The following is a 140742-nucleotide window of genomic DNA, read 5'->3' on the forward strand; positions in this document are numbered from 1 at the left end:
TTCAAATTAATAATTATTCATAAACTTAATTAGGAACATTCTTCATGAACTAATAAACAACGATTCCTTTTTGAGCTTTTGCGACTAGCTATATATGTCTAGCTAGCACTGACAGACTAACAGCTGTACATGCATGCCCATATATGTCACTCGTAATAAGGTCACCTGCAGTCTTCTTCACACAGCTGCATGCTCCATCAATCCGGTCCAGCTAATTAATTACCCACGGCTGATCTACTGTGCACAACCCTCGCCGCCGGCAGCCGCCGGCCAGCAGGTCGCGCCGCCGCGAGCTACATATATATATAGCTAGCTCACTGTACAATCTAGCTTGGTCCAATCGCTGTCTGAATTAGCTAGCTTAATTCTTTTCGCCACTTGATTAATTGCTTGCAAACTAACGTAGAAAGGAAATTAATTGCCAGCTTGTTTGCGATGACGGCTAGCTAATTAGGCAGTTGGGGAGGATGAGAGTGACGGCCGGGGAGAAAAAGGATCGGACGAGATGAGAAGGAAGATGATGATCGATACTGGGATGTGGACAATTTAAGAGCAGCCCAATTGTATAATGCCCGATCGATGTGACCACCCCCAATTTATTTAATGACCAGTGGGACCCATCTAGGTGGGCCCATCTCTCAGTGATATACACGTACATATATATCTGTGTTCTGCTAAAGCTTTTGTTGGTTATTAGCTAGTATTAACTCTGATGTATATATATATGTGTTACAAATTGGAATCGACCATGAAGAGATATGTAAGCTTAATTTTTCATATTGCAATTTTGTTAGGGTTTGTATTAATTAGGTGCGCTAGTACAGAACAAATTAATCATATCAACGCCTTATATATTGGATTAAGTACGTACTAACCAGTTATTCCTAATTCTTACCAAAATTAATAATAATAACTAGGATCGATTATATCCTGAAGATTAAAAAAAATATTGTCTAGTGTACTCGCTTTTGTCCTAAAATAAAACTACCTTTGAGCAATTAATTATTGTACTGAAGTTTGTGAAGGTAGGGAACAAATATTTTGGAATTAAATAAAGTAGAGCATAATTACGTACGTTGTGATTTCATAAAGTAGAGAATATTTATTTTTTACTGGTATATATATGCATTATGCGTGTGGGATGGATAAACGTAAAGTTATTTTAGGTTTATTTTAGGCTGGGAGTACTTGTCTGCACGATCAGTTTTCATCTTTGCACTCGTAAGAATGAGGAAATTTGTGCATCACGCAGAAAAAGAAGTGCGGTACAGAAGTGCAATGGTTTTATGGACCTATATGTATTAGCACTCAATTAGTCAATGCAGAGGCTAACTAATCCATAAATTCCCCTTTGGCATGACCCCACAGTTAATTTGCTAATTAACCATATAAGTACAAATATTTCATCATTCAGTACCAACTAGCTGTCACGTTTCAACCTAAAGATTCATATTTATCCCGCAACAAATACAAATATCTATATATTTAGACATTTCTTTGTTCATGCTCAGGATGATATTAATTAATAAATCATAATAAATTTACATATGTCTCGCTCATCTAGCACGAGATTTGTTTGGTGTACGTACACATGCAAAAGAGGGGATTAGTACTACAACATCATCAGCAGTGTGATGCATCATTTTCTCACTGATTATCTTTTCTGGCTCGTTGATCATATACTTTCTGGACTGACATAAGCTAGATTCCAATATTCCATATCCATCGCCACTGAAAACACTCTCTGGAGTACAATTATGAACCACACACAGGCCACTGCCAGAAACTGCATGTATGAGAGTCTCTTATCGGCCAGTAATTCATGCATCATTATGCATGTGTAAATTAATTAGTTAATTTGTTGGCTAATTAGTATACGTATATGTCGCGAATGCACCCTATGTCGTTTCTAAACTCGCATGCAGGACTATACGTACGTACATCCATCATAATACCTTCTTGACTATACGTATATAGCTAGCTAGCCAAGCCAGTAGATTGATCAAGTCATTACGCATCAAATGAATTGACATGTACATATCATGATTACTTTAATTAGTATATTCTCTCCGTAATTTTAGTAGATAACATCATACATTATTTAATTGTCACAACCATCGGCTCATTTAAAAATTATATGCAAATATATAAAATATATTATTTATGATTAAAATATATTTAGTAATAAATCCAATCAAAATTAAATAAATAATAATTACATCAGTTTTTTTTAATAAGATGACCAACCAAACATATGTGCAAATATATAAATATTATTCAAAGGCAGTAGTTTAATACTACAATCTATACTATAAATATTAGTATATGGGAATCAGTTATAATAACCGGGTATATCCTGATACACATTCTAATGGGCCATTTAGATCCAGAGATTTTTTTAGTCCCTTATCGTATCGGATGTTTGGACGTTAATTATGAGTATTAAATATAGACTGATGACAAAACTAATTGCATAAATAAAGATTATTTCATTAGACAAATTTTTTAAGCCTAATTAAGCCACAATTAGCAAATGTTTACTGTAGCATCACATTCGCTAATTATGGATTAATTAGGCTCAATATATTCGTCTCGCGAAATAGATAGGTTTTATTAATAGTCTATATTTAATATTTAATAGTTCTAATTAGTGTCCAAATATTCGATAGGATAGGGAGTAGAAAAGTCCGTAAGAAAGAAACAGCCCCTAAGAAGCTGATTTCTTTTCTCTTTTTTCTTTTCTTTAGATATAGTACTCCGATGGAGTGTAGTACTACTAGCCAAGTACAGTGGGATGTTGATCATCGTGTACTGATCTAATAGCTAGTACCACTAAGCTACTAGCTGATGGTGCTACATGTACTAATTTTTATCTACATATATTATTAAAAAATACGCACTAATAGAAAACTAGATCCACGAAAACCTCTCATCTGAGAATCCTATAGCTATAGCTATTCCCTGATCTTATGGATGGGACGTTAATTGCTTCCTAGGTTTTTCCACCCGTGGAGAAATGCTTTAGGTACCAGATATTGTGTACCTAAAACTGTCTAGTTATCTTTTAATTGTTGCCGTCCTAACTGGCTAGGGCTCCATCCGTGCTAAAAGAGTTAGATTTCTCCGTTGATTTATACTATATAAAAGTTTAGAAAATAATTTATAGTTCATTAATTATTTTTGGTTCACAAATCTATTTTTCTATATAGTTTTTACTCATTAGTTATAAAATTTAATATAAAAACATAACATGTCATCATCACTGACAACTATTATATTTGAAGCTCATATGTGCAAACATGTTATGTCATAACTTACGTGCTAATAATGGTTATATTTAAATTTTACACAAACATGCTACATCATACAATTTTTTAGATTTTAAAGATTAATATATAAGAATGTCAAAACATTATCCTCCTTACTATTTTCACAATATTTCAACGTAATTTATCCATCATTTTAACGTATTGCATTCATTCATATATCGTACGACAAGCATATTTATCCATCGTTTCAACATATCTTTTAGTTGATATCATTATTTCTATCCCAAATTTTAGAAAGTGTGCAGAAATTTTAATATTTTGGAACAGTTAAAATAAGTACTAATGAATCTTATCATTCCAACACCCCTTAATTAGCTAAATGTACCAGTAATACTACTCTCACTACTAATAAGACACTTTGATATTTTTTATGTTGCTGGACATGCGACAAATATATACTACCAAAATAAAAATATGTATATCATATACATGTCTCTCTTATTGTGTCCTTCAAACAGCCATTCAGAGAATTAATTAATTCATATTTATGAGAACTGAAAAGAACTTACACTGAAGTACGTTAAAAAACATTGTGGATATAAATAGCGAATTCAGCTATTTGTCTAAGAAGATATCTTGTAGATTTTTCTTAGATATTAAGAAATATGTATGACCTGAAATACTGCGATGGACACAAATTAAGCTAGTTCATGCATGCCCATTTTTCACTTCCAAGGTTTCGACCATGAGATTGCTCCCCGCGATTGGAAAGCGTTGGAAAATTCCAGGTCAGGGAAAACAAATGCCTAGAACTGGCTTTCGCAAAGCTGGGAGAATTATGTCACGAGTGATGGTTTCTAATATGTACTGATCCCTTCACTTTATATCTTAAGACTTTAATTTTAATCTTGTCTAGATTTATCCATTGAGCAATGTATATAGTTTGTATATGTGTCCAAATTTATTAACATTTATATGAATTTTTTTCTTTTGGTTAAGTGTGAGTAGCTATAATACGCTGTTTGGTTTGACCTCGAATGTATATACTATGAAGTACATGCCTGCAAATTGTTTCTTTTTGGACACTAGGCTTTACCCATTTTAGGCTTTACCCATTTTATCTAAGTCCCCCGCTTTGATCTGTACATTGGTAAGCAATTGCGATGTCTCCTACCATGAATCGTTCAGTCCCATATCATGATAATTTAAGTTATTTTGTTCTCTCTGCTTTTTCTTTTCCTTTTTCTTCCGTATGTTCATTTTAACCTATCCAGTCTCATTGTTTTAATCCTCCAATTTCTATATGTTGGATTTGATCTTTTTGGATTTATTGGTAGTACTTTCTACTCTATTGCACAAAATCTTTATGTTTCTCTGTGATCTAGGTTCTCATCATAGATTTACACTCTTATCTTTTCGTTTCTGCTTATGATTATAAGCCAAAATTAAAGTTTTTAAAATTAAATTTAAAGTTGATTTTAGTTTTTTTTTCATCGTAGTATTTTATTTTTTAAGCCTTAGCTTTTAGATATCTAAAAACAAATATATAAAAGTTGTATTCATAAATTATTTTTCATTTGTAAATATGTTGTTCAGCTTTTTTCTTGAAAAAAGACAATCAATCACCCCTCTAGTAAGTGAAAAATCGCCCTCTTGCCTCCTCAAATTGATGGTTTGACGCACGGAGAAATATCGATTTGGCCATTGTGGTGGACGGAGGAGGCAGGCAGGGTAAGGGATATATGTGATGAAAGAGGCATATATTCTTGGTATATCTGGACTTGCTCGCTCCTCCTCTCTCATTGCTCTTATCAGTAAAGATATGAGCTTTCATCATGTATATGCGTTTCTATTTGCTCTTAACGGTGAAGACGTTCTTGGCTTCTTGCTGATCAGTGCATGCATAGACAGGCGACAACGAGGCGATGGCGATCGATCTCTAAATGGGACAGGATCAGAGGGGGATCGATGGAGACATGCATGAAAGGGTCTCACATACATACTCACATATATAAATGCGTATACTTGTGTGTGTGTAATATATATATATATATGGTCCCATGCATATATATATATATATATGAGTGGGGATTGAGATTTGATCCCACTAACTAATGAAGCATCTCTGTTAGATCGATCGAACCAACTAGGCATGCATGCAGCAGCTTTAATACTAATAGGCAATTGCCTGTTGGGTATTGTTGGTCATGCACTGTGCTCCCATTGGCCATTGCCATCGATCCGTACGCAGCTGATCACTCGCCTTCTTTAATTACATCCGTAGCTTGTATTTACTACATGAAAATTTCACTAAATTTAGCTACCTAAATGTTAGAACTAACATTTCTGGAATGCTTTCTATATATATTAATTAGCTAAAATATACTTAAATATCCATTCATGGTCTAGCACCGTACGTACGTGCATGTGTGTCAACAAAAACGGATCGAAGATCGCAGATAAAAAATAAATCAAGAATTAACATTAATTATCACCAAGCAAGGATCGATCCATCTTTGTCACAACATATATTAATTAGTACTGCACACAAGTTGGAGAAAGAGGGAATTAACATGAGTGAAATTTGGTTTGGATGGGGAGCGCACAATGAACACGTACACACAAAGCTAGCAGCAAGGTGTGGTAGGTAGGAGGTAAAGGGAAGAAGCATCTGGATGAAAAAGAAAGGATGGGACATGCATGTACGAGAACACACAACAAGGTTTAATTTGCATTTATACATGCGCCCACGGATTAACTTTGGGTTCTCATGATTATTACTGTAGGTGTTAATCAGTACTTTGTTTTTGCGAGTTAATACTACCTACAGCTAACAGCTCCTACTCATAATTAACTAGAAGATAATATATATAAGATGGCTGATTCATCCGGCGGCGGATCTAGCCAATAAAATTAGAGGATCTGAATACATTACATAGAGTTTTAGCTCATCTTTCTATTAATTTTTGTCATAAAATTTTAGGGGGTCTTCGTAGGGGCTCCAATGACTTTAACGGGGTAGCAGGGGCTTGAGCCCCGGCCGTCGCATGTTGGATCCGCCCCTGGATTGGTTGTTGTTCTTAGGCTTTGATATTTCATGGTTTTTATTATCTACAATAAGAAATAATAAAAAATATGAATAAATTTAACACTAATTTTTTACTTAAAAACAAGTTTTAGCTCCTAAGTAGCTCCGAACATATAAGTATCCTCATATATATTTCGTAACCATCCTTCCAAACTAACAAATTAGCCTCCCCTGCCCCTATATATGACCCACCAAAACCCCGACCAAATTAACCTCCCCTTAACCCATGCAATTAATAAAAGCCGCTAGTACACCACAAGGGGGATGCTGCTTAATTTGTGAGGTGCACAACCTGGTGTGCACATTGCACCATCACCAAAATGAAATAAAAAAAGAAAAAGAGACAGAGCAAGCTAGCTAGAGGAGGAGGAGGAGGCAGCAGCAAACCACCACCATTATTTTGTCCTCTTGCTTGACACACTCCGTCCGTCCCCCCCTCCTTGAATGAATGCTTTGATTGCTTTCCCCCACCAAGCTGGGCCCCACCAAATTTCCAATTAATTAATTGACTAATTAATTGCTCTGGTTAGCTAGGGTTGGGGGCTGGGTTAGGGTTAAGCCCCACTGTGGTTAGGGTTAGGGTTAGGGTTTCCTTTTGGCCCTGCACGCATATGTAGGTTTGCGTGAGTGGAGCAAAAGGTGGTGTGGGTGGTGCGGATCGGGTGAGTGCTGGTGTGTGGCATCTGATTCGCTCGCCCTCCTTCCCCCACACCCATTATCCCGGATTTTCTGTGCAGAGCTGCTCCTGTGCTCCTGCCAGTCGCCTGCTGCTACTTCTCATGAGATTGTGGAGAGCCCATCTGGTTGCTGATCTTTTTTTTTTCACTTGAAAGTGACAAATAGAATAAAAGTTGTAGTGGTGTTGATGGGAGAAAAACCTGGTCTTTATACAGGAAGGAAGTAGATTAAGTACTTATTTGGCATGGTTGATTATGGGCATTGTTTTAAATATATTTTTAATTTTTTTACTGTACAGTATTGATGTTTGCGTGGCAGCAGTACAATGAGTTTAACGGTAAGATTATGTTGTTAGGCATGATTAATTATGTTAGTTACTTATGCCGTACTGTACGTTTTTTCATATGGATGTGCTAGCCTCTCGTAGAAAAAAAATCTATGCGATATTTAATTGAATTATTTTTTGCTTACCTTCTGTTCAACAATTTATTAATGCTACATATGTTAGACAATAAGTAGGAAAATGCTGGAAAAAATATAATAAATCGCCAAACTTAGTATGTTTTACAGAATGGCCAGTTAGGAAATAAAAAGCACCCACAAGTTGTGCATTTAATTTTCTAATAAGCGAGTAAGTAAGCAGCATAGTTCTACATGCACACAAGAATGCTCAGAGATGATCAACTCCTTCAATTCGGTGTGTGTTGAAAAATGCAATTCCAAACTTCTTCTGGCAAGAAAGGAACTCACACCGGTCGATCCCATGCATCCACAAAAGCTATGATCCATAGTAGAAGGCCCCATAAAAATTAATATATATAGCTGTAAATTAAAGCTAATGTTTGTTGTGATTTAATTTCCTTGTATTTTGCAAGGGTTGTGGCTGGCCTGATGTGACAACAAATACTTCCGGTAATGCTTCTTCGGTGCAATGCATGATTGGAGGCTACGGCTTTACCTAGATAGTTATTAATTATCACTTAATCCCGTACGTAGTTCAAAACTTTCTGAAGTAATCCTTAAACTAAATGAAGATCGATGAACAAATTAAATTGGAAAAAACTGAAGAGATTCGTATTGCTATAATCACTGCAATTATATCCATGTGAAGATGCTATCACAAACAATAATAGGAAGAAAGAACAGAAACAAAAAAATGCAGTGCTCAGGTTGACGTTTCAGATATATATACACTCCTAATTAACGTGTGGTTTCTTTTTCAGAAGTTATAAACACTGGCGAAGGTTGGAGATTTTAGAAGTGATGAAGTTGATAGGTTGATGATGACGTCTCTGCAAGGATGAGTATAAACCCATAAAGGTTTAATATTAATTGAAAGTAGAGACGACAGCTGATCACCTGTATGAACAAGCTGAAACGAAAAAAAAAAAGTCAAAATAACACGAAAATACATTCCTCTGGGAATGTCAGCGAATAGAAATGTGTGATCCCTGTCGTACTATATGTATTGGTCGATCAGTACTCATGGGCTCATGGGCAAGATGATGCAAATAATCTTCAAATAAATGGCCTGGAGTCTGGAGATAAACATGCATGCAGAAGACTGACGGCCTGTGTACCAAAATTCTACACAAAGGTGCTTAATTATCCAGTAATAAGGTAACAATTAGTAAGTAAAATGCATTCGTTGATCTGCTGATACAAAATACGTTGACGAAACCACATAAACAGTAGTCAGATCACATATATAGGTAATAATTAGGAGATATATGATCAATACCAAATTAATGGAATCCGAAAACCCCGTCAAGACTCAAGAGGATAAACAAAGGTAAGAACTGATCCATTAATTTTTGCCCCATGATCCCACATGTTTTGCCATTTTTAGATCGATTATATTGAGAATCAACAATATTTAAGGCGGATAAGCTTCCTACCTTTTCGGGAGATTTTTGGGTCCGATTTTCTTACAAACTTAATTGGATCAATCATCATCTTCTACCAGTGTATTTCAGGAGCTTCCTACCCTCTTAATTAGGGCCTAATCGTTTTGGAGAAAAATAATTGGATTTCTATGAAAGTCATTCGGTTTGTAGAAATATAGTATAGGACAACCAAAGTAATTGAATTCTCCTTTCCTACATTTTATAGGGAGAAAATATAGACAAAAATTTATCCACCCAAACCTCTCGGAAAAATTCATATGGATAGATGTGACTATACATTTCTATTATTGCACTTCTCCTATTTATGTGGATTAAAATTCCTTCAAAACTGAATAGGCCATTAGAGGTTTCATTCGAAAAAAACATTCATATGAAGCGAAGAAAAAAAATCGTAGATAACTTTACGGCAAGAAAGATGCATATATATGATGTTCATTCATCTGCTTTCTGTTTTACTAGCCTGTGCTTTGAGAATGTTATGGTTCCAAGCACTTTCCCTATTATCTATACGTCTCGCATATATATAGGACAATTAACATTTCTTTTAAAAAAATCTTATATGCCATTTTTACTATGTGAGATATGCGTGTCGCACACTGAAAAAAATAATTATACGACTAGAATCAAATAAACTACACCATTTATGCTTTGAACATATTGGATATCTACTATGTGTCCACCACAAATTTATTACTTGTTGGAGACCCATTTACATTCACACGGATCAAAAGAGGTAATGCTAACACCATAAACTAATTTAATATGTTGTCGCATTATGCTTGTGAAATTCTGAATTTGTTGATGAAAGCTAAGAAATTAACCAGATTGCTGCAAAAACCAAACGGTGCCAAAACACATCCCGGCCAGTTATTTTGCTATAGCAGCTGGTGGTATGGGTTCCTGCTGATGTGGCGGCAAGGGCACATGTCTCACATCTCCCCAGGATGGAAACATTCACGTCCACACAGTCGGCCTCCACATAATTGATTACTTACTTCCGGACTTTCTTTTCACATCACCACAATCATCTCTTTCTTTCTCTACTCCTCGGTACAAAGATTGTCACTTTGTTATGCTGGTGTCAACTTACAATACACAAAGACAGTACGAGCCAATAACATGTGGGTCATTTATGAAGTGAAAAAAAACTAAATCCCCTCCCTTCTTTCTATCTCCCTAAAACCTGCACGTCTATTCTCATTCACTGTCTCAATTAAATTCCCAATTAAATTCTAGTTGAAATTGCTGTCGTGTTGCCTGGATTTGAGCCCACACCTCTCCTTTCTCACCCACCTACCTAACCCTACCCCACTCTGCCCCGCGCCGCCACTCCTCCCTCGCGCTGCCACTCTCCCCCTCTCTCCTTCTCCCCCAAACCCTAGCACGCGTCTTTCCCCATCCGCCTCCCCAAATTCTCTTTCGGGGCGCCACCGTGTTGCTCGGATCTGTCCTCCTGCCTCTCCAGTTCATGCCGGAGTCGTCACCGCCTTAACCTCGATTCGTGCCCCCATCTCTGCGTTTCCGACAAATCCATCTGTCGGTGGTTGCATCGTCTCCTACCTTGGACAGGTAAGTCCCGCATTGTGATTATTTCTATCCTTTTTGTGCCCTGCCTTTTCTTCTCCGTAGGTTTGATTTAATCTTGTCGTACCTATTGTTTTAATCCGTTGCATTCTCTTAGTTGGATAGGATCTACTTGGATTTTGCCGTTTTTCCCTGATCTAGCTAGGTTCTTGCGATAGATTTAGGCTGGTGAAAATTGCCCCGTCCTAGCAGATTTATGTCCTTTTTGATTAATCATCTTTAGCCACGTATCGCCTCTCATTGATGATTTTGTAGAGAAATACTTAATCTCTGTGATGCACGGAAGGGGCGTTTCTAGGAAGAGATGGGCCTTCTATGATGAGGGTTTTCTCCTTATTGCTCCTGGTGAAAAAATAAACGACTTCACTCAACAATCATGCGAGAGCAGGGTTTGAAAATGCGATGGTAGCTAGTCATTACCATGGTTATCGGTCTTATTGAGCTAATATATATGAATTGAGAAACCTATTGGTAAATAGGCCAATTTTGAATAATATAGACTAAAATTGAAAATGTTGATAAAGTTTCTCCAATTCACCAATTTTCGTTACTTCGAGCGGTAATTGTATTGACAAAACTCCTTGGGTGCACTACATCATGATAAAATGGTTTTTAAGACCTTGGGCTAGAATAGTAGTGGAGCTTCCATGAAGAGATTAGGTAGCCTCATAGGGGCTATTGTGTTGGTTGCACTATTTTGCTAGCTCTATAGAAGCCATTGACTTGATTTAGCAAACCAGTGGTAGGAAAATAGTGTGATTATTAGTGTCATCGATTGGCTTGCTATCGTCTCTAAGCATCATTGACCATGCAACTTGGGTTGATGGCACATGTAGTTTCGATAGGAAGTGGGCATGTGCTTGAGTCAATAGTTTGTTTTAGAAGTGTTGTCTTAGATACCGGGAGCTTGTGAATATAATGAGACCTTGCTATAGCATGCATATTCATTAATGGCTTCATGTGGCTATGTGCCATCTTATGTGGGGAGAGGAAGAGGAAGGCCACCTCTACTAGGACCTGTAACCACATTTAGGCCAAGTGCCCATTGACCGTTCAAGATGACATTGTTGTTTGTGTTAAGGGAGTGCTATCTTTGAGGCGTCACCTGTAGCAGGAAAAAAATTCTAGTTCATACGTAGGGCCAAGGCACACCAACCATGTCTAGAATAGGGGTTGGAATATATCGTAGTAAAACATACCTTGGTCTAAAGAGAAATGATGTCATTGATTAAAATGTTAAACAACACATTATCATCACTTCCAGTCTAGACAAAAGAACACATAGACAATCTAAAGAATTCACACACACACACACTCACTGACACACACACACACACACACACCCTCTATATATATGTATGTATGTATATGTGTGTATATATATATATATATATATATATATATATATATATATATATATATATATATATATATATATATATATATATATATATATCACACAAACACACACACACATGAACAAACACATACAACATTGCTGCACCTCATTTCCAACTGCTAGCGTGACAATTGTCCTATAATCCCTAGGCATGACTATGTTGACCTCCCTCCTTGGCTGTCATCGTATTCTCTTTGAAATTTGCTACCGCCACATCTTGCCTTCTTATGCGATTCTTACTGCTATTATTCGAGAGGGTCTTGCCCTACCTGATTTACTAGAGATTGGTCGTTGTTAGTAAAGCGGCTGAGACGTCTACACCAAAGTAGCGTTGGGAGGTCAATGGCACATTGGCATGATCACCCACCACCCTGCATGCCCCCCCCCCCAAAAAAAGAATTGCGACGATTTCCACCCATAAAAAATGCAGAGTTGGATCAATCCATTGGTTTTTGTCATCTCCCTATAGATTAGTAGTCACACTTCTTTTTTTGTTCTTTTTCCTAAATCTCCATTAGGACACTTCCACACGCATGTTGATATATGGACTATTGAGTTGCTGACTCGGTCTACACCGTGTTCTAGAACTAGCGTCATATGGTTATCATGAAAGATTGCTATTCAATGCCTCTAGTGTTGAAGCTTTGTGTCAGACAATCTATTAGTAAATCTTTATACAATGATGATAGGATATATGTCTACAATGCTATTGAGTGGTAAGGACACACTTTCTTTCAAGAAAGATCTTTCCACAAATAGATTCTCACTAGATTTAGGATATGACATAGTGCTGGATTGTGTACCATTATCAACAATACAATCGACAAATCAAGTATTCGACCAATAATAAAGAACATGTATGCCATATTTAAGTTGTTATAGCATAGAAATTAGAACATTGCGGTAAGACATCCCTTGGTCCGAAGAAAATCGTTGTGCTGATAACATGTAAAACAATGTATTATGGTTTGTTAGTAAATTATATATACTACTTAAAAATGCAGTCGTTTAATTTGTCCTTCCTCTCTCCCTTGTGTGTAGTGTGCCCCTTGAGAAAACCAACAAAACCAACTCTCCTTTTGCACACAGCGCATCACCTCCGTATGAAAATCATAGAAAATAAAAGATGTTGTTTTCTACCCAAGATATGAACTCTAGATCTATCATGTCCATTCCCAATGAGCCCATAAAACAGTAAATATCATATCATAAGTCAATATCTCATTGGAAAACACACACACTTTACTAGTACAGACTAAAAGCACACAAACATAGAGAATAAATAGGAACAACCAACACTATTGATCTTTACTTTGTCACATAATTTGTATATCCACTCTCTGCATTTCAGAACTACTACAACACGCCTAGTGCATTGTATATCTCGTAAATTGTATTAGTTCTTGATAACACATATCTTCGTGTTTGGTATACCAGCGTGTAAAAGTTCTACATTATATTATGCATGTATATTATACATCAAAATGTTGTGCATGCTTTGGTGTTACGTTGTATAAGAATCGCTAGTGCAGTAGCAAACATTAACATATGAAGTTAGATCTACACGTCAGTAACTGTTAATGCACCGACAATACCACAAAGGATTGATGTCAAACTTCCTACAACAAAGATTGTATAGAAAGTAATACATTGCTCATGCAGTACCAAACAATAACATCTTAGGCCAAAATTTAGGAATAGTCATGGATTAGCTCAACTGAAACTTAATTAATTGAGTTGAACTAGAGCCGACCCTCAATTACTTGCTGGCCGACCTATGCCCATCCTAGGCTCGATCTACATTTCACTAACGGCTAATGTACCAGTGATACCACATAGAATTCATGCCCTTCATGCATAGTAGGAAGAGTATATGAAATATTACGGTTGTGTTCTTTTTGTCCATGAAAAAAAGATTATCTAAATTTCTAGATAGCTATTTAATAATATAATTGATGATAGACTGTATAGGCTCACTGGTTTTATGGAAGCAGTGGTTTTGACTATGACGTGGTTTTATGGAAGCAATGGTTTTGATTGTGACGTGGGGTAAAAAAAATGGTAGATGACTCTGATCTTAAATAATAGAGAATACAATTACTACAAAATTAAAAATATACTATACTAAAGTAAGATAATAAATTTATATATAGATTTTTTAAAAAAAATACAGCGTTTAACCTCTTAAAACCACATTGTAAAAATCAAATTTAGTAATATCACCAGAAAAACGCCGACTATGGTTTTATCGAGAAACTTTTTTATTTTTTTAAACCTTTTTAAGAAATAATTTTATTACTAAACCTCTGGGAAAAAAATATTTCCAAAACTAAACCTTTTGGCCACGCCAGTGCTGATGGCGTGACAAGACAACGCTCCTACGCTGCCTGTTCGAGCATGGCAGTCTTGTCACGCCATTATTAATGATGTGACAAGATAATGCTGTCACGTCACCGACAATAGCGTGGCAAACCGTTTGGCTACGTCAATATTGATAGCGTGGCTAAAAGGTTTCTGGGGTAGAAATATTTTCCTCAAAGATTTAGTGATAAAATTATTTCTTAAAAGAGTTTAAAAGATAAAAGAATTTTCTTTTATCTACGATGCAAGAGAGAGGTCTGGAAGAGAGGGAGGGGGAGAGAGAGAGAGAGTGAAAAGCCGTGCGGGCCCCACCCACGCAGCAGGGCAGGAGCGGCAGGCCATGCCTCCCGACCGGTACAATGAGCCTATCTTTTTCTTCTTTTTTTTTTTCCCCTTCCACCACCCCTCCTCCAAATCCCTACCCTATTCGCCCCACTATTCCCCACCCTCACCTCAGCTGCTCCGCTGCCTGCACCACCAGCTCCCTCCACCGCCGGTGCTCCTCCCCCGGCCGCCTGCCGCGCGCGTCCACCCCGCCTCTCCCCGGCCCGCCCCGTCGACCTCCCTTCCCTTCCTGGGAGCCACGGGCTCGGAATCCACCGCCGCGCGCGCGTCCTCCTCCTCCTCCTCGTACTACTACTAGTCTACTACTACTATCGGGGCTGCTGCCTCCTCCGCGTCGGCCTCTCTCCCAGAGCGGTGCGCCGTCGATCCCCCCCCCCCCCCCACTCCCCTCATCCTCTCGCGGGCCGGCGCCACCGCGTCTTCATCGAATCCTCCGCCGCCGCATCGAGGCTCCTTGTTCCCTCCCCGGATACTACTATTCTCCAAGAAGCCCCCCTCCCTCCCGCCTGGCTGGAGGGAGCCGGCCGACCGGCCGTCGGCGGATCGACCAGTCCCGGGAGGTACCGCCGGAGGAGCAGCTCCGACAGGCCGGCGAGATCGCTTGCCCTCCCGCCCCCTCCACCTGCTGCATCGACCGCTCTCCGACCAGCCAGGTCAGTTCCCACTGCAGAAACCGATTGATTTCTCCCCAAATCAACCCATCCGATTTCTCCCCGATTCACTCCCAATTTCTCCCCCCCAAAAAAAACCTTTTTTTTTTTGGTCTTTGGGGTTTCGGTTTGGGGGTTCAGTTCAGGCGCTCAGCTGAAGCACCCATGCCCCACGTTAGGTCCGGTCCTTTCCAGCTGTGCTCTCGGGGCTCGAGCTCCTCGCCACTATGGAAGCCCTCGCCGCCGCCCTATATTTCATGTCGCCAGAAAAAATCGCGTCTTTGCGGGGATTCTGAGCCCTAGCTTAGTTACCGCGCGGATTTAGTTACGGCGGTTTGTGCGCTTCTCTTTCTTGGGTAGATCTACCCCCTGCATGCATGTGTATATATGTACTTGTAAACCCTATATTTTGGAAACCTCTGCGTGGTTAATTATAGGTACAGTGAGTGTATTAGGCGGTAATTAATTTCGCCCGCTTTGTTCGTCTAGGTTACGAGGAATTACTTTCTTGCTATAGTTTGCCTGCTCGGATTCTGGTGGTGTTCTATATTCCATGAGCTGATGGATGAATACGCGCATGCGTCTCGGCTCGACTTCTTGGCTATATATATACTTAAATCTGCTGTTTCTGGTTTCTGTTTCAGGTTCTAGCAAGCATGCAGCTGCTAGCTTGCTGAGCGTCTCCTGTGATTAAAGCGCGTGTGCCTGTGCTCCGGATGGTCGATGTGTTTCGTTTCGTTACGAGATCGATCACTGGATTGATTGATCGACGACGTGTGCCTGGTCTGTGCCTGTGCTGTGTGTGTACGTTCGTCTCTCCTCGTCGTGGCGATCGATGGAGGTTGCTGCAGTAGAGGAGGGTGGTCGTGTTGGGACGAACTGTATGCTTGCTCGTGGAACTTCTGCTGCTGCTGCACCAGTGTTGGAACTGACGATGCCTCTTCAGGATGCAGCGGCTGAATTAGCTGGTGATGAACCAGCAGATCAGCACCAGTGCGAGCATTTCTCCATAAGGTAACCATTTTATTCTGTATTCCAATTCTGGTATTGCGTCGTGGATGATGATTGGCATGTTCATGCCATATTGCACTGTTTGACGGATGGGCATGCATGATTGATCGTGGTTTTGCACAGTTGTTGGGACTTATATGGTCATCTGTTTGTACGAGCATTTCGTGTGCACTGGGACATGCGTATGAATATGGTTTGATACAGGAAGTCAATACATCCACTACTAGCTCTGTATCTAGCCATGTGAACTCATTTATGCCTTAGCAGTTAGCAGGCTAGCAGCAAAACATTTTTTTTTCTCATTTATCTTGGTGTTTCATGTATGTTTATACTCTAGGTACATCCATTAATATCTTCAATATATGAATCTGTGCACATGATTGTCAGTGCTATACGCATGCATGTCTATATGTGTTCATTAGGTGTTTGCTCATATTTGTTTGTGTGTTGGGCGCACATGCATTTATTCAGGCCATGCTGTAGATTTGTGCTCGTATATTTCTATTGAGCAAGATGATCACTAATTAAATGAACATTTTTGGGTACTTCCATACATTGGACCCTAAATTTTTTTAGTCACTTTTCTTTGTGCCAAGGTTCATCATAAACAGTTCTGTTTATATATAAACAAGTTTGCATGTTATGGAGATTCTTGTAACAGATTTATAGTTTCTACACATTTGCATTATGTTAATTTGATGAGATTTACTCCAGTCCAACAAAAAGTACCTCGAGATACCGGTACGTCGAGATACTAAATCATTTCTCACCATTGGATCTAACTAAGTAGGATGTGCGCTGTTAGATCTAACGATCAGAAACGATTTAGTACCTCGAGGTACTTTTTGTTACTTTTTGTTGGACTATAAAATTGCTCTAATTTGATTGTCCATTATGAGTCATTTGGATTGTTCCGAGATTATAGAGATGACAATACATATCAACCATCGATTTGTCACCTTTTGGTTTATAATTTGTTGAACTAGTTACTACATTATTCTGCATTTAACACTCAATTTTCTTGTCAAATTTAGCATTAATTTATTCAGATTATTTTTGTTGTTTATCCTGTCAGATTATTTGTCACGATCCTTGAGTTAATTCTAGAGTACTTAGATTTACTTGAAGGTCCTTTTCTTTTCTGGACAAGTGTTGCTGTACAAGCTATGAATGATTAATGAAATGCCTACCTGACAGCATCATTTAGCATTCCGTAGGGCCTTTTCTAAGTTTATCATTGACCGAAACATACGATGTCTATATATATGCATGCATCTTTATGATGATAATCTATTTTTTCTTGTATCAGAGGGTATGTTGCTCTTCTTCAAAAGAAGGACCCAAAATTTCGCTCTCTATCTCGGATTTTCCTTGACCAGAAAAAATGTAATGGACACCAAGCTAGTTCAAGCCCATTTTCCGTAGCGAAGTTTCGACGATGGGATTGCTCTAAGTGCTTGGAGAAGTTGAAAGCTTCAGATTATGGAACATCACCAAGAACTCTTCCTGCAAAGCAAGATGGCACAAGCGATGGTTGCTCCATCACATTTGTTCGGAGCACTTTTATGCCTGCTACTGTTGGTTCGAAAATAGTGTCTCCTAGTGCACAATCATCTCAAGGGAAGAAGTCTGATAGATCAACTCTTCCGAAGAGTGCGCAAGAAGGCAACAACTCCAAATGCAATGCACCTTCTGGCCAGAAAGGAGCTGCTGAGGGCAATACTGGTCCACACATGAAAGGTATGGTCGAGGTAGAGCTTTTTAAATTCCTAGATAGGTTTTTATTTAAGGTATAGAATAAACTGATGTTTGTGTGATTCCCACAGATTTGCAAGGGGCAGCCCAAAATTATGATATGGCAGTAAATATCCCTGACAACACTTCTATAGATGTTGGAGTGTTGCCTGAAGTTCCCCAGATTGCATTGCACAAAGAAGGGAACGATGAAGATCAATCCCCATCCACTCCAAAACTTTCTGAAGTGATCCTCAAACCAAATGATGATAGAGATGGAAAAACTAAAGGACTTCTTGTTGCTGAGAAGTGCAATTTGACCAAACATCTGAAACCAATGTCTGGACAGAAATGCGATCAGGTCTGCAACAGTGAGCCATGTGAAGACTTCGTTCCAAAAAGAAGCGCTAAATCAAAATGTAAGAAGGAGATGAATAAAAAGTTGATGAAAAAGAAGAAGCACAGCAACAAACACACTTCCCAGGCTGATGTTTCAGAAGCCAAGCTTTGTCGGAGAAAGCCGAAAAAGGTACGGCTTCTATCAGAAATTATAAATGCTAACCAAGGTGGGGAACCTAGAAGCGATGAAGATCATCATGAAAATGTTTCTGATCACCGTGAGGATGAGAGAAGGTTAATCCCATTGGAAGTAAGCATGGATTTTCCTGGTAGCCACCAGAAAGTAAGAGAAGATGAATTAAAGTCAACTAAGAGCAAGACAAAACGCAAATTCGCTGATGCTGTAGATGATGGATCATCACTCATGAACTGGCTGAATGGAAAAAAGAGAAAAACAACTGAAAATGTGCATCACAGTGTTGTACGTCCAGCTGGGAATTTGAGCAACAGAAAAGTGACCCCCACTGTCAGTGCTCAGCATGATGATGACGATAATATTGAAAATGGTCTTGACGTAAACATGCATATGACAGATATGCGCCAACATGAATCAGAGAACTCTACACAGAGGTGCTCTTCAAAGGGAACAACGGCGGGTTTGAGTAAGTGGAAAACACATTCACCTGCCAGTGCCAAAAATGGTGATGAAAACACTAGAGACAGTCAGAACATACCTATACTCAGGACAGAAGATCAATGCCAGATGGAAACCGAAAACTCTGTTCTGAGGTGCTCGGCAAAGGTAAGCATATTTTTCTTTTCTACTGTGGTGCCATATTTTTTGTTTGGACTGAGATTATAGTGCTTATTTTCCTATATTATAATGGATTGACATTTTCCCTCATTTCTCATCTCAGGTTTCTCCCGCTAAGCATGATATTCAAAATCTGTCTGGTCTTCATGAGCAGAGTCTACCCAAGAAGAAAAAGAAGAAAAGTCTTGAACTGATGCATGAGAAACGGACCATGATAGATGACATCCCCATGGACATTGTTGAACTACTAGCTAAAAACCAGCATGAGAGACAGCTTATGTCTGAGACTGATTGTTCGGACATCAGCCATATTCAACCCAAGACAACTGCAGATGGTGACTGTGTTGTAGTAGCTGCCAAGGATGGTTCAGATTATGCATCAAGTGTGTTTGACACTAATTCCCAACAGAAGTCCTTAGCACCACAAAATACACATAAGGAGCTACAGAATCATGTAGCATCGAGCACACAGGATATTAGTCCACATCCTCTGGAGTTACAGATTTCTGGCCATTCAAAGTCTACTCAGGAACAACCGACACATTTGCGCATGGAAGAAATGGTCACTATTGCTGCAAGCTCACCATTATTTTCACACCATGATGATCAGGGTATTGCTGAAGCACCAATGGAGTGTTGGGGCCATAAAGATGCAAAGAAGCTTACGTGGGATCATTTTAAGGCCGCTACAAGAAATTCTCCCGCCGCAACATGTGGTGCTCAATTCAGACCTAGTATCCAAGCAGTTGACTTGACTTCTACCCACGTCATGGGATCTTCAAGCAACCTTGCAGCTCACCAACAAGTAATTGCGCCACTCGACCACTATGCAGAAAGAGCAGTTAACCAGATGCAGGCAAGAATTTTTCCAAGCACAATAGCAACCATGGAAGCTGGTAAGTTATGTGATCGAAGAAATGCTGGACAGTATGTCTTATACCCTAAAGAACCCATGCCTGCGACCCATCTTCTGAGAATGGTGGATCCATCAACATTAGCAGGCTTTCCCAACTATGAAACTTCTAGCAGGAACCAGATGGAGTTTCAACTTTGGAATTCTCAGTATGCACATAATCAGTACAAAGGATCAACTAGCACATCATATGGCAGTAACCTGAATGGAAAGGTTCCATTGACATTCGAAGACTTGTCACGACGTCAGCTGCATGATTTGCACAGACCTTTACGCCCACATCCTAGAGTTGGTGTGCTTGGCTCCTTGCTGCAGAAGGAAATTGCAAACTGGTCAGAGAACTGTGGCACACAATCTGGTTATAAATTAGGGGTGTCGAAAGGGATGGCATCGGTGTCGAAAGGGATGGCATCGCATCAGATGAACAGAAAGGAACATTTTGAAGCCTTGAATTCTGGAATGTTTTCAGCAAAATGGAATGCATTGCAGTTGGGTTCTGTTAGCTCCAGTGCAGAACTTTTATCAGCAAGGAACAGTATAGCTCAATCTTGGGCCAGAGGCAAGGGTAAAATGGTCCACCCCTTGGATAGGTTAGTAAGACAGGATATCTGTATAACTAACAGAAATCCAGCTGATTTTACTACAATTAGTGACGATAACGAGTATATGTATTACCTCTGAAGCAGACAGTGATGTGCATAATTTTGAAACAATTACAATCATACATTTCATCTTTGTGGCATCAAACAGTCAAAAACTGTAAGAGGAGGCTTTGCTGGGTCTGCTGTAAGGCAAGTTCTTTTCTTCTTGCAAGATCAGTTTAACAAAAATGAACGATTACTTATGCTAGTAAGGATGGTACTTGCAGGCTTGTAATTTGTGGGTGCTCCATTTTCTGGATGGGAACCTACCAAACAGTTAAAATGGGCTTTGCAAGGTGCAGCTTCTGGTTAATGTTTTGCTATGCAGTCCAAGAAATGATCCTCCTGTTACTTTGTAGTTGTACTCATACTGCGCTCGCTTGTACAAGGAGAAATGTGTAACCTTGTTGAAAAGTGTCTTCCCCATTTTGTAATTACCATAAGGAAGTTTATAGTGTTGTGAGCTGTGACTGACAGAAAAAATTGGTTTGTCAGTGTTGCGAGCTGTGACTGACGACGGTGGAACAATTAGCTCTCGTTATCAATGTGTTGTAAACTTAAACTGTTGTGTTAACCTTACTCTTGAAGCCAACACCGGAGAGTTTACAGTACTTAATTGCCATGTCATTTTTCTGGATATGTGACATGTGTCTGATCTGAAGAGGTTGGGCTGTTCCTTGTTTCTTTTTTCATTACCCTTGATTATTTCTTGTAGTGAATTTCCAATTGCCTGTCCAGATGGAAACATGGATGATGATACCATGATGTAACTTCCTTTGGCTCCAAAGTATATATATATATATATAAGGAAAGGTTGAAGCATGTGGCTTCTTTTTAGTTTTATTGGTTAGACCTAGCAGTTTCCAACATTTTGCAAAGTGAAAAGGAGGCAGGGTAAAGGTAGCCATCCAGAAGAGCACATCTTATTGCTGGGGCAAAAACTTTCTGGAGCTTTTACAACATCAGAAAAAGAAAAGGGAGAAACAAAAGGAGCTCCACTGCAGTACAAAAGAGAACTAGAAGTTCCTCCTAGCTACTAGCAATGTTGCTTCAACCATGACCTTCAACCAAATTCTGAGTGGATCCATGGGCCATCTGAACATCATGGTGATGAACCAAAAGCCACCAATGTTTCTTCTTGGTTACTGTTTATGCGAAACAAGCGCTCCCACAGAGGTACCGCCTACAGAATCACAGAATCAAGAGGAAATGTCAAAGGCCTCATTGGAAATCAGAATGCTGAACTGAAAAGATGATGCACAACAACTGATGAAATGATGAGTGATGACTGGTTTGAGCAAATAGTGCAAACTTGAATAGTACCTTACTGGCTGGTTGGGACCTGTCTGGAGTTTCTTTCTGGTTACATCCTTATGTCTTGGAGGTTGAAGCACCACTTTGATGGCAGTGTCAAAAACAGCTTTAATGTTCTATAAGTAACCAAGAAAAGAACATTTATTTAGATGATAGCCTTCAGGAGGCAAGTAAATGATAATATGTGGGAACTCAAAATTTCAAGGGTTTCCTGCATAGAATGTCATAGGATGTAACAGAAGCGTACTCTCTGAGTCTTGGAGCTGCATTCGATATAGGCTACTGCTCTGATTTGCTTCCTCAGCTCTTCTCCCTAGCATGCAGAAAGAGTCAGGCACTCTAAATGTTGAGACTTGATGAGTGCCACATCTTGCCACAATTTTCTTCTGAAATTGTGGGCAAGACAATTGGCTCTGTTTACGGGAGCTTAAGATTATGAGAAGCGGCTTTTCAGAATCTAGAAAAGCTGGGTTTTTTCACCTTCTTGCTTCTAGCTCATTTTCTGAATTCTATAGCTCCAGATTCTCACAAGGTGACTGTTGTTCAGGAGAGCATATGACTTATCTAGATTCTATAAGAAGTTATAGCTCAGAAACATGCCCAATGTATGGCCAACAAATCGAGTGCCACAAGATATGCATGGTTGGGCAAATGTGTGGGACAAGTGTAGCAAGGTGCTCGGAAAGTGTGGTGAGCCACAACCCACAAGTTCGGCATGAACCCACAGGGTGGCATAAAAATGTCAAACCTGGCTAAACCTAAGTGTGGCAAAAACTTGTCACTCTCTGGTCACATTCAAAACACTAACCTGCTCGGTTGTTATTATGGAAGAAGCTGGATGATCAGCAAGATAGGTCCTATCTTCACGGAGATCTGTAGAGAGGGGAAATTAGTAATACATCATCAGCAAAGAGTGTTACTTGGCAGTGGTTACCCTACCAAATTACTTCTTCGAGTTGGATGGCATTCAATTGATTAAGAAGTTTCAGAAGATAAAGGTTGCATAGCATAGCATACCCAACTTGGTTCCAACAAGAACTACGGGAACACCAGGTGCAAACCGGCGAAGCTCTGGCATCCACTGTCCAGATGAAGCCATTTCGTTAGTATGTACTCGAGAGATTCTAAAGGTAACAAGATAAAAGAATGATGCAATGTGATGTGCATGTACTTGTCTCTAGGAGGTGAGCTTCACTTTGACAATATCTTATAGGAAGCCATCAAGAAGCAAACAACAATAAGCGGAAGCATCGTACCAATATCCAAGTAATTCAGAAGTAAGCCACAACTCCTAACAATTTTGTCAATAGGCAATTCACAATTTCACATTAACAAAGTATCTCCTTTGCTCGCCATTTCATCTTCAACTTTATATTACAATCTTGTTTATAAGGCACAAGCTTTATCCTTTTCTCTTTAATACTCCATACTTTTCTGGCATGATAGCACAATGCCCACCTGATACATGGTGTATTTCAGATTTTCTTTTCCTAATTCCTAAACCCCACCAATCTTGCCATTGCAATGCATTAGAAAACAATGTGAAGGAACATCTCGAACCAACCATGTAAAACTGCATCAGGATGAGATTATCTTTCTGAGCAGCTTACCTTCTTCTGAACATTCTCGTAGCTTGCCCTGCTGATGAGCGAGAAGGACAGGATGAACACATCGGCTCCCCTGTAGCTAAGAGGCCTCAACCTGCTGTAATCCTCCTGGCCTGCAACCAACACCACCACAACCCCAAAAAGAAAAAACAAACACAATCAAAATCAGATCTTTCTCCGCGCACAAATCAGCAGCAGCAACACCTGAGGAAGATTTGCATGCCGAACCTGCAGTGTCCCAGAGGCCGAGGTTGACGATGCTCCCGTCCACGGAGACATTGGCGCTGAAGTTGTCGAACACGGTGGGGATGTAATCCTGCGCAGGACGGATTAACCGAAATCAGACCGGAAGGGGGAGGAGGGGATCCGGCGGCGGCGGGCGGTGGACGTACGGTGGGGAACTTGTTGCAGGTGTAGCAGATGAGCATGCAGGTCTTCCCCACGGCGCCGTCCCCCACGGTGACGCACTTGATGAACCCCGCCCCCGCCGCCGCCGCCCCGCTCATCTCCCACCTCCGGCCACCGCCTCTCTCTCTCTCCCTCTCACTCTCTTCTTGGCTTCTTGCTGGTCGCTCTGCTGCTGCTGCTGCTGCTCACACTCGCTCTCGCTAAGCAAGATTCTACCACTGGTTTAGAGCACGGCGTGTTAACGATGGCGCTAAATGCTGGCAGCAACCGCGGGTTGCACGTGGGCGCGGTCGTCGTGTCCGGCACTGACACTGAAGCTTACTGTAAGCTTGTTTTTTTTTGCCTAGCCTGGGGACACTGGCGGCAAGGTTTTACTAGTGCTGGAACAGTGAGCGCCAGTACAAGAGTACAAAGCACACAGTAGAAGCAGAGCCATGGATGGATGGGGTGGACCAAGGTGGATGGCGATCGATCGAGCGCCCGTGCTGCGACAGGTCTTGGCGTTTTCTTTTGGTGGGGGGAGTTCCCTGCGTTGCACGTCGTTTTGCTGGATCTTCTCGCCGGCTTGGACGTGTTACTCAACTCCGGAATGCATATTGTTCTACTCGAATCAGGGATGGATCCAGCGTGGACTAAGGCTTATATCTTTTTTTTAAAGTAATTTTCTATTCTTCTTAGAAGGTATCATTATTTTATATATAAAATTTGGTACCTTTCGTATCTAAGGTATCCAAAGATACTAAATTTTATATAGAAAATAGTGGTACCTCCACCTTCTCAAGAATGTTAAAATTGCTCTTATTTTTTTGTTCGTGCTTATACTTATAAGCAAAATTTAAAATTTTTAACGTTAAACTCGGAGTTAATTTTAGGGTTTTTTCATCGTAATTTATTTTTCAGGCTTGTCTTTTATATCGCTAAGAATATATATATATATATATATATAATTCACAAATTATTTTTTATTTATAAATATGTTGTAAAGTCAAATGATCACCCCCTTAGGTTCGCCCAGTGATGGATCCAGCCTTAGGTTGAAACTTGAGAAAAGCATGTTGTATTTCGGATGCTCCTTGAATTTACACGATAAAAGCATGATATTTATAAATGGGCTTTTTCAAACAGAAGCCTATGGCCTAGATATGCTGCTAGATCACTCTAGTATTGGCAAGGGGGCGGCTTAGGACTGGGTTGGTCAAGAACAGTCCTGTCCTTGAAGGGTTACTGTCCCCGATCGAGGCCCCGTGGGTGGATGGCGTGTGACGGTAGCTAGCGAGGGCAGCCGATGATGGCGTGTGCCGAGGCGGACGCCGGCACGAGCATAGGAGCTGAGTGGGCGGTGGCGGGAGGAGGCTAGGAGGTGAGAAAGGCAGGGATATGGTTTGCAGTGTTTGGGGTTTATATATGAAGTTGCTATTGTGTATATTGGGCTTAAAAACAAAAAATAATGAAGGGCCTATTGGGCATTTCATGTCCCCGTGAGGGAGGGAGTTTTCATGTCCTCGGTGGATCCCTGACCCCGACGGGGACTTTGCCAACCCTGGATCGTTATATCCTATAATAGCTCAAGTTAAACTTTTATGTATCATAGGATTTCAGCTCTATCGCTTTGGGTGGTGGCCGAAGTTACGTGGGGCCTAGCTCCATCTCTCATAACATCTTTGTGTGCTAATGAAGGCAAAACAATAAGGAGAAAATAGAGGACTCGATTCGATTTGAGCATTAAAGCAATCGAACCAAACATCATGATTCTTTGGTTTGAGCTAATTAATAGAGCTAGCAATGAGGCTAAGTCACTAGCACACAAAGTCATAATTGCTGCCAGCACGAAGGAGCCAAGTTTTAATGTACAAGGCGACACCCACGGCTAGTTGGAAAAGAGATCATCACCCGTCGATGCACAACCACCTTATAGAAACTTGCATGCAAGGGAGGGACCATTGAGGGGAAAGAGGTGGTGATGCATGAGGAGAACACGGCTAGGCCATGTTACCAAATCAGAGTTTGAAATTGCAAGGGCAATGTTGCCATTGTGCAACAAGCTCACCTACTTCTCAAATGATATACTAGCTTGCTGTTGGACCAAAGCTTTGCACCGCTAGATCAGTGCACCCATCATTGAATAAGAGTTCTCTGTCTCCGGTCATGGTGATAGCTACCAAATTGTATCTTTACATTACTGATGATATTATTAGGCTACTCGCTCATATTAACGTTAATACTCATTTGCATAAGAAGAAAGATGGAGGGGGAAATGGATATACTAGGAGAAAGGGTTTCCCAAATTTACATTGGCCAAAAAATGTTATGTAAGACTACAAAGAATTCAACTAAATCAAAGTTTTAAATCATAAGACTAGGTCCTACTTTTATGTTGATTTGACTTTACACTATGGATGCCCTTATAGAAAGTTTTGTTAAAAAATAGAAATTAGCATTGAGAAGTGAAACTAAATAGTTATAAACAAACTAAAATGGTTTTAAAAGGGATTGGATTTGATAGGCAGTTGTTTTTCTATCAAAATGCTATCAAATTTAGGCTATTGGATCTCATCCCAAGGTGTAAAACTTCCTCCATGTCCACACCTTAATTCTACCTCCACAGGTGAGACCTATTGGCGACCACCTCTCACCCATGATGACATCCCACTATCTCTTGATCTCTTGGGTCAAACACTCCACAATCCCTTTGCGTTCCAATGACATTGAATTCACTACCTCTTAATGCCTTGAACTATTAATCCAACATTTGATTTTTCTTTAAAAAACGTTTTCTATGCTCCCCCTCCTCCAACACCCAAACTCACACTAATCACATTGAACAGAAATTTTTGTGTTCCTTTGTTTGATAAAGCTTATGGTGATGCTTCTTTTTTTAAAAAAAAACACCATGATTGTCTACAAGTTTCAATGGCATAGTCCTATTATCCTGCTACATGTAACCAGTATGTTTTAACTAATTAAGATTTTTTTTAAAAAAAGAAAGAATGGAATTGATACTTGGAAAGGTTTTTAACAAAATAGGAGAAAGTTGTAAGAATCCCACTACATATATTACCTTTTTATTATAAAAGATGTTTTATATGATGGTGTATCCTCCATGCACCTCCACTCTAGATATATTATACACACAAGTCTCTACATGTGGTAGTTTATACAGAGGAAAATGTCTTTTACATATGAGTATTTGTAGCCTTGTAGGTGGATTAGTATCCTAGTGATTTGTACCAATTTAACTACTTTGTTGTTCTAAGTAGTGTTGTGTTGTTGCTTCCTTTTGACGTGCCATATAGTAATGTAGTATATTTTCTTCTCAATACTAGTGTTCAAAGTTGCTTGCAACAAGCATATGAGTACCTAGAGGAAAATGTGTGTATTAGAAACTAGATTAGAAACCAATAAATTCTTCCATACAAGTATTTGTTTTCATGTATATACGATTTGACAATTATGGTTATATGACAAATATAACCAAGACCCATGTGTCAACGAGGTATGGGGTAGCACTTCGTGAAATTGCCTATTAGAAGAGTGACATATTCATGACCCCCCTCCCCAAATAATTCCTGCCATATCACTGCCTTGCCATAAATCTGTGCCCTGCCTTTGCATCGCCACATAGTGTAGCGTCATCTTCTTCCATGGACCGGTAAGACCCATATCATAATTATTTATGTCCATTGTTATGCTCTTTTTTCACTTTTCTCCCTCGGTTTGATTTAATCTAGTTGGTCCCATTGTTCGATTTAAACTAGTTGCTCCCGTCAATTTAACTCTTTAATTTTCTCTTTGTTGGATTTAATCTATTTGGATTCCACCATTTGAACCAATCTAGGTTCTTCACTCTGTGGTACATTTAGCCATGTACCTCTTCTAGTCAATGATTTTGTAGATAGATTTGATCTTTCTAGTGCATAGAATAGGTGTGGTCTAAGGAAGTAAGGAACCGAAAAAGGTATCGCTCCATCGGTTCTCAAAGATTTCGCTAGATCGACGAGCAAAAGCATGGTTTGAAAACAGGATAACAACCGTTCATTTGTCATGGTTATTGGCATTTGTTTAAGGCAGCCTGTCAAGCTTGCAACACAATGGTAGTATAGGGATTGGAACAGATCTTATTAAAACATACCTTGACTTAAATAGAACCATCATCGCTACAAATGTGTATGACAACCCATTATCGACAATTGGTCTAGATGATAGAACACGCAAAAATTAAAACAAATAAACACAAAAGGAAAACACAATTAAAGAACACACATAGGAAATTGCCACATTGTCTCCTCCATTGCAACTGCCACCGTGTCAACACCCCTCTAATCTCTAAGCAAAGGACAAACGGACCTCCTTCCCCAATAGTCATCTTGTCCTCTTTAAAATACACTACCACCACTTTTTGCCTTTTTGTTCAATTGTTTCTACTAATCTTCAACATGTTCGATTTAAAAGTGGTCGCCACATTTATTCAAAATAATGTGTCTTATTCACTTAAGTTTTTGGATGTTGGTTTTCACATAATAATAAAAGAAACTGCTTTTACATATAAATGTTTTAGTTGGACTAGTCTCACTCCCACAGTGAAACTACCCGAAACAAATGAGACCTTCATCAAGAACACTGTACACCTAGCTCGATAGAAGTGATGGAACATCAATCCACATTCTGTGTCTGCATGGGCGGTTGTGGTCCAGTGTGGACGATGGCTGGTAGGGTTTACAAGTGGCTAGAGGACACCAATATCGCCTTCGACGCCTCAAACCATCGCACCTTAAATGTGCTACCCCTCATCAGCATGCATGTCTCCCTCGTAGAGAGCAGTCGGTCATGCCATCTGCTCGCACCATGCGCCATCCAAGCTCACCACTAACGACTCCCTGCTTCAACAGATGATCATGTTGGTTGAGGGCATCATCCAGATCTCTGTCCACTATGACATCTCCTACTTCTCGCCTGCCAAGCAACATGTGCATAATCTATCTATTGCCCTTGCAATTTCTACTAGTATTTTCTGGTCCCTAGAAGCCAAGAGAGAAAAGAAAATGGTGATTCACTATGTCGGAGGTGAACTCCTCTAGCAGGGGATAGTGAGAAAAGCACCAACATCTATGGTCAGATGACTCAGATCTAGCTATTGCAGGGGGAGAACAACGATAAGATCCACCATGCACGAGTCAAGCAAACCTTCCCTTACTCTCACAGGCTTCGGCGAACTCCTCCTCACCCTAAGATGGGTCCAACAAGCTCCTCGTTGTCGCTGGTACGTTGGTGGGATGGATGGGAGTGGCACGAAATGGTAAAATCCGTATCCCTAATGGCATATAATTAAAATCATGTGAACTGAGTTACAAACTGTAAAAGCAATGCAAATTGAGTGCTATATTAATGAATTTTTGAGTTTTTATATAATGTTACTCCTTTCGTCCTAAAATAAGTGACTATTTTGATAAAAAAAAGGTTGTCCAAAAACAAGCGACTACCTTGAGACTAATAAGAAAAGAATGGATTAAATAGGAGCATGCATAGTTGTACATTTTTTCACCAAAGGGTAAGTAGATAGGGTACAGAGGTCATTTTTCATGAATACTAATTTGCTTGAAATTAGCCAAAGTAATCTTTTATTATAGGATAGAACAAGTAAAAGCAAATTATTTCACATATGAATATTTCTAGGTGGATTGACTCTCGCTCTCAACCGTGAGACTGGTTGGAACAATGAAAACTCCATCAATAGGGGTTGTTTTAGCCCAGAAGGATTCCCATCTCTAAATCTGGTCTAAATTTACTTTATAGATATTGCCCATCAAATTATTTATGTTGTATTTTTTTATAACTTTCTAACTTAAAAAATGCTAGTGTTAGTACTAGATTTTTTAAGCTACGAGATATTATTGCTATATTTGTATCACACTTTGAGAGCTGGTTCGTTTTAGAGGAATTTTCACCCACATAAATAAGAAAAATGAGGGAACAAAAATATATAAACACACCGATTTACGCGAATTTTTCCAAAAAAAAAATAGAGTGGACGTTAAATAAAGAAAATTTTACTTCAATTTTCCCGTATTTCATCCTTAAAGCCCTAATAACCCTCATCAGATTTATTTCTTAGAAATCCAAAATTTGCCTACATACATTAAAATTGGCAACGGTTTAAGATTTCAGATTGGAACTAGGACTACCCAAGCAAAAAGTTTCTTCCAGGGGTTGGGATTTTTGTTCCAATCTTTTAAGAAAAGAAAAGAAAAAAAAAAGTCCCGAAGCCGACGCAAATGGAGTATTCAACAAGTACACCGAGCTGGACGACCTGATGGGGTCATCTTCCCGAGCCAGTCAAAACGGCAGTGCGCCGCCGCACGCCGGCCAAATCAGTCGCGCCTCCGCATGGGCGGGCCGGCGACGCCCCCGTCGCGGATGGCCGCCGGGGCGCGCAAGTGGCTGGAGGAAGCCGGCGTCGCCTTCGACGGCTCCGACCGCCGCGCCTTCAACGCGTTGCCCCTCACCGGCGTGCGCGTCTCCCTCGCCGAGGGCGGCCGCGCCGTCTGCTCGCTCCGCGTGCCCGCCGAGCTCACGGTACGCGCACATCCGCCTCCCTCCCTCCCACGGCGGCGCGTCCTCGATCGATCGGCTCCTCCGCCGCGTTTCTTGATTTCTCGATTTCTCCCTCGCCGGAGAAAATAAGGGTTCTTTGGGCTCACGAATGATGAACCCAGGACGCGGAGGGGAACTGGCACCCGGGGGCGATCGCGGCGGCGGCGGACGACGTGTGCGCGGCGGCGATCATGTCGGTGGAGGGCATCATCAAGGTCTCCGTCCACTACGACATCTCCTACTTCTCGCCGGCCAAGTACCATGTGCGTTGAACCTACCTACTCCCCCTTGAATTTTTTTTTTCTATCAACAAGTTCTTCTTGTGATTCCCGGGACGAGAAGAAAGAAAAAAAAAACCAGATAAAAGAACACGGCGATTGCAATTAGTAGATTGCTGGTTTCTGACTCTGTAGGTATTTTTTTTTTTTGTTGGCACTCTGCTTCGTGAATGATCGAACCAAATTTTGTTTCGATAACTGCACAAACAGACGACTAAATTAGATTTATTTTTTAATTTGGTGGGTTCGTTCACGCCGGAATAGGATAATTATATTCTGGATAAATTAGATTATTGTTTGCCTTTTTGTCTAGGAACCTATTATCAACATTAGGTCGCACTGGTCCACTGGATTCAGCGGAGCTTCGTTTCTAGGGCGAAGCATTTAGTTTTAACCATCTTTATTTACTCCCCAGCATAAAAAAAAACATCTTTAGTTACAGACAATGTGCACTACTGGCAAGCTATTTCATGATTACGATTCAAAGTTGTCTTTCATTTCTGTCAATTCGAGTTGCGTTTAGTTATATCTAAAGATTGCAACTTCAGTTTATATGGGAAAAAACAAAATTATAATTCTGGATTCTAGTTTGTATATCTTATTGTAGCTTTTAGTGTCAACAAACCAAAATTTTCCGACAGGTTAAGCCGGAACCTTTTCTGTTGCAGCACGTTGTGCTTCAAAGAACATATTATAGTTGGCCGCGTTCGGCGGTAGCTCGTAGGTTGGGATAGTAAAAACGCAGCTGCAAATTAGCATATTATTAATTATTAGCTATAAAAAACTTAAAAATAGATTGACATAATTTTTCGAACGTTTTTTTTAGAAAATTTTTGACCAACACACACCGTTTAACAGTTTTAGAAGTATGATTGTGAAAAACGAGAAAATCTAGGTTGAGGTAAAATCTAGATTAGTACCTCACGAACAAACACGCCAACTAATAAATATTGCTAAAATTTTTAGAGAAATGTACGTATACTTTCAATACAACTACACATATAGAAACCAAAAAAAATACAAATTTAAATTCTTATTATTGTAAAATAAATTTATGGCTAAAATATAATAAATTTGAAGATATGACTTTACACACATGTGAAGTACTATTGGAAGTATGTGTAGATTTTCTCTAAAACTTTTGACAATATTTATTAGTTTGTGTGCCCAGAGTGTGCACAAGAAAGGTGTATGTGCGGGATATGTTGTCTAGTTATAGAGCACAAACCAGGCATCTCCATTTTCCAGAGGCTCATTTGTTATGGTTCAATTTATACTTATCAAATCAATTCCTTCGGAACCAAATAGGAGTATACTTTTCAGACTATTCTACAACATGTCTACATCACTCTGTCAGTAGTAGCTGCTATTCTCATTTTCAGAAACTTCAACAGAGCAACATCACTCTGATTGAAGGTGTGATTATTTGTTCTTTTTCATAATAAAGATAAACGGTATTTTTTCAGCTAAAAATAATTTTTAAATAAAAATTTTATACACATATTCTTAGCGACTTAAAATCTAAGTCTAAAAAATAAACTACAGTAAAAAAATCTTAAAATCAACTGCATATTTAAAGTTAAAATTTTAACTAGGTAAAAGGTAAGGACATAACTGAACGCAGCTGAAGCAGGTCTTGCTGAACTGTGCTGCAGGAGGAAGTTGAGCTGGACGGCAGGGTGGTGGAGCAGAAGGGGAAGATGACGGCGGTGACGGTGGAGATCCGGAAGAAGGATTCCGGCGAGCTGGTCGCCATCGGCAGGCAGTGGATGTCCACCACCAGACCCAAGGAACCTCAAGCAAGCAGCAAGCTTTGACTCTGAACTTAACCAGGTATGGTATGCTTAGCTCCCCAAATGGAGTTCATCCACTCATCACCTTAAGCAATTATCGAGGTGTTTCAAGAGAAAATCACTCCCATTTTGTACTCTAAAACATACTGGTACTGAATTTTTAATTGAAAGGGTGTAGAAAGAGACATCCATTGAGCCAATGTGAATTGCTCCCAAGAAAAAAGGATTCTTTTTTGTGTGACTGTGAAAGGGGACATCTGGACATGGTCTAAGCTCAAACACTAATAAACAATCTAAACTACTCCTAATCGTCGTGAAGGGACGACGGCGACGTGATTAAGAATTAGAATCTGTAAGAAATCTTATCTGGAAGTGCAAAATACACAAATCTTTTCAAGGAGGAACACGAAGAGGCAGGTCACAAGGCGTGATCGGCCAAGCGAGCAGAGCCAGGGGCATGGATGGCGAGTCGCCGGCGTCGCTGCGGCCGGCCGCCCTCGCGAGGAGGTGGCTGGAGAACCCCTGCGACTCCCTGGCCAGGGGCAGAGAGCACGCCTGCGGCGACGCGTTCAACACGGTGGTGATGCCCGGGTTCCGCGTCTCCGTCGCCGAGCCCGGCCGCCTCGTCTGCTCCTTCCGCGTCCCCGCCACCGTCGCCGTGCGCACCTTCCCCCCGCCCCCGCGCCCTCCTTTTCCCGGCGACCATGCCGTCGCCGTGTTCGTTTGCTTGCACTCTGATTCAGACATCGATCGTCTAACCTGCGGTTCTTGGTTTCTTCGTCGTCGTCGACGGCGGCGGCGGCGCAGGACGCGGACGGGAGGTGGCACGCCGGGGCGATCTCGGCGGCGGTGGACAACATATGCGCGGCGGTGGTCTACACGGTGGACGGCGCGCACAAGTTCACCGTCAACCACGCCATATCCTTCTTCTCGCCGGCCACGCACGGCGTACGTCCATGAATCATCTTGCTTTCTCCTCTCTTCTCTTCTCTTTCTCCTGTGAATCGTCGTCGTAAACCGTTCTTCTCCTCCTGCGGAGGATGATTGCGCATGGGCAGGAGGAGGTGGAGATGGACGCGCGGGTGGCGCACCGGAAGGGGAAGCTGATGGCCGCCGTGGTGGAGGTGCGGAGGAAGGCGTCCGGCGAGCTGGTGGCGGTGGTGAGGCAGTGGATGACCTCTACTCAGGCAAGGTCGGAGAAGAGCGGCGATAGCAGGAGCAAACTCTGAAATGAGGGGTTTTTTTTATCGAATTTTAATATAAATTTTTGATATTTCAAGCTGCAATATAAGTATGGTACCTTGAGATGGATAAAAAAACTCATGAAATGAAAATCCTCCAAAAAAAATAGAGAAATTTTACCATCCAACATATTAGGACGGTACCGCTCGGTACCATCTCCTGGCCATTGGATCGTAAGGATCGAACGGCTAGTAATACATGGTACCGGCGACCTGATAGCACGATACTGCTGTTGTGAGAGGGCCGGAAGGGGTAGTACTGGAATTTCACGTACGAGTTTGAGTTGGATCTTTCCTATCTCTTCTCTTCAATCGGCATCAACGAGAACGGCAGGCGGCGGCGCAGGCAGCAACCAGGGCGACGCCGCGACGGTCGGTGGCGGCGCAAGCAGCAAGCAGGAAGTCGCCGCGACGGTCGGTGGCGGCGCAAGCAGCAAGCAGGAAGTCGCCGCGACAGCCGAAGGATCTCCCCGTCCGTCCCCTCGCCCTCGTCTCTCATCTCTCGTCTCCTCATGAGTTCGCCCACCCGTCGCCGCCTGCGCCGATATCCATCCATGCTACGAGCAGTGGTGCCGGCGTCCTACTGCTTTCTCCCGCTGCATCCTCCCTGCGACGGCCGGTAGATCTCCTAGTCTGTCTTCTTGGCCTCAACTCTCGTTTCCTCGAGAGTTCGTCCACCCACTGCCGCCTGCGCTGATCTCTACAAATGACAACCCAAAGTTGGTTGTTTCAGTTCAGAAAAACGAATGCACTACATAGTATTTCGCATTTGCATCGTATTTCGCATTTCGCATTTGCATGTCCGCGCCATCGTTTCTGCTGCAAAAGAAGTTTTCAGAAAGGAAAATGAAGTTGATGGTGTCCTGCTGATTCCTCCCACTGCATCCTCGCTGGCTCGTTCGTCGCCTCGCCGGGTTCAACTAAATCGCATGCAAGGCATCGCTGCGACGGCCGGCGGCGGGACAAGCAGCAAGCACTCATGGCCCATCCTGCCCTTTCTAATCGGACGGTTAGATTTTAATGGGTACTTACCAGTACCGGTACCGTCCGATACCATTTGTTAGACCGTAGTAATGCTCAAAAAAATATGCCCTTTTCTGGTGGCTTGATCATCTTAATATCTCTTGATAAAGAAAAGAGAGTGATGATGGCGACCATTTGAAAGCGCCTCTAGGTAAACTGTTGTAAATTTTTAAGATGATATAAAAAGCTCTTTTTACTAAAAAGAGATTATAATCTCTCGAGGGGATTTTTTTTATGTTATGTAAATAGTTATAAAAATTAAAAAGGGATAAGATATATTAACAAATGATAAATCACTTCTTAAATATACATATCCAAATTCAACATCTATAAATTGTAACAAAATGGATAAATTAAACTCTAATTATATTCAAAATCATTTTTTGTTTTTTAATTTATAGAAGTTAAATTTAATCTTTTTTTAATTTATAAAAGTTAAATTTAATCTTGTATGTTTGTATATCTCATATTAATTATTTAGATGATATGTAAGAAACGAAAGGATATCCCTCTAGAGTTTTAAAGAGAGTTTTTCCTTTTTCCTTTATATTTCTTTATTATTGTGGCTTGGTACTGGTCGTATTCTGAATAGCACCAACATTATCACTGATAGAAACAGGAAACCAGAATTTGAGTCCTCTGCAGTAACAACAGAGAACATTGTTTGAACAATGCCCTGAGTATTTTGCTATAGGGATTTGCCTTAGAATAACTATTATGAAATATTTGGTGTGATCTCATCCATCCATGAGATAGATCTAATCTATCCAGATACAAAGGAGGAGAAGCTTTCCTCACAGGTACATCTCTAATTAGCGTCTCGCTGGAATGAGTGCGACGTTTCCCAAACATCGTACCCCTTTGTTCACACCGTATCCCCCTGTATATAATGACTTGAAAGTGAATGAGAAGATTGATCCCATTCTTCTTCCTCTGTCATAGTTTCTCAATTCTCAACACGTTATCAGCACTTCGCTCTTCTCCACCAAACACAAAGAGGAAGAGAAGAAGAAACAGAAGGTAACGATGCCAACATTCGGTATGATCCTGGACGCAGTCCTGGATCTTCCCCGACATCACCGAATTCGTTGTCTTCGCCATCTTCTTCGCCAAAGAAGGAGGACGTGCCATGATCACCGGCGTCGCCATGTTGCTCCACCGACGGTCCCGCCGGCCACTGCCCCGCCAACCACGAAGACACCCCGCCGAATCCAAGTAGAAGGGATTCGGTACTGTCCTCACCATGGATGGACAGCATGGGTGTCTCCCGCTTCCCAAGAATGCTTCATCTCAACAGAGATGGAGTCACCGCCAACGCCGCCTCCTGGCTTCGGCCAATGCGGCACAATTGCTGCGCGCACGGGGGAACCACCGATATAAGTTCCATCCTCGTCGCGCCGCCATGCCGGTTAAGCCGCTGCTCGGCGTCCCGGTCTCCGCGCCACCTTTCGCGCCGTTTCCCATGGTTCTCCAACTCGCAGGCTTGCGAATGGCAATGGAGTACACATGAACGGTGTCTGGATTAGGCCGGTTTCTGACTCCGACGAGGAGCAGGAATCGTCGGCCTAAGCCGACGGAATGCCGGTTGTCTCATGGGAGACGGCGGCAGAAGGTGGAAGGCAGAAACGGAAGCGGCAGGGCGTGCGGCACTCCGCGCGCGTGACGGTGATGGCACAGCAGCAGCAGCAAGGCCGCGCGGCGCTCCCGCGTGGTGGGCGACGGCTGTGCGACGTCGCGGCGTCATGGGCGGCGGTTTCTGCGGCATGGCGACGTGGGCGACGGTGGTTACGCGGCTTGGCGGTGTGGGTGCGGATCTGGTTGGCGCATGCGACGTGGAGCGAAACGGCAGGAGGACGTGGGGCCAACACGTCGTTGGCATGGAGCGGAATGGCAGGAGGAGGTGGCCGGCCACTACGTTGTTACGTGGTGCCGTGGGGGGCTAATCCTCCTCCCCTCCGTCCGGTCTCCCATGGGCCAACCAGCCACTGGTGCAAGCAGGCCGGCCCAGCCTGGCTGCGGCCCAAGGCCGCCCTTCCCCCCAAGCAGGCCGGCACGCCTCCATTCGGTGGAGGGCTGAAATTTAACATTTCGGCCCACCACCACTTTTATCTGCTTTTATTTACTGTTTGCATTGTAAATATTAGTTTAAATTAGTCTTTAGTCCCTTTGTTTAGTGAAATTTACTAAAAGTAGTTTATCAGTGTAATTACCTTCATGTAATTGACTTTTTAGTCCCTGATGTTTATGATATTTACATTATTAAATATCCTGCTTTTACTAAATTCATTTATTGTCTTAAATAAAATGCATTCGCATATTATTTCAAGACATGCTCTACTTTCTCGCATATTATTAAAATTAAAAAATTCTTTAAATTTTGTATTTTAATTTAGTAAATTATCTTAATTATGTCTCACATAATTAATGGAGAATTTAATGCATGTTTGACTTTAATAATTAGACTTGGCAATAAAACCACATGTAGATGGAGCCCTATATTTTGATCACAAATGATCATTAGTAGGCGGCGAAATTTTTCGCCCATCATTAAGCGGTCTACATTATAAGATGATTACCAAGATGGAGTACTAATATTTTTGGCCACTAGCGGTCTTAAATTTAGGCAGCGAACATTTCGCCCATCACTAAAAAGGTCTACATCTTATAATAATTACCCGCATGTGTTATTCCAAGAATATGTTTGAAAAACAATTGTATGGTCTATTACCTACAATCAATTTTCAACACATGACAAATTATAAGGTCTTACATTTCGCATTGAGATTACAATTTCTATATATATCATGTTTTTTATTAATTTACCTCTGTAAATTAATAAATGTTAATCATGATTGTAGGGACAATGGCAATCAGAGAGTTCGATGAACTCGCCCTTGATGGGAGTAACTACCCAATTTGGGCTTCGGATATCAAAATAAACTTTGCTTCTCGTGGGATTATTAAAGCAATTGAGGACCCCGTTGATGGGGACCCGCCAGTTGAGGACAAGAAGATAATGAGTGCCCCTCTTCTTACTTCGGCTCTATATCCATAAAGACCTCAAACATGAGTACATGTTAGAGATGAACCCCCTCACTTTATGGAAAGCTCTCAAAGAGCGCTATGATCAGCAAAAGGAACTCATTTGGCCTGAGGCTAATTTTGAGTGGTCTCAACTACGCCTGCAAGATTTTAAAACTGTGGCGGAGTTCAACCATGTTGTTCATCAAATTTGCTCCAAGTTGAAGTTTTGCGAAAAAGAGCCTACGGAGGCAGAAAAGATAGAAAAAACTCTGTCTACTATGCTTCCGGAGGACATGATACTGAATCAACAGTATCGAGCTAACAATTTCCAGAGGTATTCTCAGCTTATACATACATTGACTCAGGCAGAAAAACATCATGAGCTTTCTCTCAAGAATGCTCAATAGCGCCCTCCTGGTTCTGCACCTCTACCTGAGGTTCACTTCAATGCTAAGTATAATGTTGATAATACAAAAGGATTCAAGGGAAATTCTTCGAATAATCCCAAGAATTCAACTGGAAAACGCAAACACAACAACAGGCGCAAATTCAAGGGCCGAAAGAAGGGAAACGGCAAGGCAAAGGCACCACACGCCCGTCGCCATAACAACAAACATTGCGACAGGTGTGGATCTAACTATCATGTCGCTAAAGATTGCCGTATCCCAAAGCATCTTGTCCTCCTGTATCAGAAATCCCTCAAGGAGAAAAAGTCATCTGAGGAACCAAGATATGAAGCTCACTTCAATCTTATAAATGAAGCTAGACCAGAGGTTGGAAGTTCTCAAAAGGCTCCTGTTGAACCAGAGAACAATCTAGATCTTCTACCAGAAGACGTTGGTCCACTTTCTTCGACAGATGACATGCTCATTGAGTTTTGCTCAATGGATCCACTTGGAGATTTTTAGTAATCTCAGTGCATCTTACTTGAAGATGAAAAACTTTAAGTATTAGTATGTGTGTTACATACAATGATATCCATGTATTATGTCAAAACAATAGTTGTTGTAATAAGTAGATAAGTACAAACTCTCTTATGTAATAAGGTTGTAAGACTTTTAAGTTATTAGAGTATGTACTATTACAGCTTATGTAAACATCATTTGTGTATTTGATGTTTCGTTACTTATTGTATGTATGGATTGAATAAAGAATTTTTTACTAAACAATTTTCTTTCTTTCAATATAGATGCCTCACGATATCACTCCGATTGGAGAGGAATTATGCCCTGTGGACAGCGGTACCACAAATTCTATACTTAGGGAGATCAAATACTTCCAAACTCTTAAAAAGAGAGAAGATAAAGTTTTGACAATCGCTGGACGCGATACTGTAATAGTTGGCTCTGGACGAGCAATTATTACACTCCCAATGGGTACACAAATCATAATCGAGGATGCTTTATTGTATCCTGATTCAACCCGTACCTTACTAAGTTATAGAGATATCCGTCAAAATGGGTTACACATTGAAACCCATATGGATAATCGAGAAGAATTTCTTCTCTTAACCAGACAAAACGGATATAGCAAGCATACTTGTGAAAAAATTCCATCTCTTATATCGGGTTTGTACTATACATACATTAAGCCCATTTCCCATGTTGCGTATAAAGTAATTTTTCAAAATGTTGATGCATTCCACACTTGGCATGATCAACTTGGGCACCCGGGTATCGGGATGATGAGAAAAATTATTGGCAACTCTATTGGTCATAATTTGATCACTGGAAAATTTCTCAAATCCTCTGATTTTGTATGCACTGCATGTGCTACAGGGAAATTAATTTTGAGACCTTCTTATCTCAAAATTAGAGCTGAACCACTTCGATTCCTTGAATGTATTCAAGGCGATATTTGTGGCCCTATTGTGCCACGATCTGGACCGTTCAGGTACTTTATGGTTTTGATCGATGCATCTACAAGATGGTCTCATGTGTGTCTACTATCGACACGAATCCATGCTTTTGCTAAACTTATGTCCCAAATCATAAGGTTAAAAGCAAGTTACCCTGAACATAGGATTCAATCAATCCGTATGGACAACGCTGCCGAATTCAAATCTCATGCTTTCGATGATTATTACATGGCTTTAGGAATTCAGGTTCAACATTCAGTTCCATATGTCCACACACAAAATGGCTTAGCTGAATCATTGATCAAAAGAATTAAGCTTATTGCTCGACCATTATTGATGAATTGCAAACTACCTTCGTCATGTTGGGATCATGCAGTACTGCACGCTGCTGATCTTATCCAACTACGACCAACTGCATATCATGAAACTTCCCCAATGCAGTTAGTACGTGAAAATCCTCCAAGTATTTTCTATTTGCGTAAGTTCGGTTGTGCTGTCTATATACCAATCTCACCACCATAGCGTATTGCTATGGGCCCACACAGGAAAGTGGGGATCTATGTGGGATTTAAATCTCCGTCGATCATAAAGTATTTAGAACCATTAACTGGTGATCTATTTACTGCCCGGTTCGCTGACTCTATTTTTGATAAGGAACATTTCCCGGCATTAGGGGGGAGACTTCAAGTACCAGAAAGAATGCTAGGAAATTGATTGGAATGCTCAGGGTATTCCAGCCTCAGATCCACGTACTACAGAAACTAAACTACAAGTTCAGAAAATTATACATTTGTAAAGACTTGCAAATAACCTGCCAGATGCATTTACCAATTACAAAGGTGTGACTAAATCTTTCATTCCCGCTCAGAATGCACCAGAAAGAGTGGAGGTACCAAACAAAACCACTCAACTTTCACTCTCTAAAAAAAGAGAAAGAAGTATGGTCACTAAGCGAGATACAATTGCTAGCAAGCAAAGAAAGATGGTAAATGTAAACTAGCCTTTAGTTGGTACACACCGAATTGATACTAGATATCAAGCAGATCATGATAATCTGCAAGCTAGCTCAGTTGTGCACAATGCTGAGACTAGAAATTCTGAAAACCATAGACATATTATGTTGTGCACAATGCCTACACCTCGTGGTATCTTCCCTGTGGGATACAAATGGGTTTTCGTTCGGAAACGAAATGAAAACAATGAGGTGGTGAGATATAAAGCAAGGCTTGTAGCACAAGGTTTTACGCAAAAACCTAGCGTTGATTTCAACGGAACTTATTCTCCAGTTATAAACGGTATAACTTTCAGATACTTAATATCATTGGCAGTACAAAATCGTCTATCTATGCAGTTGATGGATGTAGTGACAACATATCTTTATGGGTCACTTGATTCAGAAATTTACATAAAGGCTCCAGACGGAATCGACATTCCGAATCAAAAGGTAAATCGTAACATGTATTGTGTTAAGTTGCAGAAGTCACTTTATGGCTTAAAACAATCGGGTGGAATGTGGTACAACCGATTAAGTGAATTCCTATCACTAAAGGGATACACTAAAAATGATGATTGCCCGTGCGTCTTTATCAAAAAATCCCCCAGAGGATTTTGCATTATATCAGTATATGTTGATGATTTAAACATCATTGGCAATACACAAGATATAAATGAAGCACGTCATCATTTAAAGAAGGAATTTGAAATGAAGGATTTGGGTAAAACCAAATTTTGCTTAGGTCTACAACTTGAGCATTTACCTTCAGGAATCCTTGTGCACCAAAGTGCCTATACCCAGAAAATATTAGAGAAATTCAATATGGATAAGTCATATCCCTCCAAAACTCCTATGGTGATTCGATCTCTAGACATAGAGAAAGACCCATTTAGACCAAAAGAAGATGGAGAGGATATTTTAGGACCTGAATTTCCATATCTTGGTGCTATAGGTGCACTGATGTATCTTGCGAATAGTACGCGGCCAAACATTGCTTTCGCAGTAAATCTATTAGCAAGATACAGCGCTACTCCTACCCATCACCATTGGACTGGAGTTAAGAATATCTTTCGATATCTTAATGGCACAAGAGATTTGGGATTATTCTTTAAAAGGAACCAGGATCCGACTTTAATTGGGTATACTGATGCTGGTTATCTATCTGATCCCCACAACGCCAGATCACAAACAGGATTCGTATTTTTACAAGGTGGAACTGCTATTTCATGGAAATCTTCGAAGCAAACCCTGGTAGCCACTTCCACAAACCATTCTGAAATAATTGCATTATATGAAGCATCATGTGAATGTGTATGGCTTTGCAGAATGTTTAACCACATATTAACATCTTGTGGTATTGGGTCATTAGAATTACCCACCATTATCTATGAAGATAATGCCGCTTGTGTTGTTCAGATGGAAACTGGTTATATTGAGAGCAACATCACTAAGCATATTGCTCCTAAATTATTTTATCCTGATGAGCTTCAGCAACATGGAGAAATAAAAGTCTTGCAAACCAAGTCATATGATAATCTTGCCGATTTATTCACAAAATCTCTACCATATTCCACATTCTCTAAATATATTGAAGGAATTGGTATGAGGAGACTTAAAAGTCTACAGGATTCAGGGGGAGTACATCTCTCTGGAAAATAACCTATTTCTGTTATATTATACTTTTTCCTTTGTATGAGTTTTTCACCCTTTGGGTTTTTCTCATTCAAAGTTTTTAATGAGGTAATATCAACACAAGCTCGTAGTATATCACGTTATTCTCCTTATTTTTTTCCCATTGTGTTTTTGAGGAGTTTTTACCTGATATATCTAAATAATGAATTATACAATATCTTTCCAAGATTTTACAGAAATTCCAAGTCTAGATTCGATCAAGGGGGAGTGTTATGAAATATTTGGTGTGATCTCATCCATCCATGGGATAGATCTAATCTATCCAGATACAAAGGAGAAGAAGCTTTCTTCACGTGTACATCTCCCATTAGCGTCTCGCTGGAATGAGTACCACGTTTCCCAAACGTCATACCCCTTTGTTCACACCGTATCCCCCTGTATATAATGACTTGAAAATGAATGAGAAGATTGATCCCATTCTTCTTCCTCTGTCGTAGTTTCTCAATTCTCAACAATAACAACGAGGTAATATCGCAATGCATTGGTTTACTATGTGCTGTTGTTTTATACTGTAGCACGGCATTGTAACGCTCATTTTTATCCGCTCAATGGAGATTGAGCGCCCAAAAATATGGACTAATACAAATCACTATAGCACCTCTGTATGTTGTCTCAAATTCAGAGGATCCCATTTTGGGAAACCATCTAAGCCAGAGGTAGAAACCATTATGAAAATTCTACATCTAGTCTATTAAATGAAAAAACAAAAATCTATACTCCATCGATACAAGGGGTCATCAGCTTTTCTTTCTTTCTGCGTGGAAAACAATCAGTATTCAATAATTCAGTATGGACATAATAAATATGTACAATTTGCAGGTCATACAAAAGTGTCAACAAAAATAAGCCCAATTGAACATATGATACGTATCTCCTCACTTTATTCACCAATTAATATCCAGCACAAGGAAACCCTCACTTAATTATTACTCAATTAATCTCCTCTCCAATGCTCAAAATTCGGGACAACTCCACTCAAGTTAATCCCCAAGCCTACAAATTAATTTATGCAAATTGTGAGTACCACAAACATGTCAAGCCTCATGGATCAATACGTTAATCAAACAGGCGGAGTCCTTTAATCATAAGCCAAAATTTAAATTATATAGCTTAATTTTGAAGTTGATTTTTAGAGTTTTTCTACTCTATTTTCTTTTAGAACAATAAAAACATATATGTAAAAGTCTTGCACATAAATTATTTTTTAGCTATTAATAAGTTATTTCGTTTGTACTTGTTCTAAGTGAACTATGAGGCTGATTATTTTTCAAGGAGCTCTGGCTTCACAATTTCCTATGCCCTCCACTAAAAACAATTTCTGGCTGTATCAGAAATCGATTATTTTTTAGACAGAGGAGGGGGTAAGCCATAAGAAATTGAATTTTTTTAGAGGGAGGGAGGAAGCCATCAACCAAAGAAACTGCATTCCATTTTCCAACCTGAATTCTGCCGTCGGACGTTCCGACGACCAGGACATCGCCGTCGGCGTCGACGGCCATGCACTGGACCCGGCAGCCGGCGCCGCCGGCCTGGAGGGCGCCGGCCCTGGTGAGCTTCTCCCTCGACCAGATCTCCACCACACCATTCCTGGATCCCAGGTACACCAGGTCGGAGCTGACCGCCAGCGACCGCGCCTCCACCGACGACGGTATCGTCCCGACCAGGTTGTAGTTCGAGCTGCTCCATATCTGCACCCCCAGAAAACACAAACAAATTTCGTCAAAGTTTTGATCTTTCAAACCAAAAAAATCAAAAAGAAGATGTTTTGAGAGTTTTTGTTTTTGTAGTGCCTTGACGGATGCGCCGTCGAGCGAGGCGCTCCCGGCGTAGAGGAGGTCGCCATGGGCGTGCAGGGAGTAGATCGGGTTGGCCTTGCCGAGGATCCTCTTGCTCCCCGGCTGGATCACGCCCACCGTCCCGCTCGCCAGGTCGATCTCCTGCACGCTGCCGTCGCTGCAGCCGCAGAAGAGCTTGCCGTGCACCAGCGCCATGGATCGCACCACCTTGCTCGTGTTCAGGACCTTGGAATTGCCCCCGTTCCAGCTTAGCACCTGCAAGCAGCAGACGCCGGATCGATCTGAGTTTCTGGCTGAATGGGGTGAGCCATGGCGTCTCGACACGGATGATCGGCGACGGCGTTCACCTTGACGCCGGCGCCTTGCGGCGCGAAGCATGCCATGGCGGCGGCGACGGCGAGGTTCTGCACGGCGTCCTTGGTGTCATGGACCTCGACGCACCGGAGAGTGTCTCGAAGCTGCCACACCTGATCAGCCAGAAATGACACATCAAACTCTCAATTTCTGCAATGCCGTTCTTGATTTTGGCCAAGAGAAACATACTCTGATGGTTCTATCCAGTGATCCACTGAACAGCTTCTCCTCCGAAGGTAGCACCGCTAAGCTGGTGATTGCCTTTGTGTGTTCTTGGGATTCAGAAACCAACCGAAGGATGCTTTCGCTTCCCCCCCAGACCTGAAGATTGAAATTCCACAGATCTATGAAACTGAAACTGCAATAGCACAATGTCAGGGAAAAAAAATGGAATCTTTGAAAGACAGAACAAAACCTTCAGTGTTCCATCAGAGTGTCCGGAGAAGATGTATCCCTTGAGGTAGACGATCGATGTGACCTCACCATTCGAGCTGCAGTCTGCGTGGTTGAGCTCCTTGTGATTCCACATATCCTGTAGTAACAAAGAAGAGAAATCTCCAGTGAAAAAATAGAAATAAACAGAGTTTCAAATGCAGCAAGAACAGAGCTGTGAGATGCATGGTGAGTGAGCAATTACGATGCTGGAGTCTTGGCCATCTGACAGCAGCTTGAGCATCTCGAACGCGAGGCCCGACGATTTCTTCAGCTCCCTCAGCGTCTTGAGCACGTCCTTGATGTACGTCGTGATCTCGTGCATTCCCTCTGAAAAATTTGACACGTTTGGAGAGAAGAAGAAGCAAAAAATTCAGAGAATTTGTTCGAACAAAAAAAAGTTTAGAGATGATTCCTGTGACTAACCGCGATCGTTCATGAAGCTCCTCAGCGCCACCATGGCGAGGGCTCTGTCGCTGCCGTGCTTGCCGGACCTGAGGACGAGGACGAACTGCCGGAGGAGGCACACCCTCGCGGCGCCGAGCACGCCGGTGTCGGGGAGGAGGGAGAGCATGTGGACCAGCCACGCCGCCGACGCGAGGCTCGCCGTGAACAGCTCGGCGTTCTTGGCCCTCAGGCACTCCGACAGCGCCTCGAACACCAGCCCGAATTCATGGCTGACCAGCGCGTACGCCGTCTTCCTCTCCCACTCCGACGCGGCCTTCTCTTCCTCCTGGAAAACCACATTGCAAGTGTTCAGAACGATGCAATTATTGCAGAGAAATTCAGGAAGTTTTCACCGAATCTAGCAGTCTGTCTACCATTTCGTCCTCGCCGTCGCCACCGCCGCCGCCACGGGAAATGCTTAGCTCCTGCGACTGTCTGTGCCTCTCCTTCACCCTGGCGAGCTTGAGCAGCGACGAGAGCGAGAGCGGCCGCCCCGACGAGGAGAACTTGCCGGGGAGATTCATGATGGTCTCGGCGGCGAGCAGCTGGCTCCTCGGGTAATCCGAGTTCTTGAGGCACTGGATGAGGCTGTCCACCGCTTCTTCCCTGTACATGCTCATCTTCCTCGGCTCCACCTGATTAACGATGAGTTTAATTATGGCTAGCTCTAATCACACGATGTCAGAATTGAAAGAAATGTTGCGAGAAGGAAAAAAATGTTTTTTGTGTTTTACCAGAAGATCTAGCTGGAGAAGAAGCCCTGCAACGACGGGGCTCTGCTCCGGTGCCGTGGATTGCAGGTACACGAGAAGCGTGTGCATCATGCTGAAGGAGCTCGCCTCCTTGATCGTCCGAAGAAGACGATCCGCGGCCGATCGCCTGACGAATCGAAGGATCGATGATGACAAAATGGTGAGATTTCTTAGTTGAGTTTGTGATGAAAGGGTGGAGCTTTGAGGTTACCTTTTGAGCTTGAGCAATTCGGAGAGGAGCCGCACGATGTCGAACTTGTCGACGTCGCCGACGACGTGGAAGGCGTCGAGGACGGCGCCGAGAGCCGACTTCTCGGCGATGCTGCTCCGGCAGTGGCCGTCCTCGGCGACGCACCGCAGTAGGATTCTGACGGCGGCGATCCTCTCCTCGACCTGCTCGGCTTCTAAGCTCGTCGCCACGCCCCTGATGAACCTCTCGGAGACTAGGGCGGACTTGGCCACCGGCGACGTGCTGTCCCGGCCGCCTTCGAGGAGGATCTGGCTAAGGAGGATCACCGACGCGGACTTCGGCTTGATGCACATCTTGACCGCGCCGTCGTCGTTTCGCCGGATGGTGGAGGCCAGCGCGTCGGCCATGTCCATCTCGACGAGCTGCTCCGGCGAGGGAGAGAGGAGGTAGATGAGCGAGACGGCCTCCGCGAGGCCTTTCTTGAACAGCGCGACGAGGCAGTCTACGTCGGAGTCGACCCTCGTCAGCGTCTGCACGACGGCGTCGTCGCGGGAGGCGAGCTCGGCGAGGAGGAAGACGGCCACCTGCAGCACCGGCGCGCTCACGGAGTTGAAGAGGATCTCCACGAAGCCGTTGATCACGGCGGGCTTGGCCAGCGCGGAGAGGGCAACCTGCTCGGCGCCGGCCTCGCGCCAGAGCCGCTCGATCCGGAGCACGGACTTCTCCGAGTCGGCCAGCTCCTCCGACGTGCAGAGGCAGGACACCGCGGCGCGGAGCTCTCCGACGGTGCTGTCGAGGGTGGCCTGCGCGATGACGCTGGTCGGCGACGGCGCGCTCGCCAGGCTGCCGGTGGCGTCCGGCGACGGCGAGCTGATCTTGAACGGTGCGGCGGGGCTGTCCATCGTCCCCGGTGGCGTCGTCGCCTCGGACACCGACGGCGTGGGCGCAGCGGCGGGGTTCTGGTCGCGCCAGGCGGCGATGAGGCGCTTGAGGACGTAGTTGGTGTTGGGGAGGTGGGCGCCGCGGAGGCGGTGGCGAGTGATGGGGCAGGTGACGTTGCCGCGGTCGAGCCACTCCTGGATGGCGCGGCGCTCGTACGTCTGGCCGGTCTCGAGGGTGACGGGGTCGTCGAACACCTGGCTAGTGATCGGGCACACGAAGTCCTTGGGCGTCGCCACCGTGTGCTGCTGCCGCCGCCGCCGCCGCGCCTCGTCCCCGTCGCTGCCCACCGCAGAGCTGCATTAAGAATCCGCCGGCGCGGCGACATCGCCATCATCGCCTCAGGAACGGTGTTGTTTTGGAGGCGAGCGCGTCGAGGATAGCTAGCTTACCTCGCGGGCTCCGGAGAAAGGATGGCGACGACGGCGTCGTCGTCGTCGTCATCGTCTTCCCCGCCGTGTGGACGCGCTCTGTCACGGCGTGACAGCGGCGATGCCGTGTGCTTTTCCTACGAGACGAGACATCAGCATTGGAACCTCAGCTGCGATCTCTTCTTTGAAAAGAACTCTTTTTGTTTAAGAAAACCTCGGCTGCATCTTCTCTAATTAACAATCCACTGAGATGCTAATCTTTCTTAGCATCTTAGATTACATATTAAACGACTTGCACCAGGACGCGTTCAGAGCATGCACCAACCTCTCTGCCGGCGAGGAGAGCGGAGACGGATGAGGAGGAGTCCATGCTGTCGTCAGAAGGAGTGGCCGAGTGCTCGATGCCTCGCAGCCTCGACACCGTGCTTCCTGTGCCGGTCGCCGGCGCCGGCGGCTTCTGCTGCTGCACTATGAGGTGCGGTGGCACGCGCTGCGGGTACAGGCTGGGTGGCCGCATCAGCTCCCTCCGGCCCTTGCCGCTGCCCTGCCGCGGGTACAGGTCGGCCGCCTCGTCGGCGTCCGCCCAGATCGGCTGCAAAGATCACCGGAATATTATTTGACGTCACTCTATGGTCTCGACGCCGTCGAGCGTGTCGGCTGAAAATGGATTGGGAAGAACGGGATGGTGCATGCGCGCGCGTAGCATTACATTGTAGCGTACGTCGTTCTGCAAGCTGACCGCCTCGTCTGTCTCCGCCGTGGCTTCCTCGTCGTTGTCGTCGCAGTCATGGCCGCCGTCTCCGACGCTGAATACGAGCTCTGGAGGCGGTGGCGGCGGGGACGACGCCCTTGCCGCGTCGCCGGCTTCGAGGATCCTCTTCAGGTAGAGCGCGTACGCCCTGCAGTTCACGTCGAGCACCTTCTCGTACTCGCGCTCCAGGGCCCTCATCTCCGTCGCCTGGACGCCGCTCATCAGCGAGAGAACCCTCATCGCCGTCATCGCCGCGGTCTCCACGGACCTGTCCTCCCCGCCCTCGGACGCCGCTGCCGCGGCGGACGCGCGGCGCGCGGCGAAGTGTCGCATTACGGGGAGGAGGCGCGGCGCGAAGAGCGCCTCGAACGCCGCGGGAGCGAGCTCGTGGCGCGCGAGCGCTGGGTCGAGCGCGAAGAGGTCCAGCACAGCGGCGGCCGCCGCCGCAGCCGCCCCACCGCGGCGCCTCGAGGCGGACGCGAGCGCGAGCAGGAGGCAGGACAGCGGGGGTCGCGGCGGGGAGCGACAGCAGCAGCCGCTCGGCGGCGCGGAGGGAGGACGGCGACGGCGGCGAGGACGCTGCCGTGTCGAGCGCGTCGGACACGAGCGACAGCGCCTGCAGCGTCGCCGCCGGATGCTGCTGCTTCTGCTGCTGCCCCCCTCCGCCCGCCGCGGCGGCGGAGAGCAGGTGGCGCCGGAGGAGTGGGTCAGCGATAAGCTCCGCCAGGAACGCGGCGGTGTGCGCCACGACGGACGAGTACGTCGGCGACGGCCCCGCCATGTACGTGTGAGGAGCAGCACACCACGCGCACGCGCGCGCGCACACAGCCTTGAAGCGCACGGCGGCGGGAAGATGGTTGATTTTGTGTCGACGATCGTGGAGGCGAGGTGAGGCGCGAAGACTGAAACGGCCATGAGGTTTTGTCCCTATGCGGTTTAAATTATGGCGGGCGCAGAGGAGACTTGGTTCCCGGGCGGCAGGGGCCGGCAGCGCGGCCGCCTGACGCGTGGAGGGAGACGGTCGCCGCCGCGCCGGAAAGGCACGTCTTGGAGCGGCTCGCCGTGCAAGCAGTTTTAGCACACAGGTTGATGTATATCTACCTGCTGCTAGCATACTATCTAAATATTTATAAAAAATATAAAGAAATTGATAAATATGAGTTATATCACTTCACAAAACATGTAAATTTAAATTCAACTTCTACAAGTTATAGCAAAAATAAAAAAACAATTATGAATATGCGTATATTTTGTTTCAGTTTTGTTTGTTTTTTTTGTTGCAACTTGTTAAAGTTGAATTTAAACTTGTATGTTTGTGGAGTGATATAAATCATATTAATCTATCTTGTCAAATTTTTATTTTTTGGTGACTAACATGCAAGCACATGGTTGGATATCCAACAAGTTATAGCAAAAATAAAAAAAACAATTATGAATATGCGTATATTTTGTTTTAGTTTTGTTTGTTTTTTTGTTGCAGCTTGTTGAAGTTGAATTTAAACTTGTATGTTTGTGAAGTGATATAAATCATATTAATCTATCTTGTCAAATTTTTTTATATTTTTGGTGACTATTTATATAGCATGCAAGCACATAGGTGGATATCCACCCATATGCTAAAAATTATTTCCCGTTCGTCGTAGCCTTTTCGGGAAAGTCAATAACTCCATCTAGCTCGTTACTCCTTCCATTTTTCTAAAAAATAATAATGACAATCTTGACTTTTAAATGTAAGTTTAAACATTTGTTTAAAAACTTGTGTAATTATTATTTGTTTTTGTTGTAATTTGGTTTTTCACTGAAGGTAATCTTAGTGTGAGATATGAAATTTTGCATATATTCAGTTAATGACGTCATCTTTTATAAATTTGATGAGAATACTAGTTACTACCCAGTTACCAGTTGGAACGAGATCCATTAATCCTGAGGATCACGTGATGCTAATTATATACGTACTTTGGTAACTAAGAAAAAAGGTTTTATTTAATTAGGATCGATATGAATAAACGAGATATATTTCCTTGGCTAGGTTCCAAATGCTGTCATTTTCACCATAAACTTTCACGGATGAGGCCATGCCAAATGGAGCCAAGAGGGAGGATCATATCACAAAATCAGTAGTATTTTTTCTTTGAGAGGTAAAATCAGTAGTATTACTGTGTTGGCGAGATAGACTAGGATATATTGATACAGAGTCACAGAGACCAGTTAATTAACAGCTTGTTTATGCATCCACTGTAACATACACAGATATACTCAATTCTTGGATCAAAGATATTCTCTATATTTTTAATTTTTAATATATAAAAGTGGATATATAAAATTCTCATTTGTTCGTCCCTCTTATTTGTCATTCATTAACTTATTAATCAATGATATGGGCTTACATGTCAGTAGTTTGCCAATAACAAATAAGAAATCACATGGACTTTTACATGTCAGTAGTTCGCCAATGACAAACAAGGTCTATATTATACAATCGATAGAGCACTCATATATGCTACTATTTGTTTGGAACTTTGGATTTGGGAAATGGGTTCTTGTGGCAATTGGCAAACGAGGACAAAGGGAAGATCGAATGTTTTATGAAGTTTTGCAAGGTCTGCTGTAAAGTAATGTCTTCTCCTAGATATTCATATTTCAAATGATCCCATTGATCGTGGAGTTGGAACCAATTAATGACTTCTCAACCAAAATTTGCCTTTGGTGATCGCAGTGCGAGGTTTGTTGCTTGGAGTTATGTTGTAGAGCATACGGGTGTTATCTAGGACATGTACAAACGTGTTTATTAATTGACCCTCTCAATCGTCACTTAAATAAATTTTGATGACATGAAGAAAGGAGAGGGGAGGAGAGAGAAAAGTTGTTGTCATGCATAACAACGGTTTAAAATCGACTCTTAGCATTTGGTAAAGAAAACTTTTTTACATGAAGGTGGATAAAACGAAAACTAGCGTAATAAAAATATTGTATTGTATTAATAAAGAAAACATATCTGATTTTATCTTTATAAATATCATTATAAAATAGATTCTTGTTACTGACGTAGATCAGATAAGAGTCGATAATGAGCTCTACCTTTAAACATGCCCTTACTGTATAGGAAGAACAACCGATACTAGAATTAATTGATCTAAAAATATTAATAGATTAGTCTCAATTTAGATGGTGGTGCATTTTTTATTTCCATAATTAGGTGTTTGCAGGACATACCTAAAATTAGATGTTATAACTATTATTTGGAATCAGCGATGGATATATGTTTCGAATGGAGAGAGTCTAATCTATGCTTTTTCTTAGCCTAATTTGGAGTTAATTTTAGAGTTTTTTATTATAGTTTATTTTTTATCCTTAGTTTTAGAACGCTAAGAATTCACATATAAAATTTATATTTACAAATTATTTTTTATTTACAAATATATTGTTGACTTTTTTTTTTGAAAAAAGCCAAATGATTACTCTCCGTCCCACAAAATAAATCTAGTATTGGATGTGACATATTCTAGTACAATGAATCTAGATAAAAATACTATATTTAAATTTATAGTACTAGAATACGTCACACTCACAGTATTAGTTTATCTTTTTATGGCACCGAGAGAGTAGCCCTCAAAGGCCACTAGCCACGCCAGAGAGCTCAGACAAGAAACGATAAGGATATGGTTTTTTGATGTGCTTACTGTGTAACTTCTGCCTAACCCGATAAGAATCCATACTTTATATATTGGGAAACATTTTTAGCACACGTATTTTTATATATTGATAAGGCCACTCCACGTGATATCGACTTGTTGTCTAATAGCGAATTAGTAAATTATATGTACATATATGGTCCTCTATTATCCTTTTCTAACAGCCATTTCACTGGTGTTCATCGTCAGGATCTGAGTTGGATTAATTTTGTGGAAGCATGCATTATTTCAATCTGAAATTAATTTGCTACTACTGCATCATATACTCCAAACTTAGTTTGAATTGAAGTAGTGCACATGGCCGGGCAAATAGACAATGATTTAATCACGGTAATGTGCCAACGTAAACGACGGAGCCACGACCAATTATTTCTCTGCAAATGGAGCACTTAACAACTGTCACAAGTTGGGTTTTGCTAATTATCGGTGGCATGCAACACTGTTAATACCAAGTGCTCGATCACACGTCCATGGCTTCGTCGTGCGCGCCGGCGAGGAGCGGGACGAACTTGAGCATGACGTCGACGGCGTTCTGCGCGGCGATGCTGAGGAACTTGCTGGCCTCGTTGCCGAGCGAGGAGCCGCCGCCGGCGAGGTCGGAAAGGGAGCGGATGGTGAGGAACGGGACGCCGTGCTGGTGCGCCACGAGCGCCACGGCGGCGCTCTCCATCTCCACCGGCGTGCACCCGAACTTGGCGCGCAGGAACTGGCGGTAGGCGGCGTTGTCGAGGAACAGGTTGGCGCTGCAGCCCCTGCTCACCCGCGTCACCCTCGGCGCCCGCGGCAGGCACGTCGTCGTCGCGTTCACGCACGCCGGCAGCTCCAGCCCCTGCAGTACAATCACCGGCCGGCCGGCCCCTGTCAGCTCGCCGTCGATGATCTCAACGAGCTGTGGGGGCTATGCATACCTCAAGCTTCTCGGCGAGGGCGAAGTAGCGCTTGCTGACGGGGACCCAGAAGGCGTGCTGGCGCTGCTCCGGGATGCCGGAGACGGGGAAGATCTCCTCGGGCTGGTACCAGATGCTGTTGAGAAGGTTCGGCGAGTGCCCGGCGGCGGCGTAGTCGGAGAAGTTGAGGAAGCCGAGCTCGCGCGTGTAGTCGCCGGCGGCCTCGAGAGGCAGCTCGTTCTCCGGGCCGTCGCCGTAGCGCTGCCAGTTCCAGAGGGACAGGTGCGCCCAGTGCTCCGGGATGGTGACGTCGCCGATCTGGAGGCCCTCGTCGGCGTTGCCGGCGATGCCCCAGTGCACGATGCCCTTCACCCTGAACAGGCTCAGCAGCAGCTGGGTCGTCAGCCCCGCGTTCAGCTGCATGCATGCATGCATCCGTCAATCCGTCATGCCGCCATCAAGTTAATTAATTAGTTAATTAACGGTTTTATTTAAGCCATTTTTCACTGCAGTTACGTACCATGCTAAGCCCTGTCATGACCATGACAACGTTTTGGCCTCCGATGGTGCCGAAGCGAAACCTTCGCCCTTAATTAGAAGAAGAGAAAAAAAATTAAAATCAAACCGAAGCATTATTAATTAATCAGTTGATTAGTATAGACGATCTCCAGTAAACGTTGTCTCGTTCATCTCTTTCGAAATGTAGATGGACTTAATCACTTCAATTACATGTATCGTTAATTCGATTCGATCGAACGTCGTCCTTGTCATGAGGTGAAAAATTAGGAGTATATATATATTATCGCATGCTGCAATTAGGTGAAATTTTTTGATTAGAGGTTAATAAATTAGTCCCAAATAATCACCTTGGACGTCGAGGTAGGGGAGGGTTGCGCTGGGGGTGAAGCTTGGGGAGCCGAGCACAGGGTCCATCTCGTAGGCGTTGGGCACGACGAGCCCCACGAACGGGCCGCCGCGGTTCGCCTGCCGGATCTCCGACCACGTCTTCCTCGAGATGAACCCCTCCGCCGCCGTCGCCATCATCGCCGCCGCCACGGCTCCGGCCAGGACCAGCCGCCTCATCATGGCTCCCCGGCTACACACGTAGCTGATCGATCGATCGATCTATTATCAGTTATAATCACAACACAACAACAGCTTAATCTCTAGCTTGCAAGTAGCTAACTCTCACGACAAACTAGCTTGTAATCACGTACCTCTCTTGTATATGCGTTGCAGCATTTGTGTGTGCTGATGTGGTCTATATATAGATAGAGAGATGTCGAGGGAGGCTGCATGCGTGCTATTGGTAGGGAATCAATAAGTCTGGAGATTAGGGAGGGTTCTCTGATCATTTTCTGTGTTAAACACTAATTAATTACCTGCTGCATTTTTTTATACAGCCCACCTGGATGTCGTCGGACGTGTAAGAGACAAGTACACCACCACACATATTTTTTACACTAGTTGATTTAAATGTGGGAGGTGCAGTAATATATATGTAGGCATTATGAATATTTGTGTAACATAGCGGTGAAACGGCATGTAGCCTAACAGTTAGTGACTTGAGTAGTATCCAAAGTCCTGAAGATTGGGTTATTTGAGGGCCAAGATCCTAATAACCGATTAATTTACCCTTTTCCTAAAGAATTTTTTTACCATTCTTAAAAAATTACCCAAAAAACCCTTTCCCAAAAGTATGGCGTTACATTAATTTTCAACTTAATTTCAGGCAATTTTCCATATGTAACTACAGCTATCCTTTTCTTATATTTAACTATGCTTCTATGATATCCTCTATCTCCTATTCTAAGTTTAATCATAATTATCTTATATAATGTGTATTAGAAAAACTACAACATAATTATTGAAATTAACATTGTAATTACAATGTAAATGTACATCATTTTTTAGTAAACACTGTAGATAATTTAAAGTTTATAGTGTAGCCAAAACGCTTATGCTTTTTTACTCCCTCCATCCTAGAAACAAAACTATTTGCTATGAACCTGGACATCAAAATTGTTTCGATTTGTCATCAAAAGTTTATTTTAATTTGTTGCAACCGAGGGGAAGTTGGAGTGGATCGGAGGTGCGTTGTGCGCTCTGCCGCGGCTTGATCGATCTGTTGATCGATTAAACAAACGGATCATGCATATCTCGTGCACACAGTGATGACCACATAAATAATTTGATGCAATAATGCATGCATCTCTTGCCGTATTCTAAAAGGTTAATTAATATGAACCCTCCCATTTTAGACTATATAAAGTATGTAGTCTCACGACTAATTAAGCTCTCCGCATGATATTAAGACAAGTCAAACACGGCACACGAATAATGCATGCATCCATTCATGTGTATGCTGAGTAATGTAGTTGGGTAATTGTTTGGGTTTTTATTTAAAAAATTAAATGGTATATTTTTAAATAAAAAATAATTTAGGAATAAAATTTTTATATAAGTATTCTTAGCGACCTAAAAGTCAATGCTGAAAAATAAATATCGATAAAAAACCTCAAAATCAATTCTAAATTTAAGATTAAAAATTTAAATTTTGACTTATAAGTATAAGCAAAAAAGGAAAAAGATGGAGTTGTATATTTGTTTGTATTTAATTTAATTTATAAACGGAATTACTGAAAAACGTTTGACAGTTTTTATCTAAAAAAAACTATCAAATTTGTGACTGCCGGATTGTGGAGGGAAACAATTTCTTAATGCGTGGAGGTAGCTAGTGTGCTTCGGCGAGATGGGTGCCATAGTTTTACAAAATGTATGCAGGTTAAATAATTACGTTATAATTATATTTCAATTATACTATAGTTGAATTTAATTTTTTTAATCCAAAAAACTGCAAAATGTTGTATATATAGACACTCCCTAATATAAATGCTAAGAATTCAAGCGTTGGAGCTATGGTTGTGGAGTTTGCACGGCATTAATTAGGGATAATTAAAAGGGAAATCTAAATGTGCTCGTAGCATAACACGTCAATGTTTGTAAGAATTTAGTAAAAAAATTTAGTACGTAGTCTTTTCTAAAATTAATTATAATCTTGTTGGTCATCACAGTTAGTGAGGTTCATGGATTGAGTAAGGATCAGAATTTATCATTGGTTGTCTTTTGTGATTGTGTGAAATAGGAGCAATAGAGGGTTAAAAAAGATGCATAGCGGCAGAGACGTGTGTTTCTAAGTTCTAACCTCCCACGCTTGACTCCTAACATGCTCAAACTCAACTAGGGATGACAATGAATGGGGTTTAGAGTGAGTTTTGTAAAAACTTACCCGTCACAAAACCCATGACGGTAAGCTAAACCTATAATCGTAAACCTTCATGCGCGCAAAACTATATGTACTCATACCCGATGGGTACCCAAAACCAAATAGTTACCCACCATGTGAAATTAACTATGTCAAAAAAAACATCTTAATCGGGACATCTCTATAAGTATATTGAGGTTTTCTAATATTTAATTGCAGGTAACAAACAAATAAACATAATTGATTGATTAGTATAGCAATAAGAAAATAGAAAAGGTACAGTAGCAAGCAATTAAGTAAAACTAAGCTCATCGAATCCTAACATTTATTCATCCAATTATATCGATGTAAGCAACTAATCATGCATCAATAACAGTATTGTACTCCTAGCTTGTAATACTGGACAATAAGCATGCTTCCTAGTGATTATTTTAAGGTGTCGCTAGATTTTTAGGGCCTCAGATTAAATCTAAAACCCATACCCAACATATTTCTTCACGGTGCCCATAACCACAAATCCATGGGTATAAATCTTCACCCATATCCACTAGGTACAAAACCCGTCGGACCCTATACCCCTGGGTCCAATTACCATTCCTAAACTCCACGTTTCAACTCCTAATGTCACACACTTCCGTCCTTATACCTGTGTAGTCACGTATGCATTGACAAATATGCAATATAAATTTAATTTATAACGCATTTACATATATGCAATATAAAATTTAATTTATGATGGAGAGAAAAATAATAAATTAGACAAAAAAAATACTACCACTTCACTGGATTATCTGGTATCCGTTATTTTGATGTGTAAATTATAACCATGTATAGTTGCGAAGATATTTGTGTAAAACACGTGTTATAAAATTTTATTATGCTTTAAATTAAAAAAATTCCCCGTAAAAGAATATGATCGGCCTCCGGCAAGAGACGAGGCACACGTCCTCATCAAGAGCTCATTAAAAATCCAATTCCCTAATTTTGGATATGACGACGGTACCATTGACAACTGTTCCATCCTTTCTAAAATAAATAAACCTAATATTAGGTGGAACATATCTTAATAATACAAATATAAACATAGGTTATATCTAGATTTGTATGACATATCTTAAAAATACAAATATAAACAAACGTAGGTTATATCTAGATTTGTAGCACTAAAATATGTCACGTCCAAAATATTAGGTTTATTTATTTTAAGACGGAGGGAGTACAAATACGGGTACCTCCATCTCACCACGGAAGAAATCTCATACTAAATTAGACATATCAATTCTTTCTATAAAGTTAATGTCCATTAACTGTAGTTAATGCTAATTCTCTCTTCTCTCATGAAGCCACATCATCTCAATTTTTTTAGTCTTAGGATGATACATTAAGGGTGTAAATTGTATCTCATCATCTCAATTGTTTTTAGTCTTATGATGATACATCAAGGGTGTAAATTACATCTCTTCACATCATCTCAATTGTTTTTAGCCTTTGGATGATTCATCAAGAGTGTAAATTGCATCTCTTCCCTCAAAAGACACGCCATACAACCGAACCATTTATAACATATGGATAATTGATAAATGCACAAAAATATATAAACACATGGAAAAATTGTATAGCAGATAAGAAATTATTTTTAGAACTCATATATACTATATTATCACACAATTCTTCCGCAGCAACGAGCGGGGTATCCATTTAGTTACTACAAATCAACAGACATAGGTATGTGCTTTCCTACTCAGCAGTCACATTAATTAGTCACCCAGATTAACGAGTGATCATCATGAATTTCCTAGAAAAAAGTCCACCAATGATCCCTCAACTTGAAGGGGTCGTTTTGACTCATTTTTTTTACTGGTTTTGCTGATGTGGCGTTTGGTTGGTCCCGCATGGCATTTTTTTTAATTTTTTTCTCCTCTCTCCTCTCTCTCTCTCTCTTCTTCCTATCTTCCACGCCATCTACCGTGGCTGCATGCCCCACTTTGCCATAGTCATCAGCTGGCTGCAGCAGTTCGCCGTGGTGTCGTAACCAACAGGCTAATTTGACTCCAAGTGATGCTCACCACGCATAACTGATGCTCGGGGAAGCAGATGCATTCACCGCAGACAGGGACCTTGTGCACGAAGCAATAAATTAACCCTCGTCGCCTGCAAACCAAAGCAAAAGGCAAGCAAACAAACAGATCCATAAGCACGAAATATATATCAGCTGTCACTCACGATATCGACCGGCCATTAACCCGAATTAAAACTCCAAATACCATTAGACTAACAAGCTAAGCAATATGGCGCTATATATGCCGCCAGCAACATGCAAGGTGCTCGACGAAGAAACGCTCGCGCACAGCGAGAATAGTCCCGTTCCCCAGCTACGAACACACCACTTTGCTGTAGTCACAGTTATGCCGCCGACTACCTCGACAAGATGCGGCTCACCCAGGCCGTCGGCGTCTGGTGGAAGCCCCAGACCGGCCGGTAACGAGGCACAACTCAGAGACCAATTAAGTACATACATACATACTAGCATACATAAACACATATATCTTCTTCTTCCTCAGGACACCACCCACCCACCATTGTTACTGTCATCAAGATCGCCCGCCATTGCAGGTGGGATTGATATTCTACATATGCATATATTCTGGACGTCCGTCGCTGTTCGGGTCGGTGTACGTGTTCCCGTTCGAGAAGCTGTGTACCTGGTGAAAAGAGATGTACAAGCTGAGTGCTACTACGCGAGCAGCACGCTGTGGGACGATCGTCTACCCGGTGCTCTTCATGGCCATCCTCTACTTCCTTCATGGCCGGACTCCGCCGCACTATCGCCTGCTTCTGCCTCACCCTCCTCGCCACGCTCCTCATCGTCTTCACCAGCCAGGGTACCGCCGAGTCGCTCGGCGCCGCCATCCTCAGCGTCAAGAGGGCCGGCGTCATGGCTTCCCTCGTCCTCATGCTCTTCCTCCTCACCGGCGGTGGTTGCCGCACGCCACCACCGCGCGGATGACGCCCGTGGTGGCCGCCGCACGCCGTCACCACCAGCCTGGTCGCCTCCGCCGGCCGCGCTCTGCCTTCCACCACACGCCGGCCGCCGTTGCGCTACGGAGAAGCAGAGAAGAGAGGGAGAAGAGGGAGAGGAAGGAGACACAGAGAAAAATTAATTTTAAAAATAACACGTGGGACCACCGAACGCCAACGTCAGCAAAATTAGTGAAAAAATGACTCAAAACTGCTGAAGGACTTTTTCTAAACGGATTATACAAGTTTAAGGGTACACATTTCTAATATTCCGGTGAAGGAATGAAAAAAAAGACTCGGCTTAAGTTGAGTGACCTTTTATTGGACTTTTTCCTTCTCTCGACCGGAAGCCCTTTTGGGCTGTGATTCTATATCAGTAGTTCTCGCGCGCCGCGAAGCCCAACCCACTCAGTGGCATTCTGATTTCGAATACTTAATAGAAAAAATGAACAGCAATATAACTTAATCCATCGAAGTATTAAGAAAATTCAAATTTTAAAAAATTGAACAACAAGGAGATATATATTATGTGTGCACGTACATAGCAGTGTGTGTGCAGAAGTACATAAGGACATATACAATTATATACTTGCATAGCATCAAGAGCAATCAGCCTTACATGTCGTCACAGATTGACTGCTCCTGATGGTATGTGTTTTTGATATATAATCGATCATACAGCTAATTAAGCCCTATATACAACATATGAAGATACATCAAATCGATTTAACATCACACAGGAGACCAAATAAAAATCCAAATTAATGCATGCATGCATGCATGCAGCCAAAACTTCACCATGTGGTCTCTGCATGAACAATGAAGACGGTGAACCGTGAACAGCGAAGCGTACATGAGTACGTACTCCGGCCGGCCGCGCGCCTATCGCAGGTTGATGCCGGCGAGGGGCGGCGCGCCGGCGGCGGCCCAGAAGTCGGAGCCGACGACGACGTCGTTGTCGGCGGCCAGGTGGGGCATGCAGGAGACCGGGACCAAGCACAGCCCTCTGCTCCTCAGGTCCTTAATGGCCTCATTATTATTATTGTCGCCGTCATCCTTTTCTGCCTCCTGAGTTTATATATACGTATACACGTATGAGTATACATACATATATATGTGTGTTTGAAAAGCCAAATTAGTTCGGTGCGTGTGTGTGTGTGTCTATATATATATATATATTCTGATAAGGGCCAGCTGATATATATGGAGTACTTGGTAGAAAATTAGTTAATTACATCAATGTCTTAATTAAATTTGGAGCTAACTAAGCATTAATGGCAATTAACAAGCTAAGCCTGTACGTGCTAGTTATTGTGTGTGGTGTGTGTCCAGTTCGCATACATGTGTACACAAATTATTAAGTTAACCTGCTTGTTCAGGCCTGCATTATCAGCTATAGCTGTGGAATTATATATTGCTGTACTTGATTGCTATATATACTCTAGCGACTGCAAGGCAACGCATACATGCATGCCAAAAACACATAAATTAATTAACTGATCAAAACAAGATGGGTCTGGTCGACGCGGCTAGCAATACTATTAATTGGTTCGATTCCAACTAACAAAATTTATCAAAATTTCCCATGCATGCACGAACGGAATAATTAAAATTAAACGCACACTTACACTAGCTAGTACATGATTAATTCGAGTACTACTATACTACGTACGTACCTGGCCAGGAAACTCTGGCAAGAGACCAATGCTCCTTTCTCCAGACATTATTCCCTGCACATATATATTTGCATGCAGCTGCTAACAATGAGATCGATCGAGATAGAGAGAGAGATCGTACAGGCGTGCAAAAAGCTTAGCTGAAATGAAATCATCCAGCTAGCTACCCGACGTGCACATATCATTGAACCACATGTGCTACCTAGCTTAAGCTATATATATAGTATCCAGATCGATCGACACGGAAATATATGTAGTTAGCCCCTCCAAAAAGACGGTCCATACCTGGGACCTGTCCCTACCTTAACTTCAATTCACAATTCTCGCCAGTGATAATTTCGAGTGCATTTATGGCTGTAAAAAAATTAGGGCTTGTCCAGATCGATTGGGTCGTATTTTGGAGGAACTGAACTAAATTCTATGAAAATCCTTCGAACATAGTTAAAATTAATATTATTCATGGTTCTGAATTACCGGCGAGATTTATTGCTTCCTGACCTAATCTGCAGATTATTTTCAGTAGCTCATCACTAGAGATGAAGGGCTAGCGCGCCTAATATGGTTAGCTTAAGTACTTATTAAGGGGTTCGTTGACTGCAATACCATGTTCATAAACATATTGATCTGAAATATATAGCTTAAACCCAGGGCCTCACACTCAATGCAAAAAAAAAAACATTAGCATCAGAATACTCAGTTTCTACTTAGAATTTAAATATAAGTATCGATAACTTGATTTTACCCCGCCCTATGAAAAAGGAACATGAAATATACTAACATGCATAGAATTGATATTTATTTAATGGAAAATCTAGTGTTGTTATTTATTTTCATGAAAAAGTAATAATGAATAAATTTTAGAGATTTGCTTCAGTCCAATAAAAAGTACCTCGAGGTACCAAATTATTTCTGATTATTGGATAGTATACATCCTACTCAGCTAGATCCAACAGTGAAAAACGATTTGTGAAAAACGATTTGGTACCTTGAGATACTGGTACCTCGAGTTACTTTTTATTGGACCAGAGCAAATATCTAAATTTTATGTGTGTGTCCTTTCAAAAAGATTGAATTAATGCATATATGTATTAATTGAAAGGCCGGTGCACACATATGTGTACTGCGTGTACAGTAGATCGATGGCCACAATTGTCCGATGTGTAATGAGTAAAAATGGTAAGTGAGCCTATCTGTGAGAATATATATAAAGCATGCATGGCCTAGCCTAGCTAGCCAGCTATATACTCCATATAAGATTTCAACAAAACACATACAAATTATTAATTACTAGGAATATTTATCTGTCATCAAATATAAGCATTTTTTCTTTATATTTTAAATAATATATTTAGTTAATAACCAGAATTAATATTTGCATTTTAAATGGATATAGTAGTTTTCTTCTGTTTCTTGTGAAGTGAGATCCCTGTTCCCAATTAATATATACTCCTATATGGTGCATTTCCCTTTTCTCTTGGATATATATAATTTAATTACCATACAATCATGGTCCATTTGTTGCCTTTTTGTAGCCATCACAACTCACAATAGCATGGACTCCTTTCGAAGAGTGAAAGCACAAATACTAGTAACGACGTGTAGTTCATGTAAAAGGCACACACCAGAAAGCTTAATCAACTTTCTTTCGCTACTCATCCATGCATACAGCACACTCCCCCCCCCCCCCCCCCCCCCCCTCGCAAAAAGCTTGTGCTAAACTATCATCTGCAAGAAGACAAAGTCGACGACCAAATCGAAAGAGCTTTGTCTAAACTTCAATTTGTAATTAATTAAGGCACCTTTAATTAGTTGCATGTGCCTAAGCCTAACTATAACCATACTAATTGATTAAGTCCAAGTACGCACTGATCTTGCACGTAACAATATTTTGAGAGAGAGAGAGAGAGGGGGGGAAGGTAGGGAGTTTCTTACAGTTTGCTGTTGCATGGGGGTCCCGGAGCAGCAATGCCCTAAGTATGGGTAGCTGAGGGCCTACAAGTTAAACAGAACGAAAGTATTAGGTCATGTCGTGTATTATTAGATACATATACATATTAGGCTGTTTTGACCTAAATAGGTCTGACCAAATTTCGGGTTATATATAAATAGTACTTTGCACGTCTCAAAATATAAATATTTCTAGGATTAAAAGTTCGATTCCATAATGTAAGTATTTCTGTACTGATTTACATAATGTAATCAATTCAAAATTCAAAAGTTGACCACTAAAGTTTTAGTGAGTAAAATTGGAATCTTTTGACATATTTTTAGTTTATGCTAAACACTCTATAAAATATTTATATTTATAACAGATGTGGTAGAAAGGAAAGTCTAGGTTTGAATACAAATTTTGGCCAGCCGATATATGAAGTTAAAAATGTACAATGCCGATGATGAGAGAAAACTGGGACGGTTAGTTTCGGTCGACATAAACAAACACAAATTAACCTATGACCAATCTAATTTGATAAAGCTTGTTTTGGCTTTAAACCAAACCAGCTCATATAATATATATACCTCTTAATTAATACTGCGATGTATATAATTAAGTACGAGATAGATTAGGGGTTCATATGAACCGTAGAGGATCTCAGTTCAAAGAGAGATTTGTGGTCGATGCATGTAATTAACAAACTGAAATATATACCGTGAAGTACTTAAATTAATTTTAACACAGCAGCTATAGAACTTAATTAACGAGCTAGACAGCACACATGTACTACTACTACATGCATGCAACTTGCTTCTGTGTGCAGCTGCTACCCATGCAGCCATGCAACGCACTTTAACAGCGTGCTCTTACACCTAGCCCCACGTACTGTACTGTGTGGCCTTCAGTTCATCTCTCTCTCTAATGACTCATGTGTGTTTACATATATAGGGCCCAGCATTCTTCTATTTCACATTAATTTGGCCATTACATATACAGTACTTCGTGCTGCATTTTTCTGTTAGATGAGGATGAAAAATAAAAGATTATCTAATTTTTGCTATAGCTATTTCATGATAAGCGATAAAATTAATTACTAAAAAGTTGAAAAAACTATTTTAGAATTGTGTGATAAAAAGTTAAAAATACAATGTTTTGCAGTTTGGAAAACACGAATAGAAACCGAGAAATAATCTAGGAAAAAAACACAAGCCCAATGGTAAAGTTCCTATCTATACTCTATAGCACATGCTCAGTGAAAAATGAGGATCCGCGTATGGCTCAAGCCTTTTAATTTGTTCCAAAAAAATGCATATATATCGCATTGCTTCATGAAAAGCCAAAAAAAAATAGTGGATCAAAGAGATAGACAACTGATTTGGAACTCCATAGGGATGGAAATCATATGTAGAAAAAAACTACTCCTCTCGTTTCATATGGTAAGACTTTCTAACATCGTCTAACTTTATCAATTGATGAATGTATATAATCTATATATGTGTCTAGATTCATTAGCATTCATACGAATTCAGACAAGCCTAGAAAATTTTACATTACGAAACGGGGGAGTATTTAATTAGCGGTGTGGTTGAAAACCTAAAGGGAGTGATAATTTAGCCAGACAAAGAGGAATTAAGGGAAGGGGTTTTACCTCGATTTGACCCAGGAGGAATCTAATGTAACCAATAGTCTCTTGCAGCACGGATGCAGTGTCAGTCTGCAAAAAAGATGAACACGTACGTATACATGTCAGAGCTAGACTTGCTTTACTCTCACTCACACTACTCCTAAAGCGAAAGAAAAAAAAAGGTTTTTCGAATTTAAAAAGCAAGGAGATGGGCAAAAGTTATAGTACTGTACTACATTTGTGTTTGTCAACAGCAGTTACCAAAAAATAAAAGGTTTTTTGAATTTAAAGCCTACATGCACGTACGAGGGATATGTTCAGCTGTAAAATCATGCACAAGAATATTTTTGACGATGTTGTGCATGCACTGGTACTGTCTACTTGTCTAGCTAGAATACACATATTGCATGTACTTTAAATAATGCACTTTTACATGCTTCTTCCGTTTTATAATAGATAATGGATAAGTACACATTTGATCGTTCGTTTGCCTATAAAAACTTAAGTAATTATCAATTATTTTGTTGTGACTTGATCTATTAGTAAATGTATTTTAGGCATATAAGTTGCATATTTGCAAAGTTCCTTTAAATAAGATGAATGATTAAACATAGGTCAAAAAAATCAACATCGTTATCTATTAGAAACCGGAGGAAGTATAAATAAGTTGTCGTAGCACCTTGCCAAATGGGGAAACTATCTGGTGAAGTGCTGTTATTCTGTCCCCAAGCCTCTCCTTCCTTACCTGAAATAAAATGTTAGTATTAGTATATATAGAATATATGCATTAATTCAAAAGTATGGTAATGTGTGCATCTTTCATTGCATTTGTTATGCAAGGCTACTTAATTTTGCCATATGAAACCATTCCCCTTCATCGATCTTATACAAGATTATATAGGAAATATGAACACTCGTACTGAATTAATTAATTGGTGATACTCCCCCGCCTCAAAATGTGCAAGTTGTTTTCATTTTGTCCTAAGTTAGACATCTTTTAGTTTAATAAAGTTCATAGAAAGACGTACTAACATAATACGATACCAAATTAATTTTGCTAAGTCCGCCACACCGAATATAGTTTTCTAATATCTAACATAATGTGTGTGTGTGTGTGTGTGTGTTTGGTGCTAAAAAATATTGTTATGTTTTTTATAAACTTGATCACACTTGAAACAGATTGTAATTAATGTATATAGTTAGCTAGGCAGAAGATGACATATATACTCTAAAGATAAAGTGAAATCTGAAAAGGAGGCGTGAAGAAACCTTTAGGGTAGATTGCGCTGAAGAAGAGGCTTGAACCCTAGCCTTCTTGAGAGCTGAACCTGTCTCTGTGCTGTTACACTGGAGCAGAGAAAGAACAAATCAAAGAAGCCAAGCAAGAACCATCATGAGGCCATTCCATCGTTGTCCCAAGAGCAACTGTTTATAGCTAGCTCAAGACATGCATGCACTTTATGCATATGTAAAAATAAATAGCTTGATGTATGCCGTGTGATATATGATATGATGCATTAATTAAAGTGGATCCATCTCTACAACCTTAACAAGATCATCATGAAAGCAAGATCCCAAATGAAAAGTTTGAAGCATGAGATCAGGTTGGCACATTTACATCCATATGCAGCAAACAAAAAGTGGTTTTTCCTAAGGGACATGGAAAAATGTGGTAGCTTTTCATCAAAGAAGGAAAAATATAGCAAGCTTATCAGAGTCATTCTGCACAATTTCCAAGGAGAAATCAACATCTAGCCAAATAAAACACCTCAATAAGTTGTATATATGCACATTCATGCAATGATGCTTATGAATGATCTCTATATATGATGCAAAATTTTCAGTGGTCTTTATTAGTTTTCTCACCTCTGACGAGTTGTCTGACTGCCCGTGGTGTTGTTTCCTCGTCAACTCCGGCACCGGCGCCGCCGCGCTGTTCGAGAACTCCATCATGCTGCTGCCGAGGCCAGTACTGGTGGTGACGCATGACCTAGGAGAGGAAGCCAGGAGCATCTGGCTCAGCTGCGACTTGAAGCTGGCCTCCGGCGACGCCTTGTTGATCTCCTCGCCGGCGGCGGCGGAGGAGGCGCCATGTCCATAGAAATCATAAGCTGCTGACTCGTGAGGCATAGGGCCCTCATCGTCTAGCCCTTTCGACAGGAGAGCTGTGGCCGTACTGTATCTCTCGTGATCTCCAACTAATCCCCCACTGCTTCATAATTTGTAGTTTCCCAAGGCAATTCGCACACATGCACGCACGCACGCAGTTCCAGAAAGAAACAATTAACAAGTCAGTGCCATGAACATGCATGTGTGCAGGGATGTGCTCATGCGCATGTGATTAATTACTGATTAGCAAACGGACATTGGAGAGTGTGTTGATCTGTATCAAAAGCATGCAGGATAAAGCACACAACTGCTTTAACTACTTTCCTTATCAGAAGTAACCTAATTTGCGCTGACTAATTAGCAGAGTTTGGACGAAATCATAGATAATTCAGAGATGAATCGAGCTGGAGACTAGAGCATTAGAAGTAATTACAGAAGGAGCTGCCTCCATGACTGATATTCTGCCATGCCGCCCTCCTGCTGCCCATCACCATGAAAGCTCCCAAGAGGAAGACCAGTGCTGCTGCTGCAATTCACCTCATCAAGAATGTTCAGACCTGGCGATGATGATGAAGAAGAGATGTGGAGCAGCTGCTGGGGGAGGAAGAGCATGGAAGCTGGAGAAGCAGCTGCATCAGCTTGCTCCTCAGCACAAGGCTGCAGCCTCAAGCTGCCCATGACACCGCTGCTGATGCTGCCTGTGCCACCCCACACCATCTGCTGCACCAAGGAGGAGCTCTTGAGCTCCCCTCCACCCAGCATGCTTAATTGAGAGCACAGAATAAGTGCAGAGAGAAAAGAATTCTTGCAACAGATAAATGAAGGTGGATATACTGATATTTCCTCTTCTTCTTCTTGCAAATTCCTGTGCAAATCTCAGGTCTCTGTTGGCTTTAGATCAGCTCACTTTCCTAGCCATAGCTCCTTTTTCTTTCTAGAGATGGGTCTAGAGAGAGAGAGAGAGAGAGCAACAAAAGAGAGGAGATGAGAGAGATTGGAAAAAAATGGGCATGGCTTGTTTGGAGAGGAATCTGGGCTTTTGTTTTGTTTGTTTTCTCTTCCTTTTGCTTCACTCCTTTCATTTCTGAACTTTCCCCAGCAATTCTTCTCCTCCCTTTGTGATGTCTACTTTTTTTCTCTCCGTTTTTTTTCTCACCTCCTCTCTCTCTTTCTCCACTTTTGCTTTATCAACAGAAGTGATGAGCAAAAGCTATGTGCGACACACAATTTCTGGGCTAAAGGAGCAGTTTGTGGGGGTGGCATTTTAGTTAATTGGATCTTATGATAACCTAACTATAATTAAGTATTAGTTGGCGACAGTTACCAGCTGAGGCAAAGCCTTACCTTATCCGGTCAAGGTTCTTTAATTTGGATTTACGCAACTCTCGATGTGCTGCAGTTATAATATACTAGATGATATGGATTTTTGTTACTAATACCATAAATATTAGAATTCCAATATTCTATTAAACTTATTGGTTATGATGTTTAGAATTATATATCTGGTTATGTTAAAGGAAGAGTTCACGTTGGTTATGTTAAAGGAGTATTTTCATATATATTTTAGAACTAAATTAAGATATATAGAATTGCACTTTATGCCATATTTTATTACCCATGTTTCATTTTAGATCACCGTAAATCTATCTCTTCACTTTAGACTGGATAAATTTGTCATTGTTGCAGTTTAGATCATCCTAAATATTTTTTCCAGTACACATCAACAACCTAAAACACTTTGGCTCTGATACATCGACGTGCTCCCATCTATATGCAAGTCTATGAATTTGATGAAAGGGAGGTTAGACACAGCTAGAAAAAAATTGTGCCGGGTGATTCAAACCTAAACAATGGCAAATTTGAATGGTTCAAGGTGAAACTTAGGCCCGCGTTCATTCATACTGCCTAATAAGTCAGATTCCATCATTTTCATGCACATGTTTTTTAACTGCCAAATGGTGTGTCTTTTGTGAAAATTTTATATAGAAAAGTTGTTTTAAAAATCACATTAATCATTTTTATTTTTATAATTAATAATTAATTATTAATATATTAATATCATGCTAAATTTTTCGTGCTGGTTACTTAACCAACCCAAGAACACGGTCTTAGTAATAAAAAATTATCCAAAAGGTAATTTACTCTTAAATTAATAAAAAGCTAAATTTAGTCTAAGATGGATGCAGTATTATATTTATTAATTACAAGCTTCAAAATTATTAAATTAGAATTTTTGATATTTGCAATTTCATGATTTATTTAGCACAGACTTTACATGGACTACAGTCACAATAATATAATCCATCAAATCAACAACGAAAATATTCTGGTTAATGTGAGTGTTCTTTCGGAGTCTCTAGTTATGGACAGATGGAAGGAAGGAAGGGTGGGTAGATAAATACCGACAACTTAAAAAAAAAACCCTTACATATATATGAACCCCCAACAAGGCAACAAGTGAACTACAACGTTTAAATCTGTGAAGGTAATGTAAAAAAATTTATCCACTACACATAAACCGGTGTTCTTTTAGGCAAAAGGCAGTAACTCTGCCAATTCATTTAGAAGGAAAAAAAGAAAAGATTTGCTATAAACCCCATGTCAAATATATACTCGATGCATATATACTTACAAGATAAGGAACATGGCATGATGATTAATCCACCAAACCCTAGCTAGCAGCATATATAGCAGGCCACCATATATATATCCATAGCTAATTTAGCTTGCGTTAATTACACACTTACCGACGACGACGACGACGTACCTGGCCCTTTCGATCCATATGCTTTTCGCCGCCGCCCAACACCACGATACTACTACACAATAATTCCATCCATGCGACCATGCATCGTGTGATCGATGATTAATTCACTTGAGGTAGACGCTAGCTAAATTAAGCTAGCTTACGCTGAGACACAGCACAGCTGCAGTACTGCATGATCGATCGATCGATCGCTGTCTCGATGGACCGATCGACGCATGCACACTGCACACACGTGTCGATCTTGCTGCCTCGATCGAGACGCGCATCACACCCCTATCTTTTCGTTTTTGCTGATGCTAGTAATCAAAAATTTAAATTTCTAACTTTAAATTTAGGGTTGATTTTGCTGTTTTTTAATCAAAGTTTATTATTTTTTGCTTTTAGATCGCTAAAAATACACGTATAAAAGTCTATTTGTTCACAAATTATTTTTTTACCCCTTAAAAGTTCGTCGGATGAATTAACTTGCAAATCCAATTTTACCCATGCTCGTCATCCTCATCTTTTCCAATCATTTTCTCCTTTTTTTTTCTTAACTAATGGTCAAATCAACCGGCCGGGAATGATCGATTATTTATATGGTTGAGAATATTCCTCCGTTCGTTGCTTCACTTGCTTGCTTGCTCCCTGCGTACGTTTCTGGACTCCTGGAGATCGACATTAATTCTTCTATCGATCGATCTCGAATCGAATCTATATTAATTTTGTGGGGTGGCCCATGCATGGATCCATCCATCGATCGATCGGCCGGGTCGCGTGTACATGGAGCATCGATGCATAATTGGCTTAGCTAATTTGCCCAAAAGAAGAAGCAACCTATACTCGATACAACTATAGATGATGCATACATATACATGCCATAGATAGATTGCTAGCTTACCTAGCTAGCTAGTTGGCAGTATAATTTGGCTAATTATGTACGGGCTGCTCAATTGGTCATCGATTAATCAGTTGGAGCAAGTCTTAATTTGACCGATTAATGATCTTACGTGTCTATGGCTTAACTGATAAGCACTCCGTGATGCACGTGAGTGTTTATAGTGTTTCTGTTAGGAAAATCGATCCGATCGAAGACACGGAATTTTAATCCTTACGAGAAAAAATCATAGATGCTAACCGATAATAATTAATACGATTTTTTCCCTTCTTTTCTTGTAAAATTACATGGCGACTTGGCGAGAGGTAGACGAACGTGAGAGGAAGAAGCAGGGTATCCCTAGATGGGCTTTACGCGTACGGGCCGGAGATGTCTGTGGGCTGGTGGCCTTATGGGCCCATTCGGAAGGCCCAACTTAGCATGACAGCGGCCCAGTTTCGTTCGATATTGGGCCTTCCAAATGGGGCCCCGGTTGAGCAGTGAATAGCTTACTGGGCTTTTAAGGCCGCTTTGGAAACCGGCCCATCCTGGCTTCAAAAATTTTGTTCTTGTCAGCCATTCATGCATCCTGAGAAATTACAGCATCGTTCATTCATCTTCAGATGTAGTGATTCCGGGGTCAAGCTATTTGTCGTGCGTGCGTGCTAGCAAATTAACTAGCGAATACTTTATCTAATTATCTTTTAGTTCAAAGTTTGTGACTTTGAGTTGAAAGTTTTAGCTCACGAGTTGAAAAGTTCTAATTTGGAGGTGAAAGTCCTCTTGGATCTATGTGTTTCTTCTCATGCTATCTCTATTCCTATTTACTCTGCTGAACACCATTCTTTCAACTATGATTAACATCGTCGTTAAATTAGGGATTGTCTACTCCGCATTTGACATTAAAAAAACAACACCACCATAATATCTTGAGAAATTTAGGCCATTTGATCACGCTTTGATATTCGCGCGAACAACCTGCACCAACACCCATCTCCTCTTCTTTCCAAGGCAACGACGGTGCCAGCAAGGCTCCAAAATAAATTTTAGAGCTTAATTTTTGGGTTGTTTCGGAGTTTTTTTTTTTGCATTGTACTCTATTTTAGGCAATTAAACCATATATATATATATATAATATATAATATACTACCTCTGTTTCATATTGTAAGACTTTCTAGTATTATCAAAATTTATCTATCGATGAATATATATAATTTATATATATGTCTAGATTCATTGGTATCAATATGAGGCTGGCTAGATAGGCTTATATTGTGAAATGGAGAGAGTAGATGTGAAAGCTTTACATATAAAATATTTTTATTTCTTCTTTTATATTTCTACTGCAAGTTCCTCTGCTACCGCCATTACAGCCACATGGACTCATTCATTCAGCCCAATGCAAAGAAAGGTGTTGGGTTTGATCGATCGATCGATGGATAGACAACAATATGCAAGTGGAGTTAAGTGAGTGAATCCTCCACATTCTCTTGTCGGAAACAAGTTTCCGGCGGTCAACTTCTGCCCTCCTCTTTTTCCTTATTCCCTCTGCTTGGGCTTTGTTTCGCTTTTCTCCTACCATTGCATCTCACTTGTTTGTTTATATATTCGCCATAGGGTGCTAATCCTACCAGAAATTAAGCTATCTAGCTAGCCCACTTTGCTCCATGCAAAAAGTTAATCAATCCTGAAGTGAAGAAACCAAACCCATGATGCACATTATGCAGTGAGATTTCAGAAAATGCAGCTGCAAGTTGGCTCTGAACAAGTACTAGCAGTACTCCAGTGGCAACGGTGCAGAACTGCTGATCACACAGTTGGTGAACTGTTTATGCTAGAGAAGGTGTAAAATGTGCCGGCAGACTGCACATGCCGAAGCTCTTTTTTGGTTTGGGGTATCAGAAAATGTAGTGATCTTGTAGATGTTTTCAGCACCGACATTCTTCAGAGTTTTCAACGCCAGGGCTCGACTGTTCTATCAGGCCCCCATCGATCGCTGCTGGGCCACGAGCAAACCCTACCTTGATTGATTAGAGACGATCCAGTGCAACTTGTGCAAGGATCCCCAGCAATGTCGTCAGCATGTCACATTGTGCACGAACAGTGGTACAGCTGCAGGATTATGAGGCTGCTTGACTTAGATGATTCAACTTGCCACACCAAAGGTTAGGCAGCCATAGTTTCTTTGGTGCTTGTTTGGATCATATCACAGTTGTGACTAGCTACATTGTTTTCTCTCTACAATACCACATGTTGTGATCTCATGTTTCTTTAGGTTAACATTGGCCAACTTGTGTGGCTACCATTTTCTTAATGTTGAAAATTCAAAATTTGACATATAAGCATAGGCAATAGCGAAAAGATGACGATGGAAATTCTCTACATTCTACTTCATAGGTCTACTGTACCAATGTTTTTCTACTATTTCTATTCCAAGAACATAAGAAGTTTTAGGATTGGACATTGGGTTTAGCATGAGTATAATATATGATGTGTTATTGGATTTTGATCGGATGGTTAGTGCAGGATACTCCTAGTGTAGAGGATTGTTTATCCTTTACGTTAGAACGGACCCCATCGTTTTGCTAATGCTGATGCATTTCAGCATAAGTTGACTAATGCTTATAAGCTTAGACAATTTCATCGTCTTGCTGGTGAAGGGGGCTTTCAAACCAAACCAAGCTAATCGGTGGGCTGATGCTGAAAACCTGCTTATGCAACAGCAAACCTCTATTGCACGCACAGAGCTTCACGATTAGGGGCGGATCCAGCGTGGGGCTACGGGAGCTCCAACCCCCTGCACGTTGGATCCCCTTAGAAAATAGGAAAGATAAGGGAGGAAGAAAAAGAGGAGGCTGAAGAAAGAAGAAGATAACTAGACCCCTGAATTTCAAATCCTAATCCGCCCATGTTCACGATTAATTATGTCATCATTTGATCAGATATATATCTGCCGTGCACGACATGGATCGGTCAGGACGGGCATATGGATCGATCGATGTTGAAAAGGATTTCCATCGTGCTAACTCTCTCTTTTGTTGACTTCAAGTCTCGATCGATCGATCGTTAGCAGCACTGGCCCTGCAAATTCTCCGGCTGCTGCTGCTGCATGATGCTAATTCCAACTTGCCAATGTCGGCTGGAGTTTAACCACGCCTGATTTGATCGTCCGTCCGTCGTTGATCTCGATCGGGGAATGTTCAGGGATCAGCTGCATGAAGAATATCATGTCCATCCATGTCGGATCGCCGTGTTTCTTAAGGCAGTGAGCTGCAAGTGGTCTTCGATCGATATCCCCTTCCCTTGGTTGGACTTTAAGAGTCTTTACATGTGATGGACAATGGTATATGATGATTTGGTCATTGATTGGTTAAGTTTCAGAAAAGAAAATAGATTAAGCAACCTAAACAAGTTATCAGTAAAAGTTGTATGTCTATTTTATTTACTATTTATTTAAAGGCGTTGGAAATAGGGTGCAATAAAAAGAAAAACTTCTAATATTACTTCTAGGTTTTCTCATCGTGCATCTTATTCAAAAATTATATGCAAATATACAAAGTTATTATTTACACTTAAAGAGTATTTATTAACAAATCAAATTATAATAAAATAATTAGTAATTGTGTAATTATTTTAAATAATCTAACATAAACTTTAAAGTCAATGACATCGAATAAAAAGGTGACATGAGTATTAAATTATAAATTTATATTTCAGCTCCCGTTGATAACCCCAAAATCAACATTTATCGCTTGGATTCACGGGCATGCCCTAGAACAACATTTACTTCTTGAAGACGCTGTTTCGTATAACCCATACTCCAAATCCAAGCCAAAATTCTTCGATCCGACCTTTACTATGATTGGATATGGCAACGACAACGTAGAATTTCCCACCCTATCTATTTTTCTTTCTTATGTTTATGAGCCAAAATTTGAATTTTCAACCATCAATTTAGAGTTGATTTTAAGTTTTCCTATTACTAAAGTGCTTTTAGATCGCTAAAAAATACGTATATAAAAATATATTCATTAATTATTTTTCGTTTTGCAAATACCCGTTTAGCACGAAAAAAACCAAACCTTCGCCCCGAGGCCTCTTTCCATTTGAGATTGACAAGCATGAGCGAGTGCATCGAATCATCGTATGGGCGTCGCTTGGATTCATCCGCGGCGCACAGCTCCAGTCCATGTGCGCCACATGCGTTGCTGCCTGCAGCTAATCTAATCTAATCTGGGAGCACACACACATACATATCTCTGAATATATATGTTCGAGCATGGGCTAGCTCATTCATGGCTGCAGTTGCTTGAAGGGCTGGACGAACTGCTAGTCTCTGGATTTTTCTGTCAGGTACGTATGGGGGGACGATTCAGTATATATCGATCGACAGCTAGCGTTCCAGACGCTGACCGTGATCGATGATGAACTGACGATCGGTTTCGGTTGGTCGATCAGGGAAACGATGAAATGTATAGAACACGAGTTCAGAAAGTTCAGAGAAGATTAACTGACGGATCGAACTCATCGAGATACATATTAATCAACAATATTGCTGATTACTACCAATACTACATGTGTTAATTGGGAAAACTCTTTTTAGCACATCCACTCTGTGTTTCTTACGTGTTATTAAATCTATAATAGTCACTAAAAATATTTGAAAAAGACAAGATATATTAATATGAATTATACTACTCCACAAATATACAAGTACAAATTTGACTTCTATAAGTTATAAAAAAATAAATTAAACTCTGTACAAGTCGAATATAAACTTGCACACTTATGAAGTGATATATCTCGTATTAATCTATCTTATCAATTTTTATATTTTTTAAATAAGTATTTAGGTGATATGTAACGGGTGGTTGTCAACCCGCGTGCTAAAAGTTATGTCATGTTAATTGGGATGTTCCTGTGCATGAATCTTACTTGCATTTATCACGACTAGAAAGGTACCACTCCGTCTAAAAATACATCAATTTTTCGGGTTTTAGATAAAGTTTTGACTCATCGTCTTATTTAAAAAATTATGATTAATATTTTCTTGTTAGTAGATGATAAAACATAAATATTATTTTACACGTGACTATTTTTAAAATTTTACAAATATTTAAATAAAACAGATAGTCAAAAAGCTCGACACAAAACCCATAAATGTTCTTTTTGCACGGAGTAGCAGTGGTGGTGGTGTGACCTGGTGGGTGCACTGCACTTGTCGGAAAATGGAATAGCGTGCTCTAGATTACCACAGTCCAAATCTGGACAAACAGTGACACTATACTTGCCAGGGAGACGATGAGCTAATCTTCCATCAACAGCCAAGAAGGGTCAAAAATAAAGCAGTGGTTCATCTGGAGCAAGCAATATTTTTCTTTCCACCGATGACTTGTGACATGTCACATATATACTCCGTATGTCTGGTTCATCAGGCGAAAAGCGGGTTGGAAACTGTCATATTTAAGAAGAGTTAGTCTGCGTTTTTTTAATTATGGATTTTAGATTTTTTATGTGTATGTATGTTTATCAAGCTCTTAAATGATATATTTTTGTGCAAAAAGTTGTATATATAAAATTTTCTCATCTGATCTTTTTAAAATAAGATTTTCTTTTTTAGTAGCTAGTTCTATCGTTTATGCTCGGAGATAAAAAAAAATCAGATAATCTTTTAATAATTATTATTAGGGCCTTCAATTCTCCTAAACAGTCAAGAATGTAGGTTAGATGGTAAGACTATATTGTAAAATTTTAGAATGAATTATGAGCAAGTTAAGTAGTTAGCTTTCGTAGATTCTCATTAGTTGAATAATCACCGTCAGCTTCTCAAAATACCTACCTCCTCCATGTATGACTTACGAGCAAATCGAGATGTACCATATAAAGTATAAAATTTGATACCTTTTATATACTTGGTATGCATTCTGAGAAATCAAAATTTAGTGTATATATAGATTTTGATAACCCGAGGCTTATACATGGTGCGGTGGTGGCAAGGCGAGTTAGAAATTAATGTGGTCACGCTTGATCCATTGGTGATTTGGTGTGGTCATTTTTGTAGACTTTGTGGCGCTGCTGCATTATTGCTTTTGACATCCGAGAAAAGAGAAAGGGGTGCGCTGCTCCATTAGTTGAGGCCTTTGCACATATCAGCGGTGTCTATGGGCTAAAGTTTAGTCCTAGTCATATCGGATGTTTGAATATTTATTATAAATAGTAAACATAGTCTATTAATAAAACCCATTCATAATAATCTTGGGCTAATTTGTGAGACGAATCTAATGAGCCTAATTAATTCATGATTAGCCTATGTAATGCTACAGTAAACATTTGCTAATTATGGATTAATTAGGCTCAAAAAATTCGTCTCACGGATTAGCTCTCATTTATAAAATTAGTTTTTTTTATTATTCTATGTTTAATACATTAAATTAGTGTCCAAACATCCGATGTGATATGGGGCTAAAAAGTTTCATGGACGGATAGACATGTTGTGTCTGCAAACCATCGCCGTCGATCTGTGGACACTGTGGCGAGCCGAGCCTGACGGAAGGTGCAGATATATATGTTGCAATCCTTGTCGCCCATGTTCCTGTCGCTTGATCGATCAGCGTATCTAGCTTGGGGTACGTACGTACGTAGTACTGGCAGGTGTAATGGGATGAGAATTCAGAAGAAGCAGCAGCAGCAGGAGGAGCAGCAGGGCGCTCTGCCTGCCTCCGGCCGGCTCCCTTTGCCATTTCTTCCCTTTGTGTCCTCCATCAGATCGATCGATCGATCTGCCGGCCGCGGTACGTTCCAATTCGGCGGATCGCTCGAGCACGCTTGTGCGAGCGAAAGAGCCGGTAGCCTAGTGGTTATATAAGGACTTAGTAACAGCTGAGGTACTGGGTTCGATTCTTCGTTGGAGCGAATTTTCTAGAATTCTAACGGCTTCGTGCTTTCAGTGGGAGACGACGTCCATGATGACTCCAGGTTTCTCTAGGCTTACCGGTCAGTCTTCGAAGATGCTCATAGAGGGGTTTACGCGCGTGTGTTCTTAGAGGAGAGTATACGCGCGTGAGCGTCTGCGTTATACTGTATTCTTATTAAAAAAATAAAAAAGCGAATTAGCAGTTCAATTCTGCCGGTAGAAGTAGGAGGGGAGTAGAGATGGAAGCGAGAGAAATGATGTGCAGAGTACAAAGAGAGAGACTGGGGATGCCTGCCGGTAGAGCTGAGCTAGCTAGCTACGCGCGGTGCAGGCCGGCCCGCCTTGTCGGCTACTCCTCCAGCTAGCTAGCTAGCTACTCCAGGCCGCAGCGTGTGTCGCCGGCTTATCATGCCGGGCCGGCGACGAGATCGAGCATCTTTGTACGCCGCGCCGGCGAGGCAGGCGGGCGTCGTCTCCGGCCGACCGACCGCGCCGCGCGGCCCAAGTGGGTGCCGTGCCGGTGGCTCGTGTGTCGCCGCCGAATCTGTATCTGCCTCTCTTCTTCAGTTCTTCTCTCGTGGTGTCCACGCACTCGGTCCGTCCGTTTCTCAATGTAATAACTCTTCGTCCCACTGTTTTTACTCGTACTAACTTGTTTTAAAATAAAATTACCTTTTTAGTGATTATTGGATGGGAGACCGTGAAATCAAATAATAAATGTATTGATGATTGATGAAGTTAGGGATAATTGTATTTGAGTTCCTAAAATGGATGGTATATTCATTTAACTTTTATATTGGTATGAGTTCGATGAAAAATAAAGTTATTTGGGACCGATACAGTACACTTATACAAATTGTGATCCTCCGTACTAGCATATAGGGCTATAATATCTAACATTTAGGTTATTGTTTTACTTAGGCCGTGTTCGGTAAAAGGGTTAGGGTGGGTTAGTCATCCAACACAGGAAATATAGTAATAGATTAGTAAATAATTAATTAATTATTAAAAATATAAAATAGATTAATATAATTTTTTAAAACAACTTTCTTATAGATTTTTTTTAAAAAAAATACACCATTTAACAGTTTAGTAAAACGTGCGTGAAAAACCCGAACACGGGCTTAGTACTAGGGTTTATCTCACCGCGAAGACCTTCGAAGCCACCACCTAACAGAGCGCAATTATCATGGTTTTTTTCATGTTTTGTGTCGCGATAATGTCTGCGCCATTTTTGTGAACGTTGCTTACTACAAAAGGCTCAGATTAATTGATACAGTAATTACTACATGAGCAAACAATACTTTAACAATACTGTAGATGCAGTACTCCGACTATGTTCATGGTTTTTTTTTTCACTAATTAATCCCCTCACGCGAAAAGTGCACGCTTGCAATGGTGCAGACGATCCAAATCCCACTTAGCCAGTATTCTACTCCATAGGACACTAGCTAGTACAACAAATATGCAGTATGTGTCCATGATACAGATTTATTGTACTAGGCGATGTCCTAACGTATGATATTAGCTTATATTTGTTTACGATGGAGAAAGTACATTGCATTATCAAGATTCATTGCAAGCATTATATTGGGAACATGTGAATATCATCTGCTGGTTCAACGGCAATAGATGGAGTATACCAAAGTTTATTCGTATCCCGATCTATATGAGTTTTACAATATACCAAAACTGAAATAACACGTATTTTATCTATAATGTTAGGTTCGTTTGGAATAAAGGAATTTTATAGGGTATGAATATTTTTTTAAAAAAAATCCTTATATACTCATTTGGATCAAAGGAGTGACTTTTTCGAATTCCTATGGAATGACCTAAATCATAGAAACTTTGGAACAAATCTACCATGAGCTCAAACATATTGGAAAATTTTGTTGTGTTGCGTGCTCCTCTCTCTATCTAAATTCCTATGCAATTTTATTATGAAGCAAATAAATAACATTATTGAGCAATTATTTTGTTTTATCATTCTTTAAGATCAAGTTAGCATGGCATTCTAAATCTTGTGTTTTTTCTATTACCATGTGTTTCAAATAATGTGTTCTAAAGGAGCTCTCAGTGCAGTGGTGTATCCAGTATTTTCATTATCAGTATGGAAGAGAGGGACCATAGAATTTATACAGCGACGCGAATGTGGTGGCTCGAAAAGGACTGAAAATTAAGTAGGATGAGACAATACTCATATAAATGAAATTCAAATATCATATATTTTTTTAAGAACGGCACAAAGCCGTTCATATAGCCCCTGCAATCCAATAAAATACAGCTTAATTTACCTAAAAGAATCAACTAGCCAGATTTATGCCTTATTGACTTTAAAACCCCTAAGGACATTCTCAACCCATAACGCTAGATATGGTTTCTATAAACTTCCCATCAAGAAACTATTACTAGACACTACTCTTCTAATGCAAACACCACTATTCCACACTTAACTTTAATGTTACTTATCTCACATGACATTTTGGATGTTGTGTAAAAATTATGTCTCATGCAAGACATGGTTTCATTCTCTTTTCTCATTTATTCACTTACCACATTATTTTTTATCCTATATGACAACTTATTTAATATTATGAACACCATTCTAGTCATTAGGACATTATCTGCTGCCTGGAGGGGCCTAGTAACGTGGTACTCCAGCACTGAACGACAGGTTGATACATCACGGATCTCGATGTGGATCCAACGGCAGCTAGGCTAGGACCAGGACCACAATACACCTCCTCCTAGATGCCAAAAGTTCACCTCTCTGTCACACAAACACAGCAAATTAAGTACTCCAGCAGTAGCATTTGATGATGAGCATGAACAGTGCCACTAAATTGACCATGATCATTACACAAAGAACTTTGCATGCATGCATGGGGTACTAATTAATTGGGCTTATTGCGAGCCCCACCCCCACGGAGCAAACGCACGCACGGGAGATGAAAAGGGGGTTATTTGCAAAGAGCTAAGAGCGTATGATAGCAGATTATAACCCAACTAAATATTGAGATGGAGGAAAGTGAGAAGAAGCAGACTCGGCTCAGGTATAAGAACTCAGAAACTCTATGAGGGAGACAAGTAGGTCATATATTAATGATAAGAACTAACTACTATATATGTATGGTAGGTTGAAAGAAAACTACAAAGAGTTTTACGGCCGGCTTACGAGCTATACTATTAGTCTGGCTCTAACAACAGCTAAGTTAGTCCCTAAATAAGGCAAACTTTTGACCATCCGTCTTATTTAAATTTTTTTTAAAAAATTAGTCACATGTAAAGTATTACCTTCGTTTCATATTGTAAGACTTTCTAGCTTTGTCTAAATTCATTTATGGATGAATGTATATAATTTATATATATGTCTAGATTCATATGAATGTTAATGAATCTAGGTAATGCCAGAAAGTCTTACATTGTGAAACGGAGGGAGTACGATTTATGATTTATCATTTAATAAAAACAAAAATATTAATTATAATTTTTTTAAATAAGATAAAGAGTAAAACATTATAGTTAAAAAATAAAAGATTAATTTATTTTGGAACGGAGGAAGTACGTGTCTAGTAGTAGTATTATAATGGCAGACAGCACACGCATGGCATTGCACGGGAGAGGGAACAAAAAGGGCATGTACTCACTACCTCACTCTAGGTTCTAGAAAGGAATATATTGCTAAAAGTGCCTTGTGTTTTTACCCGGTGTGGGTTTTGCTTTATAACTTTGCTCCCTAAGACATGTACACCATCCCGTGTTTAAAAAAAAAGAACATTATTTTTAGCTACTTTGATTGTTCCATAAAGATTTTATTTTTTAGATTAATTATTACATATGAGTTTTAAAAAGGAGTGGACATGTTTTTTGGAGTTTGAGAAGGTGAGGAAAAAACACATTGAGATTTGAAAAGTTGGAGGATATTTAGTCTTTTGTTTATATATCGTTACGTGTGGAATGGAGGAAGGATATAGGTTTTTGGGACAAAGGTAATAAAATATATTTTTGATCAATCTTTTGTTATTTTTTTAATATGAATATTTAGTTTTTGGAGTAATCGTTGCATTGAGAAAATAAGGGACAAGCTCATGAAGTTTGAAAAAAGTAAGAGACAAGTTTATTGAAGTTTGAAAAAAAAGTAAGAACTAGGTTTATTTAGCTTTAAAAAAAGAGTTTTTTTCCATCTTTGAGTAGATACCATGAGGTACCGCTCTTTTCTATGTAAAATTTGGTATCTTCTTGTATCTAAGGTACCAAGAGGTATCAAATTCTACAGAGAAAACATCTTGGTACCGCCTTAAGGATGGTAAAATTGCTCGTGAAAAAATGAATGTTATTTTAGTCTTTTTGTTATATATCGGTACGTGTGTTTGGAACGAATGTGGTAAAAGATCAGGGCAAAAGAGGGGGAACTTTTTCACTCCTCCTGTTCTTAGTTTTTCACCAGTGGCAAAGCAAGGGAGTCGTGTAAAGTTGTCAAGGGAGTACTCGATCGATCGAGCAAGGCTCTCTTGGTAGTGAGTGAGCAACACCGCTTTTTTTTCATGTTTGTGTCTACTGCTGCTCAGTGCGCATATTAAAAAAAATTCAAATGTTATATTTGCGGATAAAAAATAATTTATAAATAAAATTTTATATATGTGCATAGCGGTTTAAAAGACGTAGCTAAGAAATTAACTTATGTGAGAAACCTCAAAATTAACTCTAGATTAAAAATTAAAAATTTAAATTTTGGGTTATAAGCGCAACCCAAAGCCAAAATACAGGGGTGGCTGTCTATACCTGCAGGGAGCATGCATCAAGAAAAGAAATATTTACAAAGATTTTTGTCGATCAATCTCTAGTGCAACTGAACAACTGCGATGCAGTGTCCACCAGGGTTTGCAATATTGCAATAATCGCCATGATAATCATGATAATCTGTCATATCACCAGGGTATAATAACGGTAAACCACGGTATGATTCGGTAAATATCGTGAGAATTTAAAAATTTTGAAAAAAATGGAAGTAAAAAAATCATGAAGATATATCGTGATAGTAGTGACATATATCATGATAATTGTGACATATCGTGCAGTTTTCGCATAAAACTACGATTATCGACATTGAAAAACCGTCGCGATTATCGATTTCACCAAAACCTCCGCATTAATCGCTACAAACCACGGGAATGGAGGCTAGCGGTGGATAAAACCGGAAGGAGAGGCATGAATCATGAGTAGCTAGGAGATAAGTGTGGCAAAGATATTTTGATAATGAGGAGCCACCAGAGATATAGAAGATGGTGGAACAAAAACATTTACCACTGCTTGGTGAGAGGAGAAGCGGTTAGGAGAGGGAAAGATGGGCAAAGGGCTACAATGAGATGGTCAAGTGAGCCTCGCCGGCCAGCCGATGCAAGCGAGATTTGGGTGGTGGTGTAGTAGGTGGCTAATTTGGGTGCAACGCTCGATCTTGTTGGAGATACACAATGGGAAGGAGACGAGCAGGGTTCACCAAACCCTGGAGCCCTCTAATGCTGCCGTCTGGCGGAGCATTGTTATTACAGAATTATCGTGGTTTTGCGCCACGATATTTACGGACCCTGGCGAAGAAGCCGCCGGTTTGGTGAACCCCGGAGACGAGGGAAGAAGTATTAATGTTTCACAAGAATCTTAGCATCCCCAATATATTTTCAGATTTTATATAGGCTGTATTTTTCAGATTTGCTAGTATTAGCTAGACAGCCCCCAATATATTTCAGCTGCTCCATCACTGTTGGAATTTGGAAAGGTGTGTTAGCATAGGAACCCTCCACAGTGTCTTCTTCCTCCTCCCATTCGTCTCGCCAACATCAGTACATCACTGAGCAGATCGATACCGACTCTCAACACGTTACGCTTGTGAACCCTGCAGTGCACAGCATCCATTTTAGCAGTTGTAGCTAGCCCGGCCTTCCTTCGACCAATCATTCATGCATTGTCCCTATGTGTTGTCTAGTTGTATGATTACATGTTTATATAGAACCGTGACACAAAGGATCTGTCTGGGGAGCTTAAAATTCTAAAAAACATCTGGTAAGAAACCAGTTTCTCATAATCTGGAAAGCTGAGTTTCCCAGCTTCTAGGTTCTAGTTTTTTCAGATTCTATAATTCTAAACTCTCAGAAGGTGAGTGCTGATCGAGAAACCTTCTTTCTAGAGATTCTATGAGAAACTCCCGTTGCCAGAAGCTTTCTCAAACAGGCCCGAAAGCAAGTACATCGAGGCCCTGAAGGGAAGCTTAATTATGCCCATTTTGTGGGTTGACCCATCTCCTTCTGATCAAGATCAAGTGAACGAGTGATCAATGTATGTCCAGTCGCATTCATCTACCAAATTAAGCTCCAGTACTTTCAGTACCACCAACCATGGAGGCTAACTGGAGCTTTTACTACAAGTTGGCAAAGCCGAATGGGGCCAGCTGCATTTGCATTTGCATGACTTGTTGTTTGCTTGTTTCGACCAAACCAACCTGCAACATGGATTCATATGTAGGGAAATTGGAAGTGTACCTGTCTGTCTTGTGTCTTTTTTTTTTACACATGTGTGCATTAATTGAGGCTGAAAAACAGTACATGGTTGTTAAATGCCATGGTTACATTTGTACTACCCCTCTCTCTCGATATAAGTATTTATATAGATGAAGATGACGCTCAAAGGTTATCTTTTAGTTATTTCGATATCAATTCTGAATTTCGAATCGATTAGATTCTCTTTATAAGTATCTGATTGGCTATGAAATCATTAGAATGGTTAAAATTATACAAATTAATTTGTAATTATTTATATTGGGTATAAAATTTGAATCCTAGAAATACTTCTATTTTGGGACGGAAGATATAGCTAGCAACCTTGACAATAAACATAAGGGTCCATCTCCGGTGTATTCTACTGGCAGTAGAATTTAATCGATACCGTTGATTTATTTTTATCGAACGACTGTGATTAAATTATACTACCAATAATATTAGGTGCAGTAAAAATTTAAATGGGTAATATCATCTTTTTTATTATGATCTTTATTGCCAAAAGAATTATAAAATATTACTAATCAATTAATTAACAGAGTACAAAAATATTTTTTTAATTAGTGATTGAAATGAGATTAGTTCTACTGATAGTATAATAATGCACCGAAGAGGGACTCTAAACAGAAAGCATCATGTGAACATATGTAGCAAAAAGGGTAAATGAGAAAATGGATGTCTTTTATCATGAAATTCCTTTTACTCGTATCTTAAAAATCCAATTAATGAAACTATAGCTATACCGTAGGCATTGTCCCAACGGTGATGGAACTATCAATACAAACGAAAGATGGGTTTGCAATTCCACACCATGACTTTTGTTCACGAAAAAAATTGGTACTTTAGATTTTTTTTTTTTCCTCTGGTGCTTGAGAGTCGGGGCAGAGCTGCGTGCGGGGTAGTTTGGGTTTTGAAGGCCGACATGTGGTAAAAAGTTTAATGAAAAAACACTAGAATTTAGCTAGAATTTCAACAAAAGTCTTGAGACTACATGGCTGAGTTCTGGTCATGATAAATTCATATCTCCTGTCCCGTTACGAGAGGCAGAGGTTTACCAAATTCTTTATATAAATTTTGGTATATCTTAATATCTAATATACTAAGATGTACTTAACCGTGTATTAGAAAATATGGTACTTATTGGTATCTTTTTAAGGCAAGTCAAATTACTCTAAAGGGTTCATATTTAGAAACAACCTCCGTCCTAGAGGTGATTGTTTGTTTTTTGGAGGGAAAAAACAAGCAACATAATTTAAAAATAAAATTTATGAATAAAATTTTTTATATACAAGTCCTCAACGATCTAAAAGCCAAAGAAAAATAAAGTAAGATGTAAAACTTTAAAATCAACTCTAAATCTAAAGTTAAAAATTTAAACTTTGGCTTATAAGTATAAGTAGAAGTGAAAAGATGAGGGTAACAGAATAAGTATTTTTAGAGTTAAGTACGTGTATTAAGAAAGTAGGTATAAGGTATAAATGATTGGAGTAAGTTTGTAATTGGTTAACAAAAGAATATAGCTGAAGAAATTAAAGAAAAATGATTGTGATTGGTTGATATGAGTGAGTAGGTGAAGAAATAGCTACATTTCGAGATAAATGTGAAGGGGGTAGAAATAGCTTTATTTTGAGGTGAGGAGAGAGTACTTGTTAACGAAAACATCCTATATAAGAAAAAATATTGTCAACTTAAAAGAGCATACTGTGCAAATCCTCAAAGCATAAACATGTTTCCTACTATTGCAAACCAATTAATGACACACTGGGTTTATTTATTTAATCATTTTCAATGGTTTAGGAGTAAACCACCAACAGACTTTTAGAAAAACGCTTTTTTTTTGCCATACAATTTGATTTATCCCAACTAAACTACACCGCAAGACTTGGTACAAGACCAGGTTTCATTTATCACGATTATCGTCATGATAAGCGTGATTACCTGTCAAGCCCCCAAGGTGCGATAACGCTTTATCGTGGTTTCGTTCGGGAAATATCGTGAAAATACATTTTCTTTGAAAAAAAAGGAAATCCGAATAATTGCTTATGATATATGATATAGCGGGATAATGACGACATATCTCATGTTTTTACAACAAAAACATGATTACTAATATCATGAAAATCACCACAATTATTATACTAAATATCACGATCATTGCCACTGTAAGAAAACACGATAATCGTATAATAACACACAATGTCGCGCAATTTAACCATTTAAACCACAATGATACGATTTAAATATCTTAATTCAAATTTATACGGTTTCTCTGTCGGGCCAAGATTACAGAAGCGAAAACGATAAGAAAAACCTCGTCTATGACACATTATTATTATTGAGACGTATGTTTAGCGACACGCATATTAATAGAGAATCATGCCCCACGGCCTGAACATCAGCCACATAAATCAAAATTTAAAATAATCTATCCAAAAGTATCTTATTATATCATTTTAACACATATATAAACATGTCACCACTGCCATGCACCTCATCATTTCACAAAAGATACTACTACTAAAACAGTTGAAATGAAAATGCAGTAGTAGTAAAAACCACTGAAAACAGCAGTGAGCATTGAGCTAGCTTAGCTGCAACAGAAGCATCAAGTAGGCAACCTCCACTCTCTAGTCTCTCTCTACCATCTCCACCACTCTGAACTGAACACCACCACACTTGCTCACCACCATCACCTCTCTCCTTCTTCTTCTCCCCTTCGCAATCCGGTTCATGTCCTGCTGCTCCCCATGTCGCCTCCTCTCGAGCTCGACTACATAGGCCTCTCGCCGCCGCCGGCGCCCTCCGTGGTGGTGGATGACGACCTGAAGGGCACCGAGCTGAGGCTCGGGCTTCCGGGGTCCGAGTCGCCGGACCGCCGCCCGGCCGCTGCCGCTGCGACCACTCTTGAGCTGCTGCCCGCTAAGGGCGCCAAGCGCGTGTTCTCCGACGAGGCCGCGCTGACGCCGCCGCCCGCTGCCGCAGAGAAGGGGAAGGGGAAGGAGGAGGAGGAGGACAAGAAGGTCGCCGCGCCGCCGCAGCCGGCCGCAAAGTAGGCGCCTTTGCTGCTGCCGGTTCCCTGGATTTTCTTTTCTTGGTTTCTTGTTGCCATGTCGTGTTCTTGGTGGATGCTGTGCTGGTTGGTGTGGTTGGAGCGCGAGTGGGTTGTGAGTTTGAAGGAATTTTTTCTTTCAAAAAAAAGAAGATTTTTTTGTGTGTATGTGTGTGAGGTTTTGTATGGTGGCCTGACGAAGGTGAAATTTGAAATCAGTGCCATGTACTCGAGGCAGCTCTTTCCGTGGATTCGCAAAAGAAACCTTTTATGTAGGAATTTGGTGGCAAAATTCGCATTTTTGTGTTCGTTTGGTTGGTTTTTATTTGTGACGCGTTTTGGATTTAGTTTGATCTCTTGGGTTTACAACCTTTCAAAAGTTTGTGGTTTTTTTTTTCAGCTTTGCGCAGTTTCTTTTCTAGTTTGCTCTAAAATTTATACTCCTTCCCCCCTAAGATTGTGAGAGTGCTCTCTCATCTTCATTTTATTTATTTTTTGAAGCATTTAGAGTACTTGCGAGGTCAAATTTCTTCCTTCTCTTTTAGATCGATGTTTACAGACATGAATTGTCTGGTCGTTTTCAGTACCGTTGAATAATTGATGCCGATTCTTCTTTCTGGTATTGATTTTTTTTGTTCTTGTACATGTATACTGAATTATTACTTGCAATGATGTGCTTGTACAGGGCTCAGGTGGTGGGATGGCCACCAATCCGCAGCTACCGCAAGAACACGATGGCAACCAACCAGATGAAGAGCAGCAAGGAGGATGTTGATGCTAAGCAGGGTCAGGGTTTTCTGTATGTCAAGGTTAGCATGGATGGTGCACCATATCTGAGGAAGGTTGATCTCAAAACTTACAAGAACTACAAGGACATGTCTTTGGGTCTCGAGAAAATGTTTATTGGCTTCAGCACTGGTGAGGTTTCAAGAGTGCTATTTTAATTAACCTTGATTGGCTGAAACTTGCCTTCACATATCGTGTTACACTGAAGTAATATTGAGCTTTCATTAGTATATTTCGACTAATTCCAGGTTCATTAAAGAACATGCGGATTGTTTTCAGTGACAGGCCAAAATTTGACTGCACCTGATTTTGTTTTTTAAAAGCAACCAGCTGACCATTTATGTAGGAAATCCCTCCAAATTTTAGCCTTTCTAATTGTCTACCAATGCGATTTGCATGCCAATTGTGCCAAGAAAAAAGAGATTTCTGGCAGATTAAATATAATATGGTTCTTTGAGGATCTTTTCTAGTTATGCAGACTAACCACCATAGTACTAATATTGCGTATTCTGTTGGTGAAATACTTGTACAGTTATGCATCTACTCGTTTTCATGAATTATTTTGTTTTCATTTGATATTGTAGAGTTTGTGTGTGGATGCATCATTCATGTACCATAACTGTAGATGCATAACAATCTTGAATGCTAACAACTTCTTTTATTAATATAAGACTTAGTGTTACATTTCTCATTTAATTTAGCTATCTTGGAACTATAGAAAGTACAGTTCCTCACGGAATAAAAAGAACTGAGGTGCATAGGATGCATTGCCTGTATTTTTCGTATAACCAACAATGAAGGGTAAAACCTTATCCCAGTTTATTAATGGTAAATATCTGCACAAGCAGTTGTCATACTACCACAAATTATGAATATGCATGTAAATATTGACATTGTGTAGATTTGGTGGATTTTAGCATGAAGGAAACCTTCGTGCTATTTGTTTATTTGGACTGACAGGTAGCAGTTGGTCTAATGCCATACCAGGTAAGGAAGGTACTGAGAACCAGAAAGATGGTGAATATGTGTTAACCTACGAAGACAAGGATGGTGACTGGATGCTGGTTGGTGATGTCCCATGGGAGTAAGTACACCTGAACCATCTAGCTAAAATAGTAACGCTGGACGGTGAATATGACTGTTAATGTTGCGCTTCTCACTGAATTTATCATTTATCTATTGTCTTATTCTTGGTGCATTTGCAGAATGTTCACTGATTCTTGCCGGAGGCTCAGAATCATGAAAGGATCAGATGCAATTGGACTTGGTAAGTTCAAACTGTTATGTCTCCCTCACTCTTAGTGAATACATATGCATATCTACCATGTTAGTATTTTTTTTATCCTCGCAACTTTTCCCCTTTCTTTCTGTCTTTAAGCTGTTTTAAATCCATGTGTTAGATCAGAAGATTTTACTCTTGAAAATATCACTAAGTTGGACTTTGTTGCTAGTAAAGCTTAAATACTTTTAAGCAGAAAAACATTAATTGGTGAGCACTTGTTTCCTTGTGTTTCTTTTATGTCAAGTAGTTTCCTAGGTTCTTCCATTTTTCATTATGATTTTTCCCTCATCCTAAAAATAAAGTGAGACAAACATACTCGGGAACATTTCTGTGCGAAAACCTGAGTTAGCCAAGGCTTTCCCATTAGTAAGCCAGAGCCATGTAGCGCCAGGCTTCTAGCTCAAGTTGAGAAAATGTCTTCTGAAATGTTTGATACAATTCTGAGATTTTATCAGCAACTGAATGATACAATTAAAAGAGCAGAGTGGCATGCAAACAATTGGTAACTGGTTTTGAACATTTCAGTATATAAGTCAAGCCAACTTCAGAGCCAAATGGTGTCTTTGCTTGTTCTGTCACTAATCACTTAACTGAAAACTACATGGAGCTCATCGACAACAACATAAATAATATAGAGTAAAAATAACATAATTTATTGGTATTAGGATATGCATAGTCCAGTTTTTATTAAGAGGAAACAAAAAATACTGTTGTTTATTCATGGTCTCTACAAATATGAATCAATCAACAACTAGAAATGATTTAGCAATCTTGGAATTGTATTAACTTCTGAACATCACCATGTTTTACCAATAATAATAATAATTTTCCTTGAGATACATAATTTATTTGTGCCTTTTATCTTCCCCTTTTTCAGCCCCAAGAGCTGGGGAGAAGTCCAAGAACAGGAACTAGAATGGTTACTGCCCACAGTTGAAAGCGAAACGGAGACATCAACTGACTGTAGGGCAGTTTCTCAAAACCATAATTTAATAGTTTTACAGGATCACCATATCATCTGTATTACATGGTTTGCTATTCTGCAACTAAAAAAGAAAAACTCTTTTAAGACTCTGTTATGTTAGATTTTCTGCATCTCCTAGAGATGCATGCCCTATTCGGTTGCGCATGTCTTTGTGTGTAGTATTTCCATCCATGTAAATGGTTGGTATGCAGCGCGCTACTGCTATTATTGAGCACTCCTACCTATCCTGCAAGTGTTTGTCCTGAACAGTATGTTCCATCACGTAAAGTGTTTAAATGTTTTTAAGAGGTTGCTTAATATGTATTCTGCTATTCATCTGACTTCATTGGGAGCACAATTATGCTAGTTTTTTTACACCCACACCTAAACCGTGAATCCCTATTTCATAATTTTAGTGATCATGCTGTTCTGTGGAACTGATGAACTAGTCCACGTTTAGCACTTCCTTATGGTTGCTTTACATTTCAAATCTTGGTATTAGAATGGTGAAGCAATGGTCATTTGCCAGCTTTGATGTGTTGTTGCTGGGTAGGGACATGCACGGCTCATATCATTCATTATCTTTTGAAGGTTATGATGGTTGCTCTACACTATGGCTTTAAAAGGCTCTCTGAACCATCATTCAGGTTTTAATAAAATGCCATAGCTCAATGGTTAATGATGGCTTATGATCCCTTAGAATCAGGCTTTATCCCCTCCTTGCCTGCAGTATCTGCTGTGTCTGCTTCCTTCCCACTAGAATTGATGCTCCACTTTGCTGTCCTTCCTTTGTGTTCCTTCTCTCCTTTTCCCCTTCCCCTTGCCAGTGTCTGCCAGTAGGTGTGCATGTAAAGCTGGGCAGAATGTATTCCATGAACACATTGTGTGATTTAACAATAGGATCATGCCTTAGTTTAACTTCCACTTGGGTGGGGGTTTGCAGCATTTTCTTTTACCGAATTATTGTCATGGATTATATACTCCATTACAGTGGGTAAATTAAATATTTTTAGAAACAAAACTTAACAGAATAGTAGAAGAAAAGTTCTTGCCTTCTTCCTTGTGTAGGAGCAAACTTGCAAGATGTTGGATTTGGAGTGCTGAATTTATTCCATGCTGAACCAACCTAGGGGGTTGTCACCATCTTGCTGTTCCAAGTGGCTGGTGAGAGTGAAGATGGATGGTGGAGCATTGCATATCATTCATCAGTTTGTGTCTTTGTGTGGGATCATGTCAATTCTCTCCTTATCCTGCCCCTGGTATTGCTGGTATACCTGTTGATATAATACCAGCAGCATCCAGTAGTACTACCAGAACCTACTGCTGCCTACCACTACCAGCAGGCCACTGGAACACAATAATCCTTTTCATGAAAGCTCAGTCTGCTTCCTTCCTTCCTTTGCTCTAATGTGTTCCTTGCCCCTGCCACTATCACACTGTGCTTTAGCATGCTGGATTTGCAATTCTAATAAACCCAACTTGTGATCTTTTAGCTTGTTGTGCCTGTGTAACATAATACTACCTCTGGTTTTAAATATATGTTGCTACTGACTTTTGGACGGCACGTTTAATTGATCATTTATTTTATTAAAAACTATATAGATATTGTTTAGTTTGCCGGGACTTATTTTATCGAAGTTACTTTAAGCATGATTTACATTTTTGCATATTTATACCGAGTTTTTAAAATAAGATGAATCATCAGATTTCATGTCTAAAACTCAACCGTCATATATTTAAAAGAAAAGGGATGAGTATTTGTTAGGTTTATCAGTGTTATGTGTGCTAGATGCGCAGATTGCCGTGGAAATGCAAATGCTTGCCTGGCTCATCAGTTATCCGCCGTTTCCTGTTGCATTTACATCTGACCATGCTGTACTTACTTACGTTTTTCGTCTCAAAATAAAAAAAAACTATAAAATATCGACAAAATATAAGAACCTACTGTGAATTGGAACAAATTCTACTATTGTGAATTTCCTGTCATTGGGACGCATATTACTATTATAAATTTTCTCCGTCTCAAATTGTAAAAACCTAATATTGGATGAGATACATCCTATGAAAGATAAAAAAATTCTGATTTTTACAGTTATTTAATGGAAACATATCGTGTAAGTTTGAGAATAAAAAATTATCTGATTTTTACAGTTATTTAATGGAAACATATCGTGTAAGTTTGAGAATTGTGCGAGCATAAGCCGAGGAAAATATGAGAACAAGCTAGAAAGAACATATGTTGCATTTGTTCCACCTGAATAATTCTAGATTTTTCGTTGACTTTTGTGTTTGGTGGATTTTTTGTATTTTGGTCATTTTAGAAAACTTATTTTATAAACTGACTTCTAAAAAATTATAATCAAGAACAGACTTATTTTTGGTGTTAGTGACCTATGCTCTCGGTGCCACAGTCATTGTCATAGAGACTCTTGGCTCTAGTAGCTATATCGTGAAGAAGGTCAGTGCCAAAGACCTTGGCGCTAAGATCTTATTTACAAAATAAGAGACATATAAGTAATATATATATATATTCTTGGTGCTAATATGAATGGCGTCTGTGAATATGTTTTCATATGTGTATGTCCTTTTTTCTAAACTGTTTTTGCATATCCGTCCTCCTCGGTGCAAATATGTAAAATAGCACTACAAAAATCAAATAATCTTTTGTCATTCCTATTTCATTCCTAAAGGAACACTGCTCAGAGAGAGCCCTTTTACTATGAATCTAGTACGTAATTCACATGGATGCTTGGAAGTTCATCGTCCAAGCGTATTATTGCTGGGCTTGGAACGGAGAGAGAGTTTGGTTTGGACTTTGGAGAGATTTTGGTTGGGTACCCGTACCTGCTGCTGCGACGCTGAGGTTGCAAGCTGGAGCTGGTGCCAGGTGTGCCCAGCTTGTGATATGCGAAACGATGGCCTTTGCCCTGTTGTCACGGTCTGATAGCAGGTAGCTCCCAGGATATTCGGATTTGCTTAGTTTTCTATGGACCTTTGCACATGTCAAAAAATAATTCCTGTGTAAAACTTTTATACATGTATTCCTAACCGTTAAAAAAATTTAAACTATAATTAAAAATTTTTAAAGTCAATTTTAAAATTAAGTTTTAGAATTCAAATTTTCACAACGGCTTACAATGTTAAGGGTAATCGATGAGAGTGTATTGCCAGTTTTGGTACGGTAGCAGTCAAAACATGGCTCAAATATCCATTAAATCATTTGATAATTTCCTAGATTTTTTTACATAATTCCACACAAAAATATTAATAAAGTAAGGTATGCAAACAAAACAATACCGATATGCCTCTACCGGCGTTACCAAAATTTTGGCAGGATTTCTCAACAAACCAAACTCGTTACATCCCTATTTATAACAGCTTAAATTTTGATTCTTAGTGATTATAATTTTAGAAACTACTCTGTTTTAAAATATAAATATTTCTATAATTCAAATTTTATTGTACTAAAATATAATTATTTTTTAGCTACTAGTTATCCTCGTCAATTACTTCGTATTCAAAATTCATCATATTTTATCCACATCTATCATTTCACCCTCATTCATTCGCCGTTCATTAAGATGACAACTAAATAAATAATCTACAAATACTTATATTTTAGGATGAATATCGAGCTCTAACTTTTCGACGATTTGTTTTTTTAAGGTGTGGATAAAATAATCTAGAAATGCTTATAAAAAGAGAAAGCTTATTCGGAGGAGGCAAGAATTATGAAGCGGGCCCCACCACCCGGGCGCGCGAGCGAGGAGGAGAGAGACACAACAATCATACACCAGCATGGCCTGCCCCAAGCGCGGGCCCCACTCCCACGCGCCACGCCTGGCCCCACCACGTCACCCTCACTGTGAACCGGAGGATGGCCGGTCCCGCGTGTCATCGACGCCCGCGATCGCGCGTGCGTTCGCCGCCGCTGTCTGCGGGCCCGGGTGCCTGGCCGGGTGGGCCCCACGCCCCGGCTCAGGAGTCAGGAGAGGAGACAGCTCGTACACCTGGTTCGGCGGCAACAGCGGGATGGACGACTGGCCGCCCGGCAGCGGATGACGTGGCGCGCGAACCCGTCGCACGATCTGGTGGGCCCCCCACCTTTGCTTGCCCCTGTGCACCTGGGCCCCAGGAGTGACAGAGAGTGATATGAAGCCCAACTTTTTTTTAATAAAATGAATAAATGAAATGACATAAAAATAATTAATAATTATCTAAAGCTATATATATATATATGTATAAAAGTATATGTAAAAATAAATGAAATGACATAAAAATAATTAATAATTATGTAATTTTTTTTAATAAAATAAATAGTTAAACGTGTATAAAAAAATCAAAGACATCAAACCGAGGGAGTGCATGATCATTGTCATCTTTGGGTTGGATAGATCTACTGGAGATCTTCCAAAGATCGGCGCCCAAACCTGTGAACATCCTACATCCTGAACTATACCAACATGCAATTAACAAATTAACACTTCTTAATCTCCCAAAAGAGCTGCGATACGTTAATAACAAATTCAGACAGCGGTAAAAGTGCGAGAACGAGATAGCTACAGCAGATCACATCGATCTCCATCCCGTGTCCTAGGAAGATCACATATATATATATATCTCGATCAAAACCATCACATATATCTCGATCGATCATCCAGTCGTCTTTGCTCAACAAATCGAGGCAAATCAGCTGAGATCTGATCGAGAAGATCTCTGCCATTATAACAGCGGGATTAGCAGTTGAACAAATCAAAGTTAGTTTGCAATCCGATGCTGATTTGTGCTCTATTAATTTTCCCGGTCCATTAATTTGGCAGCACAAGCAAAGTTAACCTAGAACGAGGCAGGCAGCTACACACCCAATAAGCCAGCCAGCTGCATGCCACTGGGAAGCTTCCATTGTTTATACATTACCACCAGCAATTAGCCCTAATCACACATACTAATCATCGATGGATCAGATGCTTCCGACTACTGCAAAAGAAAGGATTTTTATAATATCCCCGGTCAATCCCACGCGTATCTCTCCGGTCCTTGCATGAAATATCAAAATAAGTATAGACTCCGTCCCAATATAACTATATTTATAAATTTTCATGTATAACATTGGACCGTTTGTCTTATTTAAAAAATTATGAAAAATTAAAAAATATTTACATATAAAATACTATTTATATTTTATCATCTAATAACAATAAAAATACTGATTATATTTTTTAAAAAACAACACTGGACTTTCAAGTGTTAAATATAAACTGTGAAAAATATATTTATTGTGAGATTGACGGAGTAGCATATGTCATGCATTGCCTGTAAGGATCTAGATACGATTTCTTTCCATCACACATATTCCATTAATTATTTGTTGGTTCGATCCGAGCGGTGAGCAATGTATATACAATTGCAGTTTGTTGCGTCAACTACACGAGTTGCCAGTTTGTTTAATGCGGTGTGATTAGCAGCAGTCTGAAAAAGGCAGGACAGGCCGAGAGAGAGGCACGCACGCAGTACGCATGATTGGATGGATCGATATCAAATTGCATCTACTTAATTTGATCGTTAGATCGATCGATCGATCCATCAGTGCTGGATTTATACGCAGTTGGGGCCCTGCAAATTGCGTTTCACGACATGGGGTGGGCTCCTTGAAAATGTGCCCTCACCGGACGCATGGCAACTATCATATTCACACAAGATATTAAAAAAAATACATGTGTGTAGCCCATATCTCCCTTGCTTGCTACATGGTAGATCTAGTGAATAAGAACGAGTTGAATAGTAGAGCCAAATAATAGCTATAAACTTAAATTAGATCTAATATTTACAATAGGTTAGCTATAATGCTGGTTCTAATATTTTTCCTATATATATTTTTAGCACTAATTATTTATTTAATGCATCTATATTAAAGTATATGTAAAGTTATTTTTCTCATATATCTTTCTCCTGGCATACTTCATATATATTTTATTTGATCTCCCCTTCATATGGGCTTATATATAACTGGCATGCACATTGTTATTGCTCTTGCTCTGTACATATGGGTCCAAACCGACGACGATGTAACTGATCTACCAAATTATAATTAAAAGATACTCTCTCCATGTTTTCTATATGACACCGTTGACTTTTATGTTTATATTTGATCATACGTCTTATTTAAAATATATAACTATTAATTATTTTATTATAATTTGATTTATTCTTATAGAAACTTTACGTATGACGTATAATTTTATATATTTAAATAAAAATTTTAAATAATATAAACGGTCAAGTCAATGACGTCATATAAAAAAACATGGAAGGAGAACATGGGTTGATGAGTTCGATCCCAATGTGGGTGTATTTTATTGAACACGATGCGTGCAAAAAGTCACCAACTTGTGGCAGATTGTTGGCTAGGTAGGGATCGTTCTTGGAAGTAGAAGTGAGCATAGAAAATCGCTGGAGCAGATCGGCCTGAATCTTTCTTAGGATTCATTACAGCTTAATTTGCTATATATGACCTAGCCAGCGCTTCCTCCCATGTGGCCGCGGCTAGCTGCTCCGGCGTATAAATAGCTCCAGCTGGTCGCCGTCGTTGCTGGCCACCGCACCACACTTGCATTATTATTGCTAGCTCGCCGGAGGAGATCGAGACAACGTGCAGCTGAGCTGGTTGATGGGCAGCAGCCACGCCGGCGGAGAGATGTGCATGGAAGGCGGCAGGGCGGCGGCGGGGAGGCGCGGGGGCAAGAAGCAGCAGGCGGCGGAGCAGCAGCAGCACAAGGTCGCCAAGCAGCCGCAGCGCGGGCTCGGCGTCGCGCAGCTGGAGAAGATCCGCCTGCACAACCAGATGGTCGCCGCCCTCCGCTCCGCCGGCGGCGGCGCCCTGCACGACGACGCGCCGTCTCCGCCTCCGCCTTTCGCCGCGCCTCCGGCAATGGCTGCCTCGCCCTTCCACCACCAGCACTACCTCACGGTACGTCGATCGGCATCGTTGATAATGATTAGCGCTCTTGCAAGTTGCAAGAAAACATCACGCAGCAGACGAACACAAGCTCACCTTCCTGTGTCCGTCTCTGTGGTTTGTAGGATTGCTTTGAGCCGGCGGATCACCGGAGGATCGCCGGCGTGCAGCCGTACTACGAGGGCCATTTGCCGTACAGCTCCAACCGGCTGGCGGCGGCGCCGGCAGCATTCGTGGCGTATGAAGTGAAGGGCGACCAACAATACGCGTCGTCGGGGCAGAGGCAGCCGCAGTACCACTCCTGGATGAGCTCCGGCTACGACGGCGGCCACTCCGGCGGCCGGAGCAGCACCGGTAGCTCGTCGGAGGAGCTGGATTTGGAGCTGAGATTGTAGCAGCCGTAGCCAGATCGATTAACCGACATGTTATTGCAGCATTTTTGGCTGGTCTCTGCGGTTGGATGGATCGATGAAGAATGTGTGCATGGGCGAAGCATCATGCATGCACAGATTGGAGCTAAGCTTACTCACAGTAACCAGCAATTAGCTAGTGCTAGCTTAATTGCTTCTGATAATCTGATTTGATTAGTGGTTGCTGTTGCATTGGTACTGTACTCTCTGTTATTTATGCTAGCTGAAGTAGTTAATTAGCAGCTGGCACAATTGGCTGGAATTACTGGAGATGGTGGCAGCGTCGTACGGCTCTGTAAATTAATCTGGATTAAAAGGCCCCAAGCATATTGTCTCTTCCCGTCAAATTCTTGGCCAATTATAATGAACAACCATGCGATGAGTTCCACCAACCCTTGGCTTCGTGCAGTTCAAACACATCCTGTTTACGTTTTGTCCTTTTTCAAGATGCATCTTACCCTATTTATTTCAGCTTATGATTATTAATGTAATCTAGATTATAGAAATAATCTAAAACGAATAGATCATTGTGTTTGCTTATTATAATAATCTAGAGTTCAGATTGCGTACTATAATTTGATAAGCTTCTCCGAGGATGTCTTTTCCAAGTTATTGAGTCGCTAGAGACTCACTACACCTAGACACTTGAAACTAATTTCCCATCCTACCGTGGTTTACCTACTCTAACTTACAGTAATCAGGCTTAAAAATCTAGATTATAAGTAATACTAAGTAAAAACAAATATTGCCGTTTATGCTATATTTTCATGCAGTTTTAGATTCATGTCAAGAACCAAAGAAAACAGCAGGTACAGCTAAAAACAAATGTAAGTCTACTCTCACATAACACAATTGTAACTTTCTAGGTTTGTAGAACATCTTTCTTCTTCTTTCAGTGCAGAATGCAGAAAACTCACATGCTTGCTGTTCTTGGTCCTTGAAAGTCCACCAATATAATGGTTAGGGTCTCACATAAGAAAATATACCATTGTATTGTTAATAAATATATATCATGTTCTTGCCTAAGTATTTAATTTATTTTATACACTTGGTTTCCTTCATCGGATGTGTCTTTTGTATTATACATTGATTTTACCTAACATTTTATTTTCTTAATTTTCTGGGCTATGAGGATTTGGTTTTTGGTTACTACATGCTAATGTTGTGCAAGTTAGAATGGTTCCTTTAATCACAACCAACCAACAAGTAAAATGTTAGCGGGAGAGCTAGAATATTAATTTGAATGAAGCAATCAGATGTATCAGTTGACCATCCTAAGCGAAATTTATGAAGATATCATAGGGAAGTTCGTAAAATATGCATATTTGTAACAATACTGATGATTTCAAAATAAATGTGTATTTTTTTTGAAACTAAAGGTGATTTGAACGACATATATATTTTCGCAAGGTGAATTTCACGTGCACCCTACTAGTAGTAAAATAAATAGTAATCGCAATGGCCACGGAGTACCAAAGATAATCACAATAATAATAAAATACTAATCCGGCACACCATTTTCCTTCTCGTCCCCTTCCGTGCGCGAGCCGTGCCGCGTCTCTCACTCGCCGCCACAAATAAAGGCCCCTCCACCGCCCGCCGCGACGTCGGCGCCAAGCAACAACCGCGACCGCCGCCTCCTCCTCCTCCTCCTACTACTACTACTTAGCCCAGTCGCCAAGTCGAGGGACCCCCGGGGGGGGGGGGGGGGGGGGAATCGGAGCGGAGCCGTGGAGGGGCAGGGGCATGGACCGCATCGTCGGCGGCAAGTTCAAACTCGGCCGGAAGATCGGGTGCGGCTCCTTCGGGGAGATCTACCTCGGTAAGCGTCGGGGACCTAGGGGTTTGCGGTTCGTCCACAGGGGAGGGCGCTTGGGGGTTTTACTGCGTGCCCGTGCCTCATGTGTTGTTGTTTTTGTTGTTGATGATGCAGCCACGCACGTGGACACCTACGAGATCGCCGCGGTGAAGATTGTGAGTTCTTCCCTCTCTTAGCTCCTCCTCGAAATTTTTCGATTCGGTTGCTGTTTGTTCTGCCGGACGGATTAGCACCGGTTGTTTCGATGAAAATAAAAATTTCCAGTTAGTTGGCGCTGCTCTTGGTTGTTCTAGCCTTTTAGGTTGCCGGTGATTACATTGGAGTGCTGCTAATCATGCGGTTAGAGACTTCGAAGGATCGTGGATGCAGCCTCGCTACTTACTTTTTTCCTAGTTTAGTTGTGCGGCTACTTGGCTACTAGGCGCTTGCGTGATGATGAGTGTGGATGGAGGTTGACTGGTTGGTCATGATTACGCTTGGCGTAGCGGAATTGCATTGTAGCTTCTTTAAGCAAGAGTTCTGACGGGGAACAGTACATGATCGAGCACCTAAAGTTAGTGTTGCTTCAATCAGATTTCTTCTATTGAGTAAAACCTGGTGCTTCTCTCCTGTTTGATCCCCTTGGTTCTTTGATGGCGCATACAGTACGGTTGCATGGGTCTGTCTAATGAGGCTTAAAGTTGACTAGCTCGTTTGAATTGTCAGGAGAGTAGCAAGACGAAGCATCCCCAGCTGTTTTACGAGGCAAAGCTCTACAATGCACTCCAAGGAGGAAGTAGGCCCTGTGTACATCTCTGCATAGTGCCATTGTGCACTCTGTTTTGATGAGATCGCGAGTTGATTGGAATAATTATGGAATCCAGGTGGCATTGCAAATGTTAAGTGGTGTGGTGTGGATGGAGAGGAAAATATCCTTGTCATCGATTTGCTTGGGCCGAGCTTGGAGGATCTGTTTGTCTATTGTGGCAGGAAATTCACACTGAAGACAGTTCTAATGTTGGCGGACCAGATGGTAATTGATATTGTTCATTTCTTAATTCATTTATTCCAAGACATTATGGTTAGTATGCAAAACCTTAGGAGAAAGCTAACATTTTGTCAGAAGTCCGACTACTAGTGAAACTGTGAACTTTACTTATGCAACAATTTTCATTTTGGTTAATCAGTCTAATTGAAACAAAAGGTTTATTTGATGACAATTTTAAAGTATGTCTGGATATTTCACTGTTGTCTACTTGTCTTGTTCTCTCACAATACTTACTGAACACCAAATTTCATTCTTAACAATTATACTTAGAAAGTTTCTCAATCACCAATTCACCATGCTGATTTTGAAAAAAAAAAAGAGGGGGGGAGGGTGTAGGTTTTCCTTTAACATTCATAACTTAGTTCTACAGCTTTACTCCTGCATTTTTACTTTTACCAACTCAATCCATTTTTTTTTTGTCTTTGCACGCTTTAGTTGAGCACTGTGAATGATTAACTTCAGCATTTTTTCTGTAAATAATTATGACAGATTACAAGAATTGAGTTTGTACATTCCAAAGGATACTTACACAGAGACATAAAACCTGACAACTTTCTGATGGGACTTGGTCGGAAAGCAAATCAGGTATTGAGTGTCACAATATTCAAGCTCCTCATAGGGATTAATATTCTAGCTAATTTTATTTCTCTACTTTTGATTACCAGGTATACATAATTGATTTTGGACTTGCAAAAAGATACAGGGATTCCACTACGAATCGTCATATTCCTTATAGGTACTGTTGCATTTGTAAGGTTTACTGCTTTATACTCTCGGTCCTGCTTCCTTGTATCACTAGTATATATATATCATACACTTTTATTCTAAGCTTATCGTGCTGGCTTTTTGTAGAGAAAACAAGAACTTAACTGGCACTGCACGCTATGCAAGTTGCAACACTCATCTTGGGGTTGGTAAGTTTTGACTGGTAGCTGTTAAATCATTTTGAAAATTTTGATTTTTGACATCATTGTTGTATTCAATTAACAGAGCAAAGTCGGCGGGATGATTTAGAATCTCTTGGTTATGTTCTTCTATACTTTCTCCGAGGAAGGTAAGCACTAAGCACATTTTTTCTTCTTTGTAGAGAAGTTTTTCATGATCTTCACATGTGATGAAGTGTTCTAGACCAGTATCTGGGTGCTTTGTGCTTAAATATATTTATTTACAGTGAACAATAACACTGGGCAGATGTTTTTGGTATATTTGGTTGCTAGATAAATATCACATATTAGGAAGTTTCAAGAATTTACCTTCTGAAAATTCCTTAGCTACAAATGCAGCCTTTGATCCACTTCTAAGTTCCGACTATTGTGTATTTTAAGTATGCAAGCACGCTGATTTCTAGGAAAAACTGTAGACCTCATCAGTCACCAAAACCACAAGACCAACATACCGCTTCCAATGTTGTCTGATCGGCTGATCGAACCTGATCGCCATGGCACCGATCAGGTCGATCAGACCGATTAATCGAGTCTGATCAGTACAGTACTACAATCTATGCAGTGTACTAGTGTGCAATATAAAATACAATAATAGAGGAATTATTTGACAGTTAGATGGTAATTACCTTTGAGCTTTGTTGTTTGAGGTGCCCATAACTCCAGATTCTAGTCCTATACTCCATATATTTCTAAGAGACTAAAATTCTAGTCCCATACTCCATACTAAAATTCGATGAGACTAAAGATTACCCAGCCCAACTCAAAACTCCAAAGTCACATGCTGATCGGTTGATCGCCACCCCTTCTGATCACCCGATTAATCGGACCTAATCGTTGGCTAATCGGACGATCAGGTTTCTGATTGGTTTGATCGTTTCGAATGGCCTAATCGAGGTTAGGGGACCGATCAGCCCGATTAATCGTGATTAATCGGACGATCAGATAACACTGACCGCTTCTATTAACATCAATCACTAGCAAGTAGCAACTATTTGATACTAGAAGCTGGGCACCTGCTCTTATTTTAGGACTATATATATATCCTTAAAATATGCAAAGTATTTATACAGATGATTAATGCAATATACAGTAGTTTCCTAAAGTTCTCCTGCCGTATGTTTGCAAATTTCTGTCTTATCAGTGCCATAGTTCCAAGAAAGAGAATTTTATGTCCTCTGCAGATCAGTTTATGTGCAATACCAATTATACCATAGTTTTCTTTTTCAGATCTGTGAGACACTCTTTTATGCTAACGATTTTTTAATGAACTGCTGTGTGAAGCCTCCCATGGCAGGGACTAAAAGCTGCAACAAAGAAGCAGAAGTATGACAAGATTTGTGAGAAAAAGATTTCAACACCTATTGAGGTCCATGTCTAAACAGTTGTGTCAAATAAATACAGTTTAGTTTGTTTCTGATCGACAAACACTTCTATAGGTGTTATGCAAATCCTGTCCAGTTGAATTTGCATCTTACTTCCACTATTGTCATTCCTTGACATTTGATCAGCGGCCCGATTATGCTTTTGTAAAGCGCCTTTTCCGTGACTTATTTACCCGTCAAGGTATTCCCTGTTTAAGTGGTACTATCTATGTAGAGAGTTATGTTATCCCGAGTTCCAACATATTCTAATCGATTATATGTTCCATATTGGTATCCAATACTTCATCTTTTAATAGGCTATGAGTTTGATTATGTCTTCGACTGGACTGTGTTGAGATATAAACAAGGCCAAAAGGTTCAGGTATCATCATGGGTAAAAATATCCTATTTTTTCTTTAAAAAAGTCTACTTTAAGTTTTGCTTGTTGCCATTTGCAGCATGTTTTAATTTACCTGCAGTCTGTTATTTATCAATTTTCTCAGCTGTGATGCCATCATCATATATTGTATTTTGGGCCTTGGGTGTTAATCTGGCACTTGTGTCACTAAACTTCAAAATGTTAAGTCATGTATGCAGTTGGTTGATATTTGCTAGCTTTATCCGATTATCAATTTTGTGTATTTGATATGGTAATAATTTTCCATAAAGGGTCATATTATTGCCACACTAGTGCCACATGGATGTTAAATTCTAGTAATAAAATCATCAAAATTGAAATGGAAAGCCAAAGGATTTAGCCATGTGGAGCAAATTGTGCCATCACTTAGTTGAGGTGTTGAGTTTAGTGAGACATGTTGCAACTATCTAGGATTCATTTATAATGTCTTTATAAATATTTAGATATTTTTACAACCTTCATGTGTTCTAATAATGTGCATTCAGTTAGGCATTTATGTTTTCTTTATTTAGGTACTCCCTTTGTTTTTTTATTTGACACCGTTAACTTTTAAATCTACGGTTGGTTGTCTGTCTCATTCAAATTTTTATCCAAATATACAAAATTATAAGTCATGCTTGAAGTTCATATAGTAATAAATCAAATCATAACAAAATAATTAATAATTATATGAATTTTTTAATAAGATGAATGATCAAACATAAACCTAATAGTTAACGATGTCAAATAAAAAGGGGCAATTTTGTTCTTATTCATGTTTTGATGTCTAATATTGATTTTGCTCCTGTTTTTAGGGTTTTCATTTTTACACCTGGTTTTACGAACTGAAGCCACAGTTTGCCCCTCTTTTGGATAGACAATAGCAACGATTTTAAGTCAGCGATAAAAGTACATTTTAGCATTACTCGGGATTTTCATTTTTATGCATGTTAATTTCTACAAGTATATGGTACAACATGTACTACTTGATTCGGAATGGAGGGAAAAAATGCAATTGATGAAACAAACAGGGATAAAAAAAAAATCCTGAGTGAGGCTAAAAAGGTACTTTTATCATGGACTTAACATTGTTACTATTGTTCGTCCAAAAGAGGGGCAAACTATGGCTTCAGTTCAGAAAAAAAAACTAGGGAAAAAAAATGAAAACCCTAAAAAAACAGCGGCAAAATCAATTTACACACCAAGAGAAAATAGGGGTAAGAACGAAATCGTCCCAATAAAAATAGCGGAGTATTTTTTTTATTGTATGTTTCTTTGGTTCATGGGACTCATGTTGGGTTTTATTTCTAGCCTACCACTACTAACTTGGGTTTGACAGTTGCTGTTGTTATATTTGGTACAACGTTTATTGGTTCTGGAAAACCACAAAAGCTGTGGTCTATTTAAGTGATGGCATGACTTTTTCATGGTCTGTTTGTAGCATGGTTCTGGGGCGACTATTACAAGAGCAATCCCTGGAGACCTTGATAAACAAGCTGGTAAAAGAATTTTATGCCCTTCCATAATTAGATATTGAGTTCATAACCTGTTTGAATTTGTAGTCCATATTCTAGAAAATGTATGAAAATGGCTTGATAATATTTCTTAAAATATATAACTTCTTGGATGGCCTTGTGATTACTAGGTCTAGGTGTAAATGGTGCTTTCCATCATAATGGAGCCCGGGAGCAGACAGGCCCAAGCCATCTGGCAGGGTCAGCTGCACAGTTGCAGGTGAAACGGGCAACTGAGGGAGGTCCCTACCCTAACATTCAGCGTACTGAGAATGTTGTAAGTCTACTAGACTACTGGAGTTCTTACATGCAACTTGCTTTTTTTTTTTGTTTGGAAAATAGTTGTATTGATACTTATTCACTTGCATGAGATGTAATTATGATCGCTAGGTTTGTTTTAATTGCTTCTTTGGATGACAGTTCATTCCAGTTTCTGCAATTGTGGAATTTGAAGCACAGGTATATAGTGTGGAACACTAAAACATTAGTGTAGTGGTATTAATTGTGCAAGTATGATGAAATTAAAGTTTATTTTGCAGTATTTGGCCATTATCTACTGCTCTTTGTAATGTGTTTATAGCTGTGCTTAGGGAGTAAATTAGCAGAGGTGCAACAAAGTAGCTTCATATGTTGTTAATTAGCATTGTTATATCACCCTTATGGGTTATTTTCTGAAATTGGTGCTTTGACTTCCTATGAATATTATAGTTGCTCATGTATAGAAGAAATGACTTTGTTGTATGTGCAGAACCCATAGTTTCACACAAATGATATGTGCATTTACCCTCCTTTTGTTAATTTGTTAAGTCATCATTTGTTCATAAGATGGTTAATATCTTAAATTTCAGGAACAAGACATGACTTCCAGAAAAGCGCATCTCACAGCATCTGTTCTACCTGGTGCCGAATGGAGAAAAGATGGTGACTCAAGACAACTAGGGCAGCTTGACGTTTTACATCAGAAGCAGAGTTTTGTAAGCAATACTGGCTCATCTAGTGGCCGGTTTCCAACATTCCTGTATGACTCTCCTGCAAATTGAGAGGTAAACTTCTAACGATAGACTTTTACTTGACTTGTTCTTTGTTGTTCCTTACAAATTTATGATTCGAAATAGGTCATCTATCATGAGGCAATGAGGAAATACTCAGAAGATGTTCCATCTCTTTTCAAGTGGTTCAGAGTCATGCACGGATGTACAACAGTCAATTAGCATCATGACGCGTAATGTAGGTTAGTAAGGTGGCTGTAGATGCGTTTGATGATGATGCTACCTGCTAATTATGCAAGGTTCGCTCGCTGTTGTGATGAATGACCCAGCTGGTTGTTTAGACTGTTGCTTAAACATTTCATTGTTACAGGACTCAGTGACATGTAAATTGTTTATATGTTAATAGATATATGGTATGGGCATATTGCAATATTGTTGATGCAGACTTCTCTATTATGCACCATCTATACAATTTAATTTCTTGAAGCTAGCAGCGTTTTCTGAACTATTTTCGGCATTAGGTACTGAAGATGTTCAATATCTGAAAAGGGGCATACTTAAGTTCGTGGAAATTCCTGGGAAATTTTTAGTAGGTGATTTATATTTGGTGTAGATTTTGCTTCATAAATTTACATTTAGAAATGGTCATGTTGAGTTTCTCAGATATGATGCACCATCATCAGGGCATGGTGCTGCAAATGCTCTCCCTTGGGCTTCTCTCCTATTAACCTTCTGATCAGCCAGAAAGGACAAAAGCAGTGGCACTGGGTGATTAAGGAATGAGCCAACACCAAAGAAGATATTCATATATGAAGTCATTTGAGCTGGTATGGCCTCTTCTCAGTTCAGTCTTGCTTTGTAAGTTACAGACTTCTTTTCATTCTGGGGAAGCATCTACATTTATGTCTCTCTCATGAAATTATATTGTACCAAAAAAAGATCTGTTCGTATGTATGTTTGTTGAAAGAATTGGAGTTCCTGAGAAGGTTATGTATTTTATTTTCAGAGCATTTTTTCTATTCTTGAGGAGGTACTATGAGGTACCACTGTTTTCTATGTAAAATTTAGTACCTTCTAGTATCTAAGGTATCAAGAGATACTAAATTTTATATAGAAAATAGTGGTACCTCCTGATATCTTCTCAGGATGGTAAAATTGCTCTTGTTTTCATCATACTAGCCCTCCTTTCAGTTAATCATATTTTGTGATATATAGAGACAACTGTTCTCAATGTTACCTATATTTCCAGTCAAGTTTGTTATGATGTCTTTCATACTTCCGGAATAGTATGCAGCTTCGAAATTTTTGATAGCAAACTTATTTTAGAAGTAAATTAACTCATTTGATGATAAAAGTTGTGTCAAACTTATCACGTACATGAGAGTTCCGTCTATACTACTATAAATACAAGTTTATAAGTCGGTCTAAGAGGGGGTACTGTCAACCACAGAATTATGCCGGATTGATATTATTGAACAAAGTTCAATCACAGTTAGCATCAGATCTCGTGTTATTTGTTATCAAAGGATTGTATGGGTGCATCATGAACAGCTATAATGGTTTAGGCCCTCTTTGATTCAAAGAAAATTTATAGGTATTTTAGAGGATTTTATTCTTATAGGAATTTTTTTTATAAAACTCTTGGAATCAAAGGAATAAACCCTATGAAATTCCTATGAAATGCCCCTTCCTATACAAGTTTTGGAAAAAATTTAACAAGAGGTGGAACCCTCATGGAAAAATCCTTTAAATCTTTCTCTACTTAAATTACTGTATTTTTTCTGTGGTCCAGTCAAAATCAAACAGTCATTCCTATGTTTTTTATATGTTTTGCAATCCTTTGATTTATACTTATATTCCTATCAGAATTTTATGTTTTCCTATTTCTCCATTTTTTTTTATTCTTGTAATTCAAAGGGGCCTTAACCTTGTTGTGAGCATAGAAGAATTTTTTTCTTTGATTTCATTATACTAATATTTTATTTGATGCAGCTTTGATGTCATTTCTTTGCCAGGTTCGCTGCTTGGTCCACAACTCTGCTGTTGAGTCTCCTTGATAAACTTGTGTCAGGTTAGGTGATTCATTTTTTGGCAGCTCCAGGTTTCTGTACCATAAACAAGGTCACTTGCAGTCTTGTCATGTGGTGAAATTTGGTCTATAGTCCAACAATACCTGGGTTCTGTTAATTCTAGTGCGATATCAATACATTAATCATATCTCCAGATATGCAACTAAACCATCCCTATGTAGTAACATACCAGTACTGTAACTTATTTGTTCAATTGTCGATGATTTTTCTCATTTTTTGCATTATTAATCATCTTCTGCCCACGGTTAAACTTAGATATTCAGTATTTCAATCAAATATGAGAGGAATCCTTTATCTACATATCAAGCATTCATGACTGAGAATATGCGTTGCTGACAGGGACGACCTTACAAGAGCCCGTCTTTTGGTACGTATCAATGTATGCTGCTCACTACTTTCCAGTGTAACCTCTGAGTATTAGCGTTTATTCGTCAATGCTGCTCTTGATTGTGTTACTCGCCGTTTGGATCATTTCCAAGTTCCATGATAGTGGTTTGCCTTGTAGTACATTGGTACTTGCACCACTAATGCATATTCTGTTCTTTTGTTCCCATGTCCTTTTGTCTGTGATTATAAAACACAAAGATGAGGCGATGTTTTTTCTCCCTCTTTCCCTTGTGTTAATGGACATGTATTTTGGGTTTTGTCGGGCAAACACCACCTTGCACTACTGCGAGACTGCCAAAAGCGTCTTTTCACTAACTATGTAGTGTCACTTTAATCTTTTGTTACACGAATGGCTATAATGATGTACTTGCTTTATGAAGTGTTTATTCTTTTGCTATGTAAAAGAAAAGTAAGGGAAGAACAAAGCATTAATGTTTCGGCAGGTGTAATACTGCAATTTAGCTCAGTAAAAGAAGCATTATTTCAAATTATTTCAAGTGCAAAACAAGTTGCCTCCTGCAACTTACACCATATATTTTTCGCTTATGCTTATGCTTATAAGACTAAATTTAAATTTTTAACTTTAAATTTAGAGTTAATTTTGAGATTTTTCACTATAGTTTATTTTTCTAGCCTTGACTTTTAGATTAACAATATGTATATGAAAGTTCTATTCATATATTATTTTTCGTTTACAAAATGTCATTAAGCTTTTTTATGAAAAACAAAAAAAATCACCCACTTGATGTTAGAAAGCACATTTAGGTAGGACACCATATGGTCCATACCATAATTTGCTGATCACTGAACTTAGGAAATACGAGTAACAAGCTAAAGCTTATTTTCAGACTTGATGTGATAGCCAACAGCATGATGAGCTGATGACATATCTAAACAAGAAAACATTGTGGTAGATTTAATCTCTACGTTGCTGTTGGAGTGGAGCTTATCCTCGGCGAAAACCATTAATTAGTCTGCTCTGGGCACACCAAAATTGAGCAATGATTAAAAAGGAAACACACCGCTCCTTAGTGCATTGCATCATAAGCTCTAATCGCCACAAACTGTCTTATTCTTTTTTTTTTCTTTTTACTAAAACTCTGCAGCTTTCTATTCTGAGGAACCTAGGAGGCTAGAGGCATTACCCAAGTAATCCCCTTTTTAAGAGCAGGTTCAACCGGGTGACAGAAACAGACTACAGTTCATAACTTAAATTTACAGTGAGTTGGAGTAGTGAAGAAGAAAGAGAAACATGCTATAAATCTATAGCTAGCTGCAACATAAACTCTATCGGTTGGGTGCACTAAGGTATCGATGTTTTAGATGACATGATAATTTTTAGAGTTTCAGTTAGGATAAAGAGATATGGATCCGGATCTTTGCAAATATGCTATTTGTCATGCTCCAGCTTCTGGATATTGGTTCGGTGAAACTTGCTTGAGTCAAACTAAACACACTAGATTTTATTTTTTTTCTAAGAGATGGAATACGTGGATTTACTCTAGAGAGTAGAGCTACTTTTTTTTTTCTGGCCCATAACTCTAGATTCATTTCAGATTTGGAGCTCTATCAAACAACGCTAAATCTCGAAAGGTTTCAAAGAAATGCTCAAGTCTAAACTAGACCTTCTCTGTATTCTTTGGAGAACTAATGCCCACAATTATGGTAGATACGTTCTTGACATCATCGTCGTTGCAACAGAGGTGATAATCCCATTTGGGTTCTTTTTTTCCCAACGGAAGTAAAAAAAATCATTATATTCTTTTGCACATAGCATGATAATCTATACAGAAAAAAAAACTCATATAACTGCTATAAATCACAAAAATGCTTGGTTTGTTGGAGAATTCACAAATAGAACGTCCAGGGTAGGTTCAATCAGTATCCTGTTATCCTGTCACCAAAGAAGATCCACGATAAGGTTCTCTTCACTCGATGAACAGAACCCGGATTGCAAGTGGAATGATTTGTCTTTAAAAAAATTTGGAACACATTTCTCTGATTAACAAGAGAGGAGAGGAAGAAAAAAAGGAGACCTGAATCATTATCTTTCTTTTTGAACTGAGGAATCATTATCTTTCCGTAAGCAAACCAATCATGAAACCGTCTTTTGCATTACAACTCCCCCAACTGTGCGATGTGATTTGATTAGGCGCTAAATTTGTCGCTAATTATGAGCTAGTTGGGGGGTAAATCATCATAAGGCTGCCTAATTATAAACTGTAATGCGCTTGTTGGTATCTTGGGGTTTGCCCATTCCTCTTTCTTTCTGAAGTTCTAGATGATACTATACTCATATCATGGGCACTGCATTTTTTTTGTGTTGATACCAATGATTCAGATCATGCGCACGTAAGATAAGAGCATCATCACCCAATTATATACAGTAGCCGTAGTGTTGGTACGTAACCACCAGATGATACCTCGTGCTTTGCTTCATGATATATAAATAAATATATGTTAAATATGTTAAAATAATACATGAATATACTTTGAAATAATGGATAAATATACACTGAAATATTATAAAATAGTAAAGAGGATGACGATTTGATATTGTTGCATATTAACCATTAGAATATAATAAATTATATATGATGCAATATGATTACATTAACTTTAAATATAATTGTTGCTAATGGGTTACGACATGTCATATTTACACGTGGAACTTATGTAACATGCTTGTATGAAGTTTAAATATAATAGTTGCTAGCAGATGATAATTTGATATGTGTGCATGTTGAGTTTTATAGCTAGTGGATAAAAACTATATAGGAAGAATTAGATATGCCGACTTGCCGAGCATTTGATCCTGAGTGAAAAGACCCAATTATATATTCTATGTTTTCCTCCGTGTATTTTAATAGATGATAATTCTTAACTTTGTAGTACTCGTTTGACTATTTGTCATATCTGAAAGCTTGCGTAATTTCATGCCTTTGTTGTGATTGACTTTATTACTAAATATATTTTAATTGTAACTTATATTTTTATACATTCGCATAAACTTTTTGAATAAGACAAGTGATCAAAGGTGTATTAAAACGCTAACGGCGTCATCTATTAAAATATTGAAGTAGTATATGGTAAATCATTTTTATTTTTCTAAGTTAAATCTTTTTGACTAAGCTGATAGAAAAATATAGCAAAATCTACAACACCAAATTAGTTTTATTAAATCTAACATTGAATATATGTTAACACCAAATTAATTTTATTAAATCCAACATTGAATATATGCTGATAGTAGATTTATTTTGTGTCAAAATATTAATAGATTTTCTATAAATTTAATTTAAAAGAAAATCAAAACATGTTACAACCAAGGGAGTACATGCCTTGCTCAGTTATTCCTGCAACAATAAAACAACACTGCATTGCTCAAACCAAAAGGCACAAGACACCAAGGGCTCCATAGTAGAGCACACTAGAAGGACAGTCCACTCTTCCAAAGGCAAACTTTGAGCTCTTTTGTAGAGATGCCATGGAAATAAAAAAAGAAAAGTGACTTGATTAGAACCCACTAACTATTGCATAATCCCTTAAGAACAATTACCAACATTGCCTATCCACCTTGTCTTTTCCTATCTCCCATAAATAGGACAACCTGACAGTGTCCTCCCTCTATACTTGTCTCAACTTTGAGTTGCTTCTGACAGAGAGCTTATAACTTGATGCTAGTGATCTTCATCCTAACTTAAAACTCATCAACTCATTCTCCTACCAAAACTATCTTCTACCATCTTCTAAGTGTGTGTGTGTGTAAGTGTTCTAAAAATTCCACTTTCTGATTCTTCTCCTTAATTTGTTCTGATATATACTCACTTTTAGCTGCAACTCATTCTTGTTTACTTGTTTCTACTAAACATAAATCCTACTGATGAAATATTAACTTGTTTGACATGTAAATTTAAGCTATGATTACCAGACACTAATCACACAGAGGCTTTGCTAATTTCCTCCACGCTCTTCAGGCAATGGAGCAATGCCAGCAGCAGCAGCAGCAGCAGCAGCAGCAGAAGCAGCAGAGCAATGGGCAGCAGCTACAGAGACTGGAGGGCATCGAGGAAGAAGGCGACCCGGCCGAGAAGTGGCCGCCGACGACTGTCCGGCCGCCGGAGACGCCGACGGAGACGATGGAGTTCCTCGCGAGGTCGTGGAGCCTGTCGGCCGCGGAGATCTCCAAGGCCCTCAAGGTCCTCAGCGGCAAGTGCGTCTCCGACGGCGTCCCCGACGCCGGTGACAGGAAGGAGCAGAGGTCGCCGGTGCAAGTGGACGGCCGCCGTCATGAGCAGACGAGCAAGGAGAACGTGCCGCGCCGTGGTGCGTCGTGGCAGAGAACAGATGCGCCGTCGTCGATGGCGGCGCAGGGAGGAGAGGCGGGCGGCGCGATGAGCCCGCCCATCTCTCCCAGGGCCAACCTGGACGTGAAGCTTCTCCGGGCGTCGGCGGCGGCGACGACGGGGAGAGGAGGGGGCAAGACGACGATGGGCACGTGGATCAAGGAGCAGAAGGAGAGGAAGCGCGCCGAGGCGCGGTCACGCAACGCGCAGGCGTACGCGGCGACGTCCGTGGCCGGCGTCGCGGCGGCGGTGGCCGCGCTCGTCGCCGGCGCGGTGTTCTCTCCGCCTCCGGAACGCCCCAAGAGCGGCGGCGCCGCACCTCCCCCCGCCGCCGCCCCGGGCGCGAAGACGGCGGCGGCCATCGCGTCGGCGGCGGCGCTGGTGGCGTCGCACTGCGTGGAGATGGCGCAGGCGATCGGCGCCAGCCACGATCAGATCCTCGCCGCCATCCAGTCCGCCGTGAACGCGCAGACCAGCGGCGACATCATGGCGCTCACCGCCGGCGCCGCCACAGCCCTGCGCGGCGCGGCAATGCTGAGGGCGAGGCTCCACAAGGAGATCCACGCTGCCGCTCTCCCCGCCGGCGGCGGCGGCGACACCACCACCAGAGAGCCCGAGAGAGACACGTCGCCCTTCGTCTTCGTGTCCAGAGGCGGAGAGCTTCTCAAGCGCACAAGACAAGGCAAGATCTTTTACTTTCCCATCAAATCAAAAAAAAGAACCTAAATTTTCGTCGAGTTCATCAAATCCAATCCAAACAACAACGCATGCATCAACTGCAGGCATACTCCACTGGAAGCTGGTCACCGTCTACATGAACTCCAGCCTGCAGGTGATCATCAAGATGAGGAGCGCCCACATGGCCGGCACCTTCATCAAGACCAAGAAATGTAAGACGTGTTCATCAAAAACCAAACCTGCAGGAGTCGTTCGATCACGCGGCCATTACCGATGATGTGTTTGTTGCTGATCGCGTCTTCCTCGCAGTCGTGGTGCTCGACGTCTGCTCGGAGATCCCGGCGTGGGCGGGGCGGGAGATCGAGGACGGGAGCCACCGGAGAGGCTACTTCGGGATCAAGACGGTGGAGAGGGTGATCGAGTTCGAGTGCAGGAGCAAGTACGAGCAGCACAAGTGGGTTCTGGGCATCACGGAGATGCTCAACCGCCGTGACAGCATCAAAAATTGATGCCCGTGTAAATGCTTTCAAGAAAGAAATTTTAAAGAACTTGTCTGATCTGATTTGTGTGGGAGGATTCGTAGTGAAGATTCCAGGTTCTCTGTTAACTAAGAATTGGTATTGCAACTCGTTAGAACTAAGCACCCTCTTGCATATAAGAATCTTTCACTAATATGTCAAACCAGACAAGCAGGGAAATTCCCATCTCAATCGATGACCAAACGGCACGTCACTCTTTTCTGATAATCCCAGTGATGTAGCAGGACAGAATTAGCAGTGCAGAGTTTCTTCACGTCCATGACCAAACTTAAAATAAGACGAATTGTTAAATCTAGATGCCAACAACATCAAATAAAGGAAAACAGAGTATTATGAGTTGCTTTCAGTTGTCCTAAGTAACTTTTATTTTAAGTTTAGATAATTTATATAAAAAATTACTACCATCCACAACACCTAATCAAATTCACTATCAACTAGTATATTTATTAATAAAAATGTTGGTATATTTTTTGTATAAACTTAGAACAAATATAAAGTGGCTTATGGAACAGAAGTGCACATTTACTTCATGAAACAGAGTTAATTGAGGATATATCAAATATAACGTTGTAATTGCATAGTTAATTGAGGATATATCAACACTGTACCTTATTCATGTCACGGAGTTATCAATTAAGCGTTAGATGCACCTTCACCGTATCAAGAATTCAGGATACAGATAACACCGTGCCTCATTTTTAGTTCCTGCTTTTTATATTCATTTTGGATTTTTATTATAGTTTATTTTCATATCGTTGTTTTTATATATCTAGGAACACATATATAAAAATTTTATTCATAAATTATTTTTTATTTATAAATATAATCTTTGATGTTTTTTTAAAAAGAAACAACTGGCCGGACCGTTTTAAAGAAAAATAACACCGTTTCAAAGACTAATATGAGTATCTGCTTATATCTTTTCGTAAATTTAAATTTTCAACCTTAAATTTAAAGGTAATTTTATGGTTTTTTCAACCAGAGTTTATTTTCCAGCCCTAGCATCAAAACAAATATTTACATAAAATTTTTATTTCTAAATTATTTTTCATTTATAAACATGTCATTTAGCTTTTTTCATGAAAAAAATAAAACAGTCACTCCTTAAGCTTTAAGAACAATTTACTTGTGCTGATTGTCTTAATTCTTTCTTCAGCAGTTGATCCTAAATAGATGCAAAAGGACCATGACAAATTTATATAACCAAAATTTGACATAAACTGAAAACCACACAGATATATAGCCAACATTCATGACCACAAGTCAAGGTATCTTAAGAGACTTTAGCAGGTTGCCAAGCCTCTGGTTCATGGGCATCAAACACCAAAACTACCGCAAAAAGACCATGACAAACTTGTGGGATATAGGAAAGCAAAATCTAATCGAAGAGGGAGAATCCAAGGTCATCTTCACTTTCTTCCTTCTCCTCTTCCTTCTTCTCCTCGGCTTTGGGGGCCTCGGCGGCAGCTCCACCAGCAGCAGCACCACCAGCGGCAGCACCTCCACCAATCGCAGCACCACCACCAACGGCACCAATGATCACCTGTGTGAGAATTCAAGTCAGGACTACAAAATTGGTTACAGCCTTACAGGAAATGGTATGACACACATGCACGTACAGTTTGGACTGATACTCATGTCCTTGATACTACACAAATAGTGACGTGCTAAGTTACCAATGGCTAGAATTGACTTTGCATACCTCCTGAGTCCTGATGTAAATCAGGAACAAACAGCAAGTGAAGCAGCAAAAATCCAATATACTAAATGTATATAATAAAAATTAAAGGTTAGGCTAGACAAATAGGGGGTGATTGTTTGGCTTTTCTAGCGGCATATTTAAAAACAAAAAATTAATTTATCAATAAAAAGATTATATATGTATTCTTAGCGATCTAAATAGCTAAAGCTAGAAAATAAACTTCGGTGAGAAAACCCCAAAATCAACTCCAATTTAAGGTTGAAAATTTAAATTTTGGCTTACAAACATAAGCATAAGCGAAGAGATGGGGGTGTAGTTGCCACATAACTATATCCCCTGTGCGAACACCAAAACAGCTGGACATTGATATAGCATATAGCGAATAAGCTTGCCTCACTAAAATACATAGTATGATGCTGAAGGCAATGTTGACCACATAATCACAACAGTTTAACCACTGTACTAAACTAGCATTGTGATTGCGGTAAATGCAAATTGATACACTAAAATTCCGTGTTAAATGCAAATTGCAATCATATACAATCGAGGTCAGATCACCAAACATCAACTGAACATAGCACAGTTTACCCGTCGATGCCAAATATCTGACACAATAGCAGCTATTTTAAGATCTATAGTAACAACTAACACACGAATTAAAAGAGGTAGTACTCCATTTCTAGATCAGGACGACGAACGCGGACCTGGAAGACGGCGGAGCTGGGGGTGACCATGGCGAAGGAGGACTGGACTCCCGCGGCGGAGTCGGCGGCGGACGCGGCGGCGACGAGGCGGCGCTGCAGCTCGTAGTGGGTGGCGGCCGAGGCCTCGAGCTCGCCCTTGAGCTGCTTGGCCGTCCACTCGTCGCCGGAGCTCCGGCACACGAAGGTGTACACGCCCATGACGCCTCTGCGGCGGCGGCGGCGGCGGAGGAGGCTTCGTGAAGGTTGGCGGCGAGGCGAGGCGAGGCGATGTCGAAGCCCTAGTGTGCGGGATCCCGAGCTTATGTAGTGGGGGCGCTTCTGGGCTTTCCTGGGCCGGCTTGGAAAAAGCCCATGATGGAACGTTTACTAATCATGGGCCCGGCCCACGTCGCGACTTGCGACACGTCGGCTGTCTCCGTCTTCGCCGGCGACCACCGCTGGGCATGGCGCCTCCTCCACCCTTCTCCGTCTGAGCCGCAGATCATGTATGGCCACCATCGGAGTTCTCGCATGCTGTCTCCGACTCCCCGCCACCACGCATTGGTTACGGCCGTCATTGGGGGCGGAGCTAGGTAGAGCCCAGAGGGTCTCAGCACTCAGAAAAAATTTTAACTACAATTTATTAAATTAATTTTTAAATTTAATTTAAAGCAAAAAAAATAAAAAAAAAATGGTATCATATATATTTTGTTCTAACTCAGCCCTCACCGCCGTGGTGGCCGCAGCACCGGGCCAAGCCAGCCGCCGTCTCCACCAACCTCGCTCGCATGTGCCACGGCAATATCGGCCACATACTGTCCTTGACATTTGGAAGCAAATTTGTTTTGTTTCGGCATGTCAGGCAATGTCTGCTAGTTGGCTGCAGTTTCCTGTGTAAAACGATTTCATCATTTCGTTTCGTTTGTGATTAATTTTAGATGTTTTCATTGTAACTTATTTTGTAATATTTACTTTATAGCTCACATATGAACACGCGTATAAATGCATTCGATGAAAACTAATCGAACATTCGAAACTGAAGTTCGGTGGCTATCCAGCAACTAAACTGCACGCGCAGTTGTAAACCGGGGACCAGTTGACCGGGCGGACAAACTGATGAATGAGTCGGGGGATAAGCTTAAATCTAGAATTTTGCTTAATTGGGCTTAGCTAATTTGATATTGAGTTTAGACGTGCATTTGGACTTTTGGTATTTATTAAAATATTTAAAAAATAAAAAATATATCATGTTCATCTTTAGTATGTATCCGGACCCAAAATCTGAATGCATTCAAGGCGAGCACTTTTTATTCTACCGTACCTGTAGTGGAAATTTGATATTTTGATTCTTTTAAAAAACTTATTTTACTAGATCTTTAAAAAAAACTTACGGTACAAATGGATTTTTTTGACCACGGCGACGTTATTGGCGTCATCATTTAAGTCATAATGTTATGCTCATGTGGTTATAATGTTATGCTCATGTGGTTACAGTACAGCACCAATATTATTGGCGATGTCCTATACAACGACGACGACAATAACGTTGGCACGGTAAAAAAATTCGTGCAATAAGTTTTTTTAAAACTCTATTTATAAAATAAGTTTTTTTTAAATAAACTAAAATGTCAAAATTGCAAATACTTGTATCGGTTCTTCCTCCTCCCATACGCACGGCGTCGACGGCACCTCTCAACGGCAGACAAGCTGAACCGGAATCCGCCGTCCCGCCTCCCCCACCAACAACGCCGGCGACTATCTCCAGCTCTCCACCCCGATGCTCGCCTGCACTTCCGTCGCAAGGTTCGCTTCCCCTCCCCTCCCCCGAGTCCCCCCTCCAAAAACGTCCTCCTCCTCCTCCTCCCTACCACTCTTCGAGGAAGCTAGTAAAAATCCAATCTTTTCCTCGATCGAAGCAGCGAAGGGGGCACCCGGATCGTCGGGCTTGGCTTGGGGGTGCCGCTCTCTCTTACCAATTTTCTGTCTCCGTGCCGTCTTTCTAGGTCTAGTCGGCTCGGGAGGCCTCTACGCGCCGCAGGTTCCGCGCTGCGCTGCCTCCAGGTGGATTCCTCTAGCCCCGGTGCTCTCCCGCCATAAGCTTCCCGTTGTTTTTTTTTTCGTAAGATTATTTAGAAACTCATAGTGGCGTTGTTCAGTCTGTTTGAACCGCAGTGTGTCAATTGGGAGCTAGCAGTGGGGGGGTTTAGGGATTTTGTTGAAAAATAAAGATTATATTGTTAGGGTTTATCTTATTATGTTATCAATTGATTGAATCAACTATGGCTGCGAACAGCTATGCCATTGCCATGTCTCTCTTGAGACAATTACTGAGTCACTTAGTTGCAGGGCCAGCCGAAGGAGGCCGACCAATTTCATTAAGATTGAAGCGAATAAAACGTTATTACCTCCATTTCACATTATAAGATATTCTGGTTTTTACTAGATTCATATGGATGCTAATGAATATAAATACATATGTAAAACATATTTAGTGATCTATGAATGAATCTAGGTAGGGCCAAAACATCTTATAATATTGAGCAGATGTAGTACAAGTTGTTACATTAACAAGAAGCTGTCGAAGCCAGACAAGACCAAGAAGCAAACTTGCTCCAAACTAATACGTTGCAGTACTCACTCATGTTTTTAAACATGCCAGCTTCTTTCCAAATGCAAATTTCATCCTTGATGTCAGCAAATAGGCTGGCTGCTGTGCTTGTCTTGTGAGTCACTTAGTGTGTTGCCTCTTTTAATGTGTTCATTTTCTGCGGTATGTTATGGCAGTCCATGTTTAGTTTAATGGCTTCAGTAGCAATTAGGCTGCCCTTGAGATTAATACTAACATTGCAGACCTGGAACCCTCTAGCTCTGCACAGCAAAGAATTTTTGGCACCTCATTATCTGCTTCTGCTGTTTCTTTTTCTGTTTGTGCCCTCATCCAAGCTTTCTGTGTTACATCCCCACAATACAATGTTCACATGATAGTATTTTGACCATGATAGGGATCATTTATTCGAAGTAATAGTTACTCAATTGTAATGGAAGGGCTGCAAGGGTCCTCGAATAATGTGGCAAAACACAAGAAAAGAAAGTCTCCTGTGCAGAGATGGAGGCCAATCTCTACAGAAGCCACTGCTCCAAAAGGTAAGCCCCATTTGCTACCTGCTACTTCTAACACCTTTGAGTAAAGATCATAGTGCATTCAAACCTGGATATACCCTAGTTGTGATTGATGCTGCCAATCTAAGATGCTGTAAAGACAATAGCCATCAATCTCTAAATTCCCATTCATTAACTTGTGTGTGTATAGCATTGGCTGGCATTTCTGAATGATCTTATATTCCACCTGATGCAGCCAACCTTAATGAGATGTCAAATCCTGTAAGCAAACAAGTGGTAGAGAATTCAGCCATAGATAAAAGAACTGATGTTATGGAAGTTTCCACCAACATTGAATCATTGCCAGAAAATAAATTAGCCACGGAAGACACTATGGAGGATGCTAGCTTCAATAAGGACCTAGATAGGTCCAATTTATCTGAAAAGTGTTCATCTTCTCTTCAGGTTTGCTTGATTTGATATGTGTAACAATTGATATGTATGAGTGATATGTAATAGTATATTATTTTGAAATATTCATCAATTGAATTCTTTTCTAGGTAGATGCTCCCCTGATGCGCTTTCTGAAAGGAAAGGGGTATTGTTCTCTTGAACCTGCTTATATGCACCATCCTCAGTTGAGGATAATGCTGGCCTTTATCTCTTAGATTATGAGAATCAATTGCATTCTTTGGCACACAGTGGAACTATGCAGAAGAAAATTGAAGAGGAGACTGGGGTCAAAATTATATTTCCATCTTCAAAGGAGGAAACATGTATTGGTAAAAATATATACTGTTTATTATTCAAGTATGCTTGATGAAGTAAGCTGTTGGTAACTTTTGAAGCTAATGTTTGTGCCATATTGATTGTTTCAGTTCTTGAAGCTAAAACTACTGAGAATATTAGAGATGCTTCAGAGAAAATTGCAAAGGTTCTTGAAGAGGTACACATTTGGTGCACCTGCAATTGTTTATATGTACCTTTTTGTTTGTTACATATTACTGCAGCATAATAATTTCTGATGTGTGACTGCACCTACGAAACTACGTGAGTTTCATTGCACTAATGTTCTTATTCATGTCCTCCTGACCATTTAATGTAAAATACAAGCTAGGATAGTTATCAGTGATAACTTTTAAAGGTCTTAGGGTGAGTTTGAGAGGGAGGGAATGAACAAGAAGAAGATACTTAAAATGAGATGAGTCATTGGTGTATGATTATTTGAGTATTAATTATTTTAAACTTGGAGATGGATTAATATGATTTTTAAAGCAACTTTTCTATAGAAAATTGTGCCAAAAAACACCATTTAGCAGTTCGGTAAGCGTGCTAATGGAAAACAGCCTTTCTCCAATTGCCGAACGGTGCCTTACTCTGTTAACAATATTATATCAAAGCATGAAAACTGATGCAGGATATCTCTTATATTTCATGCAGTAGCACTAGACTAGTCCCAATTAAAGTTGTTAAAAGGTTTACAGTTGTGCATCCATTGTCACTGAGCTACTCACAAATATAATCAGCTGCCACCAGTGTTTCTAATGTCATGTTTCAAATCCTATTTATGTCGGCTAATCTAATCATAGTTATCACTCTGGACTGCTGAGCTCCTCCTTTTGTTTCAGGCCGTTAAAAGTCCAATGCTAGATTACTCTCACTTCATTTCGCTTCCATTGGCTATCCACCCAAACCTTGTTGAGAAGCTGAACCACTTCCAGTGCTCAATCCTTGGGACTTCTTCTCATGTAGATAGTGATAAGGGTGAGGACTTGAGCGAAGGTTCTATGGATGAAATGGACCATGAACAAAAGCAAGTAGAGAGCCCTAGTGTTTCAATAAAGATGCAAGTCCAAGAGGAGTCGTCTGTCAGAGTTAAAATGGATATTAAGGGCTCTCGACCAGGTCTAAAAGCTTTGCTGATTTTCCTACTACTTTGTGTTCTATATTGGAGTATACCTATTATCAACTCTACCAAAGTTCACCTTTTGTGAATAAAGTTAGATTGCAACTCTAATTTTTAACCTTCCAAGTTGGGAGTTTTGTATTCATATTTTATTTGTTACGTGCCACACTGTTGATTATCTCAAATGGTTATGCTTAATATTGCAGATATGGCATAACTAGTATATCTCTGTTTAACAATGAAAATAATAAGGTGAGCTAGTGGGAATGTTTGAAGTTTGGAAATATAAAAGGAAAAGGAAACTTTTGTTTGCATAGCAAATCTCGTATCTGTATTTTGTTTTCTAAATCTTCTTAGGCATCTTGATGGTACTTAATGCATTGCTTGATATGCAATTTTCATATTACAAATTCTACACTGTTCAGGCATTAAACTAAGCTTTTTTTTTATGATTTGTAGATTTTGGCATCGACAAGTCGATATTTATTAAACCCAAAACATTTCACCTAACAGTTCTTATGTTGAAGCTATGGAATAAGGATCGGATTGCGAAGGCTTCTGATGTGCTCCAGGTAATTTCATTTCCAGATTATTGTGATCTTAGATCTATCGTCTGAGGTGACAGTAAGGACGCATTACCTTGTGGATACAGTCAGTATCGTCCCAAGTAATGGAAGCCTTGGAAAACCGACCAATCTCCATCCAACTTAGAGGTCTGGTGAGTTGCCATTCTCGAACAGTTCTCTGACTGGAAGCTCATTTGTGCATTTACAGTTGGAAGAGCTAAGTAGATAATTCGAGCCAGAGAGCAAAATATGTGTTCCTAAACACATTATTGTTGTGAAGTCCATTTTAATACCTGCTTATAAAAGGTGTCTGTACTGTTTCTCTAACTTTTTCCAATAATTCAAATATTCAATCCAATGAGAATATTTCATTCCAGACATGCATGAAAGGCTCACCAGCTAGGGCCAGGGTAGTATATGCTCCCGTGCTGGAGGTTGGTGAAGAGGGGCGCCTACAACGTGCTTGCAGTATCCTTTGAAATTCTGATGATTGACTAGAAGTCTTATCTGTTTAATATATTAATCTTTAGATTTTCCTAAGAAGCTTATTGGTGCCTATAGATGTAACTTGTATCTGTTACTACCTCTGGAAAATATAGCAACTTTTGGCTATGTATCTAGTCAAGCGCTTGTCCAGATAGGCAGATACACAGCCAAAATTTGCTGTATTTTGGGATGGATGTAGTAATTAACAATCTTGGGGACATATCAAGTGAAAACTCGTGTTTGTGTAACCAGTCACATGTGCACTGTTTGAGATGCCTTTTGTTGATGGGATATATTTTGTGGTTTATAGGTAGTAGGAGGCCTGATAAATCATGTCTTCAATATGTGATAGGGGTATTGGAAAAATTACTCATGATATTACTGTGTTAGGCTTTCATTAATCACTTAACATACAGCCCACATGAAAAGTTTGCATAACCGAACTTGTAGTAGATAAGTTCCAACCTTCTTAATGCAAAACGTTGCTTCTTCACTTCCTCTCACTTAAACAGAAGTTATAACTGATGCCTTTGTGAAGTCAGGACTAGTACTTGAAAGGGATGCAAGACAAGAACTGAAGGTTAGTAAATATATATTAAAGCACTTCCCTCTTTAGCTTCTTTGACATCAACAGATAATTCTTCTCTGAAGCTAATAGTTGTGAAATTCTTGGCAGCAGCATTGAAAGTCCAGTTGATTATTGGATGAGTCTGAAATGCAAATTTTGCATAATACTGCTGTGTTATATTTTATTTCTAAAAAAAAATTCTTATTAACTTCAGTACCTCCATTATTATTCTGGATCCTTTTGTGATAATTTGGGGAAAATATTATGCATTGCATTAAAACAGCAATAGTTGATGCTAAAATTGTCTTCCTCTTTTCAATTGCAGTTGCATGCGACCATAATGAATGTGAGGCATAGGAAGAGGTAACACAGTAAATGTTTTTCTTCTTCATCTTAATAATTAGTTGTCTGTGTTTTTTAGATAATGGATAAACGGGCCTCTGCTTCTAAGATGCACATAGTTACAATCAATTATTACAATAGTTCCACACCATCAGCTGTCTATGTACTGCAGGCTTACGTCGATTGTCTTTTTCTCTTTGCAGCAAGAAACAGAACCAAAGAAATGACTCATTTGATGCTCGGAATATATTCAGAAAATTCGGGGAACATGACTGGGGCGAGTACCTCATTCCTGAAGTCCATCTTTCTCAGAGATTCAAGTTTGATGAGACCGGATACTACTACTGCTGTTCTTCAATCCCCTTGCCCGAGGAGATGCAAACGGATTAACCGAGTGAGTTTCATGACAAACACATTGCCATGTTTCAAATCTTTCACCAGCATCATCCCCCTTAGGACGACTTTGCGGTGTACTGTTACTGAAGCAATAATGTGGCATGTCTTATGCTTGGATTGTTCTAGAGTGTGGCATGCTCAGTCTATATAGGCCTTTCTTTTGAGGGTGGGTGGGATGAGCCATCATGCATCATGGTGTTTATCAATGGCAGAGTGCTCCCTGGAGTTGTCAATCTGTTGGTTAACATCGTTTTCGGTCTGGCCCATGGTACAATCTAGCCTGCTGTTTACTTCCTCTGGTTATGTTCAATTTCAACCCATCAATCATCTTAGCTCCCATGTGCTGCTTGTCTCCTCAACTGGGTTTAAGGATGCTAGTTCCTTTTGCTCCATACATCTTCACAGCTCAGCTTGGCCATCTCACTGGCAGGTGGAGCCAGGCCCCACATGTCAGTGTGAATGCACGCTTTGGCATTGGATGGTAAGGAGAAAAACTCTCAATGTTTCTCGTGAGCACACTTTCCAAACTAGTAAACGACGTGTTTCTTGCAACAAAAAAAATCTATCTAAAAGTTACTTTGAAAATCATCTTATTTCATTTTTTAAGTTTGCAATAGCTAATATTTGATTTGTCATCGACTAATAATATATCTCAGTTTTGCGTGATCATCCCATTCTTCTCTTTCACTCTCTCTCAAAACTCACTCTTGAGACTTAACACAGATAGAAGCCTCAATCCATCCTTACCCATGTGCTGCTTGTCTGTCGGTATATATGTGCCTGTGTGATAGAGAGAGAACATCACCGGCCTACTACCGGCTTTAGATCAGCCTGCTTTCCATGGCCGTTTCATTTTCCTTTTGGCCAAGATCAAGGCTTTATTTTCCTTTCTGTCTTTCGAATGAATGGCCTAGGCGACAAATGTGTGCACGGAAAGCAGCTTTTTTTCTTTCCGATCCAAATTTCGCAGTCCATAACGCAAACGGGACTGCAGTCATCGCTCATCAGTCGCTCATTCATCGTTCAGGAGGCTGCTCCGTATACTAAAGCACCATCACTCCATCTGGGCCGTCTTTTCACTCTTTTTGGAGAAAAAAACCAAACGGACAAAAATTAATTTGTAAATAAAAGTTTATATACATGCGATCTAAGAAACAAATATTTTCTATGGTTTTTCTCCAAACCGAACCAGGCCTAAAGAGTTTATTCCATAAAGACCCTATTTATAATAATGGGATCTACTGGGCCTTTTTCTTATTACTTTCTCGTTTTTAGCTATCATCCTCCTGTTTGATCTGTCTTTGGTTGGCTAAAACTATAGCCATTTTAGAAACAAGGAGAGTATATACCACCCAGAACAAATAGTATCCAGAATCCAGATCCACTGAGAACTTATCGCTACTACTGCCTCACGTACATTTCCGGCCGGTTTCGCTATCGATCGTTGGCAGCCACAAACCTGCAAGTGCCAAACAATGACTAATGTTTAGTTCAGTCATACTTTTTTCATTATGTTTTGTGACTGACACGTACGTGGAACCTAAATTGCTGAAAGAGAATCTTGTTATAACCAACGGCGAACCTAAATTACCGGAGATTCTATACATATCATAACACATATAATATTCTTATTTTCAACTAATAAAATGATTAATATAGACTAAAATAACTAAAAATTTTAATTCTACCCGGGTCCTGTGACTCTGGGTAAAACAACGTAGGATCGCCCCTGGTTATAACTATAACTACACCTAAACAACTATTATCTCTATTTCATAACGTAATATGTTTGACTTTTTTGTTGTAACGGTTAACCATTCGTCTTATTTAAAAATTTAGTCCAAATATAAAAAAAATTGATAAGTCGTGTTTAAAGTTCTTTTGATAATAAAATAAGTTAAAAGCAAAATAATTGATATTTTCATAATTTTTTGAATAAGACAAATGGTTAAACATTACGAGAAAAAAAAGTCAAACATCTTATATTATGAAACAGAAACAGATGGTTTATTGCGTGACTTTGGACACAACAAGCTATAACAAAGTGTGGCCGGTAACCAAACAATCCTAAGAGCCCTTGTCGATTGTCTCCAACGCCACCATAGTTCCACTAACCCTCAATGCTGTCAGCACACACAAGCACACTGTGTACTGAGTACACAATACATCGATCGAGCAAACACTAAATGTGAGCGCTCGTGAAAAAACTAAAACCATTGAGCACATAGGAGTAATAGTCAAAGTTGCAGCCAGATTAATTGTCTACTGTCATGGGGAGATCCCTGAAACCGGGGTATGACTGTGTGACTAATTTTGACTGGCATGCATGCTTGTGGCACTGCCACAACCAATCTGCAACAAAAGTGTATAATTGTATATATGTGCATCTACATTTCCTGTTGTCAGATTTTTTTTTTCTTCTATTAGAGATTCGTATGTTGCATATGTATGGCGTTTCAACCAGGTACAATCTTTTGTCTCTCTTTTTAGTATAGCATAAATATCAATAATGCATTCAATAGCGTAGCATGTACATATTTGCACGTACATAGGGGTGAAAACGAGCCGAGCCAAGCCCTGGTTCGGCTCAGCTAGCTTGTGAAGGTTCGTAAGAACACATGCTTGGTTTGGTTTGATTAGGGAACAAAGCTAAATCATGGTTAGGCTCTTTTCATGGCTCAAGCCTGCTCGAGCTCACGAGCCTCCTGTATAGAATATTTTGTTCATATATAAAAAAGAAACATGAAGAAAATAATGAGAAATAAAAGTAGAACAATCATATATTTAATTCTCTATATAGTTCAGATGATAATCATATAACTATAATCCACATGATAATGGGTAAGTTAATAAATGATAGCTTCATTAGCTAGATGATAAGACGATGTACATAACTACATGCCAGCTTAGACTCACAAGCCAAACAAGTGGCTTGCGAGCTAGCTTAGGCACGACTTGTACCATATATATAAATGAGGAGCAGAGTGTACACCCGATCCTTAAACTTGTCAGTGTGTTACCCCGGTTCATAAACTCTCAAGCGACTATGTAGGTCCATTAATCTGTTTTGATGTCATTTAAGTTTAAGTCCATAAGGCTAGTAGCTGATGATGTTTTATTGCAAATCACCCCCTAAATTAGATTATAAGATCACCCTGGCAAACATTTTTTTAAAAAAAAACACGCTACCAATAAAAAAAGAACATAAAGAGAAGAACATGTTCTTGATTTCCATTGTTGGAGGTTGTTCTTGTAGCTTTCCTCTTCCTATTTGCAGCTATCTTTCCTGCCAAATCGATCAAACTCGCCATAAACAGAGGGAGGAACCCCTTTTGCGGCTCTAGTTCGGTGGCCTGCCCTCGCTAAGGCTCTCGTCGGCGCCTCACTGGTGCCCTTGATGTCGCTGCTTCGGTTGCCGCCCGCTTAGATGTGTTGGACAAAGAAACGAACAGTCGCGAGCGAAGCCAAAGGGGTACGAGGTGTCCAGGAAAAGATCGATACGATGGATTCCTAAAGACTAACTTGAGCTATCGTATTAACTGAGAGGGTGATTTGTAATAAGACACATCAGCTATTTGGCTTATAGATTTAAATGACATCAAAACATAGAGTTTATAGACCGGTGTGACACATCCCAACAAGTTTAAGGACCGGGTGTGCACTTTGCTCTATAAATGAGCTAAGAAAGATTGAGGTTTGGATTTAGCTCTTTTGGCTTTTGAGTCGAGCCGAGCCATACGACCTCAAGCACAATCAATTGTATAGTAAAAATCTCTACCATTTTATGCTATAGCAGTATTTTAATAAAACGTTTTTTATCATTCTTCAAAAATATCTTAAGATACCAAAAATTTTAATACAAAATTATGTTGTTAACTCAAGAGAAATTTTAAAATAAAAAATATAGATTAAATTTTCAAGGATATTAAAAAACCTCTTCAACAAAATATAGCAATATAGCCTAGCTTGTTCAACGATTTATAGTTACCGAAGCCCAAATTAAACGGTGGCCAGTAACCAAAACAGAGTTTCGAATTTTTACTGAATGCAACAGATATCCCCGTGTTTATTTCTCACCACGTTCGGCGTCATCTCTATCTCATCCATCCTATATATGTACGCGTCACAGCGTCAGTTCCTATATCCTCGTGGATCACTTGTGAGTGACGCACACCACTCCGCGCGAGGCCGCCGGCCATGGCGAAGCTCGCACTCGGCCACCACCGCGAGGCCACCGACCCCGGCTGCCTCCGCGCCGTCCTCGCCGAGCTCCTCCTCACCTTCCTCTTCGTCTTCTCCGGCGTCGCCTCCGCCATGGCCGCCGGTACGTACGCGCGCGCATGCATGCGTTTACACACCATCATTTCTTTCATCTCTTGCATGGTTTCTCTTTTCTTCTTCTTCTTTTTTTCATGTGAGTTTTGATGTTGTCCTTGTATGCACGTACGGCAGCCAAGCTGGGCGGCGGCGACACGATAGCGGGGCTGACGGCGGTGGCGGCGGCGCACGCGCTGGTGGTGGCCGTCATGGTGTCGGCGGGGCTGCACGTCTCCGGCGGCCACATCAACCCGGCCGTCACGCTCGGCCTCGCCGTCGGCGGCCACATCACGCTCTTCCGCTCGGCGCTCTACGTCCTCGCCCAGCTGCTCGGCGCCTCCCTCGCCTGCCTCCTCCTCGCCGCCCTCGCCGCCGGCGAGCCCGTCCCCGTGCACGCGCTGGCCGCCAGCGTCAGCGCCGCGCGCGGGGTGCTCATGGAGGCCGTGCTCACCTTCTCCCTCCTCTTCGCCGTCTACGCCACCGTCGTCGACCAGCAGCGCCGCGGCGCCGCCGGGGGCGCGCTCGGCCCGCTCCTCGTCGGCCTCGTCGTCGGCGCCAACATCCTCGCCGGCGGGCCCTACTCCGGCGCGTCCATGAACCCGGCCCGCTCCTTCGGCCCGGCCCTCGTCGCGGGAGACTGGGCCGACCACTGGGTCTATTGGGCTGGGCCGCTGATAGGTGGGCCGCTCGCTGGGCTGCTCTACGAGAGCCTTTTCATGGGCCGGCCTGGACATGAGCCGCTTCCTACGAATGACGACTTCTAGGTCGTAATTAGGCTTTTTCCCCCTCAAAAAACAAAAAAAAAGTTCTAATTAGGTTATGAATTATGATAATGAACTTTTGGTCTCAAGCTAGTGAAAATAATATGTCGTATCATTTGTTATTTTTATGGTATTTATATGCATGCAATATGTACTAGTTTGGATTATCAAATAAAATATTTAGGTTAACTAAGGATTTGGATTAAGTTTGGTTCTGCATGAAGCTTTAAGATGGCTGGATCAAGAATGCTTAGCAGGCCTGCTTCACTTTTTGTTTGCATTGAACAAACTTACCTGTATTTTCTTTGGCATGTATCATGAAAGCTTTTTAGATTTGAAAATATAGCTGCATCGAGCAATTGCGCAACTGTTGAGCTATCGGATTCAGTCTCAATAATTTCAGAAGCACATTGCCGACAGGTGCCGTGAATATAATTTTGAGGAGAAAAACAATCCTATTGTGGATGGAGCTAGCAATTGAAAATCCTACACAAAACAGATTAAGCCCCTTTGATTTTAAGGAAATTCATAGGAATTTTAGAGGATTTTATTCCTATAGCAATTTCCCCACAAAACCCTTTGAAACAAAGGAATGAATCCTATAAAATCCTATGAAATTCCTATGGAATGTCTTTTCCCAAACAAATTTTGGAGGAAAGTTAATAAGAGGTAAAACCTCATGGAAAAAATCCTTTGAGTCTTTATCTCTCATTAAATTCCTATATTTTTTCTGTGGTCCACTCAAATGGTCATTCTTACGTTTTTCCTGTATTTTGCAATCCTGTTTCGTAGCATGTCTTGGGTTTGTTTATTCAGATTATCATTAGATCTGTAGGTTGGGTTCGTTCTATCAGATTATCATCCCTACATTTTTATTTAACTTTTACTCACAAGGCTAGGGGGGCTAGCTAGGGTTTAGCCGAGCTACCTGTTCGGCTGACCTATGGATCCCACTCCTAGGCCACCGACTTCACCAGAGACTAGCATGTGGGCCCCTATATCGGTTCCATGCTGAGTTGGAACTTTTAAGTTGGTTTGCACTAACTTTTGAACCCCTCAATCCATGTACTCGCATATGATTAGTCATAGGTGTTTTTCTTCTATTTTGGGTGTGTTTTCTCCAAAAATATCTGCGTACAAATAATTCATCGACACTTGTGAAATTTGGTTAGTAATTAATAACCTTTGCCACTATGTTGGATGCTCATTTTGACTGCTTTTCTGCCAATATTAACGGTCAAATATTGGACTTTAAGGATAGTCAACAACAACCCAAACTTAACCTTTGCTTGTGGATTGGCTCTAGCCGTGCTAAATCCGTTGCTGCTCAATCTTACACTCCTATCCTTTTGTTTTTGCTTATGCTTATAAATCAAAATTTGAATTTTCAACCTTTAACTTGTAGTTGATTTTGAGTTTTTTTTCCATATGCTTAGTCTGTAGATTGGGTTGTAGTTGAGTCATAGTTTGTAATGCATGTATTTAGCAGCTATATAATCCCTTTGTACGACCCCAAGGGGAAAGACCACATTTAATATAAAGAGAGTTAGTATGCTCTCAGGTCAAAAATATTTATAGTTAGGATAAATTTTGATCAAACATTTAAAATTCTAATCATTAATAATTTCTTAAATACTTAGTTTTTTTTTTCTTTAAGGATACTATCATAATATCATAAACTTATTAGATTTTATTAATTTATTCTAACATAAAATTAGCTGCTAAAATTTTATAAGTTTAACTAAATCTTGTTATAAAAGATAAATATTTTTATCGGACGAGGAGTAGCAAATAGGCTCTTATTGGTTTTCTAGGATTTGTGCCGCTACTGCCAAACTGAATCGGTACTAGCTCGTCTTGTCGACTGCCCTTGCTTGTTCTTTAGGGAATTGAGGGTGCAACAAATCCACTTATGTATGGTTACGCGATCTACTGTAGCATGTGGTTCTACGAGGTTGCGGTGAAAAAAGTGTCACATTGTTTAGTGGATCTAGAAATTGAGCGTGCATCGATCGCTTAGCAGAGGGAGAGGATCAGCAATCAAAGCTTTCGTCTCATTGATCAAAGCACGTGCATCATACAACAATTATTAGTCCGCTTAGAGTATCTCATTTATACTTTTATTCTCATTTCGTATAAAAGTATTAATCGGAAGATAACATAGTTAAAGCACGAAAGCTTATAAGCAACTTCTGACCCATCTAAACTAAAGTGATGCTAAACGGGCACTTTTGAGCCATATGGTTCTAAAGCACGTTACTGCAAGACTTCAAACATACTTAGGTGTTAAATCATCTGTCGAGGTAGTCCTGTACGCTCAGACAACTTGGAGCAGGGCCTAAACGACGAGAACGTCAAAGTCGAGATCGAAAGCAGCAGGTTTGGTGTCAGACGTGCAAGTACGAGGAGAGTGCGACGACTGGATTCAGATTCAGAGAACAACGCAGCTTGGAAGCCAAAGTGCTATATTTCTTCTCCTTAATTTAATTTTCAGTTTCATATATATTCCTTTTCTTCCCTCTTGCAAATGCTACTCTTAATTCCAAGCTACTGGTATATTGGATTGGGAATTGAGAGTTTATTTTCCAGCAGAAAAATATGGACTTACAGCTGCTACGCTTGCCTGTCAGTATCGATCATTTTCACTTGGTCAGTTTTCTGCCTGCCGTTGTGCAATCCTTGTTCGACAGATGGCAACCTCACCAGGTCGTCGTGATCACTGATCAGTAGTTTTGCACAGCTGCAGAGACAATCAGAGCTGAGGCCCACTTGGTGCATGTCATGTCATCTACTCACCTCTGTCGGATCGATCGATGATGCTAATTGACTGATTTGATCGATCGAGTTTCAGAGTTGCATAATGTTGTATTTTGCAAGAAACTCTAGCTTAACTTCTGTTCTAGAGTACTAGAGGGTCTAATCAACCCTGCCTTAAACAGTTTCTAACTCTATCAGCAACACATAAACTCCAATATGGCAGGATTGCGTACGTGCAGAAGCTAATCGAGTCCGATCGAACAGAGAAAGAAGCAATTAAGACAGATCGTTTTTAAGTGCATATATAACACTACAGTTTGGTGTGACAGTGCAACATGTTCGTGGATGGATGGATGCGTACGTGCATGTACAGCACCTCCTTTCGAGAAATCCAGTACTGTGTCGATGCAGAAATTTTCGTGGCTCACAATTATGAGCTCCTTGACTTGTATCACTAACATATCTCATCTCCTCTCACTATATATATAAAGCTTGTTAAGCTTTTTTCTTTTTGTCCATGGAAGAAAAAATGGTTTCCATCGATCGATGGCTTAGCTAGCTTTTCTCATCTTATCATCGATCGATCGCCTAACTTTTCTGCTTTTTCCCCTTGAGTTTTGTTCAGACATCGATCGATCGATCGATCGCCGAGGCTTAATTAGCTATACATATATCGATCGATCGATCGGTGTGTATGCCGTTGTTGCCGATGACGAAGCTGGAGCTGGGGCACCGCGGCGAGGCGTGGGAGCCCGGCTGCCTCCGCGCCGTCGTCGGCGAGCTCCTCCTCACCTTCCTCTTCGTCTTCGTCGGCGTCGCCTCCACCATGACCGCCGGTACGTACGCATATGCACACGCTTCGATCAATCGACGCTTTCAATCAATTTGCGTAATTTAGTTTATATGGCTAACAACTGTAGTATATATGTTCATCCAAATCATTCCATTCTGCTCCGCTCTTATGTTCTTTGCATAGTGTTGCAAGAACAAGTCAACAAGAAGATGCATTTAGTCGTCGTCGTCTTCAACTCTTCCAATTTATTGTATTCGTACGCACGATCGCGTCATTAAATTAATTAATTAACGCATGCATGCAGGGAAGGCGGTTGGCGGAGCGGGCGAGCCGTCGGCGGTGACGGCGGCGGCGGTGGCGCAGGCGCTGGTGGTGGCGGTGCTGGCGACGGCCGGGTTCCACATCTCCGGCGCGCACCTCAACCCGGCCGTCACGCTCGGCCTCGCCGTCGGCGGCCACATCACCGTCTTCCGCTCGGCGCTCTACGTCCTCGCCCAGCTCCTCGGTTCCTCCCTCGCCTGCCTCCTCCTCCGCTGCCTCACCGGCGGCGCGGCCACGCCGGTGCACGCGCTGGCGGACGGGGTGGGCCCCGTCCAGGGCGCCGTGGCTGAGGCCGTCTTCACCTTCACCCTGCTGCTGGTGATCTGCGCCACCATCCTCGACCCGAGGAGGGCGGCGCCGCGCGGCACGGGGCCGCTGCTGACGGGGCTCCTCGTCGGCGCCAACACCGTCGCCGGCGCGGCGCTCACCGGCGCGTCGATGAACCCGGCGAGGTCGTTCGGCCCGGCCCTGGCCACCGGCGCGTGGGCCCACCACTGGGTCTACTGGGTAGGGCCGCTGGCAGGTGGGCCCCTCGCGGTGGTGGCCTACGAGCTGCTCTTCATGGACGTCGACGACGCCGCCGCCGGCGGGGCCCACCAGCCTCTGCCGCAGCAGGAGTGATGACGTGGCCTTCCGGGATTGCCCCACGTGCTCGCCTTTTCGGCCGTTGGATTGGCTAATCCGATGCGAGATATTTTGAGGAGTAAGTAATTTCCGGGGGGTAATTATGTGTGCTTTTGCTTTTACCATTTCGTTCACCGAGAACAAAAAATGCAAGAAACCTACATGAAAATATGGGATTTTTAATATATTTGTGTGTGTGTGTACGACTGTATGTGCCCGTACACGTAAAGTTTTTGCTCATCGAGGATTAATTAATATGGAATGAATGCATCCATTATACGATTGATAATACGTATTGTTAATTATCCGTGTAACGCGGTAACATTGCCCATAGGGCTCGTTCGCAAGAGAGAGCCAAGTAGTCTAATCAGTTCCCGCAAACCAAGAAAAATCATTAGTATATGATTAATTAATTTTAAGCTATTAAAAACTTAAAAATGGATTAATATGATTTTTTAAAACAACTTTCGTATAAATTTTTTTTAACAAAAATACACCGTTTAGTAGTTTGGGAAGCGTGCGCGTGAAAAAAGAGAGAAAAATTATAACAAGCAGTGATCGAACAGTGATGTTGATTGACGACAATTTGGTGGATAGTGTATGCATGTTGTGCCAATAATCAAGCATTTCGTATTCATGATGACGGCGCAATAGGAATGTAGGATTAATCGATCATTCGTGCAGAACCGAGGGTATCACGCTGCGGCGAAGCTTCAGTGAAACAGAGGGGATGCCATTATTATTTGAATTTGGATCGGAGGAATAAATACATGATGAAAAATTATAAACTTTTGTTAAAAAATTTTCTATGAGACCCCCTAGATATATGCAGCTTCGCCACTGGTATCACGTGTACTGAAAGCTCCATCGATATGGAGGCCTAGGAAGAAATCAAGAACACAATCATGCTTTGGGTTGATATAAGGATGATCGTTTGGTTTTTCTTACGAAAAAAGTTAAACAATATTTTTGTAAACGAAAAGTATTTTATGAATAAAATTTTTATATACATATTTTTAGCGATCTAAAAGGTAAGACTAAAAAATAAACTATAATAAAAATCTCCCAAAACGATGTTTAAATTTAAATTTAAAGTTAAAAATTTAAATTTTGGCCCACAGTCACAGACAGAAGTGAGAAAAAGATAGAGATGGTAACTGAAGATGTCAATTTAGGGACCGTTTCAGTAAGACAATCTGTGAAATTATTCAGACACGTAAAATGGGACAAACTAGTTTATATGGACATTATGTTGTTGTATAGTTTGGAAAATGAGCCCATGATAGATAAATAGAGGAGTGACCTAACCGATATTCACATTCAAATATACGCTTAAACCCACACATGTGCAATTCAAGAAGGCAGGAGGGTCGGTCAAGTTGCACTGGCTTGCTAGGCTGGACATGGCCCAAATAAATAGAGATGGCTACAAGAGTGAGTTAGCTGAGAGTAATTTAGAAAAGACTCTAATTTAACTAAACAAATTAAGGCCGCGTTCTTCTATTAGATTAGCTAACCCAAACTCTTTCATTTTCTGCGGACAAGCTTACCGAATTAATAAAATATCTATCTTTTGTAAAAAAAAGTATAGGAAAGTTGTTTTAAATATCATATTAATATGTTTAAAAGTTTGTTATAATTAATAATTAATTAATCATATAGTAATCCATTGCTATGTTTTTCGCGTGGGCTCGTAGACCTATTGCTGGATTAGTTAAACTAGAGTCAATTTTAAATTATTCGTAGACCAAAAACTGCTATAAGTTCACCTCCAACAATAGAGATAGCATATTATCTCTAATCATTTTAAAAGACAACGTATTTAATGGTCTAACTCTTAGCAAATGATTCATAGGACAAATGACCCTACAATTTATCCTCACTTGACATTAAAATATGTGCAAGAGATTGTCTCTTAATTAAGAGATAACATTTATCTCTTTTCTATTAAAAATTTATATAGTATATTTTATAGATATTTTATAGATACTCATCGACAAAAACAAGTGTGTGCGAGGAAGGACAAAGACAAGTCTGGACACTCTCGTACGTACCTCGTCTAGCCTGGCTCCAGAGACCTGGACCGTGCCTGTGCCGGCCAGCAACCCCACCTCCACCTGTCCGTCCTCTCCCCTGCTCCACTTGACGACGCCAGTGAGACCACCCAGCGAGAGCCATCGTCCACGGCGGCGGGAAGCTCGGCTCGCCGGCGGCGATGCCGATGGTTGGCCGGCATGCAGTACCAGCGGCCGTCGGCGGCGGCGACTGGTGCTCATGGTGGCATGCAGCTAGGAGAACGAACAGTCGGCGAAGATCACACACGCATGCGCAGAATCGAATCAAATCAGACGTTAACAGTAAACCGTACTCGTTACTACTTTCTCCCCTATCATTTTTTATTTTTCCGTGTCCAACGTTTGACCATTCGTCTTATTTGAAATTTTTTAACGATTAATATTTTTATTGTTACTAGATGATAAAATATAAATTATAAATAGTTCTTTATACGTGACTAATTTTTTTAAGTTTTTTTATAAATTTTTCAAATAAGACGAATGGTTAAACGTTGGATATGGAAAAATGAAAAATAAGGTTATTACGAGACAGAGGCAGTAGATAATAGCCTACTGTTACCAAGCAGTTCTTTTCACTGTGGAAAAATTTTCTCCTAGAATTATTACACAGTACACGTACTGATCACTCCAAGAATCTAGCTGCAGGCCTGCTCCGATTCGATCCATGGATCGATTTCCTTGATTCCTCGCGCAATCGCCATGGTCGATCGATCGATCGATGAGGAGGAAGAACAGCCGCCATGGCTAACTATGCGTGCGTACACGATCAAGGAGAGCGAGCAAAACTCGTGCATTCCGTTCATGGCGGGCGTGGCACGTACGTACGTACATACTCGTGGATGCATGTCACCCTCGGCTCGTCCGCCGCTTCTCCACCCACACCGGTGACAGCACCGGCGTCGCCGCCCCGAGCGCGACCACCACCTCGGCCTCTTCGTCGGCGACCACGGCCGCCTCGTCCCTCGCGTCCGTGTCCTTCCCTGCGGGGGACGTTTCCGCCGCGTCGTGCTCGCCGCCGACGCCGACGCCGTCGTCCTCGTCGTCCAGGTCGTCGTCGTCGTCGTCTTCCTCCTCCTCCTCCTTCCCGACGACGCGTATCCTCCACACCTTCACGCTCTTGTCCAGCCCGGCGCTGTACACCACCATGCTGCCTTCCACCTCGCCGGCCTCGCCGCCGCCCACCGCGAGGCACCGGACCGGCCCGCGGTGGCCCTCGATCACGGCCAGGCACGTGTGCGACGTGCTGCCGCCCTTCCCGTCGCGCCGCCACACGCGCATGGTAGCGTCCTCCGACCCGCTGACGACCACGCGACCGCTGCAGCCGGAGGCCAGGCAGAAGACGGCCAGGCGGTGGCCCTTGAGGAACCCGACGTGCGCCGGCCGCCCCGCGCTCGCCTCCTTCTCCCATACGTTCACGTACCCGTCGGAGGAGCCGGCGTAGAGGAAGCACCGGCGCGTGGCGCCGGTGGCGGCGTGACAGAGGGTCAGCGCGTTGACCGGGGACAGCTCGGAGCGGAGCACGATGATGAGGGCGTGCGTCGTGCCGCCGTACACGCGCCGCCACATCTTGACGGTGCCGTCGGCGGAGCCGGTGAAGATGCAGCCGTCGGCCTCGTTGATGAGCATGGCGTTGATGGCGCCGTCGTGGGCGACGAAGGAGTCGGCGCAGCTGCCGTCGGAGAGCTTCCAGGCCTTGACGGTGTGGTCGTGGGAGGCGGTGTACAGGAGGCCGGCGACGGCGTGGAGCACGAGGCAGGACACGGTGTCGCGGTGGTGCGGCGGCCGCTTCTTGGCGAAGGAGAGGAGCGAGAGGCCGCCCTTCGCCGGGAGCGTCGCCGCCTTCTTCGCGCGGATGTGGTCGCACACGGCGGAGGCGCACACCGTCCACACCCGGACGTGGTGGTCGCGGCCGTGGGACGTGACGAGCGTCCCGCCGCACGCGGCGAGCGCCGGCACGCGGCCGCGGCCGACGTCGAGGTAGCCGCGGTTGAAGCACCCGGGAGCCGCCCACGCCCGGACGCGCCCGCTGTCGGACGCCGTGAACAGCACGCCCCTCGCCACGGCGAGCGCGTGCACGTCGCCGTCAAGCCGGTGCAGCGCGGAGAGGCAGTGGTAGATCGCGGCGGGCGACGGCGGGAACCGGACCCTCCCGTGCAGCGGCGACTGCACCCACGGCGAGCACATCCCGCCGCCGCCGCCGCCGCCGCCCCCGCCCCCTCCCACGCCGCCTCCAACCCCGACCATCCCCGGCAGCTCCACCCCATGCACCGACGACAGGCTCAGCCTCGGCGGCGTGTGCGGCGCCTCCCTCACCGGCGACCGCGCGTAGTGGTGGTGCACCGGCGTGCGCGCCGCCGTCGGCCGCGTCTTCCAGTCCTCCTCAAAGAAGCTAAAGCTCTTCCGCCTCCCAAACTCCATGGCCACAACACAACTACCTAGCTCGACCTCCTCCCACCCCCAAGCTCCAGCTCACTCTACCACGACGACGACGACGACGACGACACGGCCGAATTGATCGCATCCATGCCTGCTACTGCCACCAACGACACGTTACCGGTAGCTCGAGTAGACGTATAAATCGAGCGCGCGCCATACGTGGTACCACGGCGGGTGCGCCATTACTCGCCGGAGTTAAGGAGCCGAGTAAATGGCGTACGTACTCGGATCGTAACATGATATCGCGGCGAGGGGTAAGATCATATACAAAATCGCGTGCACGTGGTCGACCGCGCGTACGTACTCGCCGCGGAGGGTAAATACCCGGCATGGCACGGCCATGGCCGGCGACGCATGCGGCGCGCGGCGGCGAGGACGACGTCCGGCCGGGGAGTACGTGGATCTCGCGAGATCGCGAACGATCGATCGAGAGCTCGGAGCCTGGGAGATCTCAGTTTCATGGCCAGCTCATCCGCTACTCGCTAGCTTGTCCGGCGTGGCGTGCATGGACGCACGTACGGCGCGCGTGCAGCCATGGAAACATGCAGCTGGAGGGGGCAATAAGAAGGCTACAGCGTCGTCGTCGTCCGGGCAAGGAACAGCATGGTTTGTTTACTGCTGTAAGCATGCAGCCGGCCGGCCGGCCGCCATTAGTGCCTGGAGGGTCATCTGATGTCGTCTGCTGTTTTTTGTGGGTAGGAAATGGGTTTGAACATGTTCTTCACTGTACTTTTTGGAGGCTTTGCTTGCTGCGGTTTGCTGGAATCTTTGGATAACTAGAAATGACATGATTTTTAGGAAAAAAATTGCTTTTATCACCTTTGACTGTTGTTTATCGTATTATCTCTCTTCTTAGTAACTGGAAAGCGCTTCTGAGACAGGACGAAGTGGGAAGCATGGATTGTATGATTGGGGAAATTCAAGCAAATGTTATGAAGCTCTCGAGGAATTGTGATGGAGTGGGCTAGTTTTGTGATCCTTAGATTTTAGCTGTTAAGATGGTTTAGAGGTGTTTTAGTGTTGTTTTGTTTCCTTGATGCAGCATGTGTAAGCTGTAACCAAAAGAAGTTTGTGGCTTGCTTTTTGTGGTGCGATTAGCTCTAAGCTGGTAAACCCCAGCCTGAACAAATTTGCTTTCACTAGAAGCCGGGCTCATATGAGTCTGTTGTCTAAAAAAAACTTTTTGGAGGCTCTGCTATGAGCAGGGATTCTAGACGTCCACTCGCCTGTTGTACATCATCTAAATAGGTACAAAAAACAATTAAAAAAATTATGAAGATATATTAATATGATATATATCACCCCATAAACATACAAGATTAAATATGAATTTTAAAATTTGTAACAAAAATAACAAATCTAAACTGTTGACAATATATGCATATTCATAGTCAAATTTATTATAATTTGTATAAGTCATATTTAAACTTATAGTTTTGTGGAGTTGTATATTTATTATTAATCTATCTTCATACGATTTTTTTGAAATATTTTGATAACCATTTAGATGATATACACTAGTTAAGAGGTGTCCTCTTAAGAGTTATAGAAGAGTTTTCCGCTTTGCTATTCGCTGGTGGCCTGATTCTTCTTTTTTCTGCTAGTAATTTACTATACGCCAAGTTCTTATATATGACTAGGATTTCGTATATATTAATTTATGTTCATAATTAATAGTTATTATTTAAATAACATGATAAATATCTAACCGAGTGGTTAGGGCACCTCCAATGCAGGGTGTTTATTAGTGAGGTAGTTAACAATTTAATTAAACTAAGCACTATACTTAAGCTGAGCGCTTAGCTTATTTATGTTGTTAAGCTGAGCCCTAAGCAGCTGTAGTTTATTTTTTTTCCCAAGGCCGCCCCTACATGTAACTTTGGTGCCCTCCCCAGCTCCCCTCCTACCCCACAGCCCCTTATAATTCTTCCTTCCAAGCAAAGGCAAACTCTCCTGGGTGCTACGTGATTTGTCCATTCACAGCCACCACTATTAACCATGCACACACCAGCTTGCTACATTGCGAGCTGTTGTAATTGTTCGCCTCTCACGAGACCTTAACATCCTCCTCACTATCCAATGGCTGTCACCACTATAGATCTAGCTACTTCCACCTCCAAATAATATGCTGACATTGATTTTTTTTATACACGTTTGATCATTCATTTTTTATAAAGCTATATGTATGCATAAAAGTATACTTAACAATAAATAAAATGATATAAAAATAATTAATAATTATATAAATTTTTTAAATAAGATGAATGGTCAAATGTATATAAAAAATAAACATCGTCAAACATTTAGAGACGGAGGTAATAACAAACACGCAGCACTGCTAGCTAGGGTGGATAATGAGTTAATTAGCTTGACTCAAGCAACGTTACCGAACTAAAACGTTAGCTAATTAGTTGGCCTGGCACGCAAGCTAGCTGGTTTAGCTTAGGCTCGTCAATGAGTTCTATCTTATTTATACCATTTTTATGATTTTAAAATTACTACTTTATCATATATTAACGTAATAATAAATAATAACTAATAAAAGCTTATGGCCATTGTTATAATCTAACAAGTTGTATATACATGTACATATCAAAATAGATCTTTGTCGTCGATTGACGGAGAGGTATGATAGGTAAAGAGAAAAAAACGGAGAGCCTCACGGGCCTCACCGCCGCCCTGTTGTCCCCGTCTACCTCTTTGCCTCGTTGTTCCCGCCGCCGACGCCACTCATGTACCTCCCTGTTTTGTCTTGTATTGGCACATGAAATTACACCCCTACCCTTCTACTTCTATTCATTATGTAGAGTACCACATCAGGAACATCACTGGTAACCTGCGGTATCAATGTCTGCCGGTCGTTGGATCTGTCCATATCCAATGACCAAGAATTGGTACTGTGGGTACAGTTGGACTATAAAAACCCTCAAAACCTATAGTTTGTATGTAACTGAAAGACTAATTGTTAGTTAAAAAGTAGTAAGTATATGAAAGCACGGTGATCCTTTATACTAGTGAGCTCAACAAGCAACTCACGTTAAGCTCACGAGTTAAAACCATAGCTCTGCTAGATGAGTTTGAGCCGATCCAAATCCCAGAGCAAATCGGCCATGGGTCCAAAATTCGACATATTTTGTTCAACGTCCCCCACCCCGCAGCGCTGAGACCTCCTTTGGAAATTTGGAACATCATTAATTTTGATCCAAATCTTACAGAGTTTATATTTTTTTTTAAAAAAAGCATAGGGGTTTTCACCGTTTGACATGATTTACCATGAAAAATTCAATAAAATTGTACGAAACTCGTACGTACGCTGTGGGGGTGCCCTAACCACGATGAGATGTCGATCACCAACCTACAAACAGAAACACAAAGGGTGTTTACACAGCAAATTAATTCCTCCCACATGTAACAGCATACAATAATCACTGTTCATTTAACGTACACGGTGTGTTTATGTGCAATTAAATCAGTCGGTAGCTGGTCACTGTTAGCTC

At 41.0% G+C, this 140742-nt stretch overlaps 16 protein-coding genes across 29 annotated transcripts; 10 read left to right on the forward strand and 6 right to left on the reverse strand.

Moving 5' to 3' along the window:
* The first annotated feature begins 15088 nt into the window (after positions 1-15088).
* LOC102701944 lies at positions 15089-20879 on the forward strand. The gene is made up of 5 exons (XM_006643880.3): positions 15089-15284; positions 15926-16295; positions 17602-18032; positions 18119-19167; positions 19283-20879. The coding sequence occupies exons 2-5, from the start codon at positions 16117-16119 to the stop codon at positions 20771-20773; spliced, it is 3150 nt and encodes a 1049-aa protein (XP_006643943.1). The 5' UTR covers positions 15089-15284; positions 15926-16116; the 3' UTR covers positions 20774-20879.
* A 658-nt stretch (positions 20880-21537) lies between these two features.
* On the reverse strand, positions 21538-24341 carry LOC102702221 (rac-like GTP-binding protein 1). The gene is made up of 8 exons (XM_006643881.3): positions 24047-24341; positions 23883-23970; positions 23658-23767; positions 23065-23128; positions 22856-22920; positions 22295-22360; positions 22057-22163; positions 21538-21916 (listed from the first exon to the last, which is right to left on the reverse strand). The coding sequence occupies exons 1-8, from the start codon at positions 24158-24160 to the stop codon at positions 21883-21885; spliced, it is 648 nt and encodes a 215-aa protein (XP_006643944.1). The 5' UTR covers positions 24161-24341; the 3' UTR covers positions 21538-21882.
* Positions 22792-33000, forward strand: LOC102699642. Of its 3 annotated transcripts, none has more exons than XM_040522399.1 (5): positions 22792-23177; positions 23261-23324; positions 30218-30632; positions 30773-30913; positions 32584-33000. In XM_040522399.1, the coding sequence occupies exons 1-5, from the start codon at positions 23156-23158 to the stop codon at positions 32743-32745; spliced, it is 804 nt and encodes a 267-aa protein (XP_040378333.1). In that variant the 5' UTR covers positions 22792-23155; the 3' UTR covers positions 32746-33000. The 3 variants fall into 3 exon arrangements, with proteins under 3 accessions (XP_040378333.1, XP_006645673.2, XP_015697545.2); XM_006645610.3 differs by adding an exon at positions 29200-29355 and having other exon boundaries at positions 22794-23324; positions 30225-30632; XM_015842059.2 differs by lacking the exons at positions 22792-23177; positions 23261-23324 and adding exons at positions 28949-29026; positions 29200-29319 and having other exon boundaries at positions 30225-30632.
* On the forward strand, positions 32670-34212 carry LOC102699916 (acyl-coenzyme A thioesterase 13-like). The gene is made up of 4 exons (XM_015842075.2): positions 32670-32761; positions 33120-33379; positions 33529-33669; positions 33780-34212. Exons 2-4 carry the CDS (start codon positions 33179-33181, stop codon positions 33948-33950), a joined length of 513 nt encoding a protein of 170 aa, XP_015697561.1. The 5' UTR covers positions 32670-32761; positions 33120-33178; the 3' UTR covers positions 33951-34212.
* An 8848-nt stretch (positions 34213-43060) lies between these two features.
* Positions 43061-49366, reverse strand: LOC102700198 (putative E3 ubiquitin-protein ligase LIN). Its single transcript, XM_006645612.3, is given in 15 exon segments — positions 43061-43546; positions 43993-44241; positions 44344-44604; positions 44697-44816; positions 44893-45024; positions 45119-45235; positions 45341-45465; positions 45562-45868; positions 45957-46217; positions 46317-46461; positions 46546-47760; positions 47856-47971; positions 48160-48426; positions 48544-49092; positions 49094-49366. Coding segments are annotated over 15 exon segments (4155 nt in total). The 3' UTR covers positions 43061-43528.
* Positions 49367-52613: 3247 nt separating this feature from the next.
* LOC102700482 (bark storage protein A) lies at positions 52614-54376 on the reverse strand. The gene is made up of 4 exons (XM_040519871.1): positions 54031-54376; positions 53685-53752; positions 53186-53581; positions 52614-53106 (listed from the first exon to the last, which is right to left on the reverse strand). The coding sequence occupies exons 1-4, from the start codon at positions 54248-54250 to the stop codon at positions 52738-52740; spliced, it is 1053 nt and encodes a 350-aa protein (XP_040375805.1). The 5' UTR covers positions 54251-54376; the 3' UTR covers positions 52614-52737.
* A 5588-nt stretch (positions 54377-59964) lies between these two features.
* LOC102700760 (transcription factor bHLH68-like) lies at positions 59965-67701 on the reverse strand. 3 transcript variants are annotated; one of them, XM_040525827.1, is made up of 9 exons: positions 67624-67628; positions 67223-67527; positions 66547-66892; positions 65950-66027; positions 65360-65425; positions 64705-64770; positions 63056-63115; positions 61124-61177; positions 59965-60515 (listed from the first exon to the last, which is right to left on the reverse strand). In XM_040525827.1, exons 2-9 carry the CDS (start codon positions 67504-67506, stop codon positions 60330-60332), a joined length of 1140 nt encoding a protein of 379 aa, XP_040381761.1. In that variant the 5' UTR covers positions 67507-67527; positions 67624-67628; the 3' UTR covers positions 59965-60329. The 3 variants fall into 3 exon arrangements, with proteins under 3 accessions (XP_040381761.1, XP_006645677.1, XP_015695598.1); XM_006645614.3 differs by having other exon boundaries at positions 66547-66889; positions 67223-67701; XM_015840112.2 differs by having other exon boundaries at positions 67223-67701.
* Positions 67702-86448: 18747 nt separating this feature from the next.
* LOC102702503 (auxin-responsive protein IAA3) lies at positions 86449-90343 on the forward strand. Its single transcript, XM_006643882.3, has 5 exons — positions 86449-86925; positions 87611-87843; positions 88699-88795; positions 88917-88978; positions 89871-90343. The coding sequence occupies exons 1-5, from the start codon at positions 86624-86626 to the stop codon at positions 89906-89908; spliced, it is 732 nt and encodes a 243-aa protein (XP_006643945.1). The 5' UTR covers positions 86449-86623; the 3' UTR covers positions 89909-90343.
* Positions 90344-96624: 6281 nt separating this feature from the next.
* Positions 96625-97705, forward strand: LOC107305592 (protein SPEAR3-like). The gene is made up of 2 exons (XM_015843726.2): positions 96625-96924; positions 97038-97705. The coding sequence occupies exons 1-2, from the start codon at positions 96625-96627 to the stop codon at positions 97305-97307; spliced, it is 570 nt and encodes a 189-aa protein (XP_015699212.2). The 3' UTR covers positions 97308-97705.
* Positions 97706-98835: 1130 nt separating this feature from the next.
* On the forward strand, positions 98836-108198 carry LOC102702788 (casein kinase 1-like protein 4). Of its 9 annotated transcripts, none has more exons than XR_005811374.1 (18): positions 98836-99144; positions 99256-99296; positions 99847-99916; positions 100005-100153; positions 100658-100753; positions 100834-100904; positions 101021-101082; positions 101159-101222; positions 102394-102478; positions 102549-102675; positions 102791-102867; positions 104312-104369; positions 104516-104661; positions 105233-105427; positions 105895-105962; positions 106057-106200; positions 107366-107444; positions 107803-108198. XR_005811374.1 is itself a non-coding variant. In XM_006643883.3 (15 exons), the coding sequence occupies exons 1-14, from the start codon at positions 99069-99071 to the stop codon at positions 105422-105424; spliced, it is 1314 nt and encodes a 437-aa protein (XP_006643946.1). In that variant the 5' UTR covers positions 98839-99068; the 3' UTR covers positions 105425-105427; positions 105500-105803. The 9 variants fall into 9 exon arrangements, 3 of the variants coding, with proteins under 3 accessions (XP_006643946.1, XP_006643947.1, XP_006643948.1); XR_005811373.1 differs by having other exon boundaries at positions 107389-107444; XR_005811370.1 differs by lacking the exon at positions 107803-108198 and having other exon boundaries at positions 105895-105966; positions 107389-107697.
* On the forward strand, positions 105518-113594 carry LOC102701044 (VAN3-binding protein-like). The gene is given in 7 exon segments (XM_040528797.1): positions 105518-105578; positions 107422-107472; positions 107475-107517; positions 107803-107830; positions 111828-112878; positions 112979-113086; positions 113184-113594. Coding segments are annotated over 7 exon segments (1542 nt in total). The 3' UTR covers positions 113384-113594.
* Positions 113595-114629: 1035 nt separating this feature from the next.
* Positions 114630-116088, reverse strand: LOC102703723 (60S acidic ribosomal protein P3-like). The gene is made up of 2 exons (XM_006643887.3): positions 115820-116088; positions 114630-114956 (listed from the first exon to the last, which is right to left on the reverse strand). The coding sequence occupies exons 1-2, from the start codon at positions 116015-116017 to the stop codon at positions 114792-114794; spliced, it is 363 nt and encodes a 120-aa protein (XP_006643950.2). The 5' UTR covers positions 116018-116088; the 3' UTR covers positions 114630-114791.
* A 1372-nt stretch (positions 116089-117460) lies between these two features.
* Positions 117461-123510, forward strand: LOC102704004 (activating signal cointegrator 1 complex subunit 1). 2 transcript variants are annotated; one of them, XM_006643888.3, is made up of 14 exons: positions 117461-117601; positions 117802-117859; positions 118801-118942; positions 119154-119362; positions 119458-119495; positions 119600-119679; positions 119776-119843; positions 120526-120802; positions 121263-121375; positions 121456-121521; positions 121747-121837; positions 122368-122435; positions 122749-122786; positions 122969-123510. In XM_006643888.3, the coding sequence occupies exons 1-14, from the start codon at positions 117576-117578 to the stop codon at positions 123153-123155; spliced, it is 1461 nt and encodes a 486-aa protein (XP_006643951.2). In that variant the 5' UTR covers positions 117461-117575; the 3' UTR covers positions 123156-123510. The 2 variants fall into 2 exon arrangements, with proteins under 2 accessions (XP_006643951.2, XP_006643952.1); XM_006643889.3 differs by lacking the exon at positions 117802-117859 and having other exon boundaries at positions 117462-117601.
* Positions 123511-127279: 3769 nt separating this feature from the next.
* LOC102701317 (probable aquaporin TIP4-3) lies at positions 127280-128617 on the forward strand. The gene is made up of 2 exons (XM_040528330.1): positions 127280-127485; positions 127614-128617. Exons 1-2 carry the CDS (start codon positions 127359-127361, stop codon positions 128240-128242), a joined length of 756 nt encoding a protein of 251 aa, XP_040384264.1. The 5' UTR covers positions 127280-127358; the 3' UTR covers positions 128243-128617.
* Positions 128618-131263: 2646 nt separating this feature from the next.
* On the forward strand, positions 131264-132963 carry LOC102701598 (probable aquaporin TIP4-2). Its single transcript, XM_040529117.1, has 2 exons — positions 131264-131832; positions 132094-132963. The coding sequence occupies exons 1-2, from the start codon at positions 131691-131693 to the stop codon at positions 132729-132731; spliced, it is 780 nt and encodes a 259-aa protein (XP_040385051.1). The 5' UTR covers positions 131264-131690; the 3' UTR covers positions 132732-132963.
* Positions 132964-134564: 1601 nt separating this feature from the next.
* On the reverse strand, positions 134565-137227 carry LOC121055753 (protein JINGUBANG-like). Its single transcript, XM_040528819.1, has 2 exons — positions 135917-137227; positions 134565-134600 (listed from the first exon to the last, which is right to left on the reverse strand). The coding sequence occupies exons 1-2, from the start codon at positions 137225-137227 to the stop codon at positions 134565-134567; spliced, it is 1347 nt and encodes a 448-aa protein (XP_040384753.1).
* Positions 137228-140742: the final 3515 nt, after the last annotated feature.

The sequence above is a fragment of the Oryza brachyantha genome, chromosome 1 (assembly GCF_000231095.2).
Source record: "Oryza brachyantha chromosome 1, ObraRS2, whole genome shotgun sequence".
NCBI classification, from domain to species: Eukaryota; Viridiplantae; Streptophyta; class Magnoliopsida; order Poales; family Poaceae; genus Oryza; species Oryza brachyantha.

Bases quoted from the DNA above. Each gene is read 5' to 3' on its own strand.
- LOC107305592 (XM_015843726.2), top strand. From the start codon at position 96,625: ATGGGCAGCAGCCACGCCGGCGGAGAGATGTGCATGGAAGGCGGCAGG. The intron at 96,925-97,037 runs GTACGTCGATCG...TGTGGTTTGTAG, and splicing joins ACCACCAGCACTACCTCACG to GATTGCTTTGAGCCGGCGGA.
- LOC102702221 (XM_006643881.3), bottom strand. From the start codon at position 24,160: ATGAGCGGGGCGGCGGCGGCGGGGGCGGGGTTCATCAAGTGCGTCACC. The intron at 23,768-23,882 runs GTTCGGCATGCA...TGTTGGTTGCAG, and splicing joins CGGCCTCTGGGACACTGCAG to GCCAGGAGGATTACAGCAGG. The intron at 22,921-23,064 runs GTATGCTATGCT...CCCTCTCTACAG, and splicing joins TCTTGTTGGAACCAAGTTGG to ATCTCCGTGAAGATAGGACC.
- LOC102702503 (XM_006643882.3), top strand. From the start codon at position 86,624: ATGTCGCCTCCTCTCGAGCTCGACTACATAGGCCTCTCGCCGCCGCCG. The intron at 86,926-87,610 runs GTAGGCGCCTTT...GTGCTTGTACAG, and splicing joins CCGCCGCAGCCGGCCGCAAA to GGCTCAGGTGGTGGGATGGC. The intron at 87,844-88,698 runs GTGAGGTTTCAA...ATGCCATACCAG, and splicing joins GTTTATTGGCTTCAGCACTG to GTAAGGAAGGTACTGAGAAC.
- LOC102701598 (XM_040529117.1), top strand. From the start codon at position 131,691: ATGCCGTTGTTGCCGATGACGAAGCTGGAGCTGGGGCACCGCGGCGAG. The intron at 131,833-132,093 runs GTACGTACGCAT...GCATGCATGCAG, and splicing joins CGCCTCCACCATGACCGCCG to GGAAGGCGGTTGGCGGAGCG.
- LOC102699642 (XM_015842059.2), top strand. From the start codon at position 28,949: ATGATCATGTTGGTTGAGGGCATCATCCAGATCTCTGTCCACTATGAC. The intron at 29,027-29,199 runs GTGCATAATCTA...TAGCTATTGCAG, and splicing joins TCTCGCCTGCCAAGCAACAT to GGGGAGAACAACGATAAGAT. The intron at 29,320-30,224 runs GTACGTTGGTGG...TTAAGATTTCAG, and splicing joins CAAGCTCCTCGTTGTCGCTG to ATTGGAACTAGGACTACCCA.
- LOC102700760 (XM_015840112.2), bottom strand. From the start codon at position 67,551: ATGCTGGGTGGAGGGGAGCTCAAGAGCTCCTCCTTGGTGCAGCAGATG. The intron at 66,893-67,222 runs GTAATTACTTCT...CAAATTATGAAG, and splicing joins TCATGGAGGCAGCTCCTTCT to CAGTGGGGGATTAGTTGGAG. The intron at 64,771-65,359 runs GTGCTACGACAA...TCTTTTTTGCAG, and splicing joins TAGTTTCCCCATTTGGCAAG to ACTGACACTGCATCCGTGCT.
- LOC121055753 (XM_040528819.1), bottom strand. From the start codon at position 137,227: ATGGAGTTTGGGAGGCGGAAGAGCTTTAGCTTCTTTGAGGAGGACTGG. The intron at 134,601-135,916 runs GTGTGGAGGATA...GATAAATTGTAG, and splicing joins GGCTGGACAAGAGCGTGAAG to GGTCATTTGTCCTATGAATC.
- LOC102699916 (XM_015842075.2), top strand. From the start codon at position 33,179: ATGGATGGCGAGTCGCCGGCGTCGCTGCGGCCGGCCGCCCTCGCGAGG. The intron at 33,380-33,528 runs GTGCGCACCTTC...GCGGCGGCGCAG, and splicing joins GCGTCCCCGCCACCGTCGCC to GACGCGGACGGGAGGTGGCA. The intron at 33,670-33,779 runs GTACGTCCATGA...GCGCATGGGCAG, and splicing joins TCTCGCCGGCCACGCACGGC to GAGGAGGTGGAGATGGACGC.
- LOC102701317 (XM_040528330.1), top strand. From the start codon at position 127,359: ATGGCGAAGCTCGCACTCGGCCACCACCGCGAGGCCACCGACCCCGGC. The intron at 127,486-127,613 runs GTACGTACGCGC...CACGTACGGCAG, and splicing joins CGCCTCCGCCATGGCCGCCG to CCAAGCTGGGCGGCGGCGAC.
- LOC102703723 (XM_006643887.3), bottom strand. From the start codon at position 116,017: ATGGGCGTGTACACCTTCGTGTGCCGGAGCTCCGGCGACGAGTGGACG. The intron at 114,957-115,819 runs GTCCGCGTTCGT...ATTCTCACACAG, and splicing joins CCAGCTCCGCCGTCTTCCAG to GTGATCATTGGTGCCGTTGG.
- LOC102702788 (XM_006643883.3), top strand. From the start codon at position 99,069: ATGGACCGCATCGTCGGCGGCAAGTTCAAACTCGGCCGGAAGATCGGG. The intron at 99,145-99,255 runs GTAAGCGTCGGG...TTGATGATGCAG, and splicing joins CTTCGGGGAGATCTACCTCG to CCACGCACGTGGACACCTAC. The intron at 104,370-104,515 runs GTAAAAGAATTT...TGTGATTACTAG, and splicing joins AGACCTTGATAAACAAGCTG to GTCTAGGTGTAAATGGTGCT.
- LOC102704004 (XM_006643888.3), top strand. From the start codon at position 117,576: ATGCTCGCCTGCACTTCCGTCGCAAG. The intron at 119,496-119,599 runs GTATTGTTCTCT...TTTGGCACACAG, and splicing joins CGCTTTCTGAAAGGAAAGGG to TGGAACTATGCAGAAGAAAA. The intron at 122,436-122,748 runs GTTAGTAAATAT...TTTCAATTGCAG, and splicing joins ATGCAAGACAAGAACTGAAG to TTGCATGCGACCATAATGAA.
- LOC102701944 (XM_006643880.3), top strand. From the start codon at position 16,117: ATGGAGGTTGCTGCAGTAGAGGAGGGTGGTCGTGTTGGGACGAACTGT. The intron at 18,033-18,118 runs GTATGGTCGAGG...TGATTCCCACAG, and splicing joins TACTGGTCCACACATGAAAG to ATTTGCAAGGGGCAGCCCAA. The intron at 19,168-19,282 runs GTAAGCATATTT...TTCTCATCTCAG, and splicing joins TTCTGAGGTGCTCGGCAAAG to GTTTCTCCCGCTAAGCATGA.
- LOC102700482 (XM_040519871.1), bottom strand. From the start codon at position 54,250: ATGATGAGGCGGCTGGTCCTGGCCGGAGCCGTGGCGGCGGCGATGATG. The intron at 53,582-53,684 runs GTACGTAACTGC...GCATGCATGCAG, and splicing joins TCATGACAGGGCTTAGCATG to CTGAACGCGGGGCTGACGAC. The intron at 53,107-53,185 runs GTATGCATAGCC...ATTGTACTGCAG, and splicing joins CCCTCGCCGAGAAGCTTGAG to GGGCTGGAGCTGCCGGCGTG.